This window comes from Cupressus sempervirens, chromosome 10 (genome assembly GCF_028749045.1).
Source record: "Cupressus sempervirens isolate cs-2001-9-10 chromosome 10, ASM2874904v1, whole genome shotgun sequence".
In the NCBI taxonomy this organism is placed as follows: Eukaryota; Viridiplantae; Streptophyta; class Pinopsida; order Cupressales; family Cupressaceae; genus Cupressus; species Cupressus sempervirens.
In genome coordinates, this window is record NC_143127.1 from 281,795,532 (window position 1) to 281,939,710 (window position 144,179).

Genomic DNA, 144,179 nt, shown 5'->3' on the forward strand with positions numbered 1-144,179 from the left:
ATTTTTCTTTTAATATGGCATGTTCATTACAAATACATTATTAGAGTAGGGATGAGTTTACTTGTTTTACTTATTTTTGTTTTAGAGATAATTGGATTCTCATCATATTATGAAGTAATAGCATCCCTAGAAAGAGCCACTGATGGTACTCCACAAATTTTTCTTTCAGGATGGCCATTTCTTATTTTTGGATTCCTGAATTAAGTAGAGTTGCAAAATAATTATTTTTTTGCTATTTTAGAATTACAATATTCATAGGGCATCAGCTATCTAAAATATTAGAATACTAAACAAGTGATATAAAGTGAGCCCCAATTTCATGATTTCAAAGATATTAGAATCTTTTCCTTCAGATTTTACAATTTTGCTAAGCATTGAATAATGACCATCCAATTTCATGATTTTGCACAAGGTAAAATCATACTTATCCAATTTCTCAATTTTGCAGCTGATGAGTTCCTAATTTTTTTTTCATGATTTCTCAAGCCATGAAATAGTGTTAGCTCCATCTTTCTATTTCATAGAGTGGAGATTTCTTCAATGTCATAATTGTGAAAATTAATGTTAAAGGCAAATATGTATTTTGTTTCTTCAACCTCATAGTAGGAAAAGTGTGCAAAATAGCTAAGTATATTTGTTGGTCTTTAAATTTTACTAAATTAGATGTGAAAATAGCTTTATGATGGAATGTGTGGAAACATGGTCAAAGTTAGTGCACTTTTGCCAATTATTAAAAGGATACCACAAGGTTTTCTATCTAAAACATTCTTGCAGTACAAAATTTGTGTTTTGGTTTGCAAGTTTCAAGGAAACACAACCATGAGACTATTAACACAAGATTACAATGTAGGGGATGATCCAAGACCTCAACCTAATTTGACTTTGGCCTAGGAAGACCAGTTGGAGAGAAATAATGGGCACTACATTATACACATAAATAGAGTAAAAATTAGACAAGGCATTGGTAAGACACCTTATGAAATTTGGTTTGGATACATAACTATTTTGAAATACTTAAGAATCTTTGGAAGTAAATGCTATATTAAAAGAGATGGTACTATTGGGAGGTTTGATTCTAGAAGTAATGAAGGAGTGTTTCTTGGATATTCATTGAATAGTAAAGGATGTATATATTTTTATCAAATATTTTTTAATATTGTTAACAATGCTAATGTGAGAGTTAATGAGAAATTTAGAATTCAAGAAAGGATACTTGATTATGATTCTAATGGAGGGACTAACCAAAGGAATAACAATCAGAATGTATTTTAAAAATTATTTAATGAAGTTGACACTGATTTGCACATTGAATTACAAATGGAAGAGAAAAGAGAGAAGAACCAAGAACTGAACCAAGTTCAAACTTAGAGTAGAAATCAGAATTGAGCAAGGAACACCTAGCATAAATGTTGCAAAGAACCACTGTATGAACCAAATCACCATGAGTGTAAATAAAGGAGTTATGACAAGAAATAAGGTAAGTGAAGAATTATGTTTAATATCTCAAGTTGAACCTAATATTACTAATGAAACTTGTAAAGATGATTTTTTGATAAAATCTAAAAAAGAGGAACTATATCAAATTGAAAAGAACATAACTAGGGAATTGGTTCATAGACCTAAATACAAGAATGTTGTGATGTTGCTATCAGGATTTAACTATGTGATTTTGAGTGAAACTCATTGACCCATGTTTCATGAGAAATGATTCAACATGAATCCATCTTTCATGAGAATAAATGGAATAGTTAGCACTCATTGGATCTAGGTGATGCTCACAGAGGTGAAACACTGGGACTTCCTGGGAGGTCACCCATCCTAGTACTACTCTAGCCTAAGCATGCTTAAGTATGGAGTTTCATCCATGGTTAAACCCAAAGATTGCAACCCCATTTGCAAAACCTTCACCAAGTGTTGTGCCTTATGAACCATTCATAGAAAGCCCCTTAAGCTCATCAATTGATAAGTAGGAGATAATTTCCACAACAAGTCAAATTGTGATATTGCTATTAGGATTTAACTATGTGATTTTGAGTCAAACTCATTGACCCATGTTTCATAAGTAGTGATTCAACATGAATCCATCTCTCATGAGAATAAATGGAACACTTAGCACTCATTGGATCTAGGTGATGCTCACAGGGGTGAAGCATTAAGACTTCCCAGGAGGTCACCCATCCTAGTACTACTCCAACTTGAGCACGCTTAATTACAAAGTTTCCTCCATGGTTGAACCCAAAGCTTGCAACCCCCTTTGAAAAACCTTCACCAAGTGTTGTGCCTTATGAACCATTCACAGAAAGCCCTTTAAGGTCATCAATTGATAAGTAGGAGATAATTTCCACAGCAAGTCAAATTGTGATATTTCTATGAGGATTTAATTGTGTGATTTTAAATCAAACTCACTGAACCATGTTTCATGTATAGTGATTCAACATGAATCCATCTCTCATGAGAATAAATGGAACACTTAACACTCATTAGATCTAGGTGATGCTCACAAGGGTGAAGCACCAAGACTTCTTGGGAGGTCACCCATCCTAGTACTACTCCATCCTAAGTGTGCTTAACTATAGAGTTTCCTCCATGGTTAAACCCAAAGCTTGCAACCCCATTTGCAAAACCTTCACCAAGTGTTGTGCCTTATGAGTCATTCATAGAAATCCCCTTAAACTCATCAATTGATAAGTAGGAGATAATTTCCACAACAAGTCAAATTGTGATATTGATATCAAGATTTAACTATGTGATTTTGAGTCAATGACACTCATTGGATCTAGGTGATGCTCATAGGGATGAAGCACTAGGACTTCCTAGGAGGTCACCCATCCTAGTACTACTCTAGCTTGAGCGTGCTTAACCATGGAGTTCCCTCCATGGTTAAACCCAAAGCTTGCAACCCCATTTGCAAAACCTTCACCAAGTGTTGTGCCTTATGAACCATTTATAGAAAGCCCCTTAAGCTCAACAATTGATAAGTAGGAGATAATTTCTACAACAAGTCAAATTGTGATATTGCTATTAGGATTAAACTATGTGATTTTGAGTCAAATTCATTGACCCATGTTTCATGAGTAGTGATTTAACATGAATCCATATGTCACGAGAATAAATGGAACACTTAGTACTCATTGGATCTAGGTGATGCTCATAGGCATGAAGCATTAGGACTTCTTGGGAGGTCACCCATCCCAATACTACTCTAGCCTAAGTGAGCTAGATAGATATTTGATCAATTTGGGATTTGAGAAAATTAAAGGAGACATTAATTTCAACTTAAGGAAGAATGAGGATGGTTTGCCGATTGTTTTAGTATTTGTGGATGACATCAGTTTTTGAGGTGATGATGAAGCTAGCAAGACATTTTGAGAAGAAATGAAGAAAGAATTTGAGATGAGTATGATTGGTGGGATGAAATACTTCTTGGGAATGTATTTTATTTATAATAAAGATGTCTTTTTTATATTACAAGCTACATATCTTAAGGATATTTTGAAAATATTTTTATTGGAGGATTGTAAACCTAGTGGAATGTTGTAGTGGAAGACTAGATAGATTTTGCAACATGAACTAACATGGTTAAAGATGCTATAGAAAGTTATGAAGAAAGTTAATGTCATGTTTTATGTATGTTTAAATTTTTACTATTTGTAATAAAGTCCTATGATGTGGTGACATAAATGGAGTAATGGTTGAATAAACTCTCCAACTATAGCCACTTAGGGAAAATTGTGTTTGCTTTTCAGTTGAGTCAATTTTTTTTAAGTATGTTTTGTGTGTGTTTGAATAATTAACCCAACTAGGAAATCGATGGCTATAGAGAATTTCTAATAGTTGGAAAAGTTGGCGGAAGATTCTAATGTGTGATTCCTCATGATTCAAAAATGGTTTTCTATTCTTTCTTTTGGGATGACGGTTAAGCTTTGTAATAGAAAGGAAGGGAAACTATTAAAAAGATAGATTAGATGTAACCAAGTAGATCAGATATAGAAAGAAGAATAGAAAGAGTTGATTTTTTTTAAAGATTTTGTGAGTCTTGTGATTTGCATGTTTGATTGCACTTGTTTCCTTTGCTAAATCAGTATTTAGAATTGCAAGATCTTATCAATGCTTTTGTTTTAGAACATCAACATATCAATCAGTTTTGAGTCTAGATAAATTTTGTTGTTTTTAATTTTTTATAGGAAAAACATTTTCTAAACAATTGAATGTAAATATATATTGTTTTGAAAGTCAAACCAGTCGATGGGAGTAGATTAAATTCTCTTCAATTTATTTCTATGATCATGGAGGAGTGATGTATCATATTGGTTTACTTTTATTTATTTTTTCTATTTCATTTAACTCTGTTTGCAATTGCATAGAATCCAATCTGTGAATTGGGTGAATATGTTCATGTATTCACCAATTTGTTGAAATCACATAATTGATATGTGATAGGGAGAAAAGTTGGTTTGTATTAGTTTTTGATAAAAGTTGTGAGTGATTGAGAATGTCATGTTTGACAGTCATCTCAGTCACAAGTTCTAAATCACACATGTAGAATGGTGGAGTGGAGTTGAATATAGTTTGTTGTTGATTGGTAGCCATTTTGTATTTCCTTTGACATTTAATTTTATATTTGAAGGTGATAATATTTTTCAATGTATTTAAATTGAAATGAGGAAGGGTTAGATTAGTATATGTTGAGTTGGTGTAGAAAACAAATGTTGCTATAGGAGGTCAAAGAAGTTCCTATTGTAGGTCAGTTTATGTATTGATATTAAGTGAAGTTAATCAGTTAACAATTTGAGGGATTTAATAATCAATCTTGTACGTAAATGTGCCCCTTGATGTAACTTAGTTGTATGATTCATTTCCTACTAATTTTTCTAAGATGAGGCTCTACATCATGGAACACCTATGGTGAGTAAATATAAGTTATCAAGAAAAGATGAATCACCTAGTGTAGTACAGAAAATGGTACATATCTATGATTGGAGGACTATATTATTTGAGATATACTAGACTTGATATAGCTAATATAGTTGGAATTATGGAAATATTTCAAGACAATTCTAAAGAGACACATCTTGTAGTAGTAAAAATATTGTTTAGATATTTGAGAGGAACTTGATATTATGGGTTATGGTATGACAGATCACATGACTTCACATTATGTGTATACACTAAGGCTATTTGGGAAGGAAATGTAGATGATAGAAAAAGAACCAGTGGTGGAGCATTTTATTGGGAGGAAGATTGGTTTCTTGGCTAAGAAAGAAACAAGATTGCATTTCACAAAGTACAACAAAGTGTGAATATGTAGTACGAGAAAACAATTTTATTTAGATGATTTGGATGAAATAATTATTGAAGGATGTTGGAATTGAGTTTACCGAGCCTACTATCATACACTGTAATAATACAAGTATAATTACCATGTCAAATAATCTAGTTTTATATTCAAAGAAAAAACATATTTCAATTAAGTATCACTTTTGAGGGAAAATGTAGTAGAGAAAGAGATTAGATTGGAGTATATTATCTCAAAGGAGAACATAACATATATATTCACAAAACTTTTAGCTATGGACACATTTGAGTATTTGAGAGGAATGCTTGGGGTCATGCCTCAACCTTCTTTAGAGTAGCTGATGCATAGATTGCATCTATCTAGTATGAATAAGAGCATTATTCTTTTGTCGAGACTAGATGCTTGATGCTTCTCCTATGGGAGAGTATCTATATTTGAGCTAAGTCATTAAGGACTTTTGCTAATGGTATTCAAAAAATTCTTTGGACACTTGTGAGCTTTAGGCCACTTATTTTGGAAATGATTGAATTGGCATAATGACACTCTTTTTTTATTGATGTGAATGGGAAAGAGTAACTCATGCAAAGAATTCTTTATGCATGAGGGAGAATAGCTCTTGAGTAATACATTGATTATTATTCAATCGGAGAGAGATGTAATTTATGGCTATGTTTAGAATGTGGAAATATCTTTACAACTTTTGTATAAGAGATTGACATATTTACATTCACAAGCATCATGAATGGGAGAGTAAAGGTAGATGGGGAAGAAATGTATTTTGGTATTCACGGTAGTTAGATTTTTTTCATTTATGTTTTCATAAATTAAAAAGGGGGAGATTATTAGCATGAATTCTTGATGTGTCTATAAGGGTCAGTTTGTTAGATTGTCAAAGAGATGATTGAGTGCTTACATGTTGCATTCATGACTGTGTTTGTCACTGATATCAACATAATAGTGTTTTGGATAGATCTATTAGAGTAGAAGAGGAAGATTCATTTGATGAGGCTTGTGATTAGATAATTATGTTATGCACAATTGAATATTAATGAAGGAATGTTTTATGGTGCTATGTCTATGTTCATGGAAAAATATTTTTAGTTTGGCATGAGTTATAGAATTTTTTGCAGAGACTTTTCTAAGAGCAAGTTTGATGGAGGAGCATCCTAGGTGTAAGAGCAATCTTACATCACCTAGAAATATTTTCTTTTCAATATTTTATATTTTAATAAGAATTAGTAGATAGGGTGGTTATGTTGGAAATAGAAGAGGAGTAACTAAGAGAGGAGGGGTGAATCAGTTGCTACTAAAATAAATCCCAAATCTCTTAGATGTTAGTACAAAATACAATCTAAAAAACTAAATACTGCTAATGATCAATAAACATACATAAAATGTTGTAATTAGATAATTACTAATTATTCTTGGTAAATTATTAACGATGTAGGAGCATCTTGGGTTGCACTATTATCCTACATGTTTTTAGTTCTTATCTTGTTGCTGAAACTATATTCTGTTGAAGCTGTATTTTCTAGTTTCTGGGTGCCTTTTGTAGACCATGTAACTAATTTTCCATAATGAATGAAGGGTTGCACAATTAAAGGATTGAAGAAGGCCTAGATTAATATCTATGACCCAAGGAAAAAGTTCTAAATCCTTATGGAAATTCTCCTAGAACATCGATTTCTGGTAGTTCTGCACGAAAATTTTCTATGGTCAACTTTTAGAATGGATGCACACTTTTCCTCAATGAATCAGACTTTGTGCACTTAAGGGGCTATAGAGGACCTAGATATCTACCCATATCTCAAAGCATTAATTCTAACTCAATCAAAGCTCAGAGATATCATGATTTTTCTTAGACATCAATTTTAGGACAATTAATTGCTGATGTAGGCCAACTTGTGTATTTAATGTTAGGTTTATTTTTATTTAATATTTGTTGAGAGCTATCTTGTGGCTTCTCCATCTTCTAGAATTATTTATAAGACATTTTGGCTAGTATAAATAGAGTTTTTAGGCTAGGAGCTAAGGCAGTTAAGAGGGACAAGTTTTGAAAGAGGATTGCAAAGTAGAATTAAAAAGTGTGAATTTTCTACTGATCTTTGTGTATGAATGTAATTTGTATCTGGTTGTAACCTATAAGGCCTTATAGATAGGCATGTATGAATATATTTTGATGAATAAATAAATTATTTTACTTTTCTTCCTCCTTTGGTTTCTATTCTTTGTGTTTGCTTCCATTGTGTTTACTCTTGCAGGGTGGTTTAGAGAGCTGGATTTTCCATTGGCCCTAGTTTTCCCTATCCTTCCTTTTTCTAGTTGGTATTAGAGCTTGAGGTTCATCCTTGTGGAGATTGGATGATGTAGAACCCTATTTCAAATTTGGTTGTAGGGTGGCAAATCTACATATTTGACCTATAACTTGTAGAGGGTTACGATCTTGTAGGAACCTAATTTGTAAAGATGGTTTGTGGTAGAGGAAATGTTGATAATACTATATTAGATCAATTGAAACAAATTGCAACTAGATTAGTTGCTATGGAGATAGCCTAGAGGAGATAAACACATCTTGATGATGTAAGTTATGATGAAGTAGCATCACCAAACCATAATCCAGAACTTGAAGAAGATCAAGATGAGGAAAGATTGTTGAGAGTATTATCTAGAGAAAATTTAAAGCCTGTTGTAGAAGTTGTTCCTTATGATGGAAAATTGGATACCAATGCTATGCTAGATTGGATCTCAGATATGAAGAAGTTCTTTGAGTATGAAAACACTCCTAATAATAGGAAGGTGAAGATTACAGTTAGTAGGTTGAAAGGTCATGCTTCACTATGGTGGTACCATTTGCAAACTAATAGACAAAGGAGAGGAAAGGAGAAGATCAGAACTTGGCTAAAGATGGTGAACAAGGCAAAGAAAAAATTCCTTCCTATTAATTACCAAGTTATCTTGTTGGGAAAGATGCAAAATTGGAAACAAAAGGACATGAATATGAAAGAGTATACCAAAGAATTCTATATATTGGACCTCAGATCTAGACATGTGGATGATAATGTTGAGAAAATTGTAAGGTATATAAATGGATTGAGATCTAGAATTCAAGATGAAATAATTTTTATGAAGTTGGAAAGTATGGAAGAAGAATATCAATATGCCTTGAAAGATGAGGAGATCTTGACAAAGAAGCATGAACAAAGAAAAAGGGGTAGAGGTGGTAGATTCCACAGAGGTAGTGGTAGATCTTATGGTGAAGGTGGTAGATCTAATAATTTTGTGTAGGATAAAGGAAAATCTAAATGGAAGAATGATGACAATGAAAAGATCGAGTGGAAAGGTGGTAGTACATATTGAGGAGGTAGTTGATCTTATCAAGGAAGAGGTAATTCTTATCCTAGAGGTGGTTTTCATGGTAATTATTTTAGATGTGGTAAAGAAGGGCATAGATCTTTTGAATGTAGATCTTCTAAAAGAGGATGACACCTATAGAGAATGAAGAACTTAAAAAATAAGTGCATGAGTTGTTGCAGAAGGGTTTGATTAGCAAATATTTGAGTCCATGTGTTGTACCTACTATATTAACACCTAAAAAGAATGGAGAATGGAGAATGTGTACTGATTCTAAAGCTATCGACAAGATCATAGTGAAATATAGGTTTCCTATGCCAAGGATAGATGACATAATGGATTTTTTGAGTGGAGTAAAGTATTTTACCAAGATTGATTTCAAGAGTGGCTATCATTAGATTAGAATCAGAGAAGGTGATGCATGGAAAACTACTTTGAAGACAAAAGATGGTTTATATGAATGGTCGGTTATGCCTTTTAGTTTGACCAATGCACCTAGTACTTTCATGAGGTTGATCAATGAAGTTATAAAAAGATTCTTGGGTAATTTTGTGATTGTTTATTTGGATGATATTTTGATATTCAATAAGACTAAGGAAGAATATCTTGAGCATATTAGACAAGTATTGCAAAAGTTGAAAGAGGAAAAGTTGCTGATTAATCTGAAAAAGTGTTTTTTTATGCATGAGGACATTGTGTATTTTGGTTTTGTGATTTCAGCTGATGGATTGAAGATGGATCTTGAGAATGTTAAAGCAATTTTTGAATTACCTACACCTGAGAATGTGGGTGAGGTAAGATCATTTCATGGTTTGGCTAGTTTTAATAGAAAGTTTATAAAAAATTTCAATGTTATTTGTAATTCTATGACTAAGATGATGACGAGAGATAAAAAGGAATTCAAGTGGACACATGGAGCTGAGAAGAGTTTTGAGACTTTGAAACAAAAGGTTGTTGAATTACCTATATTGGCTTTGCCTGATTTCAACAAAGTATTTCAAGTTGAATGTGATGTAAGTAGTAATGCAATCATAGCAATATTAAGTCAAGAAGGTAAGCCTATTGCTTTCTTTTGTGAGATGTTAAATGATGCTAAAAGGAAGTATTCTTTGTATGATCAAGAATTTTATACTATTGTTCAAGCTTTGAAGAAGTGGAGACATTATTTGATTCCTAAGGAGTTTGTGTTGTATACTAATCATAAAGCTTTACAGTACTTGGAAAGTCAATATAAATTGAATTAGAGACATATGAAATGGGTGGAGTACTTGCAAAATTTTACACTATCATTAAGCACAAGAGTGGAGTTACTAACAAAGTTGCTGATGCATTGAGTAGAAGACATTCTTTGTTGACTAAAATGAAGGTTGAAGTTTTTGGATTTGATTAAATGAAATATTTGTATGATGCTGATCTTGATTTTTTTGAGGTGTAGAGAGAGTGTAGAGCACCAAATCTGACCAATCAAATAAGTAAGCATGATGAGTATTTCATTCAAGAAGGTATGTTGTTCAAAGGTATTTAGTTGTGTATTTCTAGAAGTTCTATGAAGCTGAATCTGATTAAGGAAAAGAATAGTGGTGGATTGGCTAGACATTTTGGAATTGATAAGACATTGAGTTTGCTAAAAGAGAAGTATTATTGGCTACAAATGTATAAGGATGTTTAGAAATTTATAAAGTGTTGTGGAGTTTGTCAAATTGCAAAAGGAGTGAGTCAAAATAATGGTTTGTATACACCTATTACTATTCCTGAGAAACCTTGGGGTGACATTAGTATGGATTTTATTCTTGGATTACCTAAGATAGTGAAGGGGTATGATTCCATATTTGTTGTAGTGGATAGATTTTCTAAGATGGCTCATTTCATACCATGTAAGAAGAGATCAGATGTTAAACATGTTGCTAGACTTTTCTTTAAAGAGATTGTGAGATTGTGTGGATTACCAAGAAGTATTATTTCTCACAAAGACAGTAAGTTTGTTGGTTATTTTTGTAAGACTTTGTGGAAGAAGATAGGTATTGAGTTGAAGTTTAGTTCTACATTTCATTTGCAAATAGATGGACAGATAGAGGTTGTGAATAGAAGCCTAGGTAATTTGCTAAAATGTTTAGTTGGGAATAAGCTAATTAATTATGAGAAGGTATTGGCACAAGCTAGATTTGCATATAATAATTCTGTGAATAGGAGTATAGGGAAGACACCTTTTGAGATTGTTACTAGAATGAAGCCTAGAGGAGTATCAAACTTGAGAGATATTGCTAGTGAAGAACAAAGAAGTGCTACAAGAGGAGAATTTGCTGATTTTATGGAGTCTTTGAATAAGGAAGTGAAGTTGAGGATAAACCAAAGTAATCAAAAGTATAAGGATAATGTTTATCAGTCTAGGAGACATCATGATTTTCAAGTTGGTGATGAGGTGATGGTTCATTTAAAAAAATGAATATTTCCTATTGGAACATACTGCAGAAGTTGTGAAAACCAACTTCATAGATTGCCAAGATCACCTACATGCAAATAACCTGCTGAAGAGAAATAAAAAGAAGAAGGAAAAAGCAGCACTTGAAAAAACTCAACAAGATGAGAGAAAAATTGTATTCCAAGATTGATTGAATGAATGCTTGAAAAAAGAATTACAAGAGTTCAACCTTAAAGGTGAACAAAAGCCCTAAAGCCTAAAAAAGCTAGGTTGCACAATATAATTAATAAAATATTAATTATATGCACCTAAGAGATAGCTTAAGAAAACTAGAGTAATAGGCAACCTATTTAATTAAATCAAAGTGATTAAATTAATAAGTATAAACAATTAATTACTCTAACACCCCCCCTTAAGTGAAGCTCAGGAGGTAAGCTAACCTAGCACAATTATGAAAGTAGAAAATTGGGTCCCGACAACAAGGCCTAATCAGGTACCCAATACAAGGAAATCTTTGTAAATTGGAGATAAAGGAGAAAACCCAGTGGGAAAAACCCCTCTCCAAAAAGAGATAGCAAAGAATTTTCCAAAGGATAGGAACAAAGAGAAGATCATGAAGAAAACCACTAAAGCAGAAGAAGCTACAAACTCTATCAGAAAGAAACTGCTGATCTGAAGATTCTCCATAGAAATAGAAGGCACAAGCCAAGAGTGTCTATATGGTAGGTGATCCATCTCACCGAAATGCATAGGTAGCTAGCCACTGCAATTTCCTAGTATATAGGATCAAATATTGAATACATAGCTCACTCCAATGAACCATCGAGCCAAGGAAGAATAATAAACAACAGAATAACCCCCCTTTAATGTAGATGGGGTGAGGTGACAGACAACTGAAAAGATGGGCCAAATCCTCTGCAGAAAGAACCAAGAATAATGAGAGAGTGTAAGAGGTACAAACACCTATAAAAGCACATGTCACAGACACTGCATGGGGCTAATGTTATGGAAGAGATACTCACTTGACAAAGGGAGAATACCTAAAACAGTAAACAACTATCCCCCCCAATGGCACTTTATAAAATAGTGCGAGTACAATTGTCTCAAAACAACATTCATGAACCCGAAAAGCAAGAGTGGCATTTTATCTCAGTGTGTTTGCATAAAGATTCTTACAAATGATATCAACAATGATTAAAATAGGAAAAAAACTGATAAAAAAGATAGTACAACCCAAAAGAAGAGATCCCATGCCAAGAAAATGATCCCCAGACTTGAAATACCCAAAATATCCATCATAGAGAAAAAATACCAAAACCATGATAGAAAGAGCATGGGGAAAAATCTAGAAGAAAGAGCATTATTTTTGAAAAGTAGACAAACTAGCTTTCCAAAAATATCACGTTTTCAAAAAACAGAGATGGGACGCATAAGAAACGCTCGTCAGAGTCAAAAATAGAACTTTGGACTTCAATTACAAAAATTGAAAACTAAACTACATCAAAACCAAAAAAACTCCTACACCACTATCTCTATCTTGAAACTAGCTTTTTGACACTTCTTTCAGATCGAAAAAAGACCTCCTTATGCTCAAGATACGGCCTAAAGATTGTGAGTAGGTCAAAAAAGGACCTAGAGTGCTGGCAAGGGTGTTGATGTAGGATGACATCATGTTGACATCATAAAAATCCTAGCTTAAATTTGTCACAGAAAAAAATAAGGCCACATGTCATGGCACATGGATGACACATGGCAAAGGGCTGACTCGACTTGGTGATGTGGCAGGGGCCATGTGGCACCTAGAAATCATGCCAACTATCGTAGATGTCTATGCATGTGTTGATGGAGCAGACAACTATGCAGGAGTGGAGCTATAGCAGAGGAGTGGTGCAAAGGTTGCTAAATGCTGACTAAGTGTAGGAAACTGATAGAGGAACAAGAGATGTTGTCGAGGTGGGAGGTTTGCCAGTAGTAGTTGGGCCTTGGCGAAGCGCCGATAGAGAAGCAGGCTGCAGTGATGCAATGGTGGCCGCTGGGTGGCACGCTAGTGGAGCACCTAAAATTTTGATTTTTTAAAATATTTTTTTGCAATAAATGCAAAATCTCATCCATACAGCCTCCCGAGGGGGTTAAAAAATTTTCCCAAACACTCGAAAGCCAAAAAAGACAAATTTTATTTGGATGCTGACTATAAACTGCCTTTTGGATCCAATGGCAACGTCCATTTGGGCCCAAAGTGCTCCAAAAAACCACTCTTCCTCCTGATTGAAGAAAAAAGCACAAACAAACTAGGGTTTGTGTCTTCAAATTGCCGCTTAAAAAATCATTCAACAGAGAAGTAGCAGGGAGGCTTTGATACCATGTAGAAGTTGTGAAAACCAACTTCACAGATTGCTAAGATCACTTGCATGTAAATAACCTACTAAAGAGAAATCAAAAAAAGAAGGAAAAAGCAGAGGTTGGAAAAACTCAACAAGATGAGAGAAAAATTGTATTCCAAGATTGACTGAATGAATGCTTGAAAAAAGAATTACAAGAGTTCAACCTTAAAGGTGAACAAAAGCCCTAAAGCCTGAAAAAGCTAAGTTGCACAATATAATTAATAAAATATTAATTATAGGCACTTAAGAGATAGCTTAAGAAAACTAGAGTAATAGGAAACTTATTTAATTAAATCAAAGTGATTTAATTAATAAGTATAAAAAATTAATTACTCTAACACATACAATAAGCTGAAGATGAAGAAGTTTGGACCTTGTAAGATCTTGAAGAAGTTTGACAATGGAAACGCTTATGAAGTTGAGTTACTTGATGACATGGATATATCTCCTATATTCAATATGATGATTTATATAAGTATCATGAGTTAGATGATGATGTTATTGTATGAGAGGAATATCATAAGAAGAATATTGAAGAAGTTGATTAGATATTGGATTAGATAATTGGTAAGAGCACAAGGGGAAAATATTATTATGAATATTTAGTGAAGTGGAAGAGCAGACTTATGGAGGATGCTTCATTGATTTCTTAATCTGAGTTGGATGTAGCTTAGGTTGTGACATATCAATGATTCAAGAGAATCATTTCTTCCAACTTTTTTTGTCTAATGTAAGAGCATCCTAGGTTGCACTGCTATCCTGCATGTTTTCAGTTCTTACCTTGTTGCCGAAACTAGTTCTGCTGAAGCTATATTTTCTAGTTTCTAGGTTCCTATTGGAGACCATGTAACTAATTTTAAATATCGAATGAAGGGTTGTGAACTTCAAAAATTTAAGAGGTCCTATATTAATATCTATGATCCAAGTCACAAGTTCGAACTCCTTATAGGTTGGGAGTTATGGTGAATCTCTTGTAACATTGATTTTTGGCAGTTTTGCACCACAATTTTGTATGCTCAACTTTTAGAAAGGATGTGATTTTTTCCTTGATTAATTATACTTTTCATACTTAAGGGGTTGTATAAGACCTAGATATCTAACTACACTTCAAATCGTGAGTTCTAACTAAATTGGATCTAGGAGATATTGTGATTTTACTCAGACATTGATTTCAGGATAGTTAATTGCTGATGCAGACTAACTTGTGTATTTAATGTTAGGTTTATCTTTATTTAATATTTGTGAAGAGAAAACTTGTGGCTCCTCCATGTTCTAGAATGATATATAAGCCATTTTGGATAGTATAAATAGAGTGTTTAGGCTAGGAGCTAGGGTAGTTAAGAGAGAAGATTTTTGAAAGAGGATTGCAGAGAAGAATTGAAAAGTGTGAGTTTGTTGTTGATCTTTATGTATGAATGTAATTTGTATCTAGCCATAACCCAGAAGGCCTTACAACTAGGCATGTATGAAAATATTTTTATGAATCAATAAATTATTTTACTCTTCTTCCTCCTTTGGTCAATATTCTTTGTGTTTGTTTCTACTATGTTTACTCTTAGAAGGTAGTTTAGAGAGTTGGGTGTACCATTGGCCCTAGTTTTCTCTATCCTTCCTTGCATCAATTAAAATATAAAATTTAGATGTTATCTATGACACCATTACTTTACTCAGTTGCAAACACATAAAAGACAATAGCATGAACACATTTGACACTAGGATTTAATGTGGAAACCCAATTTTAGAAAAACCACCAATTGCAACTAGTTACTATTTTCACTCTTCTAAAGTGAGCCCTGTTAGGAGCCAACTTTGTTAAAGGTTACAAAACACACTATTAGGTGTGACCTTGTTAAAATATTTAATCACCTTGTTAGGAGTGGCCTTGTTAAAGGTATTTAGATAATTCAATAGAATTGTCACCTCATTAGAAAATTTACAAATAGTTGTCAAGCCAACTCTGTTAAGATATTTAGATCATTGCTACAATGGTTAGAGAGTAAAAATGAGATAACCTAATTTTAATGCAACTAAATTTTTGATTATAGATCTTTGTTATGGCTTGTACTTGATCCTTCCTGATAAAATATAGTTTTTCTTCTCCACAAGGATATTTTGCTTATCCTTCAAATTCACTTCTTCTTCTCATCATTAAATCTTTAATAACATCTTTATAACTTGCACACTTTGAAACTACAACTTGACCTTATACTTATATCTTTCATACTATCAAGTCATCTCAAATACAACTTAGAATAATTAATATTCATCACCTTAGTTGGCTAGAATCAATAGATAAATCAACTGAGCTTAAAATGCCAAAATAAGAAAATATTTCATTAGCCGACCCAACTCGATAGAAACTAACTCAAAAAAAATTTCCTTTGTTAACCAAAAAAAGCTTGATTAACACTGCAAACTTGCAAAAATACTTTGGTAACCAAGTGAACTCAGTTAGTACTAGTGCCATCTAACTTTCCTTCATTAACCAAGTGAGCTCAGTTAGAACTAGTGCCATCTAACTTTCCTTCATTAACCAATTGAGCTCGATTAACACTCATCTTTTGCAGTCTTTCCTTCATCATCTGAGTGAACTCAGTAGACACTGCCTTTTGAACTAGGCAATCACAAGAATACTTGGTAGAAATAGAAAACTATGTTTACTGCCTGAGTGAGCTTGGCATACACTGATTGATAATGATATGACATTTGTGTAACATCAAAGACAATACACAATTAATTAATTTTATCCAACAATATCCCTCTTTGGCATTGATGAAAATACAACATGTTATAGCATAATAAAACTTTGGATTTGTTCTTAAGATCTCCCTCTATTAGTATGAGCTCTTCCTTTCACCAGATTCTACCTCTGTCCGCAACAACTTCTAACAAGTTCATTCACAGAACTTACTTCCTCTTTGACAACACATGCCAAAGATTTCTTAGAGATATGATAGTAAACTTATCCCTCTTTGACAACACATGCTAAAGACAACAACTCTATTAATATCAATGTACCTTAAGTACTCATTCATTTGTAATATGCCCTTATCAATTCTACACCAACTGATTGATCTTCAACTTAGCTCTTGCTGATGTATCACTAAACTTTATTTAGTGAACTTTAATTAGGGGAATGACCCCTATCTTACTTCTTAGATACAAAAATACATCCTTAGGTAATGGCTTGATGAATATGTCTACAATCTATTCTTTTGTATCAAAATATGTTGGAAATATTCTTAAAGACTAAGTTATTGAGATGAGAGGGTGAATAAGTAACTTCTAAAACATTCAACCCAATTAGCAATTAATCATTTTTATTAATTCTGATCTAACTTCATGAATGAGAAACTTAGAAAACATGAAAGCATACATAAAACTTTGACACATAGATTTGGTGACCCAAAAACCTTCCAAATAGAAAGTAAAACTGGAGTGGGGATGATACCCACAAGTACTACAGTATAAAGTTCGTCTATTATGGCTTACATTGATCACTTATAATGATCTTCCCTATTAGTAGAAATAAGTACTGCTAAGTCCACCTTGTGAAAGGATTTACAAACATACAATGAAGTATGCACTCAATAAAGAGATTTGCATAAGACTATTAGGTCTACCTTGTTTAAAAGATTTGACTAATCCACCTGTTAGGATGAAGTAGTAGCTAATCTCTAATTTGCAATTTAGTTTGCTGAATGAGATTCCTTAATGTACAAATCACCTTGCTATGATAGATGAGTCTTTGCTACTCCTTATACTGTTGTAGCTTTTGTAATTTACACTTCTACTCTTCTATGATGATCACATTGCTTCCTTATTGATTCCATAGATATACATTGGATGTGATACAATACATTACATGTATACCAATCCAATTATTAAATTACAAATTCAGCCACAATACAAGTTTACACAAATATTACAAAGTTAGCTCAAATGTAGACATTCAAGTTCTGAAGACTAACTTGGTGAGATTTTGATACTCGACATCCACTGTCACTGCTTGGCATTGTCATGCACTCGAACACAGAAGCTCAGTCCATAGTGATCACTTCTAAGTAGTCTTGAATTTGGTCTATACTAGTGAGTCAATGAATACTGTGAAACTCATCATGTAAACTAAATCACTTGGTTACCATTGCATAGCTCAGTAAACACTATCACCTAAAGCTTGGTAAATATTGAGTCACTTGGTTAATACTAAGTAGCTTGGTCAACACTGGACTAGCATCACATCAACTATGAACTTATTAACCACCATACAACTTGGTTTGCATTGGTAAACTTGGCATAAACTAAGATGCTTAGTTTACACTGTTGATCTTCACAATAGTTGTAACTACTTGGTATACATTGGAATTTTTCCAAAGGACTTGATAGTAACTATAGAACTCAGTGACAATTGAAATGCTTGTTTAACATTGTTAACTATACAATAAGCTCAGTAGATACTTACAATCTAAATAAGTGTATTCCACTAATTAAAAATTTGACTAATATATTAGAAATCTCTCCCTTTGGCATTAGTGAGAAAAATACTTATTATCCAAAACTAAATTCAAAAAGTTCCAAAATATCTTTATCCATCACCTTGTGATTCTAGCTCAATACAGTATATTATTTTTGAGATTTTTCAAAAATTGGTTTTGTAAGATATATTTCTCTACATAGTAAGGCTCCTATATAGTATGTTGTACATTTGAAAACATCTTGTTTCAATATACAATATACACTTTCTATATATTCTTCTTTGAATCATTATTTACATTTATCTCACATCTATCTCCCCTGTTATCTTTTCAGCTTATGTACCAATTCTTACATCTTTCTCCCACATAACTCATCTTTCCCATATCTTCTCCCCCTTTTGGACAATAATTCCAAAGATTTATTCTATATATTTACATATTAATGCCAAAATGAGACAAAAAAATTTAATGTACCTTGAGTATGATAGCCAAAGTTTTGTCCTAATTGTCTTGCAAGACCTTACATGCATATAGTGTAATCTGCACTTATGCTAACAACTCAATCATGTGGTTTGCTATGGAAAAATTTTTGTCATGGATGAGAGTTTTGGAATGTACAATATGCTTTTGTAGTGCATCCATGTTAGGGAGAATCATATTTTAGATATCTACCAATGTAGATCTGATTCTTGCTTCTTCTCTAAGCAATTCTACCTACATATCTATTAGAAATCTAATCTTATTGAAATGTGCAGAGCTTGAACTTGGGTCAAGCTACAATTGTTGAGCACTCACCTTGAGATCTTCATCAATCATGGATAGTTTGTCCATTATTTCCTGTGTAAAATTTAAAATATCACATAACTTACCAAAAAGTGATGATATATTAGTACCAGAGGTTTCCATAGAGCCCAAAATGGTAGAGAGTTCTACTTGGTAGATGGCAATCTATTGAGCAATGTGCTCTAACACTTTATTCTCAAATTTATTCTCTACTTTTTCTAGTAACTTGTCCTATCCATCTACATCTTCATTATACTTCTAGACTGCTTTTGCTAATTGATACAAAATTGGTTGAGATGAGTCAACCTTTATATCTATAGCCTCTGCCAAAATATTCTTGGCATCTTCAATGATTTTAAATTCTTTGTCTCTTTCCTCTCTTAGCCTCTATTTCTTGGCTTTCTTTTGGAGAAGTTTGCAAATGCCTGCATTTGATCTGGATTGAGTTTGGATATGTCCCAATTTGGAATCACTGTATCCTCATCAAAGTCTATTTCCTCCTCCTTTTCTTTTCCTTGGCCCAAAAATTTTGTGCTTAGTTGAGGCTTGGTGTCGATTGTCCTTACACTTATTTCTTGCTTACTAGGAATGGAAACAATAGTAGACATAATAGGACTAGCCGCAAAAAATGATACTTCACTTATTGTAGAAATACTAGTATAAATACTTATAGTATCCAATATTGATATATCCAAAATTGATGTGTACTGTTGTATCAAACATGGTAGAAGAGGGAAGAGTTTACAGCTTGATAGATGAAGTGGAGGTCACTTTAGTTAATGATGTGCTGAGCTGAATTGGTGCAAAGATTGATTAGATGTTAGTGTTGTCATTGGTAGTCACAATCAATCCTGTTGAGGTTGTCTCTATGCTTGATGTTTTCACTATTTTTCTTGGAGAGTGAGGAAGTGAGGCTATAACTACTACAAAAATCTTAATTAGGTTAGTTTCCTCATCATCCTACATTTCTTACCCATTGGCCTCTTGCTCTCATTCCTCTTCATTATCAATGTTATCAAAATTTATTGTCTCTTCATTATTTTCCTCTTCATCTTTTTCTTCTTTATCATCATCATCAACATCTTTCACAGCAACAACAAAATAACTCGATTTATGAAGATGATATACATTCTTCCATGTATTTGTTGCATTCCTTACAACATACTCAATATCTTTCATTAGAAACAGACAAGTGTTGAACTTCGGAGTTAATTTCTCCTCATTTTTATTTAGAGATTCTTTAACCTCCTTTTTTGTTAAGCTCAAAATAAGATGCCTCAAGGTTTTCCCATAGATGTCTTTTACAGTTTACATGGAAAATTCCCATCTTGGCTTAATCTTATTGTTGTAGTGCCTGCCCCTAGCTTGCATTTCTGCTATCATTGCCAAACTCTTTTAGGCTAGTTTTATGCTTCTAATTAGTGGCTTTTTTTAAAGATTATCAGATATTGTTTTACATTCAGTTTATTATATGATGAGATTACTTGGTACTCTATATTTCATGTATTCATGATGATTATCACAGTGTTTGTAATTATTGATGATGATTAGTTAGATGGTTTATTTAGTCTATATGTCTTCTTATGGATACTTACCCCATACTGCATGTGTATGGTGTGTATGTTTGTTTTCTTTATGTATGGCATTTTCGATGTGGTTAAGGAAGGGAGTCATAGTCACCTGCTAATCGGGATGTACATGATACACCACTTCCTACCATTGCTTGTTTAGATTAGAATACAGTGTTTGTACATGCATGGATTTTATGTAGGTTGCAGGTACCAAGTATTGACTTACCTAAATTGCTAGGATGAGCGTACTCTATCACATTATCTCAATGGTAAGACAGGGGAGATAAATTCTTAAGTCCAAATCATAAACCTTTAAGCCATTTTTTCTAATTGATAATTAGGACAAGTATCTAAGTCGAGTACCCTTTGAATGCATCGGATGACATTAATTTGTGATTATAACCCTTTAATTTGATTTTGAATGTATTTTTCTTTGATTGGTTTTCGTATGTTGTTTTATGAGTCCTTGGTGAATTTTTCTATTAATTAAGTCTAAATTAAAAGATTAAATTAATGATTTAATTTAATGGAGAATTATTATGATATTTTAATATTTAATTATATAAAATTAAATTTGAAGTTATAAGTTATAAGGATAATTTTAGAACGTAATAATATTTATTTAATTTAATAATAATATATTTAGAGTTCATTTTTAAATAAATGCTAAATATTATTATTACTTAAGTTAATAAATATTTTATCAATTAAGTTTCGAAAATAAATTAAAAGGTGCAAATATATTAAATTAATTAAAATGTTTCAAGTTCACATGATGCATGCATGAGATTAAAATATAAGAAATTAATTAAAGGATAAAACAAATGAATTTAATAAAGATATTCTAATTGCATGAAGTGCGCATGAGATTAAATTTAATAAATTAATTAAAAAGAAGTCAAGTAAAAATTTAATAAAGTTAATTAATAATGCAACTAACATGCATGAAAAGGGTAAAAGAAAAGATAAAGAAAGATCAAAAAAGTTAATATTGAGTTAAGGGTTGTGAGTGAGGAGTTCTCCTAGGGTGAATGCACAATCAGTGCCCCGATTTAAGGACAAAACTCTTTATCACAATTAGAGGGTTCATTTTTGAGAGGAAAGAATTTTGACCCGAATTTTGGGAGAAGTGAATTTGGAAGGGAATTTTTGGGGGAAAGTTTTTAGAAAGAAGATTTTGGATAGAAGAAAATTCTCTCACAATTTTTGGGTGGTTGCGCATTAGCATCAGGCTCAAGTAGGGTTTTGTATTTTGACCACTAGATGAATTATGTAATTCAACATATTCTATCTACTTCGTGCTTGTTGAAAATTGTTTTCCCAAATTTTGTTGTGTGAATCTTGTCACCCTTCGTTATGAATCTCTTGCTATTTGATTTCATCTGTAAGATTGAAAAATTATTTAGAAAACCTTGTTCTACAATTGAAAGAAATTAGTATTAAATCAGGACTTGGGTTTGAATTAAAAATGGCATTGAGAAATTTAATCTAGGTAGGGTTTGAAATTGGGAAAGAGAGAGAGAGAGAGAGAATTCTAAGTTGGAAAATTCAAATGTTTAATAATATTTTCTCTATCAGATTATATTTGTAAATGTTTATTAAAAAATTAATTAATTAAGAATTATTTATTTATAATATATATATATATATATATATATATATACACACACACTTTAAAATGGAGGGTTGTTTTTTAATAAACAAAATTATTTTGTAAGGGATGTGAATCTAATTTAATTTAAAAATTTATATATATATGGTGGGCGGGGGCCACCATCCCCCCCACCCCCTTTCTCCCTTGCATTTTTAAATGCTGACAACCTTAATGGTCTGCGTGACTAGCAGTATTGCCATGGTAGACTTGCTGCCATGGACAATAGAGTTGCCAGGGTAGCAGAGTTGTTGTCGGCAACTACGATTTAAATCACATGCCATTCATGTTAATATTTATTATATTTAATATAATTTAAATTTAGTTTATTAAAAAAATTAATTTAATTAAAATTTAGTTTAGTTTAAATATGATTTAATTAAGAGTTTAATATAAATATAAATTATTATTATTTAATAATTTTAAAAGTATGATATTAATATTATTAAATTAATTAATATAGTTAAATAAAAAGTTTTATTAATCAATTTTATTATTAATTATTAATTTAATATTAATGTTTTTTTATATAGTTAATTTTTAATTAATTAAATTATTGATAATTTTATTAATTATTATTAATTGATAATTGTTGAGATATCAATATAAATAATTAGTTTGATAATAATTAATTAATTAAACTAAAAATTAGTTTAATTAAGTTTAATTAATGATGAATATATTTAAATGAAAATTGTAGATTTATTTTAATATTATTTTTAATGATATTGTTTAGATTGGAATAATTAAAAAAAAATTCCTTTAGATCATTTTAGAAAATTGATCTAAATTAAATAGGGGTAACTTTGTGTATTATTTAAAAGTAAGAATGGGTTAATTGTAAGGGTTAACTATGAAAACTTATCACTTGAAATGTATTTGAAACTAAAACCTTATTGTTTAACTCAAAACTATATGCTTTCAACCAAACTAAACTATGTGACTATTCTATTTTCTATGTCTTGTTTATGTTTTGGGTTGGGGGTTGATTTAGCATTGACCAGTCCTAGGTTGTTACCAGAGGTTTGGGGTTGTGTGATTATGATGTTATGATGTTTTGGTCTTGATCTATTTAAAACCCAACCATGGTAATGTGATTGGTATGTTCTATGATATGCTTGTATTTACTATTTGTTATTGCTTTCCAGTCTTCTTGTATGAAGTTGAGGTGTAAGTTTATGAGATACTTGACTTAACCATTTTTGAGTCCTCGATTAGTTATACTTGGGTTACTTTCCAATCACCTTGATGGGACTGAACTATTGCTTGGTTTTGGATGATGTCATGTTGTGACATGTTTTAACGTCACCATTTTGGAGTCTTCGATCAGTATTATCTTGGAATACTTTTCAGTTGCTTGTTGAGAATTGATGGGTATTATGATCTATTTAGGGATACTTTTTGGTTGCTCATTGAGAACCAATGGATATTGTGATTTATCATTTGATTCTTTCTAGTTGCTCATTGAGAATTGATGTGATTATTGTGGATTATCTTGATGCTTGCCAATCACTTGTACATGACTAAGGTGATATATTATGATTTGTGCTCTTATGAGCCTACTAGTAGTGTGTAACTCATTGTAAGTTGTTTTAATAGGTGAAAACATTACACTAAATGGGGATTAAAATGAACCTAATAAGATAATTATATGTTCTTGCCCATGTCTCAAGTCTGTAACCTTGCATTTCATAGTATGCCTTGTCAGTACGAGAGGATACTAGGGGCCACATGGGGATCACTAGGGACCATAGAGTCCTAAGCTAACTGCCAAGGTAAATTCTATGTGATTCATGTGATGACACTTGCCCACTTACATAGTAGGTTTTCTATGTGTCTTTGTGTGCCTCTGGAAATTAGATGTCAATCTGTGTTAGAACCTTCGAGTTAGATTACTTTTAGGATTTACTGGACTTAGAGAGTACTTGTGTTATGTGATTTTATATCCTATTTGGGACTTGATACTATCTCCTCAATGCGGTGGGAGTGGACCATTTAGGTTCTACGCCATTGAGTGGTAGTGCTTTTCACTCTTACCATTGAGATTCGTCCATAGTCATCATGGCTAGAGTTTCTTGGGATGCTAGTTTATCATGTTTAGGTGACGTTATTTACTGAACATTTCTTTATATTGATGATTAGCATGTGATAGGTGATGTTATCTACTTTGTAGGATCATCTTATGCTTTATTCTAGTATGTTAAATTTTCTTAAGCTTATGTTGTAGTATGTTTAGGAGTGACATCCCTAATTACTATAGTACCGATGATCTATTTGGTGGCATGGAACGTTAGGTGTAGGGGATGGCTAGGGCCCATGATGGTCTTATGATGCTATTGATGGTTGGGAGGAACTACACACTTAGTTAGATGTGTTTTATGATGGTTAGTTGTGTTTTATGTTGGATGTTTATATCTTTTATGATAGATGGATGTATCATGTATGGTAGATGGATTCATTTATATTATTGTACCTTGTATCATGGTTTCAAGGAGGATGATGTATTTCTATTTTTACATATTTATATTCTTTTAGTCTTTCATACCCTATGACATGTACAATGGATGATTGGGCATTCCGAATTAATTTGCCAAAAGGCATTTAGAATAAATGTATATTATGGACATTGGACTTTTCACTATTATTTCATATGGATGTGGTAGTTGTTAGACTTGGTATTAGTTTAACTTTATATGTAATTCAATGTCATGGGATCCTTAAGAAATGTAACATGTTATGTATGTTTTAGTTGGTTGTATGTTATTGCTTCCATTACTATGTGTTTGATGTGTATGTTATTCTTTCTTAATTTAATTTAATTTTTTTTTGGAAAACTTAGTAAAACTTTAGGTCATTTCTTTTGGGTCCCTTGGTGGGGCATTACACTTATCCATCAAAATATTAGGAACTGAAGAATTAAGCTGGTCAGATGAGTATTTCCACTTACCCATTTTGTCCATCACTAGATCTTCAAATTGTTTTTGTTCTTCATTAGTACTAATTTCATACTTTAATGCTTTAAAATTTGTTACACCAACCCCTTCCTATAGTTCTTTTAGTGTATCTTGGAAGGTGGTTGGAGGTATTCTAAATATTATATCTCCTCCTTCCTTATCAGCTTTCTTCTTTGAGGATCTTCTAGTAAAAACAATAGTGGATGTCTTGGTAGGCTTGGTAATGATAATCTTTCCCTTCTTCTTTGGTGTTTCCTCTTCCTTTGATCCTTCCTCATCCTCTACTTCTTCATCCTCACCTTTTCCCTCCATCAACAAAAGAGTAGAACTAGTTTTCAACTTGGCAATTCTTTTCTTTCCTTTATTTACCACCTAAGGGAGCTTGATCTCCAATTCTATCCTAGCTTTAGCTTCACCATATGTACCAAAATATGCAGCCTTGGAATTAACTACTTCATTTACAATTACCTCAATTATATCCTTAGTTTCATCTATATTAACCTCATATCCAAGAGGTTTCACTCATGCAATTCAAGGCCTGATTACCTAAATGTATACCTTATCACTATCTACCATGAAACACACATCATCCTTGTAATCTTCAACTAATTTCCTTGGAATCCTAAATATATTATTCATTTTCTCTTTAAATGCATCAAAATAGTTATCCATGATACTATTATAATTCTCTCCCATCTCAGCAATGTACTCATTAATTTGGTAGAGTACTGACACATCTTTTATCCATACAAATGAACCTTTTGAAGGGAAGAATTTATAAACATAAAAGAATAAACATGTCAATAGAGAGCCAAAATTACATGGGTTGTTCTTTGATGTTTTTATGCTCTCCATGTTCTTGTTGAATTGAATCAATAGTAGCTTGGCAAGGTCAAGAGAAAGACTATTCTTCACAACCTTGTATCCAAGGTCAACTGCTTCACATGACACACTATTCAACCTTCTTGAAATGCAAATCTTGTGTGCAATGATATGAATACCAAACTTTAGTTCCATGTTAGTGACACTACTTATCTTCATACCTCTACCATCCCATTTTGCTAGATTTTTCTTTTGTAGTTCAACCCAACCTAGGGTTTTGGTCATTTTAGCTTTAGCCAACATTAGGAGACTAGTGATTCTATGAATCACTTTTTCATGATTAAAATTGGTTGTTCCAACCATAAATATCCATTGTGCACCCAACTAAGAATAAACCTAATCCATTTAACTTGAAATTCATTGGGCATGTGAGGAATATGGGTTAACCCTTTAGTCTTGAGGTGTTGATGCTCAGGTTTCAAGACACCATTTACACACAACTTTTTTAGGGCTTCATCCATTTCCAAAGTACCAATATCTTCAACCATGCATTTAAAATGAGAATGAATATCATTAATCAATAGTACTTTTTGAGGGATTTGTAACTATGCTCCACTTAGATCTAGAGTTTCAGTGATTGTAGGAGTGAGCTTGAAGTCTAGAGCTTTCCATTCTACTCCATGAACCAACATGTATGATCCTTATTTTTCCTTGTTGCTACTAGATTCCATCTTCACTTGGTAGGGTTTGAGAGAATTTGAAATATTTTGTTAACAATTTGTTGAATATACTTGGATGCTTTGAAGATCACTCTACACAATAGCTCTTGAAATTTTATGGTGAAAATGACTTTGATTTCATTCCTTTTATCAAATTCACCATGAATGTTTGGTATGAGTGGTAGATCAAATTGACAGACTATCATCCACTTCCTTCTATTGATTACTCAGTAGAGTCTTCCATCATTTGATAACCATATGAAATTTAGTTACTCCCAACCTTGCTCAGTAGAGTCTGTGACCCGACCTCACTTGATAAGGAAAGGAACTCAGTAGTAATTGGTACCCTTTTAATCAGTGATCCCTTTGTATCTTGAATATAGATTTGGATCTTTTTTCCTTTCAACTAGAACTTATTTGGATGTATTCTTTGGTAGCCTAGTTCTAGTTCTCCTTTGAGAAATCGAGTAGAAATTGTGGAGCCACCCAATTCTTGAGTGACTTGTTCATCATTGTATGGACTTGCATTCTCAGTAGACTTTGGAACCCATTGCAATCTCATCTATTTTTGGACTTTATTAGCCTTTTCCTTCTTTTCATGTTTAATCCTTCCAGTATTCATGCAGTTTTTGGCAAGATGACCAAGTTCAGTGCAAATGAAACATATTTTAGTAATATCTCTTTTCTTCAAATGATGCTTTACACAATTCATTCCAATGTGTCCAAATTCTCCACAATAATGGCATCTACACTGGGTGTTATGGTCTGAACCAAATATGGCTTTTACAATTTGTTCTACTGGATTTAATACCTTAGTTTTGCACTTTGATGATTTCTGCCTATGCTTCTTACATTTGTGACATTTCGCTGCAAATCTTGGTTTCTCTTTGCATTAATTTTCTCTATGACCATGTTGATTACAATTGTAACATTTTCCAATAAATTTTTCTTTTCCATTGCTCCAAAATTTGTTTGAAGTATGACCTATCTTACCACAATGATTGCAAGTAGATCTTTGATTCTTTTGAGCTCCTTGCTTGGATGATTCTCCTTCTTCTATAAATCCAATTCTTGCTTTTCCTTTTTGTCTATAGAAATTTTTCTCATTTAATTAATTCATGTCTGCTTGGGATTTCATCATTCTTTCATTGGTTTTCTTTTCAGAGTTTAGATCATTCTACAATCTTTCATTCTCTGATCTCAGGTTCATGATTTCTTTATTTTCATTGGTGAGATGATCAATGAAATCTACTTGCTAAATGGATAGGTGTTGGATTTCATTTTTCTTTCCTTCTATCTCTTATCTTATCTTGTTTCTCTTTCATAACTTCACATAATCTTACTAACTGAATTTCTTGCTATCTTCTTAGTTTTCTTACTTCTTCTTGCAATGAACCATTCTTTTCTAGGAGTTCTTTGATTTCTTCATTTTCTTCATCTCAGTTCCTTGCTTAATGAAGGTCTTCAATTCTTTCTTCAATGTAGAGATGATCATTCATTTGAATTGCAAGATATTTTCTTCTTTTTAGGGATTGAGAGAGTTTCTCCTTTGCTTTCTTGAGTTGGGAAATAGCCATTTCCAAATCAAACTTCTCATTACAAATAGCCTTGTCAAGTTTCAATATTTCCATGGCCTTTGATCTTTTCTCAAGCTATTAAAATTTTCTCTAAGAACCACAAAGCTCTGATACCAATTTTTTTAAATATTCTTAAAGACTAAGTTACTGAGAGGGGAGGGGTGAATCTATAACTTCTAAAACTTTTAACCCAACTAGCAATTAATCCTTTATATGAATTTTGATCTAACTTCATGCATGAGAAACTTAGGAAACATGAAAGTATATGTAACACTTTGACACATAGATTTGGCAACCTAGAAACCTTTCAAATAGAAAGTAAAACTAGGGTGGGGATGATACCTACAAGATTTAGTACTATAGTATAAAGTTAGCTTGTTAAGGGTTACATTGATCACTTCTGATGATATACCCTATTAGGAGAAACAAGGACTACTAGGTCCACCTTGTGAAAGGATTTACAAACATACAATGAAATATGCACTTGATAAAGAGATTTGCATAAGACTGTTAGGTCTACCTTGTTTAAAGGATTTGACTAATCCACCTTTTAGGATGAAGTAGTAGTTGAACTCTGATCTGTAACTTGGTTTGTTGAATGAGATTCCTCTGAGTATACAAATCACCTTGCTGTGATAGACGAGTCTTTGTTGCTCCTTATACTATTGTAGCCTTTCTAATTCACACTTACAATCTTATATGATGATAACATTACTTCCTTATTGATTCCATACATATACATTGGATGTGATACAATACATTACATATATACCAATCCAATTATACAATTACAAAGTCAGCCACAATACAAGTTTACACAAATATTACAAAGTCAGCTCAAATGTAGATATTTGAATTCTAAAGATAGACTTGATGAGGTTCTGATACTCAACATCCACTGTCACTACTCATCATCATCATGCACTCAATAGACATAGAAGCTTAGTCCATATTAATCACTTCCAATTAGTCTTGAACTTGGTCTACACTAGTGACTTGGTGAATACTATGAAACTTGTCATATAAACTAAATCACTTGGTTACCATTGCATAGCCTGGTAAACACAATCACCTTGAGCTTAGTATAAATTGAATCACTTGGTTAACACTGAATAGCTTGGTCAACATTGGACTAGCATCACATCAACTACAAACTCGGTAACCATTGAACAATTTGGTTTGCATTGGTAAACTCAACATAAATTGGGATGCTTGGTTTACACTACTAATCTTCACAATAGTTGTAACTGCTCAGTATACATTGGAATTTTTCCAAAGAACTTAGTAGCAACTTTAGAACTCAGTGACAACTAAAATTCTTGGTTAACACTATTAACTATACAATAAGCTCAATAGATACTTACAAGTTGAATAAGTGTATGTTTCTAATAACAAACTTGACTAATATGTCAACAACATATTCCAATCTAACTTCTTTATCCTATACTAACTCTCTTAAGAAGTGATATTTTATAGAAATGTGCTTTGTTTTGGTATGCATCAGTGGATTCTTCAATATGTTGATTGCACTAGTGTTATCATAGTATATAACTATTGGATCTTTGATCTCTATATTCATTCTTTCCAATAATTTTTTGAACCAAACAATGTTAGAACAATTAACTACTGCTACCACATATTCTCCCTCTGTTGTGGATTAAGATGTACAATTTTATTTTTTGCTTGTCCAAGACACTAGTCTTTTACCAAGAAAGAATGCTCCACCACTAGTGCTTTTTTCTATCATCAATACTTCTTGCCCAAATAGCATTAGTAAATACCTTCAAGTCCAAATTGCCTCCAAGTTTATACCATAAGCCATAGTCTTTAGTACCTTTTAGACATCTCATGATTCTCTTGATTTCCATCATGTGATTTTCTTTAGTATTTTCTAAGAATCTTGCCACTATTCCAACTGCTAGAGCAATATCAAGTCTTGTATCTACTACATACTACAATTTTCCAATCATTGATCTGTATGTGGTCTAATCTACTTCTTTGGAATCATCATTTTTGGAAAGCTTATGTCCAATAGAAATAGGGGTTCCAACTAGTCTTGAATCTTCCATTCCAAACTTCTTTAGTATCTCCTTGATATACTTAGATTGAGTGATGTAGATATCATTTTTTTTCTACTGTATCTACAATCCAACAAATAATTTTATCTCACCAAACATAGACATCTCAAATTCTTTACTCATTTCTTCTAAAAATTCTTTGCACAAGTCATCATTTCTTGTAAATAAAGTATCATCAAAAAATATTTTTGCCAACACAATCTTCTTGTCTGGTCCTTCCTTGATATACAAACTATTTTTATCATTCGTTCTTTGCAAGTCAATCTATACCAAGTAATTATGAAGTCTTTCATACCAAGCTCTAGGAGCTTGCTTGAGACCATATAATGCTTTGTGTAACTTGCAAACCATGTCTCTTTTTCTAGGATCTACAAAACCTTCTAGTTGTTCAATGTAGACTTCCTCATCAATAATTCTATTCAAGAATGTATTTAACATCCATTTGATACACTTTAAATCCTCTATGTGTTGTATATGCTAGTAAAGTTCTAACACCTTCTAGTCTTGCTACAAGAGAAAATATCTCACCGTAATCAATACCTTCTTCTTGAGAATATCCTTTGCACACCAGTCTTACTTTGTTTCTTGAAGCTTTTCCATCTTCATTCAGCTTATTTCTAAATACCCACTTGTGCCAATTACATTTTTATCCTTGGGTCTAGGAACAAGAGTCTGAGTTTTGTCCTTTTCTATTTGTTCTATCTCTTCATTCATTGCTTCAATTCAACTTTCATTTTCCAAAGCATCTTTAACACTTGTAGATTCAAATTCAGCGAGTAAATATGTACCTTTTAATTTGCTTCTTGTCATTATTCCTTCAGATTTGTCTCCAATGATCTGATCAGGTGCATGATGCCTTCTAACATATCTTGCTAACATAGGCTCTTTGGGATTTGAATGAGTTCCACTATCTTCATTATGAACTTCAGTTTCAAGCTTAGGTCCTTCTTTCTATGACTTAGGTCCATCAGACTCAGTTCAAATTAGTTCAGTAGCTTCTGACTATGACTTGGGTCCGTCAGACTATGACTTAGGTTGCACTGTCTACAACTTAGTAACTATTGGAGATTTTAGGGACTGAGGAGATGAAGCTTCCCTTATTTAAGATTGATTTGGCATGGTATCAAGTTCATAGTAAACAAATCTTCTATAATCCTTTTGCCCCTTGCTACTTTCTTTTTCACTCTTTTCTGCAAAATCAATAATTCTAACATGTACATTTTCTATTATTTTGTGAGTAGACAAATTCAAACATTTGTATGCCTTACATCTACAAGATTATCCTAGAAATATACCTTCATCACCTTTTACATAAAAATTTTCTTTTCTAGACTCTTTCAAGATATAACATTCATTGTCAAATACTTTCAAGTAACTTACATTAGGTTTTTAGCCATACCATAGTTGATAAGGAGTTTTGTTTGAATCTTTCTTGAACTGTACTTATTTCAAGGTATGAACTGTAGTGCTGATAACTTCCTTCTAATATTTGAGAGCAACATTCTTTTCTATCATTAGGGTTCTTGCACAATCCATGATAGATCTATTTCTTCTTTTAGCTATACCATTCTACTATGGTGTACAAAGAGCTGATACTTATCTTTTAATTCCTCTGTCAATGCAAAAATTATTGATTCATTGGAGATGAATTCATCACCTCTATCTGATCTTAAGAATTTCAACTTTTTTCCAGTTTCTTTTTCCACTCTTGCTAGATACCACTTGAACTTTTGAAAGTCTTCTAATTTTTCTTTTAGATACATTACAATCATCATTCTAGAATAGTCATCAACAAAAAGATTGAAAATTTTTCTCTATTATATCTCTCTATTCCAATAGGTCAACATAAGTCTATATGAACAATTTTTAATACTTCTTCTAACTGATTGTTTTTTCTTTCAAAACTAGTCTTTCCCATCTTACCAATTTGGCAATTTTTGCATAGACGCATATTAGGTTTCTTGAAAGTAGGAATACCACTTACTCTTTTATGTTTTCTTATCTTAACTAGATTATCGAAATTTACATGACATAGCCTTTTGTATCATAACCAAATTTCTTCTATTCAAGCAATAAAATATGAACAATCACTGAGATCAAGATAAAATAGATTACCTTTTCAGATCAAACCATATTTCCTTTTCCATCTAGTAGTTTGGCCTATCCATTCATGAATTTTACCTTGAATCCAATGTTATTCAACTGCACCACACTCAGTAGATTATACTTTAGTCCTTCAACCCAATAAGAATTGTCACAAATGAGTTCTTTAGTCAATGAAATACATCCTTTTCCTTTTATGTTACAAGGCTCATTGTTTTCAAGTCTCACACTACCTCCACCATAATATTCCATGTGCTCAAATTTTTTTTGTCTCTATTCATATGATGTGAACAACCACTCTAAATAATCCATATATTATTTTTGTTAACATGAGAGATAAGTGCCATCTTATCTCCTTCATCATCAGATTCATCTTTCATAGCAATATATACCATTTCATCTTCACTGTTATTAGAATCTTTAGCAATAAAACAAGATTTCTTACCTTTGTCCTTGTAGTTCTTATAGTTCTTGGAATCCTTCTTGCATTTGTGCTTATTTCTTTTCTTGTCATCTTTGATTTTCTTATTTGGACACCTTGTAGCAATGTGACCAACTTCTTCATAGGAAAAGAATATTTAAGGAACTTTACCTTTAAACTTTCCTCTACCTTTGAAATACTTTCTTGCAAGTAGGGCTTCAACAACTTCAAGATCATTGTCTAAACTTTCATTTGATTTTTCTTCTTCACCTTCTGATTGACTAGAATTTGATTTCTTACCCTTTTCTTTGAGTAGAGTTTAGCATTAAAAGAAGATTTGATAACCTTTGAACTAGGAGCATAGTTATCAAAGTTATCTAACTCAAAAGCTATCAATCTTCCTACTAGAGCATCCAAAGATATTTAATTATTTGGATCACATCTCATTTCTTGAATAGTAGACACTCTAATTGCATAAGTAGGCAGAGGAGTTCTAAGTACCTTGCTTATAATTATTTTCTCTTCAATGTCTCCTCCAGATGCTTTCATTCTTGCTTTGATCCTTTCCACATATTTTGCAATGTTCTCATCTTCTCTCATTTGCATTTGATCAAAATGACCTCTAAGAATTTTAGCCTTATCTCTTCTTATGTTTTCATCTCCTCCATATTATCTTTTAGTTTGATCCACATCTCATGAGCTATTTTTTAATCTTTGACTTCATCAAATTTAGCATTACTAAGAGCAGATGCAATATCAATCATCATGATGTTATGATTCTTCTTTTCAGCAATATCTTCAACAGATAATGTTCCAGTGGGAGTCTTGTATTTAGTATCAATATATTTTCATCTTGAGTCACTGGTGGTAGAAAGTGTAACCTCATAAGTCCATGTCATGCTGCAAAATTGTCTTTTTTTAGCTTGGGGATCTCTCTTTTGTAAGACATCCTAATATTTAGCTTAGGTCCTTGAAACTTTCTCTACAAGCACCAAAAGCTCTAATACCAATCAGTAGAAATATAAAAGGAGTAAATAAGAGGGGAGGGATGAATCAATTACTACTAAAGTAAATCTTAGATCCCTTAGATGTTAGTACAAAATACAATTTGAAAATTGAGTGCTGGTGATGCTCAGTAAACATACATAAAATGTTGTAACTCTGTAATTACTGAATATGCATGGTAAATGCTTAACATATAAACTGTAGATATTATCTATGATTGCTATTACTTTACTTGGTTACAAACACATAAAAGAAAATAGCATGAACACATTTGATACCAGAATTTACCATAGAAACCCAATTTGGAAAAAACCACCAATTGCAACTAGTTACTATTTTCACTCTTCTAAAGTGAGCCTTGTTAGGAGCCAAACCTGTTAAAAGTTTCAAAACACACTATTAGGTGTGACCTTGTTAAAATATTTAATCACCTTTTTAGAGGTCTTTAGAAAATTTAATAGAACTGCCACCTTGTTAGAGGATTTTCAAATAGCTATTAAGAAAACTTTGTTAAGAGATTTAGATCACTGCTATAATGGTTAGAGAGTAATAATGAGATGACTTGATTTGAATGTAACTGAATTTCTGATTACAAATCTCTATTCTAGCTTGTACTTGACCCTTCTTGATCAAATATAGCTTTTTTTCTCCACAAGGATATTCTTCTTATCCTTCAAATTTGCTTCCTCTTCTCATCATTAAATCTTCAATAACATCTTTATAAGTTGCACACTTTGACCTTATATCTTTCATATTGTCAAGTCAGCTCAAATAAAACTTAGAATAATTAATATTCATCACCTTAGTTGGCTGAAATCAATAGATAAATCAATCAAGCTTAATATGCCAAAAGAAGAAAATCCTTTGTTACCCAACCCAGCTTGGTAGAATCTAACTCAGAAATGATTTCCTTTGTTAATGAAAAAATGCTCGGTTAACATAGTAAAATTGAAAAAATTCTTTAGCAATCGAGTGAGCTCGATTGGCACTAGTTCTATCCAACTTTCCTTTATTAATTGACTAAGCTTGGTTAACACTCATCTTCTATAGTCTTTCCTTCACACCCAAGTGAACTTGGTAGATATTGCCTTCTGAACTAGGCAATCACAAGAATGCTTGGTTGACATACAAAATTATCTTCACTACCTGAGTTATCTCAACATACACTGATTGATAATGATATGACATTTGTGTAACATCAAAGACAATAGACAATTAACCAATTGTATCCAATAGGTTACTACTTCTAGGAGCTTTCTATTTTTAGTAAGTTTTTCAATCGAGCTTGGAGTGCTCTTAGTTTCTACGTGAAGGTTCATTTTAGATTTATAAGCCTATCATAAAAAATCCCATTGCTATAGCTTAAGTATCAAAGACATTATTGTGGATTTTTGGTGGAAAATTTAGGAGAAAAATTTTCAGGCTCACTGTTGGATGCCTTAGAGTTCCTGGATGAGGTCTAAAAACTTGATTGAAGGGTGCTTTTGCCATTTTGAGCCTATAGATCAAGTGTTGGGGTTTCTAGAAAGTGGTTATAATAGCCATTTAGAGTAACAGTTCAAGAGTTATGACCTTCAAAAGTTGGGCTACCCAAAATTTTGAAAATGCTTATCAAAGATGTATTTGGCCAACTATATATCTATTGTTAGGGTTTTTTAGCCCTAGGTATTAAGTTTTAATGTCTAGAACCTTCTTGGGTCACATAAAATTACCTATTTAAGAAAGGCTCAAACATTGTTTAGAACAACCCTAGGCGGTAGTTCACAACTTAGTCTTACAAATTACTGTAATGAAGGTGCCCATGTGGGTCAGCATATTGTACTTGTGAATTCTATAATTTTACCTTTATAGGGGTAATAAGAAGTCCATTTTTTTCTAGCATTTTCTATTGTTTAAATTTGTTTTTGTTATGTGTTTATGGTATTAAGGGGTGTACCCTTCATCAAAGTTTTTGGTAAATAGTTTCTAGTAATTATGTTAAATCCTTTCACTATGGTTATAGATCATTCAATGAGCTTATTTCTTTGCTAAAGACATATTAAGGATGATTTTTTTAGCATGGTAGAGTGACATGATCATTCTATGATGAGTTGTGAAGTTTTCAGTGTATTGTTCGCAGGATGTTGATCATTGCTAATATCTTTATGAGAGGTGTTATTTGTAATATAACATGTAATGTATTAACTTTGTAACATCCTATATTATTCATTGTGATTTGATAAATTCTTAAGGATGACTTGATACCTTTTTAGAACTTGGTATAAAGGAAACCTTATTTTCTTGGTTGTAATCACTAGCGAGATCATTATGTTGTTTATGTGAACTATGAGAAGAGATTAATGTTGACAAAGCACTATGAGCTTCAATGGAATTTTATTAGAAAATAGAGTTGTCATTTAGTCATTTCAATAAATTTGATATGTTGTCCTGAATATTTTTTAGTGAAGATAGTCTCAAAGCTATTTGAATAGTGTGTTCAGATGTCCTCTTTACAACTTATAACAAGGTTGGCACAACTCCTAACAAGGTTGAAATCTCATGACAGAGATTCAAAATCTCCTAACAAGGACTCATATGTACTAATTATATTTCAATGGCTCCTAGTAGAGTCCATCCTTTTACAAGGAATCTTTTATTATAGTTCATTATCTTATGGGCATCATTCCCACCAAGATTTTCCCTTTGATCAAGCATTTACATAGTTAACATATATGGTGTTATAGTGCATGGTTATCTTTGTATGGTTATTGCATCATGAGGGATAATGCCATCAGAAAGACATAAAATCAAAATACATAAAAGACCAAAAGACTTCTAATAAAAATTTAGCTAATAACCCCTCATTACAAAACTACTAAGGAGTTTTTACCATCAATAGTTTTTTTAATATCTTTAACATATACAACCTTCACATGTATAAAAGAGTTTATCAGAAAAGGTATATGCATAGGTGATGAGTACATATATTTTTACAAGGATTGATGAGAGATGACCATGCCACAAATGTACTAGTGTGATATCTAATTCCTAAGAAATTATCAATAGTACATTTGGGATAGGGTCAAGCTCCCAACAATGCTTGGGTGAATCTGCATGCTCATCACTAGTGTATATACCTCCTTTGAGCAACTCTTATATGTACATGTCAAGAATTTATATTTTGATGATATTCAAAAAATGATTGGTGGTCAAAATTCCTTGGTGGTCTTCTAATAGGGTGATTTCTTAGTTTTTTTACTAACAGTCTTCTATTCTTTTAACGTTGTTTTGATTTCCTAGCTTATTGAGGGCATTACCTCACCTATAATAGTTAGAACTCTAATATTTGTGATGGTCTATAACCTAAAAATCCTATAGAGCTCCCAAAAAAATGCAAATGTGTGTTGGAAATTATAATTTCCAGCTCTTTGTGTTGTCCATGTATATAGATTAAGGTTTCATTATCCTCAACTTGCTTCCTCAAAAGTATCATGCCTATCATATTTGGAATTCCAATAGCTACCATCAATGTGCAAAAAAGTTTCTATAAATATGATGGGAGGTCTATTGGAAGAGCATCAAAATTTTGAAAAACTCTAAAAAAATGACTAACAAGGATGTTATGTGCATGTGATGACATCCTCATTGATTTCCCAAACATGTTAGAGTTAGGATTTTGATGGTTATGAGAAACCAAAAGTGGAGTTGTACACGCCATGAAATCATCATGAGTTTCCTAGACAAAACAATGTTAGAATTTTGATGACTCCATGAATTTTTAGTGATAAAAAATAGATGAAATTTTGATGGCATGAGATTAGAATTTTGGAAGGTTAGATTCTAGATCACTAATTTCATTCTAATGATTGCTTGAGTTAGAACTTCGATGAAAATGAATGTCATCACACCTTCGATGATAGAAGATATCATTAGATTGACTGATGAAAAATTTGTAATAGTTACATTGGTTGCTGGTCAAACTTTAGTGGCTGTAATGTCCCCACTAATAGGGTTAGTAAGGGACAAGTAATACCTTCATTTAATAAATGTTAGAATCACAATAATTATAAAACTAACTATATTATTCTACCCTCTAAGTTATCCACAATCTTAAGGATGTCTCCCAATCAGGCTTCTTAGCTCATAACTACCTCACCATCATCCTGGGAGCGCACCCCTTAAGATTCTTCTTGGATGAGCATCCTCTATCCAATGCCAATGACATATGCATATGTTTGACAACATCAGAATATTCTAGCACATCGATTATTGGCCATGGCAGACAATGGAGATCTTAATATCTCCATGCTCCATGCTTTGAATTCATATTGATTCTTGACCATGGTGGACAATAGAGATCTTAGCATCTCACATGCTCCATGCTTTGAGTCTCCTTAATATCCATGGTGTTAATCCCATGAGCTAGCACAATATTATCCACAAGTATGGTTCATAAATAAATTCATAAACAAAATTAAACAAATATAATTCATAAACATACCTTTCTTACCTTCTTTTCCAAGAGTTGCACCCTTTCACAATACAAATCCTTTTGAAAAGTCACAACCCTTCATAACTAAAATCCTTTGGAAAAGTCTCAATACTTTATAATTAAAATATTTTTGAAGAGTCACAACTATTCATAATTATGACCTTTCAAAGGTTTGCATCTTATCAATATCATTGATACCTTTTCAAAAAGTCACTTCCTTATTTTCTCCATATTACTTTCCTCTTCCACTTTTCCCCTTGAACTCCTATTCTCTTCTCTTCCTTTTCTCTCCTCTCTAAAATAAACTCTCCTCCCTTTTACATCTTAATTTTAAGGATTCATGTCTATTTGTTAAATATCTCTTGAATTTTCATTAGATTTAGTTAATTTATATTGTTCTATGTTATATTAGTTATTTACTTATTTATATGTATTTATTTTATTTATTATTAAATTCTATTTAGAAAGTTAACATACTTTCTACAATATTGTTTCTTGTATTTAATTTTATTTATTTCTTTACTCATTGAAATTTAATTATTTTTTAGTTATTTAAAATATCATACTAAATATTATTTTATTAATAATATAGATTAAATCATTATTATTTCCTTGGTCTATAGTTTAGTATTATTTTTAATATATATTTATTATTTATTTAATAACATTGCATTATCTAATTATTATCAAAATTCTATCTTAAAATGGAGATATGATAGTCCACCCGTCCTCAAATTGCTTGTCCTCAAGCAATTAGATAATTTATTTTGTTGAGTTGAAATATATATTTCTTTTAGTTCAAACTATTAAGTTTCTATTATGGATATGTTTGAATCCTTTCTAATAGTCATTAACTTTCTACATTAGTCTTTTATATAAATTATTTTTCTAGATCCTCTTTAACCCTATAGGATGACAAGATCATGCTCTGATACCATTGTAATGTCCCCACTAATAGGGTTAGTTACGGACAAGTAATACCTACAAAATAAATGTTAGAATCACAATAATAATAAAACTAACTATATTATTCTATCCTCTAAGTTAACCCCAATCTTAAGGATGTCTCCAAATTGTGCTTCTTATCTCATAGCTACCTTGTCATCATGTTGGGAGCACACCCCTTAAGATTCTTCTTGGATGAGCATCCTCTATCCAAGGCCAACGACATATGCATATTTTTAACAACATCAAAATATTTTGGCACATCGATTATTGGCCATGGTGGACAATGGAGATATTAATATCTCCATGCTCCATGCTTCTAGTTCACACTGATTCTTGGCCATGATGAACAATGGAGATCTTAATATCTCACATGCTCCATGCTTCAAGTCTTATTAATATCCATGGTATTAACCCCATGAACTAACACAATATTATCCACATATATGGTTCATAAATAAATTCATAAATATAATTAAACAAATATAATTCATGAACATACCTTTCTTACCTTCTTCTTTTCCAAGAGTCACACCCTTTCACAATACAAATCCTTTGAAAAGTCACAACACTTCATAGTTATAATCCTTTCGAAAATTCACAACCCTCCATAACTAAAATCCTTTGGAAAAGTCTCAATACTTTATAATTAAAATATTAAATTGAAGAGTCACAATTATTCATAATTATGGCCCTTTCAAAGGTTCACATCCTTTCAATATCATTGATAACTTTCTAGAAAGTCACTTCCTAATTTTCTTCATATTACTTTCCTCTTCCACTTTTCCTTTTGAACTCCTCTCTTCTCTTCCTTTTCTCTCCTCTCTAAAATAAACTCTCCTCCCTTTTATATCTTAATTTTATGTCTATTTTTTTTTGAAATTAAAAGTGACCAAAAGAAAGGGGGTCGGCTCTTAATAGTGAAAAGGCAGGTAACCAACACATTACCAACCAGTAATAAAAATAGACAAAAAGAACGGGAGAACCAACAATCAGAGACAAGAACCTAAAACCAAAGAGCTAGAACTAGAAAGGAACCCTAGCAACTAACCAAAGTCCAAGAGGCACCCAACCCAAATAAAAACTTAATTACAACTGATGACCAACAAAACTATAATATTCATAAGATTATATAAATTCTTTGGATCCATGGACCCCATAACTGAAAAAAAATAAAAAGAGACTTAGATTTCTTTTTTCCCTTTTCCTCTTGCATGAAGAAGAATTTGGGCCCAGTTGTTAGCAAGGAACTTAAAGAGTAATTTATTTTCCTCCATGTCCAAGCCAGCTTCCTCCTTCTCCTGTGCTAGCAATTGGAGGGTAGTTGCAACAGCATGAGTAACTTTAAGTCCAAACTTGGAGAAGGTGAAAAACCCCTCCTTCAAAGCTTTGAATCTTTCCTCTAGGTTTCTATAATGCTCCTCCACCGTCACCATCTCCTCTTTATGCTCCTCAACCTTCTTAGCAGCAACCTCCTTCATTTTCTGTCCCTTTGGTTTATCTTGCAACACCCGTGGGTTAGAAGAAATCTTTGAATTTTCCTTAATAGGGGAAGAAATGGTAATTGGGGAATTATCCTTTTTTCTTGTCTCATCACAAAAAGTAAAGGGTTTAAGTGAGAAACTAGCTAAAACATGGGTTGTCTCAGTATTCTTTTCTTTGTCGTCCGACACTTGAGTTTGAGTGTCATCCATCAAAATGTTCCCAGAATTGAAACTTTTTTCCCCCTCCTCATTACCACCATCCTTTTTAGAGTTGAAAATTCTTTCCTCCTCCCTTCTATCACTATTATTGTCTGAGCTATCTTCTTCAACTTCCTCAACAGGGTATCTAATTGACTTCTGCTTACCCCTAGCCTGGGACTGAGCTAGCCTACCAAATCTTCTTCTTGCTTTTCCCCCAATATCTTCACCAAAATCCTCTCCAACAACCTCTACCACCTTATCAACTTTTAATTTCTTGTTTCCCTTTTTTTCTATGGCTATGTCAAGTTTTTTCTTTTTCTTAGTATCCTTACTAGGAGATGGCCTAAGAGTATGGATTTTCATCCCCGTATTGGAGCTCGGGGGGGGGAAATCCTACTATGGCAGGGGTTTTCCACAACAACCTCTCTAGGGGGGCATAAAGCTAAGTAGAGATAATACAGACAAAAAATTAACCCTTGATGAATAATGGTGAAGTTTAGGCCTTTGCTTTTTTTCCCCTTAATATCCTTAATCATATCGTCAAGCGAATGTAGAAGAAAAAGCGGAATGAAAATGAAATCCCTATTTCTAAAATGATTCAACAAGGGAAAATGATAGTAATAACACACTCCAAACCTGCCTTCCAGGGTGAGATACTTCATCAGGACCAAACACACATCATCCCAGGGCTCAGGTAGCTTATTCATTTTAAACCCTCCTCTGTAGCGAATCGGCTCCTCATTCTCCACAAAGAAGTTTTTCATGCTATTCTCATCCGAGACTTTGGTGACTTTCTTCCACTTTTTCCCCTTCATTGTGAGTCCTATTTCCATGGAAATAACCTCCTCTGTGACTTGAAAAGTAATTCCATTGATTGTGACCTTCCTATCATCCCAATTATTCACAAATTGTAATGCACAATTTTCATCGTGCCCAGCCATGGGCAACATATATGGAAAAAAACCCCCTTCCTTCAGGAGATACCAGGTTGCCATCATGTCCTTGAAGTTCTCAAGTCTTGTTGGTTCTAACTGATTTAGATCACCTCCTATATCAATTTCACCACTATCCTGCCTCTCTTCCTCAGAAATACGCATTAGAACTTTATCGCTTTCCAATTCTCTGTGGCTACTCTCTTGCTTTAATCCTTTGGGGGAATAGGGATCAAGATTACAGACCCGCATATGATGAGCACTTGAATCCCATAACATCTTATTATGAGATTTTTGGGTATTAGAAAACCTAATTTTCTCTCCTCGTCTATTTTTGACATCCCAATCCATAATATCTATAGTACTTCCATTTGGGAAGCGATTCGAAGCTTTCCCCGCATTACCATAATTGCAAAAAGATAATTTCCTTAATTCATAATTACCCCACTTGTCATTTGTATAGCTACATCTGTCTCTTATTTCCAAAATGCTAAAGTTAAATTTAGCAACAAAGTTCTCCATCTTGCAAAAATTGGCCTTACTTTTAAATTATGTGATCATCATTTTGAATTCTGCCGCCTTTTTCCTTGAATATCAACATCCTTAGATTTTTGTTGATGTCAACTAAATTTTCCCAACAGGTGATTTCCCTAACGTTAAACCCCATGGCAGCCGCAGCATCTGCGACTTGATTACCCTCCCAGTAGATATGCTACAGGTGGACCATTCTCATTTTTTCCAATATATTTTTTTAATATCCAGGATGATATTTCTAATCTTCCATCCCAATTTTGCCTCCCCCTTTACCCAATCAATCACTAGTTTGGAGTCCCCTTCTATAGTTAACTCTAAAATGTTTCTTTCACTAGAGAGTTATAGACCCCATAATAATGCCATAGCTTCTGCCACATTATTGCTACCACTCCCCACCTAGCCTGCATAAACCAATAGAACATCACCATTCCTATCTCTCAGCACACCACCAGCCACTCCCTGTCCTCCTTTTGCAGCTCCATCAAATTTAGTTTATACTATGTGATGGTGGGTGGTCTCCATATTATTTGTTGTCTCCTCCTCCTAGCAGAGTTATCAAAAAGGAAGAAGTCCTCTTGACAACCCCAATTCTCAGCCACAATGCCTTCAATTCTTTTGGGTTCCTCCTTTGGCATCTTGTATTTAGCTACTCTTATATTTTCCTTCAACAGTTTGTTCATCACTCCAAAAACCACTTCAACTATCCTATTTTCCCCCTTGAATATCCTATTATTCCTTTCTTTCCATATGTGCCAGCATACATATGGTTGGATAAACTTCCATAAGAGGATTAGTCTTGGATGATGGAATGGGCAATCCCAATTATCCACAAACTGTCCCAAGTTATCTTTCATGACCCATACCACCCCCAATCTTTCCCAAACCTTAGTCCGGATGTCAACCGCAAATTGACATTCAATGAAAAGGTGGTAAATACTTTCTTCCTTTTGTTCACAAAGGCAGCAATGATTTGTTATGTAGAAATCCCTTTTTTTCAAATTATCAATTGTTAGGATTTTTCCATGTTGAATCGTCCACCCAAAGAAATTAATCTTAGGTATAAGGTTACTGATCCATACCCTACTCCATGTAGTTGGGCATAGTTCCTTACTGAACATTAGGGTATAAGCAAATTTGACAGTGAAGTTCCCAGTCGTAGTTAAATCCCAAGCTAATACGTCTTCTTGTGGCAGCATTGGGATCCTCTATTCCTTTATTAGTTCTTCCAATTCCTCTATGAGAATACCCATCTCCCTCAGATACTCCTCCTTCAACAACTTCTTCCATCTCCTCCCCTAATCAATGTAGTCTCCCACTCTAACCCCTATGTCCTCCTTAAGGAGTTTCTTTAAACCACTATATTTACTTAAAGCTAGCGGTTTCCCCTCCATCCACCTATCTTCCCAAAACCTTATATTGAATCCATTGCCCATAATCCACCTCAATCCTTCTCTTAGTAGTCCTCTATTTCTAATAATGTTCTACCAGATCTTTGAACCACTCAAGAGGTCATTATTATATAGGTTCCACTCAAAGGAGGTATTAGACAAATATTTAGCTTTCACAATATTTCCCCACCCCGTGTTTCTTTCTACCAGTCTCCATCTAATTTTTGTAAGGAGAGCTTTATTAAGGTCTTTCATTCTTCTAATCCCAAGCCCCCCCTTAGCTTTTGGTTTACACACCTCCTCCCAGTTGACCAGATTCAATTTATTTTTCTCTTCAATCCCTAACCACAGGAAATTCCTTTGAATTCTCTCAATTTTCTCGGCCATATTAAGATTAATCTTAAATATGGATAAGAAATAAATAGGGATTCCCTAAAGGGCAGTAGTAATCAGTTGAAGTTTTTCGGCATTGCTTAATATCTTCCCTTTCCACCCTGCAAGCTTCTTTTGAATTCTCTCCACTAAGAATTCCAAAATTCATTAGACACCTCCTTGGTAGTGAGGGGGAGGCCTAAATAAGTGTCTGGGAGGCAAGTGGATTGGCAATCCAAGATTTTCCTAATCCTTCTTTGAAGTCATGTCTATTTGTTAAACATCTCTTGAATTTTCATTAGATTTAGTTAATTATATTGTTCTATGTTATATTATTTATTTACTTACTTATATGTGTTTATTTGATTTATTATTAAATTCTATTTAGAAAGTTGACATGCTTTCTATAATATTGTATCTTGGATTTAATTTTATTTCTTTCTTTACTCATTGAAATTTTATTATTTTTCAATTATTTAAAATATCATACTAAATATTATTTTATTAATAATATCAATTAAATAATTATTATTTCCTTGGTCTATAGTTTAGTATTATTTTTAATATAACTTTATTATTTATTTAATAATATTGTATTATCTAACTATTATTATTATTTTTGAAAAAAGTGGGCGAGCCACTATATATATATATATATATAATTGGTTCAAGAGCTCAACTGGGAAAGAACTAGAAAGAAAACTCAGCATCATCGCAATATATACAATTGACTAACATCAATATTTACAATCTTGTTGTATCAGTGAAAACACTAAAACCATCAAAATTTGAAGTTTGTCAAATTTTACAATGTCATCACACTTTAGGCATGAAGGGCAGGACTCAAAATTAGACAAAACAAATTTTTCAACAATTTGTAAAATGTGCCTGAAGTGTGGAAAATTAATCCAAGAAGGAAAGAAGACACCACTAAGCTATCTTTCTTCGATATCCTCACTTGAAGCACCGAATGTAGGGGTGAATGATGTGTTGGGATTTATAGAGAATCCCCATCCAAAATTTGGGAATGGTAGGGGGGAAACATCCCAACCTGAGCTCAAACCCTTAGCAACAACATATGAAGTACTAGTAGAAATGCCAACAAAAGATGACACACCCCAAACACTTGGTTTAGTAACATCTGAGTGGGGAAGACAAGTAGCTAGATCTGAGACATGATGGACAAATTTAGGAACATTAAAAGCTGAGAACAACCAAGCACCTAGTTCACAAGTTGAATGTGTTGGAGTAGCTAGAGGTGTCTTCACCTAGGTAGCTTTTGCTTGTGCATCAGAGATTTGCATACCTAGAATGTCAATCACAACAAATGCAACTTTCTTCACCTCCTCTGTCAGCTGATAACCCAGAGCACGTGCCGTGAATTGTAGGCTCTTGGTAAAAAACTAAGGATTATTCTTTTCAAATGTCTTCTGCATCACTTCAAAGGTCATCATAACCTCATGGTTCTTCATTAGTATGGTTCTAGAAAATATTCTCCCAACCAAGGCATTACTAGACCACAGGTCATAATTTTGCATCGCATGTTTCAACTTATTTTCGGCCTAGAATTTCAATTGGACACCTTGAGAGTGATAATTTCCAACCTTGACATAGATTAGAGGAGATCCATGGCATTAGAAAGGAAAATAGAAACCAAAGTTGAAGGATATAGCACATTTCTAGTAGAAATTCTATCTTAAAAAGGGGATATGATAGTGGCTAATATTCACCAATTGGGTAATCTCATTCATCAAGAACCCCAAATTTGTCTAATTTTATGCACTTTTAGGGTGACCATGTCACCCACACTTTACAAAAATTGGGTTCCATGCCTAGACCAATCACCAATAATAATATAAGTGTATTTGTATTTTAATGATGACTTCACCAGTGCAATCTATTTTTTCCATGTGGTAAATTATATATATTCATCTACAATTTCCAATTATTATCTTAATCAGTGTCATATTAGCCAATATTTGGTAAAAAATTAAGTTAGGTTATAAGTTAAGTATGTAGATTCGACATGTGTCTCTATTCCAAAGACTTTCCATGAAACTTCTTATCCTTTCTCACTTTGACACAAACTATATTTGATTTGGAACATGTATTTTTACTTTTGGGACTTTCTTTAAAACTTAGTATCCTTTTAAAATTTTGACCCAAAATAGGATTTAGGCCATTGATTTAGGATCCTCCAATGATTATAAACAACATCTCGATGTTGTTAGAAATAATAGTTCACCAATATAATTGAGAGGGGGGTGGAGGGTGAATTAGTTATATAACAATCTAAAATATCTATCCTCTTAAACAATCTCAACCATTCAATCAAAGAAAACTAACAACCATAAAGAGATGCACACACATAATTACATGAGATATGTTAAATAGAGAAACCCTTGATCAAAGGGAAAACCTTAGTTGGAATGATGCCCATAAAATGATGTACTAATATGAATATTCTTTGTTAGAGGATGGACCCTGTCAGGAGTCTATTACAACACTTAGTACAAAGAGTCCCTATTAGGAGACCTTGAATCCCTGTTAGGAGATTCCAACCTTATTAGGAGTTGTAGAAGGTAGCTAAACCCATTGTCCAAATAGCTTCAAGATCAGATCAATGAACCCACTATCCAATTGATCTTGGTACTATTCCTTTCATAATAATAGATGTGTGACAATATTTTGCTTCTTCCTCTGTCCAGTACATCAGACTTCTTCATCTTCAGATCATGCAATCAGATTTGAAACTTTGTATCCATCAATAGTAACCCTTAAGGTCACTTACACATTAGCAAATCACTCTACTCTACTACTTCACAATTCACAACTCTTCTCTGCTCATCGATCTCAATCATGATATCTAAAACTTGGAAAATATCTTTTCTTTATACCACACTTAATATTAAATCCTTGAGTCGGCTTCATATTTTACCATAGGTTAATTAAATGAAATACACATTTAATTAATTTTGTTGTCTCATAGTTATATCCAAACTTTCACATGTGCAATTTTTGTACTTGTGCACTCATTGACATCATTAGTGGTTAGTGTACTACCTCCAATTAACTATGCAATCCATCATTTCAAATACAATGTGATGTATCAATCATACAATAATGACTATTTTCCTAATACTCTATTTCCATCCAATTCTCTATATATCATTAAGTTTAGTGCACTTTCCCATGTTTCCAATACATAATGTAGTATGTGCTGGTAATTGTGCATAAGTAGATACATAAAATGTATTTTCTTTAATACAAAGCTCATAGGTTGATGCTCTATTAGTCTTTACAAAGTCATTACTACGTTGCCATCAATGACAAACATAGTCATAACAATGTTTTGCAATGCTCCCCCATAGCATCAGTATTCATGCTAACAATCTCCCCCTCTGGCATTGATAGCAACATAGATGAAAAACATCTAGTTCCAATAATACCAATAAGTCTCTTCATCAATCAGATCTTGCTTCTTGGAAATCCTTTATTGTAACACTTCTCCCCCATAATAAATACTCTATCCAATGCTTTTTCATGTCACTCTCTCCCCCATTGACATCAATGTCAAAGATAGTACATAAATTTTTCAATTGTTTGAGCATACAATAGTCTATCAACATGACTACAATTTGGTCTATTGCTTTACAACTTCTACATATATCTCTATAAACAATGCAAGTGTCTAAAGACACTATTGTATACCAATTACCTATTACCAAGAGTCCTTGATTGACTCTGTTCATCATAAGTGCTCCCCCATTGAGGAAGCATCAACATTCAATCTAGTCTAAAAATGGTGCTATATACCCTAGACTAATGCACTTTTGCACCATTTATTCTAAACTAGGTAGGGGCATAACCCAAAGCATACCTCTTAGGTACTCAAATGTATCCTTTGGCAAGGCCTTTTTGAATTTTTCTACAATCTATTCCTTAGTGTTAATGTATTCCAATCTAATTTCCTTCTTTGCAACTTTCTCTCTCAACACATGATACTTTATAGCTATATACTTAGTCTTAGAATGCAAAATAGGATTCTTAGACATGTTAACTATACTTGTGTTATTGTAGTAAATGATAATAGGTTCTCTAAATGTAATTCCAATATCCTTCATTATCTGCTTTATCCATATGACTTGATTACATTTTTTTGCTATTGCAACATATTGTGCCACTACAATACTTTGTGAGGTAGAATCTTGCTTCTTGCTGAGCCAAGAAACTAATCTTCCTCCAAGGAAGAATGCTCCTTCACTAGTGCTTTTCTATCATACCTATCTCTAACCCAATCAAAATTCTTATAAGTGCAAAGAGTGAAATCATTGCTTCTATCATACCAAATTCCATAATTTGATGTCCCTTTTAGATATTGAATATCCTCTTTACTGCTGCATAGTGATGCTCTCTGGAATCAGCCTGAAATCTTGCTATAATTCCAACTGCATTAGCTATATCTGGTGTACTATTAGTTAGATACTACAATCCTCTAATCATAGATCTGTACTTCTTTTGTTCAATAGTAGGTGTCTCATCTTTACTTGATAACTTGTGACTAGTTACCATAGGAGTTCCAATAGGTTTACAACTTTCTAAACCAAATCTTTTCAGCAAATCTTTCAAATACTTGGTGTAAGAAATAAATATACCTTCTTTTTTATAAAAAAAATTTAATCCTAAGAAAAATTTCATTTCTCCTATCATGCTCTTTTCAAACTCATTCTTCATGTCTTCTAAGAATTTGTTATTGGTTTCATCATTTCCTCCAAAAATGATGCCATCAATAAATACAATGATTATCAACAAACCATCTTCTATTTCTTTCAAGTTCAAGTTACTATCTATTGTTGCTTTAGCAAATCTAAGCTTTACTAAGTATTTGTCCAACCTTGCATACCTAGTTCTAGGTGCTTGCTTTAATCCATACAAGACTTTCTTTGATTTGCAAACCGTGTCCTTCCCTTCTGTCAAAAGAAAACCTTCTGGTTTCTCAATATAAACTTCTTCTTCAAGTTTTCCATTCAAGAATGCTAACTTAACATCCATCTGGTATACCTTAAAATTCTTATTTTCTACATATGCCAGGAACATTCTGATTGCTTCCATTCTTGCTATAGGTGCATATGTTTCCTCATAATCAATTCCTTTTTGCTGAGAGTAGCCTTTGCATACAAGTCTTTCTTTATTCCTTATTAAACTTCTCCTTGTTCATTCATTTTATTTCTAAATACCCATTTTGTGCCAATCACATTTTTGTCCTTTGGTCTAGGAACTAATTCTCATGTGTCATTTTTAATTATTTTCTAAAGTTCTTCCTCCATTTCTTTTATCTAATGATCATCTTTGATTGCTTCATCTATGCTCTTTGGTTCTACTTGAGATATTAGGCATAGTTCTTCACTAATTTTGCTTCTTATCATTACTCCCTTTTCTTTACTTCCTATTATTTGATCAGAAGGATGCTTTCTTATCAAATTCATATTTGGAGTAGGAGTTTTTGCTTCAATTCTTATTTTTGGTATTGTGCTCTATTCTTCTCTTACTACTTCAGTTTGCACATTATTCTTCATCTCTCCTTGGATCAAACTTATTGATATCATCATCTCTTTTGAAGTAGCATTTGCTTCCAAATATCTTGAAGTATTTGACTGATGGTGAGTGACCAAACCATAGCTCATAGGGTTTTTTTTCCATACCTTTTCTAATTTGCACTTTGTTTAGTGTGTATACTACTATATTGACTACTTCTCTCCAAAAAAATTTTGGTACATCATTCTTAAATAACATAGCTCTTGCTACTTCAGCAATTGATTTGTTTCTTCTTTTAGCAATCCCATTCTTCTTTAGGTGTATGGGGTGAGGATGGTTGTCTCGTGATACCATGCTCTTCACAATAGATATTGAATTTTCTAGAAGTGAATTCTCCTCCTCTATTAGATCTTAAGCTCTTGATTTTAACTCTAGATTCATTCTCAACTTTGTTCTTGAATATCTTGAATTTCTCAAATGCCTTTGATTTTTCCTTAAGAAAATCGACCCACATCATTCTAGTAAAATCATCAAAAAAAATTATAAAGTACCTTTCTCCATAGAATCCTCTTGTTCTTGCAGGACCACTCAAATCTGTATGAACTAAGTCTAGCTTTTGTGTAGTACAAAACTACTTGCTAGGAAATGAGACTCTCTTCTACTTAGCCAAGATACATTCCTTACAAATGATGTCAATGGGCTTAGTGATCTTAGGTAAATCTCTCACACTAAGTGTATTATTGGCTTCACAATGTTATCAAAGTTAATGTGACAAAATCTTTTGTACTATAACTAACTATTGCCCATGTTAGCTACCAAACATGTTATATCAATGGAGTTTAACTGAAATACATTAACTCTAGTTCTTGTGCCAATACCAAGTAGTTTTCCTTCCTTGTTCTTGATAATGCATGTGTCATTACCAAACTACAATTGGTAACTTTCTCCATAAGCTGTCCAACACTCAAAAATTTATGTTTTAGTCCATCAATAGAATAAACATCATCAGTGTACATTTTACCATCAAGTGTGATAGATCCAATTCCTATAATGTGACAAGCTACATTGTTCCCTACTCTGACAATTCCCCCATCATGGCTTCTAAATTTGACAAATTTCCTCATATCATCAATCATGTAATATGAATAGCCACTATCAATGAACCAATCTTTCTTTTTAACTTGTGAGATTAGTGCAATTTCTTCTCTAATTTCTCTGTCAAGATCATCCTCCTTTATAGCTACAAATCCTAATTCATGTTCACTTATGTATTGATTAGATTCTTCTTTCTCTTCTTCTTCATTAGCATATAAACAATTTCTAGGTCTTCTAGATTTGAATCTTCCCTTATACTTTCTTTCTCTTTTAGGACACTTAGATGAATAATGACCATATTCATTACATGTCCAACATTTAAAGATATTCTTACCATCTTTTTCTCTTTCCACAAGAAGAGCCACTCCTTCTTGGATCTTTTCTTCAATAGACTTGCCGCTGCTGGCAATGTCTGCCTACATTTTTCTATTCCTTGCTGGACTAGGTTTAATATTCAATGCACTAAATGTTGTCTCAACTTTTTCTAATTCTCTAGATTGTTTCAAATCAAATTTTGTAGCTTCCAATCTACCAAGCAATGTTTCCTTGGTGAAACTAGTAATATAGGGTATCATTAACTGAATCATTTGTGCTGCTATCTTGAAAGGTGGTGATAGACTTTTCAAGATCTTCCATATCACTTCATCATCAAATTTCTTTCCATCAAGAGATGTTATTCTTGCAATAATCTCGGATATTTTTCCAATATAGCTCCTTACAGATTCATCTTCCATCATTCTAGCATCTTGCAATGCACAATGCAAATTTTGTAATGTAACCCTTTTTGCATGTGTATCACCCTCATAATTAGCCTCTAATGTTTTCCAAATTTCATGAGATATTTTTAATTATTTTACCTGACTGTACTCACTTTCAGGTAGAGCTGACAATATTTCTTCTCTTGCCCTTATGTTGCACATAAATACTTTTCTCTTCTCCTTGGTATAGGTTTTGAGATTGTCTTCTTCCATAATGTTTTTAGATGCCTTGGTTACAAGCCAATATCCTAGACCCATGCACAAGAGATGAGTCTTCATTCTATTCTTCTAGCTATCATAGTTTCTGCCATCAAATCTAGGACTTTCCTTTCTAAACAAATTCACCATGGATCTCCCAAAGTTGTTAAAATTTTCCTTCAAGGACCTAATGCTCTAATACCAATTGTTAGAAATAATAGTTCACCAATATAATTGAGAGGGGGAGGTGAATTAGTTATTTAACAATTTGAAATATTTATCATCTTAAAAAATCTCAACCATTCAATCAAAATAAACAAACACAATTACACCAGATATGTTGACTAGGGAAACCCTTGACGAGAGGGAAAACCCTAGTGGGAATGATGGCCACAAAATAATGTACTAATATAAATATTCCTTATTAGAGGATGAACCCTTTTAAGAGTCTATTACAACACTTAGTACAAAGAATCCCTGTTAGGAGACTTTGAATCCCTGTTAGGAGATTCTAACCCTATTAGGAGTTGTAGAGGATAGTTGGACCCACTATCCAAATAGCTCTAGAAATTTGTATCCTCTGTCCAGTATGTTGGACTTCTTCACCTTTAGATCATACAATCAGATCTAGAACTCTGTATCCATCAACAATAATCCTTAAGGTCACTTATGCATTAGAAAATCACTCTCCTCTATTGCTTGAGAATTCACAACTCTTCTCTACTCATCAATCTTAATCATAATATCTAAAACTCAAAAAAAATCTTTCCTTTATACCACACTCAATATTAAATTCTTTAGTCAGCTTCACATTTTACCATATGTTAATTAAATGAAATACACATTTAATGTTTTCAACTCACAGTTATATCCAAACTTTCACACATGTGACTTCCATACCTATGCACTCACTAATATCATTAGTGGTCAGTGTACTACCTCCAATTAACTATGCAACCCTTCATTTCAAATACAATGCACTATACCGATCATACAATAAGGACTATTTTCCTAATGATCTATTTCCATGCGGTTCTCTATATATCATTAATATCTTCCATACGCTATCAATTTAGGTTTTGTACACTTGCCCATGTGTCCAATACATACTGTAGTATGTGCTGGTAATTGCACATAAATAGATATGTAATGTATTTTCCTTAATATAAAGATCATTGTCTACTACTCTATCAGTCTTTACAAAATCATTACTATGTTGTCATCAATGACAAACAAAGTCATAACAATGTTCCTCAATGCTCCCCCATAGCATCAACATTCGTGCTAACAAATGTTGCCTCCATACCACCATTCAATAATTTGGAGGGAAACTATAATGATTTAAGTGGGATAAATTTAACCTTCAAGTTTGATGATCAATTAGGATCCATAAAATAATAATAATAAAATCATAGTTTCTAGGTATGTATACATTTTTCCATGCTTTTTATCAATAATGAAAGACTCACTAGGATTTTATAGAATTTTCATATAGTTGAAAAAAATTGCCAATAAAATTAAAAAATTTCCTACTCAAAAGAAAAAAAAAAACATCAATAGAAATTAATTGATCTACCCTTCATTAATGTTTGATTCACCAAAATTTGTATACATTTTTCCAAAGGGGGGTTTCTTAAAGTTATCCCTATTGGTGGTTTGATGATTAAGCATCAAAATTCTTATAGATGGCCGCTAGAATTTGACACCAAATGTATTGATGCCTCTATTATTACATATAATAGGATAAGGGCTAGAATATATTTTTCTTTTTGAGTAAAGGAAATAAATTCCTCAAATGACCTTCCTCATACAAATACAACATTAAATTAACCAAGAATCACATATACAAGCTGGTCTTCAAGATTAAAATGAATTTACTTCAATAGATTAAAATCAAGATTCAACGGTATAAGGATTGTGGAATCCATTTGTGAAAGAAGGTGGTCTATTTTATCAACTTTTATAATATTGACCATGGTTTCAAGGGTTTAGGGGACTAGATTCTAGAGGATGGGAGGTAAATTACCAACAACGAGCCAATGGGAGCATGAAAGAGCAGGTATTTCATCTTGAATGTCATCTTGGGACTAGGAGATTTCCTTAACATTATAGGGGCCAATCCTCTAATATTGTCTTTTTAATATTTCTTGTTGGCTATTAGGGTTAGAAATATATATAAGCTTTTTTGCAATATTAAATAATATGTAAATTGAAACCCTAACCATCTAGTCCATACATTATGCAACTAGTCATTCAAAATATTTTGAGAAGGTACCTTACTTATATCTTGGGCCATTTAAAATACAAAATTATATACCTTAGTCTACATTTCTCTCCATCTCTTGGTAGGACCATTTGTAAATTAGGTTTGATAATGAATGCATCCATCGAGATCCTTACCATCACATGAACCCTTTGTGGAAAAGTTGGACCTTGTTGGTTACTTCATGTGGTATGGCCTGCAACTACTCAAGTGTGTCCCTCATACTAATTTCTAATTTTTTGTATGAATGTAATGTTATTATTCTAACTTAGTTATAATATTAATTTTCTTAATATAGAAAATGAACACTAAATTTTTTTAATGTAAAAGACAGAAGTAGTAATTGTTCATATCAATTTAAATCTGAAATATAAATTAAGCTTTATTCTAAAGACTTTAAGTTAATGTGAGTAGATTATGTAAAATAAAATAAAATAATAATTTATTTACAAATCATAGAATTTTAATCCATTTTAGTCATGTTAGCTAAAATGATCAAATTTCCTCAAACTATAGATTTTAGTAAGAAAAATTTATATATTACTAAACAAATTTATACTACCAATATTGAAAATGGATATATGTACATGTATGTATAATTTAAATAAGTTTATATTTATTGCTAAAATATTATTATTATTATTTATATATGTATAAATGATGCATGATGCTCCTGCATCCAATAAACATTGTGTATTAAACTAAGAAAGTTCTTTATTATAAGTAAAATATGGTTTTGAGTTCCCATGACATTGGTTAGACATAGATTGTCTAAGAAGATGAATAAAGATGAATACAAATAAATTTTAATACATTATAATAAATATTTAAATTATGAATTCAAATTTACATGTCTTTTTAAATTTTTTTGAAAAATAATAATAAGTATTTAATTTTGAAAAATCATTAGATATTTATTATTATTTAATTTTCTTCTGATCCTCATATATCGGGTAGTGCTTCCTTAAAATCTTCTCTTATAAGACTCAAATTATATAGACCAATCAAGTGAAAGAAAATTAATTTTAGAAATTTTAGAAATTACAATCCTCACATATAAACATTACAAATTTTAAAACTTTAAATGTAAAATAAAAATACTTTTATGTAATTCGTAGAAATTATCATTGAGTGATTAAAATAGTATTTTAGCCTACAACAAATACAATAATAAAAAATATAATGATACTATGATAAAATGTGTATTACATAAAAGATATTGTACATTAATTAAAAAATTATGTAATATTTTTACACAATAATTTATATTAAAAAATATATCAAACCAATTAATTCTATTAAACTAATAACTTCACAGAGCTTCAATAATTTAATATGCCTACAAAATTAATAATCTTAAGAGTAGAGATGCCATCTGTTCAAGCTCTAGGTCTTATTTGTTAATTGATTTATTGTAGTGTCCAATTGATAGGGATAAGACAAGAGGAGAGATTAATAGATAATGTGCATATCAGATTTAAAGGCATGGCTAGGTACAAACCATAAACCAAATGGTTGAGTGCATTATATATCTTTCACCTCTATGTATTACTAATTTTATTACAAAATAGAAAGGTCTCCGCCATATTTGCAAGGTTCAACAACTAGAACAAGTTATATGAAACACTTGATAGCATTCTTTGAGGCCATGGAGGCGTTAAAAACAATTCAAAGGAACATATTACCTATAACATAAAGAGAAAACAGGTGCTAGAGATTATGTCTATAAAAGAGTAGAAGAAAAATAAATAAATTAATTAAAATAGTAGAACTCCATGAGGTGTGTTTATCATTGTTAATGGTCAGCTTTAGAAAATGGGTACAAATATTTTTTTAAATTGGACGTGTATTTATGGGGCTAAATAGTTAATAGGACTTACAAATAGCTAACAAAAAAAAACAACTTTTGTAGCCCATCAAGTAGATCTTGTAGAGCACCTTAAATGAGGCCAAATTAAATCCCATTTCTTACTATTCATTCTAAATTAATAAAGAGCATTAATATTTGCATTTCAAATATACAACCTTAATACCCTAAACAGATGGGAAATATGGCTTTATTAATGTCTACGATCTCTTATCAAAAAATCATGTCCTAATTTCTAAATTTCAAATATACAACCTTAAATACCCTAAACAAATAGGAAATATGGCTTTATTAATGTCTACGATCTCTTATTGAAAAATCATGAACTAATCTGTAATGATTTTATGGTTAATGAAGAAGAGGAGACAAAAGCTTGAAGATTCCCCATCCACCATTATTGATATTAGGTGTGAAAATTTTGAATTAGGTAACTATACCAAATTAATAGGAAATATGATTTTATTAATGTCTATGATCTCTTATCAAAAAATCATGATGTAATATCTATTGATTTTTTGGTTAATGAAGAAGAGGAAACAAAAGCCTGCAGATTCCCCATCCACCATTATTGATATTAGGTGTGAAAACATTGAATTAGGTAAGTATACCAAATTAATACCTACATTTCAAATCATAAGGTATCTATGGAGAATGAATGTCTTGGTGCATTCTAAGAATTAAACAAGAGAATGCAAGTAACTTAGAATATTCGACAACTAAATATATACTAATGAAAGAAGTTGGAAGTGGCATGAAATGGTAACAATATACTATAATGTGTTTATTGTATTTTTATCTTTTTTTTTTAAATTTATTTTTGTTATTTTTAATAATGATGATAAAAAAATATTATTATCTCTTTGGAATTAATTTTAAGAATACACTATTTTATAGAATAAAAAAAAGGATTTATGTAATCTAGTGTTAGAATAAATAAAAAGTAAGATCTAGATTATATAAATGATAAAAATGAGGATGAATTTTTTTGTAATTATTGTATTTCTGGACTAATCTTGCGTGTAATATTTGTCATCAATATTTGGGATCATACTACATGATTTATCATTAGAATGATGTGAAATGTGGATGATGAGAATCATAAGATAACAATCTAATGGTATTAGACTAGAAATAACATCAATACATTGTTTAATGTCACAATCTATAATTTATAAAGATGTTATTCTCTTATATGATCCAAATAGTTATCTTGTTGATAGATACTTAATTAAATTTGGTTGATTGAGATTTGATATTTAAATGTATTATCAAATAATCATATTGTTATACATATGATAGACTTCAATTTGATCAATTCACATTCAAGTTAATATGATGTTTTGGTAATGTGTAAGGTAGTAAAAGGTCAAGAGTTCAAAGGTTATGGTATAAAAGGAAGATATTTTTGTTTAGTGAGGAATCTTTTTTGTATAGTAATGATATACTAGTCGATGAACATTGTGTTTGATATTTTTATGATAATGACTTTCTATCAAGAGTGGATGTTATAGTTGTTATGAACTCTTTAATTTATGCAATCCTAGAATGGTATCTCTAAAATGTCAATATGCAATTACACTGAGATATCAAAGAAAATTACTCTAAATAGATCATATATGTAAATAGTAAACAAATAATATGTTTGATGATGTTCAAATGGAAAATGGATAGACATCTTATACATTATACTAAAGATGATATGATATGTTGGGAAAGATAGACATCATGTCTCATTGCTAATTGAATCACTCCCTTCATTATTTAATCGATTAGTTGTATATTTTTATTGTGTTCCTTTGTACCCAGACTTCTAATTGCATCCTTTCAATATTTCATTATTCCTAGTTGTCATTGATGGTGGTCGTTAGTAATATTCAATTTGTCCATGTTGTTCTAATTCATTTTTCAAGATTCATCTTGTAACTCTTAATTACGGTAGTGATCCATAGTTGAGCCTTCCTCAATTTCAAATGCTTGTATTTATTTATATCTTCATCTCCTCTACTAAATCACTATTTTATAGTCCTTGACTACCTTTTTTGTTGTTCATGTAATCATTGTTGGAATATTAAATTATCTTGGTCATTCCTGAAGCCCTACGTCCACCTACAAAGTCTGATAGTTTGCAGCTACAATAGTCAGAAAGATTGATACGGGTAGGTGAGTTCAAAATTTGAAATGAGAGGGAGCTTTTTGAATTGACAACAAGAGACAAAAAGGGGGGAATGTTCCTTTCATTCTATAAGTTAGATTCAAACATTCTAAGAGTCAATTGAGTTTAGTAGAATAGGAGAGGCATAAAGTTCTTTCAGATCCAACAAAAGCACATATGGATAAATTTTTGGGTATTTTGTGAAAGTAATGTTTTGTCTTGTATGAGTAGTGATTGCTCTAGGTTTATTATATGTATCCATATGTTTCTGTAAGTTTGATTTATGTTTTTAGATATTTTTTACTTGTAGGGTTTATAGTTTATTCTCTAGATTTGTATCTATTTGATTTAGTTAATAGAAAGCAAGCAAGAATATTTTCCATCTCCAATCTATTGGGTTTTAGATCTTGTCTACTTTGATACATTCCACTATGCATGATAGTAAGTATTAGGAAAATGGAGAAGAAATCATTAGCCCCTTTTTATGCATTTTCTAGAATGTTGTTCTTTCTCCCTACAACACTCGGCTTCCATTGAATGAGTGTATTGATCTCCACTACTGAGCTCCCTATTTGTCAATCTCCCCCTTGGAAACTGAGCAACTCAGTCCCTATAAATACTGAACAACTTGGAATTGCATATGATTCAGCACTCTACCTTGCTGAGAAACTCGACATTACCTATCACTCGGTTGCTTCAGCACTTTGTCAATTTTTTTTGAAGTTTCTTTTTACATGGTATCAAAGCTATAAGGCCCCACATCCTCATGATTTTGGGCATAGTTTCCAAGTGTTTGACATTGTTATGTATGAGAAATGGTTGGAGATGTAGGAAAGACATGGTAGTAGCCACTATCCTTTAATGGACAAAATTATGACACCTGGGCAAAGAATATGAGAATCAATATGGTTGCAAATGACTTGTGGGAGTTCATGGTATATGGGTTCAATGATGTAACTAACCCATCAAAATATTTTTCCATCACCAACCATCAAAATACTTAGGTGAATGAGTCAAGAAAAACGGATGCAAAATCTAAGCTTAATTGAGGCAGCCATGATAGAAACAATTCTTCCAAAGATAAAATTAGTTAATTATTGAAAGGAAGCATGGGATATCCTTGAGATGAATTTCAAAGGGACTAATGAAGCCTATGCAGCGAAGCTATATATGATTTGAAGGGATTTTGAGAACCTTCAAATGAAGGATAATGAGTCTATTGCAGATTTTAGCTCAAGGACCTTCGGTTTGATAAACCAGTTGAAATAAATTGGAGAAGATTATGAGGAGTAGAGAATAGTGGAGTTTACCTCAAAGTATGATAATCTTCTGATGACCTCTAAAGAGGCAAAGGACCTCACTACTTTGACAATGGATGAGTTTGTGGGTACTCTTCAAACCCATGAGCACTAGTAAGAAATCAACATCTTCTCAAGAGAAAGCTTTCAAAGCTTAGTCAAATTCAAGAGGCAAGGGGAGAGGAAGAAATCACTCTAGTAAAAAATCTATAGGTAGATATCATGGAAATTCTAGACAAAGGAATGTTGGAGGAGAAAGCTTAGGATGAGTAGGAAATTAAGAGGGATCAAGTAGATCTCAAAGTAACTCTAGAGGAGGTAAGAAGAACTACAACTCTAACAAGAGTAATGTAGAATGTTATTATTGCAATTAATTTGGGCATTATGCTAGTGAATGTTGGAAAAGAAAGGTGGCCAGTCAAGGTAGAATGCAAATGTGGCTGATGTGAATGGGGGTGAAGTAAACAATCCCACAGCCTTCATCATGTACAATATTGGTGAAGAAGGCAACCCTGAGGTATGGTATTTGAATGGTGGTTGCAGCAACCACATGAGTGGTAATGAAATTCTATTTTCATTTATTGATAAGACTTTCAAATCTAAAATTAGAATGGGAATTAACGGAACCATTCATATTGTGGGAAAAAGATCTATAATGGTCTGCACTAAGAAAGGTGAGAAGAGATAAATTCAAAATGTATATTTCTCCTTGGGTATGAAACACAACTTAATGAGTGTTGGAAAGCTCATTCAAAATGGTTACAAGGTGTTGATGGAAAATGACAAGTGTGTTATTCATTAGAAAGATGGTAGTAAGAATATTCTAGTAGTAGTCCAAATGACAAGGAATCAAATTTTCCTCTTGAGTATAGAGATTTTTTTCTCTTCTCAAGTTGTTGGACCCTGCAAGCATGCATGTACAATAGTAAATTAGTGATTAGCCTTAAAGAGGATGATTAAAGACCCCTCCAAGTTATGGCATCTCGGTATGGACATCTTGGTTTTGATGGTTTAAATTTATTATTCGAGAAAAGAATGGTAGATGGATTGTCAAATATTGTAGATTCATGTGACAAGTGTGAGACTTTATTTTGGGTGAGCAACATAGGCTTCCCTTTAATTTTGGTAATTTTAGAAGGGCAAGGGCACCGTCAAAGCCAACACATTCTCATTTAGCTAACCCTATGCAAACCATTTCTATTTGGGAGAGTACTTATTTTATGAAATTCATAGATGATTTCAACCATAAGACATGGGTGTATTTTTATGAAAAGAAAATCTGAAGCATTAGATAAATTTGTTGAATTTAAAGCCTAGACTGAAAAGGAATGTGGAAATTATGTAAAATTCCTAAGGTCATATAAAGGTGGGGGGAGTATACCTCTGATTCTTTTTTAAATTTTTGTAGGAAAAATGACATCAAGAAGGAGCTCACAACTAGTTATACTTTGTAGCAAAATGGAGTGGCAGAGAGGAAGAATATGAACATTGTTGAGATGGCAAGGAGCATGGTGAAAGAAAAGAGACTCCAAACTAAACATTGGGGAGAGGTTGTAGGAACAATAGTATATTTTATAAATATGTGTCCAACAAAGATAGTCTATGATAAGATTCCCCTTGAGACATGGGCAAGACATAGGTGGACAATACTTGAGAACTTGAAAGTGTTTGTGTGTGTAGCATATGCATACATGTCAAAGGAGAAAAGGTAATAGTTGGATGAAAAGGGTGTGAAGTGCATCTTCACAAGTTATAATTTAGAATCAAAGGCTTATAGGTTGTATAATCCAATCACCAAGAATACCATCATTTCAAGAGATGTGTAGTTTCTCAAAAATTGGTCATGAGATGGCTCAGTGGATGAATCTTCAACCACTTTAAGTGTTGACTATTGATGAAGAAGATGAAGTAAGTGATCAACAAGATGGTGTAGCAAATATAGATAGCTCTAGATAGAGGCAAAAAGGCAAGTAGCCTCAACCATGCAAAGAATCAATTCTTAACAATTCTAGACAACCCCAAATTGGTATGCAAAATAGCAGTAGCAATAGTATTGAAATTTTGGTTCCCATTCTCACCTCCTTATTGCCAAGAAAGGCTAAGAGTCCAAGGGAGATATACCAAGATGAAAGGTATGATGAAGACTATGATGAGTGGTAATTTTTCTTTATTTTCTCATAGTGATCCAATCTATTTTTAAGAATCCATGATGTAATGCCAAGGATGAGGAAATAGATGTTATAGAGGGAAATGAAACATGAGAGTTAACTAATTTTCCTCCCAAGAAAGAAGCAAAGTTAAGTGAGTCTATAAGATCAAGTGCAATGCTATCAGAAAAGTAGATAGGCATAATGCATGATTAGTGGTCAATATGTACAAACAACAGTATGACAAAGATTATGATGAGATTTATACCCTAGTTGCAAGAATGGAAACTGTGTGTGGTGTCATAGAAATTGCAGCCCAACACAAATGGAAGGTATATCAAATGAATGTGAAGTCTACCTTCTTGAATGGAGTGTTGAAGGAAGAGGTATACATGGAGCAACCACTTGGTTATGAAGTTGCAAGTGACAAACACAAGGTGTATAGGTTGAATAAGGATCTTTATGGGCTCAAGTAAGCTCCATGGTCATGGTATAGTAGGATTGACTCGTACTTGATGAGCAATAGCTTTAGTAAGAGTGATGGTGAGCCCACTCTTTACATCAAGGCAGAAAATGTAAGGTTTTGATTGTCGTCTTCTATGTAGATGACTTAATTTTCACTTGAAATTATAATTTCCTAATTGGTGAGTTTAAAGAGGCCATGAAGAATAAATTTGAGATGATTGACTTAGGCCTCTTGAAGTACTTTCTAGGAATGAAAGTAAAACAAATGCATGATGACATCTTTATCTCTCAAGAAAAATATGCAAATTAGATCTTGGAGAGATTCAAAATGAAAAACAATAAGAAAGCTCCAACATCAAAAACAATAGGTGTGAAGTTGAGCAAGGAAGATTACAACATAAATGTGAATCCAAAATTGTATAAAAGTATGGTTGGAAGCTTGATGTATTTGACAACAACTTGGCCTGACATGATGCATGCAGTAAGTTTAATTTCCAGATTCATGGAAGCTCCAAAGGATTCCCATTGGCAAGTAGGAAAGAGCATGGTATGTGAATGATACGAAGGGATTTGGCATTTTGTATACTATTGATAATGAATTTAGGCTAACTGGTTACACTAATAGTGATTGGGTTAGAAGTCTAGATAATAGGAAGAGCACTTCTAGTTATATATTTCATATGGGTTTGGGTGCAATTTCATGGGCATCCAAGAAGCAACCAATTATTTCTCAATCTATAGTAGAGGTTGAATACATAGCCACAAATTTAGTAGAATGTCAAGATATTTGACTAAAAAGAATCTTGGTAGATTTAAATCAAAAGAAAGAGGGTGGAACCACAATCTTCTATGACAACATTTCCTCAATTGCATTAACAGAGAATCCAGTTTTGCATGGGAGAAGAAAGAACATTGAGATTAGATATCATTTCATAAGAGAGCTAGAAGAAAATGGAGGAATCAAAATGGAACATTACAAGTCCAGTCAGCAGCTAGCATACATTTTAGCTAAGCCATTGGGAATAAAAAGTTTTGTGCACCTAAGAGGAAGTCTTGGTATAGTTGATTTGGATCAACAATGATCCTCGTATTTTTGTCTCAAGAAAAAGGGGGATTTTTGGAATATTACATTGTTTTGGTTGTCCTTGGAGCCCTATGTCCATGTACCAAGTCTGATGGTCTGCAGTTGCAATAGTAAAAAACATTAATATAGGTAGGTGAGTTTGAAGTTTTCTATGCTAGGGAGATTTTTGAATTGACAACAAGAGACAAAAATGGGTGGAATGTTCCTTTCATTCTATAAGTTAGATTCAAACATTCTATGAGTTAGTTGAGTCCAACAGAACAAGAGAGGCAAAAAGTTCTATCAAATCTAGCAACTGCATGTGTGGATGACTTTCTGGGTATTTTATGAAAGTAATGTTTTGTCTTGTATGAGAAGTGATTGCTCCAAGTTTATTATATGCAACCATAAGTTGCTGTAAGTTTAATTTATGTTTCTATATATTTTGTTCTTCTAGGATTTATAGTTTATTCTCTAGATTTGTATATGTTTGATTCAGTTAATAGAAAGCAAGCAAGCATATTTTCCATCTCCAATCTATTGTGTTTTAGATCATGTCTCCTTTGATGAATTCCACTGTGCATGATAGTAAGTATTGGGAAAATGGAGGAGAAATCATTAACCCCCTTTTTATGCATTTTCTAAAATGACGTTCTTTCTCCCTGCAACACTCAACTTTTGTTTGAGCCAAGTAAGTCAGCTTCCTTTGACCAAGTGACTCAATCTTTTCTATCAAGCTCCTTGTCTACTAAGCTCACCCTTGGTGACCAAGAAACTTGGTCTTTTCTCAACACTACTTGTGACTCAACACTCTACCTTGCTAAGAAACTTGGTACTACCTATCACTCAACTGCTTCAGAAATTTGTAGATTTTTTTTTGAAGTTATTTTTTACATGACTATCCTTTTTGTGTGTGTGCTTCCCTAAGGATTGATCATTTGTATTACCATGGTCCTTTGGCTTAGTTTACTATATCAATTAGCCAATAATATTCAAACTATCATTCATCATTCATCACATGCATAATTCTTTCTTATTTTTTAATATTTCTTTTTATGTGAATAATTTTATGACTAGTGCCTCTTATGAATTGCTTTTTACTAATAGTATATGCTTGTGAATAAATGATTAAGGTTGATGTGAATATGTTTCAATGTTTGTATGTGAAAATGTTTCATTTATATGTCACTAAGTATTTTTTTAATGTTTGAATTATAGTACATAGAGAAAGACATTTTGTGTGCCTATTTCTAATATCCAAAAGAAATTCTACAAATTGACAATATTTGTAGTTTAAGAATGGTGTGGCCTCATAACATAATATACATAATATTGTATTATGGACATTATTGACCTAATAGTTATCACGGATACACATATATAAGTTTTGATTATACATTTATCTTGTAGACAATTTAATGATTTAAATAATATTCAAAGTGAGCTTAATCATAAATTTTTTAAATTTTTAAATTTTTTTTACATACCTTGACAATAAAAACAAATATAGTTTTATGCATTCTATATCAATATTGATGATAATAATCAATTTATTTCTAATAGGGTTGTGCACATAAAGACAGAGTACTAAACATACTTTTATAATCTTTATATATAATTGTCTAAACATCAAAATAACATATTCAAATTATAGAACTTTTTTATTTATTGATAAACAATAATCTTTAAATATAATTTTCTAAACATTGAAATAATAGTGATTAGCTTCTGGATTAGATGGTGTTAAGATTTTTACCACCAAAATTTCAAATCACACTATGTGATTCATCATCCAGATGAAAGAGAGAAAGAGATACAAAATAAAGTTGATGCTAAATTTTTTAACACAATCTAATACATAAGCTAATCACTTTAATTGTAATGGATGATAGAAATTTGATATCTCTAATTAAAATAATATTCAATAATATTATAGAATCAATATGTATTGTGTACATTTGACTTCACCTTTGATCTCACCTAGCATAGTTGGTGTATTGCATGAAAGTGATAAATAACTTGCATAAGCACAATCTAGTATATTATGAATATTGAAGCTGAACTCACTAAAATATTTTATTAGCACCTGTGGGAAGTCTTATTGGGAAACAAGATACTAAGAGGGGGGTGAATCAAGATCTATACAAAATTTCACTATGTGAACAAAATAACAGATGAACTACATTCACTCCTAATCTATCTCATATCTTAGATCTCATACCATATAATCATACATTGTAATGCTAAAATGAAATCTATCTAAGCATAACATCTGTAAAAATATAAACACATGACATAAAGATTTTGGTAACCTAGAAACCTATTAGAATAAAAGGTTTATTATTTTTTACTTACTCTTAAGATTTCACTATTAGAGTATTGACTTTTGTCTCTTCATGAATGTGACATTTAATATTTGTTTTCTTTTATAAAATCTCACATTATCTCTTTAGGGTTTCTTTATAGTTTCCTTTTTGAGAATGTCTGATCTCTTTTTATAAGGATTGATCCCCTTGTATTTTGTAACACTTTTGATTCATTATTTTCTCTCTTGACACAATTTTGATCTTGAGAGACAATCTTCTCTTCTTTTCTTCATTCTTCTATGTAATAGGTTATTTTCTTACAGGTGATCATTATGGCTTCTATGAAGTTAGGTTTTGCATCTATTTTGAACACCAACTTCTACATGGTATAAGAGCCTTCCTACAACTTCTTGTTTGTGTTTAAAGTTTTCTTTGAAGCTTTTGGATTGAAGGGTTTCAACTACCATTTTTTTAGGTTTTGAAGGGGTCATTTTTTTGGTGCATTCTAAGTCCAAATTATGGACCTCACCATTGGATTTAGAAGGCCCAAAAACCCTTATTTTCATATAAAGTTTGTCTATTTTGGACAAAGTTTCTATTGAAGGCAATTTTTTTGCAGCATTTTGCATTTTTTTAAGATTTGGGGAGTCAATTCTTCAAAGCACTTTAAGCCCAAACAAACCTCATCATTGGATTTAGAGCACCCAAAAACTATAATTTCTATATAAAATTCATCTTATTGGGACACTATTGGTATTTGGACATCCAAGCATGCCTTACTAGGCAAAGAGAAATTTAAAAAAAAAAAAAAAAAGCTACTTGTAGGGTGCCATGTGGTAGCCTACAGTTGACCCCATTAGAGCCACCATTATTAGGGGCCCCACTGGCAGTGCTACTTGTTAGTTTGTGGTGATTGATCAAGAAAGTAGTGTACATACTTCATAAATTCTTTGGGGCTTGGGGCATCGCCTCAAAAATAAATAAATTTGGGCCCTATTTTATTCTGATTTTGGGCCAACATGTAATTATTAATCATGACCCTAAAGCGGTAAAAATACTTGTATAAAAGGGCTTAGGGTTAGGGATTGTTTCGGTATTGTGATCCAAAAATTGGTTCTTGTGGTAGTATTGAGCTATAAGGGATTACAAATTGTAATTAGGTTGTAATCATTGGATCATAATAATATTAGGCTTGCTGTTTGGTAGACATAGCCTAGGGATTGGCTGAACCACATTAAATCTTGGTGTCTTGTGTTCTTTTTTGTATGATCTATTATTTTTTGATATTATTTATGTTTTCATGTAATTGTTATTTTTATTCTTGGTTTAATCCTAACACCGCCAGTCATCCACCAAGCCCATCTTCCATCGATAGCTACCCTGCTATGATGCCACCCACTACCCACTGTAGCACCATCCATGGCACTAATAAATTGTCCTAGTCAAATGGTTCTTATCCAATTAGATAACACATGACAATGCCATGTATTATTTTTGGCCCTCCTACCATGTCAACCATGCCACATGGTTGCCTAGTCAACATCTGCATCAATGCCATGTCATTAGCTTAGTCAGATGACATGTTAGTACCACATCCATAGGCTCTTTCTACTGTGATAGCTAGAAAACCATCAAATTTAATGCATTGATCGACTGACATCAACACTAGATTAGCACTTTGGATGCTCTTTTATGCCATAAGGAGTAGTGTTAAGTGTTTTTCTCATTACTTGAGCATTCAAACTTCATTTTTGAAAAGAAAAATATCACCAAAAATTTAGTTTTGAGCCCATCATGATGGTGTAGGTTTCATCAAATTTTGTTGTTGTTTAGGCATGTGGTTTCACTATCAAAGGCCTAAATTTGTTTTTTCACTCTAGGGGGCATATCTTTTACATCCAAGCTCTATTTTTGGCCAATAAAAAGGCTCTCATGTAGTGCTCTATCCAAATCTATTGTTTTCTTCACCAGTATCTTCCAAAGGTACATAAGTCACTCATCTAAAGCTTGTCTTCTATCCTCATTGCATATGAATTATTTTTAGCTACTGGGTTTCAATTTCTTCTATTGTGGAGGGTATTTTGAATACATTTTTTCTATCATTTACTTTAGTACAACATATATCTTTCAAACACAAAAAACCTTCTCTAAAAAAATGGATGGGACCTCTTATTATCTAGATCCTCTAAACCCACATAACTATCACACACGGGTAGTTGCCATGACATGATTACTTTGTTCCAAGGGTTTTTGATCTTGTTTGGATAAGGATCAACCTCTATTTTAGAGTCCATTTTAGACATATCAGCATAGAAATAAGATGGATGAGGCCATGGGTCTTATGTCTCTCAGTATTGTAGACAACTTATAGTTTCATCTTGATAAGTGTACTACTCCTTGGGAAATGTGGCTCAAGTTTAGGACCTTGTTTGGTACATTTAGTGAGTTTAGGGTACTTTATCTTGAGGCAAAGCTCACATAACTTGTACTTGATACTTTCCTCAACATTGAGGACTTTCTAATGAAATTCAAGTAATAGAGATCATTGCTACAAGGTTGTGGCAAGATGAAGACAGATAAAGAATGCATCTTCTTGATACTGTCAAAGCTTCAAGGAAACTTTCAAATTTTCTCCTCTACTTTTCACTCCACTATGGATGCATTGAGAACTCATTTCATCATGCTAACATTTGAGGAATTTTATGACCATTTGACTAGAGAACAAGCCAAGCTTCCCCAGTTGGATTCTCTATAAAGATCAAAGACCATGACATTGGTTGCACAATCATCTACTATGAAGAAGAAGAAAACATTGAAACCCAAGAGAGATTCAGTTGGTCATGAGTATCCCTCCAAGCCATCTACATAGTCTCCTTCCAAACCACAAATATCCAACCCTAGGAAGGGTAATTCTTCCAAGTTTGGTGAGTCTTCCTCCAAGACTAAGAAATCCACAATTGATGTTTGTAGTTTTTGTCAAAAGGAAGGAAATCCTATTCTACGTGTTGGAAATGGTTAGACACTTTAGAGAATGTCATGCAACATCATCACATCTCCTCTCCTCGTCCACCTTCCTCATCTATAGGGAAGGGTCATGCACTTCATGAACGAGTTGTGTCTTTACGATCATCTTGGATCATTGACTATGGTGCTTTGCACCATATGACCCACTCATAGGATTTGGTCACCACACTTGTTCATAGTGCCATGTCACATATTATAGTTGGTGACTCTACAAAATTCCCAGTTCTTGGTTTAGGTTCAATTTCACTGGATGGTGGCTGTCTTCAAGATGTTCTTCTAGTTCCTCACATTTCTATGAACCTTCTTTTAGTTTATCAGAATTGTCTTTTTGGCTTTGGTAAGACAATGAGTTCTCACCACATGATGTGGTTATTTGATATCTCCTTGATCTTCATTTAGTTATTGCTATGGGCAATGTGGATCCCCAGTCTCACTTATATTGATTTGATGGCTTTGAGTGTTTAGAAAGTGTGGGTTCTTCTCTTGTTGCACATGTAGACTCTATAAGCAAGCTTTGGCATGAGCATTTTGAACATGTCAAGTCCCACTATTTACAATAGATGAGTACACAAGCACTTGTTTCTAGGCTACCACATATCTCTTGCATTGATGGTGTTTGTTGTGGATAGGTTCTTGACAAACATCATCAAGATCCCTTTCCTTTAAGAATAGTCACTCATACTAAGCCACACTTGGAGTTGGTTCACAATGATCTTAGGTCCTTTCCTACTCCTTTTTTAAGCACCTAATATGTGCTTACATTCATTGATGACTTCTCTAGGAATACAAGGGTGTACTTTATTAAGTACAAATATGATGTCTTTGATTCCTTCCAAAACTTCAAGACTTTTGTTAGGAAGCAATCTAGTTTCTCTCTAAGATGAATTCACATAGATCATGGGAGGGAGTGTGTGAATTAGGCATTTAGAGATTTTGCACTGAGCATGGTTTACTACACTAGCATTCAGTTCCACACACCCCTTAGCAAAATGGTGTTGCTGAAAGAAAGAACAAAACCTGAGAAGAAATGGAAAATTACATGATTCAGTCACATGATATGCAGTCTTCATTTTGGGCTGAATCAGTCAATTGTGCCAACGACATTCAAAATCAGATGCCCCACAAGGCATTAAGACAAATTACTCCTGAGGAGGCTTGGTCTCATGCCAAGCCTGATGTTTCCCTATTTTGAGTTTTTGGCAATAAGGCATGGGCTTTTATTTCTAATGCTCAAAGGAAATGTATCGAGAAAAATAGTCGACTACTCATCTTTGTTAACTACTGTGAGGATTTTAAGGTGTATAGGTTGTTTGATCTTGAGTCCAAAGAGGTCTTGTTTTGATAAGATGTCCAACTTTTTGAGTGCTTTCCTCTTCCAGATTCTCTCTCCTTGGATTCTTTCTCATTATCTACTCCATCTTCATCTCTTAAGGATGTTCCATCTTCTAATGATGATGTAGATGATGATCCACCACATCCACCTCCTTCACTACCATCACTTCCTCCACCTTTGTCCAAGTGGGCCCATGTTACAATTGAGTCAATTGGCCCTTTTGGTAGGAGATCCTACAGATGCCCATCATACTCATACTCAGACATTTGGTTTTAATCTTATGAGTCATGATATTTTTGCAAATCCACAAAGATTTTCAGAGGTGACCAAACACCCTAATTGGGATTTGGCTATGGATGAGGAGTATTCTTCTTTGATGAAGAATCACACTTGGGATCTTTGTACTCTTCCAAAAATAAAAAAGTTGGTTCGGTGTAAGTAGTTCTACCATACCATGTATGTTGCAGATGGCTCTATTGATAAGTACAAGGCATGTCTTGTTATTAAGGGATTCTCATAGGTTGAGGGTATTGATTACCTTGAGACTTTTTCTTGTGTCACCAAGATGAATTCTATTCACTTTGTCCTTTCAATGGAAGCTTCATAGGGATGGACAGTCTTTCAGATGGATGTGAAAAGTGAATTCTTGCATGGTGATCTTCATGAGGATATCTATATGGAGTAGCCTCAGGGCTTTGCACATGAATCTTCATTAGTTTGTAGGATTCAACATTCATTGTATGGTCTCAAAAAAGAACCTTAGGCTTGGTATGAGAAGATGGACTTGTTCCTACTTTCTACAAACTTCACATGTCATTTTGATCATACAATGTACGTTCAATGTTAGGGGGATGATATTGTGATACTTGTTCTCTATGTTGATGATCTCATCATTACCAGTAGCTCATCCTCCATGATTCAAAGTATTCAAAGAGCATTGATGGAGTAGTTTGAGATCACAGATCTCAGTCTTCTGCACTATTTTTTGGGCCTATAGGTTACATAGACTCTTGATTATATTTCCATCTATCAACAAAAGTATGCTCTTGATATACTATGATGCTTCAACATGCTTGATTACAAGTCTACCCCTACACCATTTTAGTTAGGCATTTTCTTGTTTACCACTTGTCATACGACTTTAGTAGATCCCACTTTATATCGATAGTTGGTTGGTAGTCTGTTGCACCTAACACATACTCATCCTGATCTCTCCTTTTTGGTTGGTCTTGTTTGCCAATTTTCCCATGACCCTCATGAGAGCCATTGGTAATATTCCAAACATATCTTAAAGTACATTTAGGGTACTAGACATTTTGGCATTCACTATACTATAGGATCCCTACACGTTTTTGGTTTTACTAACTCAGATTGGGTCAGTGATACCAATGATAGGAAGTCTACTTTTGGATTTTTTTTTCCTTGGCTCTAGTCCTATCACATGGTCTTGTAAGAAGTAGTTTACTATTGCATTATCATCTACAGAGGCCAAGTATTGAGTAGCAATATTTTCTAGTCAAGAGATTTTGTCACTTCAATAGTTGATGACTGAGTTTTTGTTTCATCTTGATAGTCTCACTATGCTTTGGTATGATAATAAAAGTACCATACATATTTCTCGCAATCTAGTGGAACATCAACATACTAAACATATCAAGAGCATCATGCACTTCTTCTGATAGTTGATTCATGATGGTGTTATCCTCTTGGAGTACATTCCTATGGAAGTGTAGGTTGCCGACATCTTCACTAAATCTTTTTCATCACCACATTATTTTTAGTTGCACACCATGCTTGGGGTGAGGAGAGTTGTACTTGGGGGGTCTTAGTGAGGCCTTCCTTCCTTTCATATTTTTTAGCATGTTTTTCTCATCTCTTTTTGGAGTAGAGTTTTTCCCCATGCAGTTTTCTATATTTCTCCACTTTATAGAGATATGGTTGTGATTGTGTACCTAACTAGGCCTTGTTGTTGGGACCCAAGCTTTCTTCTGCAATGTAGTTTCCTTTCTTTTTCTTGCATTCTTTGTAGTTGCATTGTCACTCATCTTAGGTGGGTTGTTAGAGTAAAAGGTTTATTATCTTTTACTTACTCTTAAGATTATGCTATTAGAATATTGACTTTTTTCTCTTCATGAATGTGACATTTAATATTTGTTTTCTTTTATTAAATGTCACATTATATCTTTGGGGTTTCTTTAGGGTTTCCTTTTTGAGAATGGTTGATCTCCTTTTATAAGGACCGATCCCCTTGTATTTTGTAATACTTTTGATTCATTATTTTCTCTCTTGAATACAATTTTGATCTTGAGGGCCACTCTTCTCTTCTTTGCTTCATTCTTCCATGTAACAGGTTATTTCCTTACAAGTGATTTTTTTAGCTTTTGTGAAGTTGGGTTTTGCATCTATTTTTCACACCAACTTCTACAAAACCCTCCAAGGTGAAGGTAAAATTGGGGTGGGGATGATACCCACAAATATTTACTGCTACAACAACATAGTTCACTCATTAGGGCTACAATTTGATCACTTCTAATGATCTACCCTATTAGGGGACTACTCGGTAAAAAGTAATATAAGATTGTTAAGTCTACCTTGATTAAAAGATTTACACTTAATTTGAAGTAAGCACTCTATTAAAATATTTGAACAAGGTCTCTTAAAACCACTATGTTAAGAAATTTTCCCTAATACACTTGTTAGAATGTCAGAGTACTTGATCCTTTTGTTTTCTCTGAAAAATTTGTTTATAGATCTTCTCTCTTCAGTGTATAAATTTGATTTCCTTATCTAATCTTCTATGTGCTACCCTTCACTACTAGGTTTATTTGTTTGATCTCCTTATCAAACTTAGCCTTCCTTGCTTTATCCTTAGCTTGTTCACTAATCCATTCTTACATCTCATTCCCATAATAATTTAGGGTTGGACCCCTCTTTAAATAGATAATCATAAAAGTTATAGAGCATAATCTATGATCCAAAATTCATCCTTTTTCCATTTAGCCCTTCAAATTTTTTGATGGTTAATCTACCTTTCTTTGGATTAATTCCTTCTATAAAAATGTATAATTTTCTCCTTGACAGTCTCTACAATCCTTGAATGTCATATAGAAGTTGGCTAAAATGGTCTAAATAGGTGTTTGTTCCATTATAAACACATATGCCAAAATTTATTTACTTAACAATTTAATGTTCTAACACTCAATCATAAATAACATTCATGATGTCTCCTAGCTTCTATAGGCTTGACATATACCGACTCACTTGGAACAAGTTAACTTTACATTGCTTGGTCTCCATTATTTTACATGACTTGTATGCTAGCTCTATTTCTACTAGGGTGCTTAGCAACCTTTGATATTCTTGGCATGTAGTGATATATAAATTAGTCCATGCAACTCAACCTTATTTGGATGGGTTGGTCATTGTGATGAGTGAATAATTCTCCCTAGAAAATGACTAAATGTTGGACTCTAATGGGAAACTAGGACTAGGATCAACAATCTCCCCCTTTGACATTAGTGGCAAAACCACCTTATCATGACTTTGTTGTAAATATTAGGTAGGCAAGGTTACTGAGAGGGGAGGGGTGAATCAAGAACCAATAAAACTTTTAATTATTTCATCAATTATTCCTTCATTAATATTCTGATCTAATTGCATGCATGAAGGAAGGAAAGAAAATAAACATTCATGGCAATTTGACACAAGATATGGTGACCCATAAACATTCCAAATAGAAAGTAAAACTGAGGTGGGGATGATACCCATAAGCTTTAGTACTATAGTATAAAGTTGGTTAGTTAAGGCTTACAATTGATCACTTTTGATGATCTACCCTATTAGGAGCAATAACGACTGCTAGGTCCACCTTGTAAAAGGATTTACAAAACATACAATGAAGTATGCACTAGGTAAATATATTTTTCAAAGGTTGTTAAGTCTACCCTTAAAGGATTTAGTTGATGCACCTATTAGGATGAGCTAGTGGCTGATATTTGATCTACAACTCTAATTTTCTAGTTGAGATTTATTTGAAATATAAAGATCACCTTGTTGTGATAGATAAATCTTTGTTGTCACTTATATTGCTTGTAGCCTTCTCAATTCAAACTTTTACTCTTTATATTTTCTTCATGCTTACATATTTGGAAATGATACAAATCATTACTAATATATCAATCCAAATCATAATTCATCAAAGTTGGCTACCACATAGATTTCCATCAAGATCACAAAGTTGGCCTAACTACTAGCACTTGGGTTCTGAAGACAAACTCAGTGATGTTCTAATACTTGGAAACCATTTTCAACACTTGACATCATCATGCACTTGGTATACATAGAAGCTCAGTTCATACTAATCACTTCTAAGTAGCTTGAACTCGATCAACACTTGTATGAGTCAGTGAACACTATGAAGCTTGACATATAAACTAAATCACTTTGTTAGCATAGCATGGATCAGTCAATAATAATATGGTAAGCTTGATATAAACTAAATCACTTGGTTAATACTCCTTGGCTTGGTAAACACTAGATTCACATCACTAACACTATGAGCTTAGTAGATACTAGAGAATGTAGTTGACAATATGCAACTCAGTTAATACTATGAAGCTTGGTTAGTATTGTCATTGATCAACTCGGTAGATATTCCTCAGTGTGAACTGAATGTAGGTTATAAAATTTGGTAGCAACTGTAGCACTTAGTAACAAATATATTACTCAGTAGTAACTTTGTATAGACTGGTTGGCTTGGTAGTAGCTTAACCAATTAACTAAGTGGGAGTCACTAACAAACAAAACTTGACCTTAATGTCAAAAATCTTCCCCTTTGGCATTAGTGATAAAAAAAATTATCAATCCAAAATTGAATACTCAAAATTTTGAGGTCAAGACATTCTTTTTTATCTCCATCCTGTGTCTTCAACTTGGTAACATACACTATTTTTGAGATTTTTGAAAATTGCTTTTGTAAAAGATGTTTTTTGATTATCTATGCATGTATTTGTATAATATTATGTTGCTCATCCATACATATACCATATATATATACCTCATATTATACTTTTCCCAATATTCTTCATATATACTTTTCCCATATATATGTGTGTGTGTGTATGTGTGTGTGTGTGTGTGTGTGTGCACGCGCGTATCATATTATACTTCTCCTCCTTTTTGACATAAATGCCAAAGGTGTATACTACATGTTGATGCAAAAATGTGACAAGAAGTTAGAATGTACCTTCAAAATTAATGCCATTGTCTTGTCCCAATTTTCATGTAACATCTTGCTTGCATTCAATGCAATCTATGCTTCTATTGATAACTACATCATGTGATCAGCTATGGAGAAGTTATTATCATGGATGAGTGTCTTTTCATGTGCAATGTATTTCTACAATGTATCTATGTTTGGGAGAGTCATGCCTTAGATGTTTGCAAGTGTGGCCCTTATCCTAGCTTCTTCCCTTAATAATTTTTCTTGCAAATTTGTTAGATGTTTAATCTTTGAATAGTGAGCAGAACTATAGCTTGGGTCAAATGAAATCTCATGTGCACTTGGCTTCAAATCTTCATATATCTTAGATAATTTTTCTTTGATTTCTTAGGTGAAGATAGATATATCACACAAATTACTAAATAATGAAGTTTTTTATTTGTAGATGTTTCCAATGAACTAAGAATACTAGACAATTCTACTTGGTTTATTGCAATTTTATGAGCTACTTATTCCAATAATTTTTTCTTAAATTTCCTTTATGCTCTTAGTATCAACTTATCTTGTCCATGTAGATCTTCATTAAATTTCTAGACAACTTCTGCTAATTGAATCAAAATAGGTTGTGAACTATCAACCTTAATATTTAGTGCATCTACAAATATGTTCTTTATATCTTCAAGCACTTGGTTTTCCTTGGTCTTCTCTTCTCTAAGCTTCTTTTTCTTAGCTCTCTTTTGCAATACTTCAACCATCATTTTCATTTGATTAGGATTTAGAGTAGAGATACCCCAATTTAGGATAACTATATCCTCATCTAGATCAATATCTTCTTCTTTTCCCTTAACCTTATTTGAAACTTTAGTACTCGGTTGAGACTTGATCTCAATAGTCTTTATACTTGCTATATGTATACTTGGAATTGTAACAATAGTAGAAATAGAGGGGCTAGCAAAAAAGAGTAGATATGTCACAAATGGTAGAAATACCTTGTTGCATTGTAAAATCTAATGATGGAGGCACTTGCTACTTGGTAGATGAAGTGTTGATCACTTTAGTCAATATGGTACTTAGCTGAATAGGTGCAAAGATTGGTTGGGTTCTTGGCATTGCAGTGGTTGCCACAACCGGCTCGGAAAAATCTTTCTCAAAGCTTGATTGCATTAAAGCTTTTTGTGGAGAATGAGGAAACAAGGCCATCACTACTACTACAATATTTTCCAAGTTAGTTTCCTCAATAATTTGAATTTTAGGGAGATTCTCCTCTATAGCTTCTAGTTCTTCCTCCCCATCTTCCAAATTTACATCATCTTTTTATTCCACAACTTTTTCATCATCATTTTCATCATCTTCCTTGTCATATTCATCATCTTTATGTTACAAATAATAGTCCACCAATATAATTGCGGGGGGGGGGGGGGGGGGAGTGGGGGTGAATCAATTATCCAATAATTCAAACATTTATCCTCTTTAAAAAACTTAACCATTCAACAAATGTAAAAAACAACCATAATAAGATGCACATAGACAATTACACTAGATATGTTAACTAGTGAAACCCTTGATCAGAGGGTCGGTGGGAACGATGCCCACAAGATGATTTACTAATATAAATATTCCTTGTTAGAGGATGGACCCTATTAGGAGTCTATTACAACATTCAGTATATATGATTCCCTATTAGGAGACTTTGAATCCGTATTAGGAGATTCCAACCCTATTAGGAGTTGTGCCAACCCTGTTAAGAGTTGTAGTACAATGTATGTAAGATGAGCTCATTGCCAAAACATGAAATTTCAACTACATGAAATATTTTCTTCTTTCCTTTGTTTTGTCAATTGAACCAATCACTATCAGACCTTGTAGAATGGGTTACAAACATCAGTTACAAATATCAAACCTCAGATCACTCAGCAAAACCTCAACAATGAAATTTTCTTCACTTTTGCATTACTCTACTCAACTTTGCATTCTACTCTTACTGTTTCTTACAATAAATTCAAATCCATACATATCATAAAGAAAAATGTCCTTCCTTTATACCAAGTCCATAGAATAATTCTCTGAGTCAACTATTATACCTTCTCAATTAATCATTATAGGACCACATTAAGAGCACATTATACTTAGCAGTAACATTAATCTTCTGCCTTGCAACTAGAATATCTTTTCGGACATGTAATATTATGATGAGTGAACTTAGCCACATCATCACCAACATGTCTTCTTCATATCCTCAACCACAATTCTTAGAATAACAAATTTGTTACGAGATATAACAAATTTACCAGAACATGCCTCCGTAAACTCTATCTCAGAACAGACATCACCAAAACTTTACATAAATTCTTCCAGAATTATCATTTCTCCTTTTGATGCTAATTGTATATACTAGATACTTAGAGGTATCTCCCATAACCTTAGATAGTTAGAATACTCAACTAGCCATCTGTATCAACTTGATTTTTCCATTGTTCTTCTGTTAGATATGATAGAAAATTTCTATGTTGACGTCAATGAAAAAATCAGTCATGAATGTAACATATCATCATAGTAACATATCTACAATAATCCCCCATAGAAATATCATTAGCATTCATGATTCCAACAATCTGCCCCTTTGGCATTGATGGCAACATAGATGAAAAACATCTAGTTCAAAGAATACCAACAAAGGACTATTCATCTTTCTTTTCAAATCCTCTTCATCAATCATTCTCCCCAATTGATATACCTCAATGTAGTTTTTGTCAAACTCCCATTCAATGTCGTACTTCTTTCAAACATATTTTACTCATGCCAAACTTCTCATGATCTTTTTGCTTGTCCCCCATGATTGTTCTTGCTTCTCCCCCATAATGTTTTTCATGCAATACTTCTCCCCCATTGACATCAATGTCAAAGGTTTTAGAAATCATCAAAATCTACAACAACTGATTCTTACTTAGCTCAAGTGTCCAAAGAGACTATTCAAAATAACATCCAACAAGAGTCCTAGATGATTACATCCATCCCCCATATAGGAAAGCATCATCATTCAGTCCAAACAATAATGGTGCTTAGTTACACTGAACTAATGCACTCTTGGATCATCTACTTTGATGTAGGAAGGGACATAACCCCTAGCATACCTTGCAAATGCTCAAAAGTCTCTTTGGCAAGAGGCTTAGTGAATATATCTACAATCTTCTCTTTAGTTCTCACATACTCCAATCTAATTTCATTTTTTGTAACTTTTTCTCTCAACATGTAATACTTAATAGAAATCTACTTAGTTCTTGAATGCAACACTAGATTCTTAGACATATTTATTGTGCTTGTGTTGTCACAATGTATAACAAAAGGTTCACTGATTTCTATCCTTATATCCTTTAGCATCTGCTTCATCTAATAAGTTGATTGCAATTGTTTGCTGCTGCAACATATTCTACTTTTGTTATATGTTGTGATGTACAATCCTACCTCTTGTTTAGCCAAGAAACCAATCTTCCTTCAATAAAGAAGGCTCCACCACTGGTACTCTTTCTATCATCCATACTACCTACCCAACCAATATCAGTATAAATACTTAGAGTAAAATCATTAGATTGGTCATACCATAATCCAAACTTTGATGTTCCTTTTAGATATCTAATATCCTTCTGACTACAACATAATGTTCTTCTATGGGATTATCTTGGAATCTTGTAACAATTCCAATAGCATTTTCTATATCCAACCTTGTGTGAGTCAAATATTGCAATCCTCCAATCATAGATCTATACTTCTTCTGCTCAACAGTAGGTATCTCATTCTTTGTAGATGACTTGTGTCCAATTACTGTAGGTGTTCTAATGGGTTTCCATGTTTCCAAATCAAAACTTTTTAGTAAATCCTTCAATTACTTAGTTTGAGAAATAAATATTCCTTATTTATTTTGTACAATTTGTAATCCTAAAAAATATTGCATCTCTCCTATCATACTCATCTCAAACTCTTTCTTCTTCTCTTCAACAAAATTTTCACTTTCATCATCATTTCCTCCAAATATGATATCATCAACAAATATTTCCAAAATCATCAAACCATCATTAGTTTCTTTCCACTACAAATTACTATCTGACATACCTTTGCTATATCCAAGCTTTGTCAAATGATTGTCCAACATTGCATACCAGGTTTTGGGTGCTTGCTTCAAGCCATACAATGCTTTCCTCAATCTATATACTATATCCTTGTCATTTGTCAAAGGAAAACCTTTAGGCTGTTCAATGTACACTTCTTCTTCAAGTTCTCCATTCAAAAATGCTGACCTGACATCCATCTAATACACTTTCAATTTCTTCTATGTTGCATAGGCTAAGAATAATCTTACTACTTCTATTCTAGCCACTAGAGCATAGGTCTCATCATATTCTATTCCTTCTTGCTGTGAGTAACCTTTACATACCAATCCTTCCTTGTTTCTTACAATTTTTCCTTGCTCATTCATCTTTTTTCTAAATAGCCATTTAGTTCCTACCACATTCTTGTTTTCTGGTCTAGGGACCAATTCTCGTGTCTCATTCTTTACTATTTGATCCAATTCCTCTTTCATAACTTGTTTCCAATAATCATCTTTACATGCTTCATCTGCATTATTGGGCTCAACTTGAGATATCAAACATAGTTCTTCATTGACTCTACTATTTTTCATCACACCATCATCTTTGCTTTTGATGATCTGTTTGGATGTGTGATTCTTTATCATATTCTTTCCTAAAGTAGGGAGTTATTGTCTCAACTCTTGGTTCTATTGAAGGTTCTAAGATTTGTTCCTACCTTAGCTCTCCTTCATTTTGCAAATCATTGTAAGTCTCAAGTAATACCTTGTCATTCCTTGGCTTATTAATAACATCATCATCTAAATTGTATTCAACTATTCTCTCTTATATCCTAAAATTTTCATCAATTATCACATTTGTACTTTCCAAAATAGTCTTAAAAATATTTTTCCTCTATTACTTGCTCTTCATTAACCAACCTAGACTCATTAACACAATATTTCAAGGATCTTTCCATACTTGCTCTAAACTCTTCAACTTTATCAGATAGTAGATTCTTTCTACCTTTTCTCAATCTCTTAGGACATTTACTTGAAAAATGACCAAATTCTTTCCATGTCAAAAAAAAAAAATTCATACCTTTTGGTTGTCTCTTTGTAAGTAGATCAATACCTTCCATTATCTTTATGTCTTCTTCTAATCTAGATCTATCTTTTCTTGTACTTGTGTTTCCTTGTATAAAATAGAAGGATTTTATATCTAAAAACTCAATACTCTGCTTTTTACACAAATCTAATAACTCACCAAGAATTTCCATCATTTGAGTGTCAAAATTTCTTTTGTTAGATGTAGGAATATATTTCCTAAACATGCTCCCCATAGATATCCCAAAGTTTTTAAACTTTATCTTCAAGGACCTGATGCTCTGATACCAATTATTAGAAACAATAGTCCATCAAGATAATGTGGGGGGCGGGGGGGGGGGCGTTGGGCATGAATTAGTTATCTACCAATTAAGACATTTATCTTCTTTAAGAAAACTTAACCATTCAACCAAAGTAAACAAAAACCATAATAAGATGCACATAGACAATTACACTAGATATGTTAACTAGGGAAACCCTTGATCATAGGGAAAACCCTAGTAGGAATGATGCCCACAAGATGATGTACTAATATAAATATTCCTTATTAGAGGATGGACCTTGTTATGAGTCTATTACAAAATCTATTACATATGAGTCCCTATTACGAGACTTTGAATCCTTGTTGGGAGATACCATCCCTATTAGGAGTTGTAGTACAATGTATACAAGATGAGCCCACTAACCAAACCTGCAATTTTAACTACAAGAAGAGCTCACTACTAAAACATGCAATTTACTATTATGTTATTCTTTCCTTTCTTTTGTCAATTGAATCAATCACCTTTAGACCTTGGAGACTAGGTCACAAACCTCATATCCAAATATCAAACCTTAAATCACTTATCAAAACCTTGGAAATGAAGTTTCCTTCACTTTTGCACTACTTTGCTCAACTTCACATTCCACTCTTACTACTACTTACCATCAATTCATATCCATACATATGATAAAGGAAAATTTACTTCCTTTATTTCAAGTGAATAAAATAATTCCCTAAGTCAACTATTATACCTTCTTAATTAATCATTATAGGACCACATTAATAACACATTACACTTAGCAATAACATTAATCTTCTGCTTTACAACTTGAATATCTTTCTATACACATAATATTATGATGACTAAACTTAGCTACACCATCACCAACATATCTTCTTCATATCCTCAACCTCAATTCTTAGAATAACAAATCTGCTAAGAGATATAACAAGTTTACTAGAACATGCCTCTATAAACTTTATCTCAGAACAAACATCGCCAAAACTTACATAACTTCTTCTAGACTTATCATTTCTTCTTCCAACATTAACTACACATACTAGATAATGCTAATTATCTCCCAAAACCTTGGATAGATATAATACTCAACTATCCATCCTTAACAACTTGATTTTTCTATTGTTCTTCTATTAGATACCATAGAAAACTACTATTTTGACATCAATGACAAACTCAGTTATGAATGTAACATATCATCATAGTAACATATCTAAAATACTCCCCCATAGGAATATCATTAGCATTCACACTTCCAAAAATATCTCAACACTTTATCACTAACATGAACAAAAAAGTCACTTGGTTGATGTAGGTTGTAAATGTTGTTCCATGCAGTAGTGGAAAATTTTACCATAGATTCTATGTCTTTCATCAATACAAGATGTGTTGAATTTAAGAGTGAGCTTTTCCTCATTTTTCTTCAAGGATTCTTTCACCTATTTTTCACTAAGACTTAGCATGAGTTTCCTTAGGGTTTGTTTAAATATATATTTTGTAGTATTCTTTGCTTGTTCCCATCTAGGCTTGATTTCTTGCATAAGCTCATTTGGAATTTTTTGTACAAGTTGATTAGGAGAGTACTTCCATTTACCCAATTTTGTCATCATCATGTCTTCAACCTACTTTTTCTCATCTGTATTCTTGGTTTCATATCTAAGAGATTTGAAATTTTCCATTCTAACTCCACCTTCTATTTCCTTTAATTTTTTTTTGAAAAGTAGGAAAAGGCTTTTTGAAAATAATTTCATTGGCATCCTCCTCACGTAACTTCAATTTCATTCCAGATTTTGGTGCTCTCTTGTGAATACATCACTAGATGACTTAATAGGTCTAGTTATGATAACCTTACTTTCTTCCTTATAGGCTCTTCTTCCTTAGACTTCATTTCTTTTGCTTCTTCTTCTACTTTATCTTCTTCTACATCATCTCCTTTTTCTTCAGTCAACAAGAGAGTAGAACTTGCTTGCCTTAGTTTTTCTATTCTCTTCTTTCGTTTGTTAATTGCTTGACGAAGTTTAATTTCAAATTCTATCCTCACCTTGGCTTCTTCAAAATTACCAAATATGTGGCCTTGGGATTCATAGGTTCATTTAGTAGTGCCTCAATGATGTCTTTGATTTCATCAATGACAACCTCATAGTTTAGAGGCTTAACCCACACTGCTCTAGGTCTGATGCTTCAATGTACACATTTTCATAGTCTATCATGAAACAAATATCATCCTTGTAGTCTCCTACAAGTTTCTTTGGTATTCTATATCTATTATTCATCTTTTCCTTGAATGAATAAAAATAGTTGTCCATGATACTAACAAATTTTTAACCTATCTCTTTTATATATTCATTAATCTTACATAAAACTGGTACATCATTTCTTCATATGACTGAGCCTTTAGAATATAAGAATTTTTGCACATAGAAGAATAAACAAGTTAAGAGTGAACAAAAATTACACAAATTATTTTTCGAAGTTCTAATTCTCTCCATGTTCTTATTAAATTGATTTAGCATTAACTTGAAAAGTTTGAATGACATGTTGTTCTTCACTACCTTGAGAGCCAGATCAACTGCCTCACATGACACACTATTGAGATGACTAGAGCTATAGATCTTATGAGTGATCATGTGAATTATAGATTTTAGTTCCATGTTATTTATATTGATGATCTTAATTCCTCTTCCATCCCACTTAGCAAGAGTCTTGTTCTCCAGTTCTACCTGACTTAGGGTTTTGGTAGTCTTGGCTTTGTTCAACATTGAGAGCACTATGATTCTATGAATCATTTTCTCTATGATTTGAATAGTCTGCTCCAACCATAGCTTACCATTGTGTACATGGCTAAGGATAAACCTTATCCATTTCATTTGAAAGTGTTGAGGCATATATAGAATGTGTGTTAAACTCTTGGTCTCCAAATGTTGATGCTTAGGTTTCAACACAACATTCACACATAACTTCTTCAAAGTCTTATCCATCTCTAGGGTTCCAAGTTCTTGTATCAAATAGTGAAAATATGAACAAATATCATGAATGATTAATACCATGGGTGAAATATATGATTAAGCTCCAATTGGGTCAATTGCTTTTGTAATTTCTAGGCTCAACTTGAAGTCTAGTGCCTTCCAATCGATTCCTTGAACCAACATCTCAGATCCTTTCCTAGTTTTGCTACTGGAAGATGCCATGCTTGGTAGGGTTTGTGAAAATGCAAAAATCTTCAAAAAAAAAAACACACAGATCACTTGGAAGCACATAAATGGTTCTTTGCAAATAGCTCTAAAATATTCACGGTGAAAAATGAATTTGATTTCCCTCCTAACAAATTTTCACCTTTCAAGTGTAATAAATGCTTGGTTTGTACACTTATTCAATAAAAAACTATCTTCCACTTGATTAAACCTTAATGCTCAGTGGTCACATCATTACTTAGTGCCCCCATAATGTTTTAGTGTATCTTGACCTTGTTTGAAAATGTCTTGCGACTCAACCTAGCATGGTAACGTCTTGAAGTTTTGCAATCACTTGCTGATCCCTTTGCATCTTGAATGTTTATAAGGATCTCTTCTTCTTTCTAGCTAGAACTGATGTGAGATGTATGATTTAGAGTCTTAGTTCTAGTTATTCTCATAGGGAATTCAAAGTTGAGATGCTTGAGTCACCCAACTCTTGAGTGACATCTGCTTCATGTCTCAGGCTTGCATTCTTGGGAGATTTCAACACCCATTGTTGCTTCATCTACTTTCTAATATTGTTAGCTATGGCTTTCAATTCATCTTCAATTCTTCCAATATTCATAGAGTTCTTGGCAAGGTGTCCAATTATTGTACAAATGAAACATCTTCTAGTGGTGTCTCTTTTCCTCATGTGATGTTTCACACAATTTACTAGAATGTGCCCAAATTCTCCACAATAGTGGTATCTACACCATGTGTTGTAGTCCCATCCAAATATAGCTTTTTCAAATTTTTTTGCTAGATTCAATATCTTGGTTTTGTATCTAGAAGATTTGTGTCCTTATTTCTTGCATTTGTGACATTGACCTTCAAACTTAGGTTTCTCCTTTGATTCACTTGCTCTATGACCATGCTTATTTCAATTGTAGCATTTTCCATTGAATTTTACTTTACCATTACTCTGACATTTTTTTGATGTATGACCTAACTTACCGCAATGATTTCAAGTAGGCCTTCGATTATTTTGTGTATCCTATTCCAAATTTTCCCTCTTGTTTGTACTAACTTTGCTCATTAAATTGCTTCATGCTTTCTTGAGATTTCAACATTCTTTCATTGGTTTTCTTTTTAGTGTTTAGATCATTCTACAGTGTTTCATTTTCTAATCTAAGATTCATGATTTTTTCATTTACATTAGTGATTTGATCAATGAATTCTACTTGTTGAAGGGATAGATGTTGAATTTCATTGTACTTTTCTTCTATCTCTTATTTGGCTTTGTCTTTTTCTTCCATGACTTCACATAGTCTTGCTAACTAGATTTCTTGTTCTCTTTTCAACTTTTTGATTTCTTCTTAAATATTGGAATTCTTTTCTAATAGGTCTTTGATTGCTTCATCAACTTCATCTAAATTTATTTCTAGATAGATATCTTCAATTCTTTCTTCAGTGTAGAGATTGTCATTCATTTGTACTGCAAGATCTTTTCTTCTTTTCAATGATTGAGAGAGTTTCTCATTTGCTTTCTTTAGTTGATCAATGGCTAATTCAAAATCCAAATCTTTATTGTTAATAGCCTTATCTAGCATGTATACCTTCATTACCTCTAATCTTTGCTCAAGTTGCTAAACTTCTTTTTTGAGAATTACAATGCTCTGATACCAATTGTTGGAAATATTAGGAAGGAAAGGTTACTAAGAGTAGAGTGGTGAATCAAGAACCAATAAAACTCTTACTTATTTCACCAATTAGTATTTCATTGATATTTTGATCTAATGACATGCATGAAATAATGAAAGAAAATAAAAATTCATAGCAACTTGACACAAGATACGGTGACCCAGAAACCTTCCAAATAGAAAGTAAAACTAGGTTGGGGATGATACCACAAGCTTTAGTACTATAGTATAAATTTTTTTGATTAAAGCTTATAATTGATCACTTTTAATGATCTTTCCTTTTAGGAGAAATAAAGACTACTAGGTCCACCTTGTGCAAGGATTTACAAAATATACAATGAAGCATGCACTCGGTAAAGAGATTTGTCAAAGACTATTAAGTCTACCATATTAAAGGATTTAGCTGATACATATGTTAGGATGAAGTAGTGGCTAATGTCTAATTTGCAACTCTAATTTTCTGGTTGAGATTCCTTTGAAATGTAATGATCACCTTGTTGTGATAGATAAACCTTTGTTGTCTGTTATACTACTTGTAGCCTACTCAATTCACACTTTTTCTTTTTATATTCACGTCATATTTACATATTTGGTGTCATGCCCAAACTATGAGGGCAAAAACACAATTTTTTTTTTTTTTAAAATATAATTATTAAATAAAGTGCTTAAAGATGAAATGATTCAGATAACATTTTACGTACAGGTTCTCTACATTATGTCTTAAGATTTTAACATGAAGACGATTATATCTTATGTGATAAGATTGATATCGATCATTAATTTAAACAGATTGTTAATTAGTCTACTAAAATATGATACAAGGGACTAACCTTCTTAATTAAACCCATTAATGTTTACATCTGATGCTAACTATCTTTTACAAAGTTAATTTAATAAATCAATTTATTAAAAACCAAATTAACAAGATTCTATTTAATACTAACATCTCTAAAATCTAAGATTTAACTTAAATCTAAACAAAATTTAACTTAAATTAAATACCATATTCAATTTTACATATATCTAAATCAAAACTAAAAATATTACAAAACTAAATAAATTAACATTAATATATAAACAACTAAATTAATCTAAAAAAAATAAAGCTAACTATATCTAATATAATTGACTAGTCATGGTTCTAAACTTAATTACATTTAACTAACTTTAATGACTTTTCTAAAACATGCTAAAAAAAGATACTACTACAAAATATATATATATATATATATATATATATATATATATATATATATATATATATATATATATATATATATATATATATATATATATATATTAACAAGCATAAATAACCAACAAAAAAATAAAATCTAACATTAACTAAGCTGAACTTAAATTAATTCTAACGAACATATAAATTAACAAACTAACTTTATAAAACAACCTTAAAATAAACTAACCTATACTACTCTAACCCCTCCTCCCTACACCTACCCCCACCCTACACCTACCCCCTACCCACCTCTATGGGCTTCCCAAGCGCTGTCCTTGGGATAGCGCTTTGCCCAAAATAGACTTAGCGCAGACCCAAGTCAGGTGAGAAAAAGGGCACGCAAGGAAAGAACAGGTTTAAAACAAAGCTAATTCCCCCCCCCACCTGAATAAATTTCAAGCACATTAAGGGTGAAGCCATAAACATGGAGGGGATAGGGTGACTTCACCCTCCAACACAATTTGATTTACAAAATTAACACAAATCTATCAAATCTCAAGCAAAGAGGGCTGCGCTCCAAAAAGGAAAAGAGGTAGCAATAAAGACATAAAGTTATATGGGTAGACTAGGATATTTAGGAGAGTAAGATAGATAGTTATTAGTTCATGCAAGTGTGTATTATCATAAATATATTTATTATTATTTATTCTTAATATTCAATTTCAAATTTGGGAATATTCTCTGTTCATAAAATTTTTAATCTCAAGCCCATACAAAAGGCAGAGAGTTTTTACTCTCTTTGAGCACATTTTTGCTTGTCATAAAATTTTCTAAGTATAGATTTAGCGTCATATATATATATGTGTGTGTGTGTGTGTGTGTGTGTGTGTGTGTATTTTAAAGTGTATATATATATTTTTTCCAAGCTTTAAACATTGATACAATGGTTTATGTTTTTCAAAAAAACATGATTAAATTTGATCTCCTAACATCCTAAATATAACTATTAACTATAATCCTCTTTTCTTCTCTTAAAATAAATTTTCATTTTAATCATATAATGAACATATAAATAACTTGAAAATTTGCTCAAATCAACTGAATCTACATCCATGGTTTAAGTTTTGTTTTCAACATAAAGGAAAACCTTGAAAATTTTACCCAATTGAACATTATCAATTCCATCCAAATTTTGAGATTCAACCATCTAAATTTAAAAAAAATTACAATTAAATCACATAACAAGCAATTATTCTCAACACCAATTTTATTGGCAAACCTGATTCAAAGGCTCAGCCGAGAAAGAATTAGGAAGAAAACCCGACTTCGTTGCCATTACAAAAAGTTTAAAATACAATTTACAATAGGATCTCAATCCCAGATTTCAACAATTTAATAGAATTTTCTCCATGATCCTCATCAATGGATTTATAATGTTTTCTGCAATACATTTCTAGAACCATGGAGGAAGCAAAATCTGATCAGGTGACCCAAAAGCATGACTAAGAACACTTCAAACACATACATGCTCATACAAGGTTTTCACAAAAAGATCCACAATGAATCAATACTAGGGAAAGGTAGATTCTTCCAACTAGGAGAAGTCAAGCACAACACCAAATCAGATGCCCAATCGGGGCTATTAACCAAGAACTCCTGTTCTGTCATTTAAATATGCCATATTCATACTAGGTTTGTGCTGACGGGTAAGGTCCCATAAAACCCTACCCTTTCTCCCTCGTCTCATCCTAAGAAGAGACTCTACACTGGTTGGAGTCCAACTAAACAGACCTTTCCCAAAATTGGTCACTTCTGCCCTCTCCAAGGGTGAGTAATACCAAAACACCCATGCAAGGAAAAACTCAAAAATTGCAAACATAAAAATGAAAGAAAAACAACCAAAATAACATAGTTTTCAAATCTTCCCAACATACCCACAACCATACAAATAGTGAAACAACAACAAGGTAACATGAACATGAAACAAAACATAAAAACTGAATAAGGGAGATGAGAATTTCCTACCTTCACAAAGAGGTAATGGCAATGAACAAGTTTGAGTAGAGTATCCCTTTCCTTCCTTCAACCTTCAAGAATTCCTCTCTAAATGTAGAGATTGGGTAACAACCTCCACAAGTCCAAGAAGGGCCTCTAAATAAGCCTCTAACTCAACCACCCAAAAGGAGCAATAACTATTTCCACCCACTAGCAATTCTAGAAACTCCTAACTCAACCTACACTATGGTTAAACCCTAAGTGGAGATGAGGTGAGGTAACACAAGATACCCATGGTCAATTTTCGCACAAAGGCACAAAGAGAATTTTTGAGTGACCTTAAAAGTCAATAAAAGGGGCTTAGGGGTTGGAAAAGACCCCTAACCCATACCCATACCCTTTGGGTAGAATAATTTCATGTTTTAAGCCTTAGGAAAGAGGTTTAGAGCCAAATAAAATCTAGGAATAAAATAGCACCTTGTAACTACTCTAACATGCAAATAAGCACTAATCTGGATTAGGGATGACTAACCTCAATTAAGAACCTAATAGTAATCTGACACTAACTTAAACCAGCTTGGTCCAAAGGTTAAACAATTAACCCTAACCAACAAATCGAAGCACATAAACATTTTACTAGTGTCAAGCGACATTGAAAGAAAATAATTACAAACATTAACATTCACTGAACAAAGAAGATACATACATATATCTCACAATACAATATGTGAATTACGAACAACAAGGCTTCCAAAATTAGCACAAAGAGATCAGTTTTGTTCCTCCGTAGGGTTTCTTGGCTAAATATCTGCACACTCATTGCACACATCAGTAGTCCCATAAAATCACATGTACATAAATGTATACGTATTCAGAAATTCACATAAATTAAAACATACATCAATAAGGGTTTCTTCATCCTACTTAATTCTTAATCATTTAAAATATCTTAAATCAAAGTCTCAATCCTACATTTACTGATTTCATCAACATACATATACATGAAACATTAAATGACAATCATCAAATATATCTGAAAGTAACATCACACAACATGAAATAATAAAGTATGTTCTAAGCATTAGATAATGTCTCGACATCTCGAGTCGTGAATATCAAAATAATAATAATGTATCACTATGCTATGATGGGTCAGGGTGAGGCCTCACATCTGGATATGATACAAGTTATTACTTATATATCAATCCAAATAATAATTCATCAAAGTTGGCTACAACGTAGATTTCCATCAAGATCACAAAGTTGGCCCAACTACTAGTAGTTGGATTCTGAAGACAAACTTGGTGAGGTTCTAATACCCGTCAACCATTGTCAGCACTCATCATTGTCATGCACTTGGTAGATGTAGATGCTCAGTTTGTACTAATCACTTCCAAGTAGCTTAAACTTGGTCAACACTTTTGTGACTTACTATGAAGCTTGACATATAAACTAAATCACTTGGTTGGCATTCTGTGGTTTGGTCAACACTAATACTCTAAGCTCGGTATAAATTGAATCACTTGGTTGACACTCCTTCGCTTGGTCAACACTAGATTCACATCACTGACACTGCAAGCTTAGTAGACACTATAGAACATGGTTGACACTATGCAACTCAGGTAATATTGTGAAGATTGATTACCATTGTCATTGATCAACTCGGTAAATACTACTTAGCATGAACTAAATGTAGATTCTAAAACTCGGTAGCAAATGTAGCACTCAGTAAGAACTATATTACTTAGTAGTAACTGTATATACACTGCTTGGCTCGATAGTAGCTTAATCCATTAACTAAGTGTGAGTCACTAATAAACAAAACTTGACCTTAATGTCATCAAACTTAGCAATTCATTCAAAATTAAAATATAGCACTCTCCCTAAAATTGTGATTTAGTCTTCGAAAACTTAACTTTTCTAAAAAATATACATGTCTATGACTATTGATGCTAAATCATTTGATAATTCTTCTTCAGATCTAAACGTTTGACCCCCCTTTTTGTTATCATCATAATATTTTTCCACTTTTTTTTTAGGAGGATATTTCCCCTTTTTTAATGAAGCTTATGGCTTAGGGTTTGCATGGGTCAATTGTTATTTATCCAAAAATGTTTTTTGATTAGTCAAAGTCTCTTCAAGTCCTTGATGCCATCTAGATCTCACTGATTCTATGACTTGAATTCGAATTTCTAACTTAGCAAATAGATCAATTAGGCTCTCTTTGATTGAGATATGTGGATCTCACTTTATTTGATTTAGAGCCATAAATAGTTCCTTAAAGAATTATCTCTAAATGGGGTGGTAACATGAATTGAATAGAAATTAATTTATTCTTGATGTTATTGTCTCTAGCCATCAACATGGCTAATCTTCCCTAATAATATGCAAATTTATTATAAGAATGTGAGCTTGAACTTATGCCCATGCCCAAAGAAATGGTACAAGCCTTCATGTATGCATGCATATGATCAATTGAGTGTTTATTCCCTAATGTGAAGAAATCAACATCACAAAATTTCATATATAAAGAATGAATAACTAATAAAATTCCTTGTAAACCCATTACTAGGTTAGAAAGCTCAACCTACCTAGTTGGAAGTTCAGTTGAGACTTTCTCCAAAACTTTGTGCTCAAATCTCTTCTTAGACCATCTCATCATTTTATCGTTGGTCTCTAGATCCTTTGTATGTACCTTACCAACTAGTGTACTAGTTGATCCAAAATGTGATGTTCCTCATTAACATCATGAATCTCAAAAGCATCAACAAAAATTTCCATAATATCATGCAATACCTATTTTTTCTTGATTTCTCTCCTCAATTTCTCTTGCTTTGTCTTGTGACTCAACAAAGTTTGTAAATTCTACATCTACTCTAGAGTCATATTGTCTAAGTCATACTTAGGTAGTGTGATGACCTCATCCAAACTTACTGTCTCCTCTAGTGTATCAACTTTGTGTCCCACTATCTTTGATCAATGGGTACTATTACTAGGTAGTGATAGCTGTAATTGTTTTCTCTTTGTACTTGGTCCAAGAGTTTTTCTAAGCTCCTATGGAGTTGATATAACCTACTGAACTAGTGTAATAGTTAATGTATGACCTAACACATCACTTGATAGTTGCATAAGAGCTTGAATGGCCTCTTTCTATTTTGGTTTCTCTAGCTATGTCAACTCTAATTGATTTCCTTCCTCTTGCTTATCTATGTTCCCACTTGTGACATGGGTGAATTGTGAAAACATAATAATTACCTTACCTTGCTGCTCAACACTCATGTTAGAAACCACTCTAACTAATGAAACTTGCAAACCATTAGTTTGTGTACTTTCAATGCGTGGATAGTCTTGTATTTGTAGAAAAACTAGATTGTTCCATAGTAGAGAGGTGTCTGAGGTATCTAATTTAGCATTTTTCAAATCTTCCTTAGTTAATACACTCTGATTTAGTGGTGATGAATCAATAATATCCTCAATAGTGACAAAATCCCATTGTTCACTCCCCTCTATCAATTTTCTCACAATGTCTTCTAATTTTGCAAGTTCTTCTTAATCAACCTAACCTTCTAACTGAACATCATATCTTCCCTCTTCCTTTTTCTCTTATTTAGTCGATGGAACTAGCAATCCAAATGCTTTCTTCCATATAATAATGCTCTCTTTTTTAAATTCATGAGCTTTATTCTTCAAAAAAATTTATGCCCTCTCTTTAGGTACAAATTTCTTTACAAAATCCTTTAGGGATATACACATATGTGTCTTCCCTAAGTTTGGCATTGTTTGTGCTAAATTAATCTCCCTTGTTTGTCTCTCAATGGATAACGCCCACTTCTATTTAGCATCAAATTTATTATACAAATATTTAGGAATGCCTTCACCTAATTCTATAGGTGTATATCTAAATTTTATAATGATATCCATCATGGCCTTTTCAATATTTTCTTGATCCTCTTAATTTAAAGAATCATAATTAATCTTCTTAAAAGCTTCCAAACTAGTTGATTCTCTAATCTTCTTATATACCTAATCAATGGTCATCGAAGGTAGTCTATATACAATTTGAAGTTTTCTCAAATCATTAGACTCAGTTTCTTCTTCACCTTCCTAATCCTCATCAAGTGTCAAAACCAATTTTCTTCTTGGCTTCTTAAGTAGGATCTCCTCTTCTTCTTTGACATGCTTCCTCTTTGTTGAACTCCCTTTCTCCTTTGCAGTTAGGGTTGAGCTACCTTGGATATAGTAATATTCCTCCTCTTTGTCTTAGGTTCAGGAGGTGTGACTAGTTTCTTCACATCCTCCTTCAACTTAGGATCACTAATCACGTGACTTTCTTTTGTTTAGTTGCCTTGGGCTAAAAAACAACTAGCTCTTTTCCCTTTCATTCCTTGTCTTCTTCTCCATCATTATATTCTTTGTCTTCACCTTTTCCCTAAATTATCTAAATTTTTCCTTAAATTTACCTTAAGATTTTCAATCATCTCCTTTCATTCTCTATCTATCTTGGGAATTTTAGTTTGTATTAACATCTTAATCTTGGAAAACTCATAATTGTTGAAGGGCTTGACATTTTTATCTATCTCCCTAGACAACAATGTAGTAACTATTTTAGTAACTTCATCTACATTAACTTTATATTGTATTAGCCTTATCCATGCAACCCTTAGTAGTACTACCTAAGCATAGGTGAAATCAGTGTCTAGTATGAAGCATATATCATCAAAATAGTGATATACCATTGATTTGGGTATTCTCATCTTGCTCTTCATCTTCCTTTTGAATTCATCACAATAATTATCCATGATGGCCTCATAGTTTTCTCCCAATTATTCAATAAGATCATTTATCTTCTTGTTAGATGGTCTACTCCTATCCCATGCAATTGTACCAAGAGTAGGGATTGAATTCTATACATAGAAAAATATACAAACAAGTAAGGATCAAAACTTACAAGAAGTGTTCTTCACCTTGATCCTTATTTCTCCAAGATTTTATAATAGTTGTTGTAATTGTAGCATGGCCAAATCATAACCATGATCTTTATTCACTATCTTATAACCTAGGTCAACTTCAATTCAAGGAATATTGTTTAATCAACTTGACTCATAAACTTTGTGTGAAATTACATGCATTGCAAACTTAGTAACTAGATCTTCAATCCCATCAATTGACATTCCATGGCCATTCCACTTAGCCTTTATCTCTTCGTCAACAACATCTTTTGTGGCACACCTAATTGTCTTTGGTCTATCTAAGGTAGGATAACTAGTAACTCATCAAATGATTGCTTGTTTATCTTCATTGGTCCACCTTCTAACCATATTTTCATGTCATGAACTCGACTTAGTACAATATTGATCCATTCCACCTTGAATAATTTTGTGAAAACTAGGGCATGGGTAAGCCATTTCTTGGAAAAAATCTTATTTTCATCTCTCACAACTCCATTGTCACACAATTTATCATAGGCTTCTCATACTTCGTAGTCTACCATTTTTGAAATATTGCACATGTAACATGATCACACATTGTGAATCATTGACACGCTTGGTGGGATCAATGAAAAGGTACTAGATGTGTCTCCAATCATCACAATATTAGGGTACTCCTTGAATTTAGGTGGAGGATGTTATGATTAACCCTAGATAGAAATAATAATTACATGAAAATATAACAATACCAAAAAATTAGTAGATCACATAAAAGAGAACACAAGACACCAAGATTTAATGTGGTTCACCTAATCCATAGGCTATGTGCACCAACAAAATGTCCAATATTATTATTATCCAATTATTACAATCCATAATCCCTTACAACTCAATATCACTAAAATAAGCTATAATATCACCATTACATTATGAAGATCCCTAACCCTAAGCCTTTTTTACACAAGCTTTTGCTACTTACAAAACTAAGGCTAGAATAAGTCATCTAATAGGAAAATAGCAACCGATTCCTTTTACAATATATGGTATTTTTGGCTTTAGGGGCGATGGCCCCCAAAACCCCCATAGGGGCATTGCCTTTCGACCCCACCCTATACTCTGATAGGGAGCACACTTGGGGTGTTGCCCCTTGACCCCATCTCGGGGGTGGTGACCCCAAACCCTCATAGAAATAATATGAGGAGAACATCATGTCGAATAAACCTTTGACTCTAATTAGGCTCCACATCGCAACAATCTCCCACTTAGAGACTAATTAGATACCATAACAATAACCTCCCACTTAGAGACTGATCATAACATTGATAAACCTATAGTTCCAACTGGAATATATCAAATCACCTTGGGCTTTGTTGTTCTTTTATTCTATTTAGTTGAGAAGATCAACCAAAGCTAAAGAGGATTTCAACTTCTCCCTTGTCACTACCTTTGTCAATATATCTACTAGATTGTCATCTATATGTATCTTCTCCAGCTTTAACTATCCATCATCCAAAATTGACTAAATGAAATGGTACTGCAATTGTATGTGTTTTTTCTTTGAATGAAGAGAAAAATTCTTTGTAATATGAATGGCACTCTGGCTATCTATGAATAAATAATTATCCCTCTGTGGGTGTCCCAATTCTTCCATGAAGAACTAAAGCCATATCATCTCCTTGGCTACCTCTATAGTAGCAACATACTATGCCTCTATAGTGGATAAAGTATTAACCTTCTATAATTGAGAAACCCAGCTCACTGCTACCCCACCAATAATAAATACATAACCTATATATAGTTATCCACCTAGTATCAATATCCCCTGCCAAATTTGAGTCAACATAGCCGTATAAATTAGTTGTAGATCTCCCAAAATGTAAACACTTACTGGATGTTCCTCTCAAATATTTGAGAATCCATTTAACTACATTCCAATGCTTAATTCCTGGAGGACTCATATACCTACTAACAACTCCCATTGCGTGTGCAATATTTGGCCTAGTACATAACATAGCATATATCAATCTTCCTACAACTGAAGCATAGAGTACCTTAGACATCTTTGTTGGAAATATATATGATAGGCTAAGTTACTAGGGGGGGGGGGGGGGGGGGGGGGGTGGGGGTGAATCAATAACCAATAAAACTTAATCCTTATTTTCCAATTAGTCCTTCATGTGTATTCTAATCTAATTGTATGCATGAAAAATTGAAAACATTAAAACATTCATAATACTTTGACACACAATATGGTGACCCAGAAACCTTCCAAATAGAAAGTAAAACTGGGGTGGGGATGATACCCACAAGCTTTAGTATTGTAGTATAAATTTGGCCTATTAAGGCTTATAATGATCACTTCAAATTATCTGCCTTGTTAGGAGCAATAAGGACTGCTAGGTCCACCTTGCAAAAGGGTTTACAAATATACAATGAAGTATGCACTTGGTAAAGAGATTTACAAAAGACCATTAACTCTACCTTGTGAAAGGATTTATTTGATCCATCTGTTAGGATGAAACAATAGCTGATCTTTGATCTACAACTTGGTTTGTTGAGTGAGATTCCTTTGAGTGTAATGATCACCTTGCTATGATAGATAAATATGTGTTGCTCCTTACACTATTATAGCCCTTTTAATTCACTTGTCTTCTCTTCTCTACTAGTTATTCATCATTTTTTATTCTTATTGGATGTCATACAATACATTACATATATTGATCCAATTTTCAAATTAACAAAGTCAACTACAACACAATTTTACATAAAATACACAAGGTTAGCTCAAATGCAAGAGCTCAAGTTCTAAAGACTAGCTTGCTCAAGTTATGATTATTAGCATCCACTATCAATGCTTAGTATCATCATGCACTTAGTAGATGTAGAATCTTGGTCCATACTAATCACTTTCAAGTAGTCTAAACTTAGTCTTCACTGGTGACTTGGTGAATATTATGAAACTTGGCATATAAACTAAATCACTTGATTCACATTGCATAGCTTGGTCAATGTTATCACAATGAGCTCGGTATAAACTAAATCACTTGGTTAACACTGAGTGGCTCAATTAACATTGGATCCATATCACTATAACTATGAACTCAATAAGTACTACACAACTCAGTTTTCACTAAGGAACTCAATAAACCTTATGAAGCTCAGTTTACACTACTAATCACCATTGTGTTAGAAGTTGCTTGGCACAAACTGAATAATATTCCTTGAATTTTCTAGCAACTACAAAACTCGATAGAGTCTGAAATGCTTGGTTAACACTATTAATTGTACAATACACTTGGTAGATACTTACAATCTAAATAAGTGTGAGTCACTAATAAAAAACATGACTATAATGTCAACAATCTCCCCCTTTGTCATTAGTGACAAAAACACTTATCAAATGAAACTTGATTTCAAAAGGTTCAAGAACACCTTTTATCCATCACCTTGTGTCTCCAACTCTTAGAGTATTCTATTTTCATGATTTTTCAAAATTGCTTTTGTAAAAGATGTTTCTCTACATATATGATATGATAATGCTCCCCCACACATATGTATATAATACACTTCACATCTTTTCACATCTAATATATACATTTTCTCCCCCTTTATGTATAGTATATCTTATATTATATCTTCTCCTCTTTACAATACACATCTTCTCCCCCTTTTTGACATTAATACCAAAGATGTATGCTATATACTAAATAGTAATGCCAAAATTTGACAAGAAGTTTGAATGTAAATTTAGAATCAGGGCCATTATCTTGTCCCAATTTTCTTGCAACAACTTGCATGTGTGCAATGCAACTTGAACTTTTGTTCAAAGTTGTATCAAATGATCTGCAATTGAGAAGTTGATATCATGGATGAGGGTTTTAGTATGTGCAATATGTTTCTATAATGCTTCCATGTTTGGGAGAATCATTCCCTATATGTTTACTAGTGTAGCTCTTATTTTGGCTTCTTCTCTTAGCAATTTTGCTTACACATTAATTAAGAATCTGATCTTTGTGTAGTGGTAGAGTTGTAACTCGGGTCAAGTTGCAACTATTTTTTATTTGCCTACAGATCTTCATCAATCTTTGAAATCTAATCTCTGATTTCCTTGGTCAAAATTGAAGTATCACAGAGTTTACTAAATAATGAAGTCACATTATTCCAAGAAGTCTCTAGTGAGCTTAGAATAGTAGATAGATCTACTTGATGAATTGTAATATTTTGTGCAATTAGCTCCGAAACTTTATTCTCAAATTTCTTTTTAGCTCTCTACAACAATTTCTCTTGTCCATTCAAATGTTTGTTGAATTTTTGGACTACCTCTACTAAGTAAATCAAAATTGGTTGAGAAACATCAACCTCTATGCTAAGTGCCTTTGCTAGAATATTCTTTGTATCTTTCTTCTGAAGAACTTATCCAAATATATGCATCTCATTAGGATTAGGATTGGATATGTCCCAACTTGGAATACAAATTTCCTCATCAAGATCAATTTCCTCTTCTTTCTCTTTTCCTTTAGTCAAAAATTTTGTACTCAATTGAGGATTGGTCTCAACTATCCTTTCACTTATTATTTTTATGGTAGGAATGGAGATAATGATGGAAATAGTAGGACTAGCTGAAAAAGTAGATACTACACTTGTTGTCAAAATACCTAGTGTAACTAAAATTGATGGAGGAGGAAGTGTTGTCTGCTTGGTAGATGAACTGCTTGTCACTTCTGTCAATGAAGTACTAAGCTAAATAGATGTCAAAATTTATTAAGTGCTTGTACTTACAATTTTTGACACGATCAATTCTGTAGTGGCTTTCTCTAAGTTTGATGTTTTCAAATATATTTATTAGAGAATGAGAAAGTGAGGTTATGACTACTACTGCAATCTTCTCTGGTTCAGTATCATCAATGTTCTAAACTTTAGGTAAATCTTCCTTGGTTGCTTCTTGACCTTGTTCTTGTTCCTCATCACCAATATTGTCATATGTTTCCTCTTCATCATTATTTCTTTCTTCTTCCTTGTCATCATCATCACCATCATCATCCTTGTCACTAACATTAACAATAAAATCACTTTGTTTGTGAAGAACATAAATGTTCTTCCATGTGTTGGCGGCATTCCTTACCACATGTTCAATGATATTCATCAATATAAGACAAGTGTTGAATCTCAAGGTAAGTTTTTCTTCATTCTTCTTGATGGAATCTTTCACCTCTTTGTTGTTCAAGATCAACATGAGTTGCCTTAGGGTCTACTCATATATGAATTTAGTAGTTTTCCTTGCATGCTCCCATTTTGGTCTAATATTTTCCTTCAATTCTTTTGGAATCTACTGAGTAAATTGATTTGGAGATATTTCCTTTTTCCTAGTTTAGACATGATCATGTTTCCAACTTGCTTCTTCTCCTCTATAGTCATTGTCTCATACCTTAGTGCTTTGAAGTTTGTTATGCTAGATCCCAAATCTATTTATTTCAACCTTTCCTAAAAGGTGGGTGTAGGCCTTTTAAAGATCACATCTCCTCCTTCTTTATCAAGTTTCTTCCTAGATATCCTCCTTATGAACATAGCAGTAGATGGTTTGGTAGGATTTGTTATAATAACCTTACCTTTCTTCTTTACTAACTCTTCCTCCTCTAAATTCTCTTCATCTTCCTCAATGTCATCTCCTTTGCCTTCAATCAATAGAAGAGTGGAGTTGGTTTTCAATTTTACAATTCTCTTCCTTTTGTTGACTGACAGAGGGATTTTTATTTCAAGTTCCATTCTTTCCTTTGCTTCATCATAGGTGCCAAATTATGTAGCTTTTGGGTCAACTAGCTCATTTAACAATTCTTTAATAATTTTCTTAGTTTCATCGATGTTAACCTCATAACCAAGATGTTTGACCCATACAATTCTTGGTCTAACTACTTGTACATACACATTATCACTATCAAACATGAAACAAATATCATCTTTATAATCATCAAAAATTTTCTTTGGGATCTTGAATCTATTATTCATCTTATCCTTTAATGCATCAAAGTAGTTATCCATAATACTCACATAGTTTTCTCCTATATTAGCTATGTATTCATTAATCTGATAAAGAACATGTATATCCTTCCTCCATATGACTATACCTTTAGATGGGAAAAAAAAATTCATATAGAAAAATAAAAAAGTTAAAAGTGAACCAAACTTACAAGGATTGTTCTTTGAAGTTCTTATACTCTCCATGTTTTTGTTGAACTAGTTAAGCATCAACTCGGCAAGGTCAAGTGACATGTTATTGTTGCCCACTTTGTATGCAAGATCCACTACTTTGCATGATACACTATTGAGTTTACTCAAGCTATATATCTTGTGCGTGATGACATGTATCCAAAACTTTAGTTGCATATCTATAACATAGCTAATCTTCATTCCCCTTCCATCTCACTCAACAAGGCTTTTCTTTTCAAGCTCAACCTAACTTAGGGTTTTGGTCATTTTAGCTTTTTCTAGCATTAGAAGACTAGTGATCCAATGGATCATCTTATTTTTTTATCACAATAGATTTCTCTAACCATAAATGATCATTATGCACATGACTAAGGATAAATCTTATCCATTTGATCCAAAAATCTTGTGGCATGTGTGGAATGTGAGTCAAACCCTTTTCTTCAAGATGTTGATGCTCCATTTTTAATACACCATTCACACACAATTATTTAAAGGATTCATTCATTTTTGGAGTTCTAATATCTTGAATAGCACACCAGAAATGTGAACAAATATCATTAATCAATAGTACCTTTGATGGAATTTGTGATTGAGCTCTAGTTGGATCTAGGCTTTTTACAACAGCTAGAATCAGCTTAAGGTCTGGTGCCTTCCATTCCACACCTCAAAGTAACATATTAGATCCTTTCTTTGATTTGCTGCTAGTAGATGCCATTTTTCTCAATAGGGTTTGAGAGAACACAAAAATCTTTAATAGTAATTTGCACAGATCACTCGAATGCAATAAGAACATTTTGCACAAATAGCTCTTGAAAATTCATAGCGAGAAATTCATATGTGGGGTTTTGTTGATTCAAATTCAAATATCAATCATCCATTTTCCCTTTTTATTTAGGATCTAAAAGGATACCTTGACTCAGCTTATGGATTTAATAAGTTTCGTAACTTGTTATTGCATAACTATAGGAGAAATAAGGGTTTAATATGCTTTGTATAGATTCAAATGTATGCTTTCAACTGGTACCATACGAATGAATCTAAAGGTCTACTTGTCTAGATTTTTTAGAGCCCTAAAGTAGAAGGAGTTCATCCTTATAGTTGGCCTAGGTTCTTGAAAAATTTTGTCCATCATAGGAGATTAGCTTTCCTTAGAAACAATTTTGTCTTGGCTAGCTGGTAATTGAAATCTTGGTTAAATTAGGTACCAACGAAATGATGACTCCATTGGGGATAGGGTTACAATAAGCCTTATTAAAAGGATATGAATCTTTGGTATAAATTTCAATATTAATTCATGTTATCAGTTGTATTTTTCCCATCTAAAATAGTGAACAAAATGGTGACTCTGTTGGGGAAAGACACAAGGAAATTACTACAATAGTGAGAAATTCTGATTTACTTCTCATATTGCTAGTAAATTTTGAGTCTCCTTGTTATTCCTTATTCTTGGTAGTAGTATCTTGTAAGATTTATGATGAGTATTTTTATTAAGACCACTATTGATTCCTTTGTGTTTTGATTGAAGTGATCATAAAGTGGTTTTGTAGACCAAAGAGTCAAGGAATTTGATTTCTTTAGCCTTGTCAAGTATATGAAATTCCATAGTTGCTATGTCAAGCCTTTGATATATACTTGATGTAAATTTTGGACCAACTTGTTACATTGTGCAAGTTGATCAAATATTTTCTCACTGAGTGAGTTGCAACTTGAAGTTATATTTGTTGGCATATTAGTCAAGTTCATTGTTAGTGACATACACTTATTTAGATTGTAACTATCTACTGAGATTATTGTATAGTTAATAGTGTTAAACAAGTATTTCATTTGTTATCAAGTTCTATAGTTGCTACTGAGTTCTTTAGACAAATTTTAGTGTTTACTAAGTAGTTACAATTATTATGAAGATTAGCAGTGTAAACTAAGCATCTCAGTTTATGCTAAGTTTACTAGTGCAAACCAAGTTGTGTAGTTCTTAATGAGTTTGTAGTTGATGTGATGTGAGTCTAGCGTTAATTGAGCTACTCAGTGTTAACCAAGTGATTTAATTTATACTAAGCTTGTAGTGGAGGCATTGACTAAGTTACATAGTGTGAATCAAGTGATTCAGTTTATATGTCGAGTTTCATAGTATTCACCAAGTCACCAGTGTAGATCGAGTTCAAGACTATTTGGAAGTGATCAATATGGACTAAGCTTCTATGTCTACCAAGTGCATGATGATTCCAACATTGACAGTGGATGTCGAGTATCAAAACCTCGCCAAGTCAATCTTTAGAACCTGAGTGCCTACATTTGAGTCAACTTTGTAATATTTGTGTAAACTTGTATTGTGGCCAACTTTGTAATTGTATAATTGGATATATATATAATGTATTGTATCATATCCAAAATATATATGAGATGTACAATGTAATAAAATCTAACCAGAGAAGAGCAGAAAGAGTGAATTAAAAGGCTATAACAGTATAAGGAGTAGCAAATATTCATCTATCACATCAAGGTGATTTGTACACTAAGAGGAATCTCATTCAGCAAACCAAGTTGCATATCAGAGATGAACTACCACTCCATCCTAATAGGTGGGTCAGTCAAATTTTTTAACAAGGTATACCTAATAGTCTTATGCAAATCTCTTTACTGAGTGCATACTTCATTATATGTATGTAAATCCTTTAACAAGGTGGACCTAGTAGTTCTTATTGCTCCTAATAGGGAAGATCATTAGAAGTGATCAATGTAAGCCTTAACAGGCCAACTTTATACTACAATACTAAATTTTGTGGGTATCATCTCCACCCTAATTTTACTTTCTATTTGGAAGGTTTTTGGGTCACCGAATCTTTGTGTCAAAGTGTTATGTATGCTTTCATGTTTTCTAAGTTTCTCATACATGAAGTTAGATTAAAGTTCATATAAGGGATTAATTTCTAATACGATTAAAATTTTTAGAAGTTACTGATTCACCCCTCCCCTCTCAGTAACTTAACTTGTTATAATATTTCCAACAATTGGTGTCAGAGCTTTGTGGTTCTCAGAGAAAAGTCTAACAACTTGAGAAAAGATCAAAGGCCATGGAGATATTCAAACTTGACAAGGATATTGATAATGAGAAGCTAGATTTAGAAATGGCTATTGCCCAACTCAAGAAAGAAAAGGAGCAACTCTCTCAATCTTTGAAAAGAAGAAAAGATCTTGTCATTCAAATGAATGATCATCTCTACATTGAAGAAATAATTGAAGACCTTCATTCAAGCAATCCAGATGAAGCCAATGAAGTAATCAAAGAACTCCTAGAAAAGAATGGTTCACTATAAGAAGAAGTAAGAAAACTAAGATGAGAGAAAGAAATTTATTCAGTAAGATTATGTGAATTTATGGAAGAGAAAAATAAGATAAGAAAAGAGATATAAGGAAAGAACAATGAAATCCAGCACCTATCCCTTCAGCAAACAAACTTCATTAGTCAGCTCACCAATGCAAATGAAGAAATCATGATCTTGAGATTAGAGAATGAAAGATTGCAGAATGATCTAAAGTCTAAAAGAGAAACCAATGAATGAATGATGAAATCCCAAGCATAAATGAATCAATTGAATGATAAAAATATCTATAGACAAAAAGGAAAAGTAGGTATTGGATATACAAAAGAAGGAGAATCATCCAAGCAAGGAGATCAAAGAATCAAAGACCTACTTGCAATTACTGTGGTAAGATAAGTCATACTTCAAAAAAATGTTGGAGCAATGGAAAATAAAAATTCAATTGAAAATGGAAAATGTTACAATTGTAATCAACATGGTCATAGAGAAAATGAATGCAAAGAGAAACCAAGATTCGAAGGAAAATGCCACAAATGTAAGAAACATGGACACAAATCATTAGAATGCAAAACCAAGATATTAAATTTAAGAGAAAAAATTGTGAAAGCTATATTTAGTTGGGACTATAACACCTGGTGTAGATGTCATTACTGTGGAGAATTTGGACACATTGGAATGAATTGTGTAAAGCATCATTTGTGGAAAACAGATACTACTAAAATAAGTTTCATTGGTACTAAACTTGGTCATCTTGCCAACAACTGTATGAATATTGGAAGGATTGAAGATGAAAACAAGACAAAGGCTAATAACATTAAAAAATAGATGAGGCAACAATGGGTTCCAAAGTCTATTGAGAATGCAAACAATGATGAACAAGTCACTCAAGAATTGGGTGGTTCCATAATTTCTACTTGATTTCTCAAAGGAGAACTAGGACTAGGCTACCAAAGAAGACATCTAAATTAAATCTAGTTAAAAGGACAAGAGATCCATATCTATATTCAAGATACAAAGGGATCATCAAGTAAAAGGGTACTAGTCACTACCGATTTACTTTCCTTACTGAGCAAGGTTAGGTCATAGAATCTACCGAGCAAGGTCAGGAGTAACTAAATTTCATATGGTTACCAAATGATGGAAGATTCTATCAATAACTCAATAAAAGGAAGTGGATGAAAGTTTTTCAATTTGATCTACCACTTGTACTAGGCATTTATGGAAAAAATTGATAAAAGGAATGAAATCAAAGTCATTTTTACCATGAATTTTTGAGACCAAATTGTGAAGAGCATCTTCAAAACCACCCAAGTGATTTGAGTGAATTGTTACTAAAAGATTTTGAATTATCTTAAACCATACTAAATGAAGATGGCATCTAGCAATAGTAAAGCAAAAAAAGGATCAAACATATTGGTTCATGGTGTAGAATGGAAAGCTCTAGACTTCAAGCTCACTCGTGCAATCGCTAAAACCCTAGATCTGAGTGGAGTGCAGTCACAAATCCCTCAAAAGGTATTGTTAATCAATGACATTTTTTCTCATTTTAAATGCACAATTCAAGATATTGGTACTTGGCAAATGGACAAAGCCCTAGAAAAGTTGTGTATAAATGGTGTCTTGAAACCCAAATATCAACACCTCGAGACAAAAGGATTAACCCATATTCCTCACATGTCTCGTCAATTCCAAGTGAAATGGATTAGGTTTATTCTTAGGTGCACAATGGACATTTATGGTCAAAACAACCAATTTTTACCATGAAAAGGATGATTCATAGAATCACTGGTCTCCCAATGTTGGCTAAAGCTAAAATGACCAAAACCCTAGGTTAGGATGAACTAGAAAAGAAAACCCTTGCAGAATGGGATGGTAGAGGCATGAAGATAAGTATTGTCACTAACATAGAATCAAATTTTGGTATACATATCATTGTACACAAGATCTATAGTTCAAGCAAGTTAAATAGTGTGTCATGTGAAGAAGTCGACCTAACATACAAGGAAGTCAAGAATAATCTTTCTCTTGACCTTGTCAAGCTACTATTCATTCAATTCAACAAGAAAATGGAGAGCATTAGAACATCAAAGAACAACCCATGTAAGTTTGGATCTCTATTAATTCTTCCCTTCAAAAGGTTTAGTTGTATTGAGAAAAGATGTGTTAGTACTCTACCAAATTAATGAGTAAATTGTTGAGATGGGCGAGAATTATAATAGTATCATGGATAACTATTTTGATGCACTTAAAGAGAAAATAAATAATAGATTTAGGATTCCACAAAAATTAGTTGAATATTAAAAGTATTATGTCTGTTTTATGGTAGATAGTGATAAGCTATACATTCAAGTAGTCAGGCTTAGAATTGCATAGGTGAAACCTCTTGGATATGAGGTTAATATAGATGAAACCAAGGATATAACTAAGGCACTTGTAAATAAACTAGTTGATCCCAAGGCTGAATATTTTGATACATATGATGAATCCAAAACCAAGGTAGAACTAGAGATCAAGCTCCCTTAAGCGGTAAATAGAGACAAGAAAAGAATTGCCAAGTCGAAAACTAGTTCTACTTTTTTGCTGACCAAGGGAAAAGGTGAGGATAAAGAAGCAGAGGATGAGGAAAAATTAGAGGAAGAGGAACCACTAAAGAAGAAGGGCAAGGTAATCATTACCAAGCCTGTTAAGACATCCACTACTGTGTTTACTAGAAGATCCTCAAAGAAGAAAGTTGACAAGGAAGGAGGAGATATAATATTCAAAAAATCTCCACCCACCTTCCAAGATACACCAAAAGAAGTATAAGAAGGGTCTGATATAAAAAATTTTAAAGCATTAAAGTATGAAATTAGTAATGATGAAGAAAAAAAGAAAATTGACGATCTACTGATGGACAAAATGGGTAAGTGGAAATATCACCTGACCAACTTACTTCTTAGATTCCTATATTTTGATGGATAAGATTAAGCCAAGATGGGAATTTTCCATGCAAATTGTAAAAGAAATCTATGGGCAGACCCTGATGTAGCTTATTCCAAGCTTAATAGATAAGGAGGTTAAGGAATCTCTGAAGAAGAATGAAGGAAAACTAACTCTAAAATTTAATACTTGCCTCATATTAATGAAAGACATAGAACATATTGTGAGAAATGCTACAATACATGGAGGAATATCTATCTTCTTCACAAATTGAGTGATTTTGTTGTTAATGTGAAAGATTATGATGATGATAAAGAAGAAAAAGATGAAGAGAAAAATGATGAAGAGAGAACACATTTTGATACTATTGATTATGAATAGCAACAAGAGCAAGAGGCTACCAAGGAAGAAATGTAGGATAATGAGGAAACTGACCTAGTTAAGATTGCTACAATAGTTATTGCCTCACTCCCTCACTCTCCAAGAAAAATAGTGACAATATAAAGCATGGAGACAACCTCAATAGGATTGATTGTGACTACCAATGACAATACTAACATCCAATCAATTTTTGTACCAGTTCAGCTCAGCAAATCATTGACTAAAGTGACCTCCACTTCATCTATTAAGCTAAAAACTCTTCCCTTTTCTACCATGTTGGATACAATAGTTTTGGACACATAAATTTTGGATACATCAATATTGGCTACTATGGGTATTTCTACAATAAGTGTAGTATCAATTTTTGTGGCTAGTCCTATTATGTCTACTATTATTTCCATTCCTAGTAAGCAAGAAATAAGTATAAGGATAGTTGAGACCAAACCTCAACCAAGTACAAAAAATTTTGGGCCAAGGAAAAGAAAAGGAGGAAATAGACCTTGATGAGGATATAGTGATCTCAAATTGGGACATATCCAAACTTAATCTAGATCAAATGTAGACATTTGGTGAACATATCTAAAAGAAAGCCAAGCAGTAGAGGCTAAGAGACGAAAGAGATAAAGAATTTAAAATCTTTGAGGATGCAAAGAATATTTTGGTAGAGGCTATAGGTATAGAGGTTGATTCATCTCAACTATTTTTGTATCAATTGGAAAAAGTAGTCTAGAAGTATAATGAAGATGTAGATGGACAAGACAAGTTATTGTAGAAAGCAGAGAAGAAATTATTTGAGAATAAACTATTAGAGTACATTTCTCAATAGATTGCAATCTACCAAGTAGAACTCTTTACTATTTTGGATTCTTTAGAAACCTCTTGTACTAATGTATCATCACTTTTTGGTAATTTATGTGATGTTTCAAATTTCACTAAGGAAATAAAGGACAAATTGTCCAAGATTTATGAAGATCTCAAGGTGAGTGCTCAACAATTGCAGCTTGACCCAAGTTCAAGCTCTGCACATTTCAATAAGATTATATGTTTGATAGATATACAGGTAGAATTGATTAAATAAGAGGCTAGAATTAGATCTAAATTGGTAGATATTCAGAATATGATTCTCCCTAACATGGATGCACTACAAAAGTATATTGCACATGCAAAAACCCTCATCCATGACAATAAATTCTCCATAGAAAACCACATGATTGAGTTGTCATCAGAAGTGCAGATTACACTACACACATGTAAGGTCTTGCAAGAAAATTAGGACAAAACTTTGGCTATCATACTTAAGGTATAGTCAGACTTTTTGTCTCATTTTGGCATTAATATGTAAATATATGGAATAAATCTTTGGCATTATTGTCAAAAAGGGGGAGAAGATATGGGAATGGTGAGTTATGGGGGAGAAAGATGTAAGAATTGATACATAAGATAAAAAGGAAATGGGGGAGATAGATGCGAGATAAATGTAAATAATGATTCAAAGAAGAATGTATATCAAGGAGATGTACACAATTGTGGAAGGTAACTGTGGCAGGATAGAAAAAAGTTAATTTGGTATATATGTTTTTTTCCACACATGCAAGAATGAATTTGCATTACTCATGTAGTACAATTTTGATGGACAACTACCTTTTTTACTTAAAATGTTTAGGGCAATTATGAAAGGCAATTGTGATAGGGCTATATAGGAGCCTTACCATGTGCAAAAATATATCTTACAAAACTAATTTTGAAAAATTTCAAATACAATATACTCTATTGAGCTAGAATCACAAGGTGATGGATAAAGATATTCAGGAACTTTTCGAATTCATTTTTGACTAATAAGTGTTTTTGTCACTAATGCCAAAGGGGGAGATTATTGACATATTAGTCAAGTTTGTTATTAGTGACATACACTTATTTAGATTGTAAGTATCTATTGAGCTTAATTTACAATTAATAGTGTTAACCAAGCATTTCAATTGTTATCAAGTTCTATAGTTGCTACCAAGTCCTTTGGACAAATTTCAATGTATACTGAGTAGTTATAGTTATTGTGAAGATCAACAGTGTAAACTGAGCATCTCAATTTATTCTGAGTTTACCAGTACAAATCAAGTTGTGTAGTGCTTACTGAGTTCATAGTTGATGTGATGCAAGTCCAATGTTAACTGAGCTACTCAATGTTAACCAAGTGATTCAGTTTATAACGAGCTCATAGTGGAGGCATTGACCGAGTGACATAGTGTGAATTAATTGTTTTAGTTTGTATGCCAAGTTTTATAGTATTCACTGAGTCAATGGTGTAGACTGAGTTCAAGACTACTTGAAAGTGATTAGTATGGACCGAGTTTCTATGTCTACTGAGTGCATGATGTTGTTGAGAATTGAAAGTCGATGTCGAGTATCAGAACCTTGTCGAGTCAGTCTTCAAAATTTAAGTGTCTATATTTGAGCTAACTTTGTAATATTTGTGTAAACTTGTATTATGGCCAACTTTGTTATTGTATAATTGGATTGATAAATGTAATATATTGTATCATATCCAAAATATATAATGTAATGGAATCTAATTAGAGAAGAGAGAAAGAGTGAATTAAAAAGGCTACAATAGTATAACGAGTAGCAAAGATGCATCTATCACAGCAAGGTGATTTGTACACTCAGAGGAATCTCATTAAGCAAACCAAGTTGTAGATTAGAGATCAGCTACTACTTCATCCTAACAGGTGGATTAGTCAAATCCTTTAACAATGTAGACCTAACAATCTTATGGAAATCTTTTCATCGAGTGCATACTTCATTGTATGTTTTTAATTCTTTTAACAAGGTGGACCTAGCAGTCCTTATTGCTCCTAATAGGGAAGATCATTAGAAGTGATCAATGTAAGCCTTAATAGACCAAATTTATACTACAGTACTAAAGCTTGTGGGTATCATCCCCACCCCAATTTTACTTTTTATTTGGAAGGTTTCTAGGTCACCAAATCCTTGTGTCAAAGTGTTATGTATGCTTTCATGTTTTCTAAGTTTATCATGCATAAATTTAGATTAGAGTTCATATAAAGGATTAATTGATAATACAATTGAAAGTTTTAGAAGTTACTAATTCACCCCTCCCCTCTCAGTAACTTAGCTTGTTATAATATTTCCAACAATATCTCTATACTAGTGCATTGTGAAGTTGAAGGTATGATGAACGGTACAACAATTGGAAAGAAGATTAGAATAAATTATCTAAGGTTCTTGGCAATGGTTGAAAATAATATGTGAAGTTCTATGCAAGAGTTACTAAATTTGGATAGGATTTAAATCTGTTGTTGTTTGTAGCATTGAAGTGGTTTTCAAGTATCACATATTAAAGTATTTTTCACTTTCATGAGATTTATTTTTCAATGAAATTAATTTATATAAAAGGTTCTCCATCAAGTGATGTTTTTAGCACTAAGTAGGAGAGTGGTTTGATGCATCTCCACATATTTCATGAAAATTAGATTCAGAAAATATGTTTACATGTTGGAGTATGTTTGGAGATTGAATTGGTATAAGAATTTTTAAATTTGCTACAAGTTATGAATTGTGAAAGTTATCTCGGTGAATTAATTTTAAATTTGCAAAGAATGTCAAATTTCATTCCACCTACTGTGTAGTTCATTGATGAAAATTGTAGATCTATTTCTACCAAGAGATACTTGCCATTATACTTTGATGACATTCATGGTTTCTCAAATATCATGCCATATGATCTCAAAAAACATTTTCTTAAGTATAATGGGAGTCATTTTGATTCAACTAGTCATCATATTCAGGTGTTTAGTGATTTGACGGGTGACTTTGAGATTTCTCATGAAGATGTGCATATGAAACCATTTGTCCAAACTTTGGAAGGTGATGCTAGAGATTGGTTTTCCTTTTTGCCAACATCTTCTATTTCATCTTGGAGTGAACCATATTTAGCCTTCATGAAGTAATTTGGGGAAAGAATAAGCATATATGATTCTTTTGAGAAGTTACTAAAGATTCACATTAGGAATGGTGAGCTTATTCTTGAGTTTAATATCAGATTTCCAAGAGCCTTGAATAGGATTCCTAAAAAATGTAGACCCAATGATCAAGTGTGTTCAATGGTTTACTTTGATGCATTCAATGGGAAAATGAGCTACTTATTGAGGGATAAATAACCCAAGACTTTGCATTAGGAATTCATGATAGCTATAGAGATTAAAAATAATATAAAGTATGGACTAACCAAGAATCACTTATCTAGAAAGTTTTTCCAGAAAGATGCATTCAATATTAGAAATCAATGTCATGTTGAACCTTCAAATTTAGATCAGCATGTAGGTATCCCTGTTGTTTTAATTAACCATGTTGAAAATCTAGATTTCAATGCATGTATTGATAGTGCTACAACAATAGATGATAAATTTAATTCACTGAGTGAGTTCCAAAATCATGAAATAGTTTCAATAGTAGCTTCTCTTAGTGGTAATTCTTATGGTGAGAAAGTCATTACTCATAAAGTTGTAGAGTACTCATCTCAGTTTTATAAGGATGAAAAGGTTGAAAGTTATGACTCAAGGGATGAGAAAAAGGTTGTTGATCCATTCTTCCATGAAGAAGCATTACATGAAGATGAGAGTATGTCATATGTATCTCAATCCTATGATGAAGAAGAGGCTAAAACCCTTTATCCAACTAAAGTGAAGACAATAATAGTATATATTTATCTTCATATAAATCTGATGCAACATTGGAAGAAGGGAGCAATGATGAAAGTGAATATTCTTATACAAGTAAAGGTGTGAGCTCTCCTTCTAAAACTGAAAATTAAATTCCATCTATATCTTGTATGAATTAGCTTGTAGTTGAAAAACTTGAAGAAGGGTTGTTTGCACAATATGAGGATAAGTAGATCATTGGTGAATGCATTATTTACAAGGATGAATTACCTAGTTGTGTACAAGAATAACATGAGGCTACATGTAGTTGTAACCATCAATATGCAAGAAATCCTAAGGTTAATATACCAACACATATTGATAAGTTAAGAGATGATGGACGGTCAAGCCATTTGAGTCATTTTAAAGAAGACAATGCAAGTAATATTGATCTTCATTCTACATGCTTAATTGGAGAAGTGGACATTGTGTCTTCATGTAATGATGATTCTAGTTTTTCCTCTTCACATGCTGAAAGTGTTCATGATAGTGGTGTTGAAAATGGCTTCAAGGTTTTCACTAATCCATGATATGATGAAGATTTTGATGTTGATCAACCCATCACTTGTTATAATGCCTATAAGGGAGCATTGCATGGAATTATCAACCTTCTTTTTGAAGAGCACATGGAATTTTCAGATTTGGCTAATATTGATCTTGATGATGATACATTATCATACTGGTGTAGGAGGTGAGATTGTTTTTCTTCTAGGAATCATAGTGATTGTGATTAAGATTTTTCATCATGTGAACTTGATAATGAGGTGTTAGATGAAGCTATTTTTGAAGATCAAACTACACCTTGCAATGAGTTTTATGGTGAATGCTCTAATGTGATTGTAAACCCATTTTTTGATTGTGAAGAACCATTGGAGAGCCCTATATTGGTTTTAGACATTAACATAGATGACATTTGTGAGTATAAATCTGATTGCTCATTTGAGTACCAACTAGTTACACACAAAGAGACACAAATTTAAGATAAGTGTGATCTCCTTCACCAATTTGAATATGAATCTTTCATATTCAAGTTTGATAGCATGCACAATTCATTTAATGAAGAGAAGTTTTAGTTGAATTGTAATATCTTTGAGCATGCTGGTCTATATGTTTATAGTGAGCATTATTTTGAAGTGGTTCCTAGTTCATATATCCACTATGAACATGAAGATGTAGAGCTAGCTTTACCAAATGAGCTAATTGGAAATGCTAATCTGATTGGTGAAACTAATGGAAGTGACATTTTCAGCTCACCTCAAGAAGATCTAAATGAAAATAAGGTCTATGATAGAGGTGAGAATTTTTTTTGAAGTTGCAATGGCCTAGGACCATTGTTTGTACAATTAGATTTAGTTTTCTTTCTTTCAATAAAGTTGTTCAAAGAGATTTGTTGGATTGGTCTACTTCTTCCAGAAATCTGAATCCTTGTCAAGCCCACAAGGGACATGCATCCCTAGACAGAGCCCCTATTGGGACTCAAAATTAAAGCACTGATTTTGAGAACCCTATTTGAAAAAATGAGTCTAATCAAGCTCCTATAAGAGCTTTTCAAATATATGTAACCGTTGGCCAATTTTTCCCTCCATTTAGTCCATCACTAATTTCTAATCAAAGAAACCTTCTATGGGCTAGGGTTCTTTGCAGAGGCTTAGCATTTTGTAAGTTGGCTGCTAACATTTTATGTTAGCTTGGTCCCTTCATTTTCCAAGATTAGCTTGATTCATTCTTAATTAGTTGGTTATGTACAAGAAATATCTCCAAGAATTAAGAAATATCTCCAAGATAATCTAATTAAGAAATTGTGTACAATGATGAGATTTGATCTGGTTTTTAATTGTAGAGAGAAGAGAGAGGCTTGGCTTCAATAGATGGAAGATTTTCAAGTGGAAAAATGACATCATAAGATTAGTTCCAAGATTACTTCCTTCTTCTATATATTTCTTTCTTCTCTCATTATGGAGGGGTTCTAGACTTTTGGACAAGTTTCCATAGATGTGATACCACCAAGTTGGATGTTGTTGGTTCCAAATTATTGACTAGAGCTCTAGCTATGATTCTGCCATCTTTCTATAGTATTTCTCTTGTATGAACAACAACAATGACATTCTAGTGATAGTTCTAGTTTATTGAATGCTTTATGAGTCTTTGAACATGCATCTTGAATGTACTTGTTTCAAAGGAATGAATACAAAGAACAACAAATTACTTAGTTTCATTCTAATTCTTGTCTCATGTCTCTGTTGTTTGTAATCTTTTGTGATATGTGGACAAAGAACATAGATCCACGTGCATCTCATTTTGAGATATATATTTTGATGTGTTTTTCTTTTGGTTCAAAGAATCAAGTAAATGCTTGATATATTTTGATAGGGTTTCAAATTTCATGAGAAGGATGTTTGATAAATATAAGGTTTCGATTGAGCATAGATGTCTGATTCACAAAGTGATAAGATATATCTGATATCTTGATGTATATGATAGATCATTTATATCTTGGATATATGTTGTGATTTATAGAATACCCAATGGATAGGGCACTGATCAGGTACATGATCAATTTAGTTTTTTGTTTCATATGTGGAATTTTTCCAATTCAAATTCAAATATCAATCATCCATTTTTCCTTTCTATTTAGGAGTTGAAAGGATACCCTCACTCAACTTGTGGATTTTATAGGTTTTGTAACTTTCTATTGCATACATTTTTTATTGCATAAGTATAGGAGAAATAAGGGTTTAATCTTCTTTGTATAGATTCAGATGCATGCTTTGAACTGGTACCATATGAATGAATCTAAAGGTCTATCCACCTAGGTTTTACAGAGCCTGAAGTAGAAGAAGGAGTTCAACCTTATAGTTGGCTCTAGTTCTTGACAAATTGCATCCATCATAGGAGATAGATACCCTAAGATACAATCCTTTCCTGGCTACTTGGTAGTTGAAATCACTATTAAATTAGGATCCAACACTCTCTACAATCTTTAAATGTTGTATAAAAGTAGGCTAAAATGGTTTACAAAAGTGTTTGTGCCATTACAAACACATATGCTGAAATTGGTTTACTCGGCAATTCTGACACTCAGTCATAACTAGCATTCATGTTGTCTTTCAATTTCTATAGGCTTGGCATATACTGACTCACTCAGCATAAGTTAACTTTGCATTGCTTGGTCTCCATTATTTTACTTGGCATGTATGCTAGCTTGATCTCTACTAGGGTGCTTTGCAACATTTGACTTGCTCGACATGTAGTGATATATAAACAATTCCATGTAGCTTTTCCTTCTCTGGATGGCTTGATCATAGTGATGATCGACTAATACTACCTAGAAAATGATTAAGTGTTGGACACTAATGAGAAACTAGACTTAGAGATCAACAAGCACTAACATTTTAAAAATAGTACATTTTAAAATAGTTAAGGGAGATGGTTAGATGGTAAAGACCAATTTGTGAGGAGATGACTAGAGACATCAATTTATAATAATGCAATTTTCCTAGAACAAACAAATTTTTTTTATTTTAGAACCATGATTAAAAATCTATTTAAAATTATTATTGGAAACACTTGTATGAGATATATAAAATGATAGATACCAACTCCTTTGCATATCAATTTGTAGAAAAGTAGTCAATTTAAACATGTATGAAGTTATCTTATAACATGAATGAAATGGGTTGAAATTGACAAATTTAACAATTGGAAGTCAATTCATGCATAATTTATCTTTTACATCATAAGATTAACATAAAGAAAAATAAAATTGGATTAGTAATTAAAAAATATAATTTATATACATATACATATAATGATGGAAATATAAATATAAAGCTAACTACATTAAAATGAACATCCATGAAAAAATAATAGTATAAGTCTTTTTTCTATGAAATGCAATTTTTTTTAATATATCAAAATCATTCTACCTCAATCTAAATACGAATTGATATTAATATATAAATTTCAAATGCATATGCACCCATACCATAACAAGTTGATAACATGAGTTTGAACTAGACACGTTCTTTATAATCTCTGGTTGAGCATATACATATATCTACATATATACACATATACATATATATCTACACACACATAGACACGGAGAGAGAGAGAGAGAGAGAGAGAGAGAGAGAGAGAGAGAGAGAGAGAGAGAGAGAGAGAGAGAGAGAGAGAGAGAGAAAGAGAGAGAGAGCCATATATATAGACACACACACACACACACACACACACACACACACACACACACACACACACACATGTACACAAACACACATCTACACATAAATATTAAATAATTCCATTAAAAATACTTAATCTAAAAAATAGTTAATATAAATTTACATTCATCTACATAAATTATAATGACAAAAATGGAATCTAACCTAACCTTAATAAATGATGTTTAATGTTCAAGCCATCTAACCTTTGATCCTTAATTGAGTTCATCATCTTTTACCAATAAATGATGACTGCATAATCTCCCAGGTTTGAGATAGATAAAGAAGACACCAAGAAAATGAATGCATATCGAGGAGACAAAATCATTAGGTATGTTAACTTCTAGTTAGGTCTTATTAATAAGGGGAACAAGTTCTCTTATTATGTTTCTCTGGAAAAATTATTAGGACAGGTTATGAAGTGAGATGACTATCTAGTTTCAATGAAACATCATGGTATCTATGTCCTTTGTACATCATAATGGATGTCTTAATGCATCTTAGTAGTTGGATAATATATGTGGTTATCTAGCCATGAATATGGTATTTTATACACTATTTTTTGCAAGTTCAAAGAAACAATAACTAAGTGTTTCCCTTGTATAAATGACAAAATTCATGATTCTATAACCATTATGGTTGGATAATAGTATGTTTGGAGAATTAGAATGTTCACAAGTCAAATGGATGTAGTATAAAATGGTAACAATATATTATATTATGTGTATTGTATTTTTATTTTAAATTTTCTTTAAAAAAATTAGTAAAGATGAAAAAAGAATATCATTGTCTTTTCTAAATTAATTTTAACAATATATGATTTTATCATAGTTAGATTTTTTTTAAAATATTTAGAGGTGATTTTGTGTGAGAATAAATTAAAAGTAAATGGTAGATTAGTGTATATAAATGAAAAAATAAATTGGGTGAAAAAGTAAACTAGAATCTTCATGAGTATCAAAATTCGAATTGTAATATTAATCTATAAATTTTTTTGGAAAGATGAAATGCTATGTAGACATTAAAAGAATGCTCATGTGTTTTAATGGTTATTAAATTTATAGATAACATTGTATCCCAAATTGTACATTGTGAAAGGATTTAGCCACATGAGAAACATGAAAATATTGTGACATGACACAATCTCTATTTTAATATATATTATTTTCTTATATGATCCAAACTATAGTGCCTCTCCCATTTGATTTCTGCGAGTCATGCTAATGAATGAAACCTTGATGATCTTTCTTGTGAGTAATCATGATTGGGACCATGAGTGGTCCACACCATTGGGGTGATTTGATTATATTGTTGCATTATCTAGTTGATTATGTTGTTGCCTAATTTATGAGATTATGATGTGTTAAGATGGTTTCACTAAGGATTATCAATGTATATTGTTGGGTTTATTGTGATGTGATTGTGCTATGAATATTTACATCGTTCTTGCAGTAATCTTTTACTATTGTGCAAATGAACAATTTAAATAGATTATTTTAATGAAATTAAATAGATGCTTTAATTGAATAATTTCATATAATTATCAGTACATATATTATTATTGTGCATCTACCCTTGATTGTGTAGGACTTATATTCCCAGCAGTGGCACATGGAGTTAGTGACCAAACCTTTGATGTTGAGCCAATATCGTCCCTGTATGGATGATGTATCTTTATTGATATTTTAATCCTATGGTAATTGGTAAATCTAGATTCATAATACATTATGTGAGTAGACCTGTGAGTGTGTCTGTATATTTAGGAATCCATAGTGGTTGTGGAAGTTATCTAATTATTGTGATTTAATGTCTTAAGGGAATTTTATATTGATTTAATTTATTTTAATTACCAACAGCTTTGTCATGGTTGAATTCTATTTAATTAGAATTGCCCAATTTTGGTTTGGTTTAAGAAGGGATTTAATTAAGTGAGCCATTTACTTTCCTATTTTAATATTTCATTTTAAAAGTGAATATATATCCCAAAAAGGGAATTCTTTCTCTTTTCTCACCTTTTGAATTAGAAATTTTGAGAGAAAAATAAAAATCCTCTTTAGGAGGAATTATTTTTTTATTCATTGCAGGAGCTATGGGCATGGGATCATCACAAGGTTGGTCTCATTTGATCCATCTCGGGGAGACCTTAGTTTGCTAGGATCTTGGGCATCCTCTGCAAAGTGATTAGATTATCATGTGCATTCCTGTTTAGCCCCTTTTGGCTACCAAGTAGGGATCTCCCATTTTTACATTGCAACTCTACTTTAGAATTTGTTTTGGATAGTAATTTTCTAGAAGGAAGAGAACTAGTGTTTCCCTCCATTCTTATATGTTGGCTCTACCTAGTTGGATGGGTATGAGCCTTTGATTGCCTCTTGACTTAGGGTTTTGGGTTTTCAAATTGTTATGCTAGTCATTTTTGCATACAAACTCCAAGCCGAAATTGTATTTGATATTTGGGGTTTTTATACCCACTTGTAAAAAGCGTTTTAATTTCGTTAATTTTTGTCAATTTTAGATTTTGGGCATTTTTTACTTTGACTCGATTTGTGTGCCACCTAGTTTTGTTGGGTGTTTCTTGGCATTGATGTTGGTCATTGATTTAGATTATACATGAAGATTCCAATCCAGCCATATTTGTATTCTTCTTGCATTGAGATTCATGTCAAATCTGTAATCCTGACTTTGTTTGATTGAGTGATTTTGTACCTAGTGGTATTGTTTCTTGTCGAACCCTTGTTATTTCATAGACACTAGGATTCGTATAGAATTCTTACTCCTAGATTTAGGCTGGTTGAGTAAGTTCATGATGTCAAGTGTTTTGTTGCATTGTTGGGATTCATGTAGAATCCATAGTCCCAAATTTAGGCTAGTTATGTGAGTTCATGATGCTTGGTGATTTATTGTTCAATGGGATTCATGTAGAATCCTTACTCCTGAATATAGGTTAGTTGAGTGGTCTTGTTATACTTGGTATTTTGATTGTTTCTCATCTACCCCTTGTTGTTTATGATCATCGCATAGTTAATGTGCCCACACATGAGCATGTGAGTGTGCACTTGTGCAGTTCCTGCAAGACCTAAAATCATCATTGATATCGATAGAGTTATGTTCATTATGGTTGGGTTGGGAAACTACATTTCCTATGAGAAATCATCGTGTAATGAGCATGGGTATCCATGGTAGACTAGTAGAGGGGCTTCTCTCATAACCCTAGGTTGTGTTCCTAAAAAGGTTGATGTGAAAGAGTTTCTAATGAGTGATAACTAAATAAATTAATGTATAATAAAACTAAGGTAATTAAAATGTGAGTACCTGTACGATTTGATCCGAGGGTACTCATCTGTGTGGTTTGATTAGAGGACATAGTGTGATGGCCTCTTGAGGGCGTCTCGAGGGAGAGCTTTCACACAATGTTTAGCTTATGAATCCCAAGCAATCTACTCTCCACTGTAGTCCCTACATATTATAACCATAGAGTGTCTGACTAGGACCTATTGTATTGCATTGCCTCATGATCTTGGTTTATGTCCTCTATAATATTTAGTGTGAGTGTTAGTCATGGATGTTTGTGTTGTGTTTTTGTGATCAGATCATTATCTCCATCATCATGATGGCAGTGGGCCTATGGGTGACCACATGGTTGGGATGAGTAGCTACCTATACCACTGCTAGCAACTAGTGTACAAAGATGGTCTATTTCTAGTTTGAGATCGGTGCTAGATATTAACTTGGTACTTTGGTGTATCCAGAGTATGTTCTCTAGTAATTTATGTTTTACTTTTGATGCATTTTCTATCATGTTTAAATTATATGGAGTATATGTTAGAGTTATTTTATCTCTTTTATGCTCTCGAGTGATCATTCCTCAATTTGTGTGGATCTGGTACTCCCCAATGTGGAGGTTTCATGTTTTTATGCATTTTCTTCTTACCTTGATGTTGCACTATTGGCATTCCTCACATGGGAAGGGTGGTTTCTTGCATGAGAATGTATTTTCTCATGTGGACATACATTCTCCCTTGCACTAGCATGTAGTGCAAAGAAATGAAGTCTCACATGGAGTTTGTACTTCCTCATGTGTCATTATGCGAAGGCTCGTGTGACATGATGCAAAGCCTCACACAAAGTAATGCAAATCCTCACTCATAGTTAGGAAAGGTCTTGCATTGAGAATAAAAGTCTCGTGTGAGAGTGTAGATCAATTTTTCCTCACACAAAAAAAGGGGGCATTTAGGCTTGGCCAAAAAAAGTTTGGAAGCTAGTTTTGGACATCCTACTAGGTTCCACACCTTCCTAGTTCAAAAAATATTTTCTATGGGGCATAAAATATATTCGTTAAGTCTTATGCTTAAGATATATTTTAATATATATGTGACAATTCATTTGATATAGGTTCCAAACCTCTCCAAGTTAAGATAAAGATTCTAGGAAATTTTAAGGCTTCAAAAATTTAGAGACAGCCAAATTTTAGGGCTTTAGGATTCCAAAATTTTCTAAATTTTAGGATTCAACAATTATCTTTCAGCATGGTGTCTATTAGATGAGTGGTTGTAACTTAGAGCTCTCATCTTGTGTGTGATTATTGTTGGTATCTGCTTGTAACCCTTGATTATGTTATGATTAGTGGAAATGGGCCTGTATGTTTAACCATGCTAGGAACTTGTTCTTTAGGGCTTAAAAAGAACATCTCTCCTTATGTATTCTCATGATACATGTGATCATTGGTTCATAAATTATGGTTTTGTTCTTGGTGATCTTTGGAAGTATTTGCAAGACTTCCTTTGGTGTAGGTGAACATGTGAGTTTACCCATGTTCCCTATTCTTATCACCTTGTTTAGATGTTTCATTCTTATACTTGGCTACCTTATGTTGTTGTAAGGAACTTATCTTATAAAAAAAATTATTTAGTTCATGTTTTAGCCTTATGTTCCAAGGATTTCTAGGTAGGGCATTGCACAGATAATTATTTTGTTGATAGATAAATGGTTCAATTTGATTGATTGAGATTGGATATAAGTTTTCTCAAATACTCATATTGTTTACATGTTTTTGACAAGTCATAGTTCAATTTGGTCAATCAACATTGGATGTAATAATTTTTATTGTGTGTATATCTTATTTTACATATTGTTAATCTAAATAAGATTTGATTCGGTTGGTTGAAATTGTATCTATGTTTTGAGAACTAAATTATATGTCTAGGATATTGAATATATATAAAAGTGCAAAATTTTGAGAGGACGAGATCATTTGAACAATGTAAAATCCTACTTGGTCACAAAGTCTTCATTGTTACCTTCTTTAGTGGTGATGTCTACACTTGTTACCCTATTCCAATATGTAAAAATAACCTAAATATCAATGTGGAGATTTCCTAGATATTTTAAACAAGTTTAGCCTCCTATAACATTGTAAAATTATTTGCCATTTTTGTAGTATTTATGTGTAATTATCAGTTTTTTTTACAAAAACCTAAAAGAAAAGTGTCTAGTAGGGTCTTTGGTTCACATAGGCTAGAGTCCCATGAATGAGGGATTCTTAAGAAAAATTGATGAAGGGTGAGTTCCCTGTAATCACACAAACACATAATAGAAATAGAGAAACAACAACAATTTCCAAAAATAGAAAGTTGGCTTATTATATCTCCATAAGTTTGAAATTAAAATTTTTAGAAATAGAATATGTGAAGCCATATGGGCATTTTCCTTACAATATTATCTAGAGCCATCAATGACCACCCAGAATTAACCTAGACAACCCTATGAGCCTTCTTTATATAGGGAATTTTCCATTGCCCAAGAAGGATCTAGAGTTTTAGTTCAAGACCTTGAAGCTAACCAACCCTAAATTATTATTATTTAAATATCTTATTACATTAGAGTCGACCCAAACAATTTCATTTTTAGACTTTTAGGTAATACAACTTCTGGAGACCATAAATTTTTAACCATGTAGCTTTGACTAGCTATAATAACCACTTTTTGGAAATGTCACCTCCTAAGCCACAATCTCTGGATTAAATAAGCACTATCTATAGAAGTTTGAGCTCATTTCAAAGCCTGTAAGGCCTTCAAAATTCAATTCAAAAACTTTGTACCAAAAATTCTCAATAACTTCATTGTCCAAATGTGAAATGAGAACATTCTACTCTTGAATGGCCCACTTACTAAAAATAGCATGTTTCCACAAATAGAAACTCTACACTGAAAAATTCTTTATTGAAAAAGAAAAATAAAATTGGGGAGTGCAAGATTGACCTTAAACCCAAGATGCTCTTGCATCAAAAATTCTTTGGGTGTAGTTAAGATATTCTTTCAAAGAAGGGAATCTCACAATTTTTATAATATAATTTGAGATAAAAGTTTAAGGTCCATAATTTATAGAAGCTAGTGCTCTCATGAATTTTGTTATTTAGCATAATCAATTTAAAATGAGAATAATTTTTTTAAATGATTGATACGTGAGTAAAATAATTCTACGATTTTTTCTCTTTCCCTGCCTTTTCCAACCACTGAAGTCTATTTTTTTTATTAAGGAATAAGTTTCTATTTTTAAAGAAGACAACTCAATAAATTAATTTTTTTAAAAAAATTGTTTTGTGGTACCTCTAACTTGTAATCTAAATGGATCTCAAAGCTTCTCTATGAGAACCTAATCTTAGTCTCTTTAAAGTAACTAAATTATTATAGAAAATAATCTAAAATAGAAATATTTTCCAATAATATAGGTTAATTAAAATATTAAATTGATAAAACCATATATACTCATAGGTGAAACATAAGTAAAAATGTATATACACTTATGTCATATATAAATATACATAGATGAAAAAATATATGAATTCATACAAACATGTCAAATATCAATGCCTATGGATATGTAAGCAATTTTGAACTGCCAAAAAATATTCATGTGTGTAAACATAAATATAAATTTTCAAAAAAATATTATTCACATGTCATGAAATATAAATGAGCATATGCATGTCCATCAAATCAATGTTCATACAAATTTCATCTTTTAGAAAGTTTTGTATCCTTGCAATACTATACCATATCTAACTATTTATTACTCAAGAACAAGGAAAAGTGTATTAGTTCTTAATAAAAAAAATTGAATTTTATAATAGACTAGTATATCTACTTCTTGATGCAAACAATGATTAGTAAAATGTGCTCGACATCTACTTTTCCAAATATGTAACAAAATGCATTGTCACATAGAATCTAAATCTATGTTCTTATGAAGACCAAACTCAAAAATCATCTCCTTCAAACTCAAGTTATGATAAAAAGTAGTAGGGAAATGGTGAAATATGACATTCTATTTCCTTTTAACTCTAGGACAACTCCAAAAGATGTGTTTCAAATTTTTAGATAAATTGGCTTGCAGAGATAAGAATCTTAATTGACAATAGTTTTTTTCTGTATTAGAGGTTGTCTACCTTTGCAATTCATTTGGTGGGCTTGGAAGTTGGTTTGAAACTCTTTACAACATGGTTTAACTTTCTTGTATTTAGTGGAATAGGCTTATATTCTACTAGGGACAAGCCTTAGTTGTAGGGTTTCCTTAACAATCTCTCTATTTTTAGCAAAAGCATTAACATTTTGGTGACGTATGGGACTTAAATACTCTTGATTGGTTTGTTTGGGTAGATATCAAGGACTTCTTTAGTCTGCATAATAGGATTGAAGGATTTTGATTTTTTTAGGTCACTAATGCCACACAAACTCCTAATGAGCTTGTGTACTCCCTTGTAGTGTAGCGTATTTAAGAATGGTGGTTTTTTTCCTTGCTTCAATTGAACCCACATCTCAATAATAAATGGAACTACAAGTTTTCATAAAAAAAAGATCAAATTGAGTTCTCAATAATACGTATTACAATAAGTATTTGATAGATTTCACTATCATTATGCTAAGTTATATTTACAACTATGTACTTAACCAATGTCTTTATCATTTTCTTTAACAACATGTCTTCTTAATAGAAATTACTAGAACCTAGTATATTGGGTTTGCAATCTTGATATCTAAAAGCTATAGGTCAAATGATCTCTCCCTAATTTGTGAAGCACCCTATTTCATTCTTTTGATTTGGACAAAAGTCATTTTATTCTTGTCTTAGTTTATTTTAATTTATTAATCTGATATTATACTAAATTATATATTGTTGTTATTTCATTTATAATTTTCTATTATATTATATCAATTATAGATTATATTAATAATATATTTAATTTTAATAATAAATTATGTTTATGATTGTTTATTCATCAATTGGTTTATTTTTATTATTATAAAAGTCTAGTCAAGAAGGGTGTTACAAAATTTGTAATGGATTTGTATATTAGAAAAAGTATTTTCATGAAACATTATCTTGAACTACTCAATTTAAAGCTAATTAATGATAAATGGTGATAAAAGCTCTCAAATTAATCTCTCAAAAATGTCTCGTACTTTTGTAACTAAGAAGACTAACAATTTTCTTAGATTTATAGGCCATCCTAAGTGACCATTTCTAGAATGAAATGCAAAAGATGAGCTAAATCACAATATAATGATAAAAAAACTTGATTTGATTATAATAAACAATACAAATTACAACTAAATGATCTCAAAAGCTTGAGTACACATGTCTATAATGTTTATGCAAATGAAAATGGATAATGATGGATGATTTTCTTTTAGAATTCTTACTATTTATAGTTAAATCTCAAGGGTAGGGGGTAGAGTTAGGTTAACCATGGTTGGATTAGAGTTTGGTAATTGGTTTAAAATGACGAAAAAAAGAAACAATGCATGCTTCAAATATTTTTGCAAGATGACAAAATAGGCAATTGAGATTGTAAAGGGAAATTGGATGGTAGATAGAAAAGCTTTTAGCGATCTATGTGAATTGTATTCCTATTTTATGTTGATTGTAATTGAATGCGTCACATATGATGGGTGAAGGAAAATATAATTACTAATTAAATTGATTGATTTAATGTATCCGCCTCTTGAATGGGTTGAATTTTAGATTAATCATTAATTAAACTATATAACTAATTGAATCAATTACATAATTCTTTGATATTTTGATTTAATATTGAATCCAATTGGTTTAGATTTTTAATTAATTAAGGTTTAATATTTGATTTCTTTTTTTGCCATGATTGATTTAGGTTGACCAAATTAAGATGTCTACAAGCTTCATATTTTCCTTCATGTCTTTGAATTCTTTTGAACATTCATTGTAAAAACGAGATATATGAGCTATCAAATCTTCCTCAATCACCACTTCCTACACTTACCCTTTAAGAAATATTTTAGTGACTTCCACATCATAACCATATAATTTTCCATGGGTAATGAAACTTCCACCAATCTTTGAAACTGTTTGTTTCTACATACCCATATTAGATGACAATTCCACTTAACTACTATGATGGCCCATCATACTCACCAGCGGCTATTTGTTTCTACATACCCATACTAGATGACAATTCCACTTAACTCTTATCCTGGTCCATCATACTTGCCAGTGGATACAGGGCAACTTATATGTACCTGTAGCCAGTGCTAAACAATAGGAATCTTTAATATTTACATTGAATAAAGATGCATAAATGTTACCCCATAGACAGTGCCATCATGCTCACCTTTCTAGTGAAATAATTATTCGAATGTAAGAAATAAATCATACAAATCCTCGGAAAAATACCGGCGGTATGACTTGTTCAGTCCTCTAGAAAATACCCCACATTTCCACACTCACCGGTAAGCAGCAGTTCATCTCTTGTCACTCAACGATGAGTACTGATATCTCTTATCATTAAATCAGGACCAAGGAAAAGGATGCATTATATGGACCTGAGACAAAAGTCTGAATTTTGGACAGTACCCACCATCATCATCATTAGGTGCGTTAACTTCTGGTTAGGTCTTATCGCCCTCTAAACCAAGTTCAGACCCGTTATCTCCTATTTATAACTACACATCATTCATAGAAACACATGATTTCGACCTCACCGCTCGTTTCAATGGCTTCCAACAAGATCTTTTCTGTGTTGCTTTTATTTATCCTGGCCAGCATTGCAAACGGAAGTGAAATGAGAAACATGGTTGTCTACCTGCATGGAGAGAAATCCACAGAAGTAACAGTGACAGGGGTGAACGGATCTTCTTCACAAGTAAACAAATTTGGCACCGTTGCGGTGGTCGACACTTTGGTGACTGAGGAAGCCCGAATTGAGCCAAAAATGGTTGGTAGAGCAAAGGGATTATATTTGTTTGCTGATGCTAGCGGAGTTAGAGTTTCTAGCCAATATCTGATTAGCATTGTGTTTGAGAATGATAAGAACAAGAGTGAGAGTTATGATAGTTTGCAGTTGCAGGGAGTTGATGAACTTTATGGCTCAAATAGGGAAGTTTCAGTGGTTGGAGGAACTGGCAAGTTTAGATTTGCTAGTGGGTATGCCACCATTTCAAGGGAAGCTGATCCTGGTTTTTATACCGTGCTTAAATTTGACTTCACATTTAAGGTGCTTGGGGAGTTAGTTGAAAACAAGTTTAGGGCTTAAGATTTTAAGTTTGAGTTTGAGTTTAGATTTTAATTTTTGGTTATTAAATGGAGGGAACTCCATGAAATTGTATGTCAATTTAAGACTATTAATAATGGGAACAAGTTAAAAATTATTTATTAGGGTAAGTTATGAAGTGAGATGGTTATCTACTTTCAAGGAAATGACAAGGTATCTATGTCTTTGTACATCATAATGCATGTTTTAATGCATCTTCGTAGTTAGATAGTGGTAGTGGTTATCCAGCCACTAATAAGATATGTATAGCCGTTATCGTTGGATAATACTATGTAAGTGAATTAGAATGTTCACAAGTCAAGTGGATGAACTATAAAATGGTAACAATATATTATATTATGAGTATTGTATTTTCATTTTATTTTTTGATTTTGAATTTATTATTTTTAGTAAAGATGAAAAAAGAATATCGTTGTCTTTTCTAAATTAATTTTAACAATACATATTTATAAGATTTGGATTTTTTTTAAAGATTTAAAGGTGATTTTGTGTTAGAATAAATTAAAAGTAAATGATGGATAAGTGTATATAAATGACAAAAAAATGTGGGTCAAAAAGTAAACTAGAATTTTCACAAGTATGAAAATTAGAATTGTAATGTTAGCCTTTTGACACATGGAAATATTGTGACATGACATAATCTCTAATTTAATAGATATTATTTTCTTATATGATCTAAGCAATTATTTTGTTTATAGATACATGGTTCAATTTGGTTGATTGAGATTGGATATAATTTTTCTCAAATAATTATATTGTTTACATATTTTTGATAAGTGAGAGTTCAATATGTTCAATTGACATCAGATGTAATATTTTTTATTGTGTGGATATCTTATTTTACATATTGTTAATCTAAAAAAAGATTATATTCAGTTGGTTGAAATTGAATCTATGTTTTGAAAAGTAAGTTAGATGTCTATTCCATACATATAGAAGTGTAAAATTTTGAAATGACAAAATCATTTGAACAATGTAAAATCTTACTTGGTCACAAAGTCTTCATTGCTACCTTCTTTAGTGGTGATGTCTACACTTGGTGCCCTAGTCCAATATGTTATATTAACCTAAATATTAATGTGTAGATTTCTTATATTTTTTAAAGAACTTTAGCCTCTCATAGCATTGTCAAATTCTCTGCCATCTTTGTAGTATTTATTTGTAATTATCAAATATGTGTGAATGAACAAAAAAGGAAAAGTGATTAGTAGGGTCTTTGACTTACATAGGATAGAGTCCCATGAACAAGAGATTCTTAAGAAAAAAATGATAGAGGGTGAGCTCATGTTGATCACACAAACACATAAAAAAAATAGAGAAACAACAACAATTTGCAATAACAGAAAGTTTCCTTGTTATTATTTCCAAAATTATGGAATTATAAATTTCCGAAATACAACATGTGAGAACTTACTAAAAATGTTAGAATGATCAAATAGAAGAATAACAAATCTTGTCCCATATTTGCCCCAAACAAATCCCTTCTTTCCTATTCCATTCAACATCTGTTTACAGTCTTCCAAGCAATAAAATAGCTTAGCATTCGGAAAAACAAGAAATTGTTTTAAAATATAATCAATTCTTATGCACGACAAGCACTCAAGCTCTTGCAATCTAGTGGTGTTGGAAAATATCCAAGGTTCCTTGGCTAGATTTCATTGTAATATCCTTGTGCATCTGAAGAGGAATGTCAAAATTGTTGATAATTACATATTTTTTATCTTCTTTAATAGAACAATAAATATTAAGTTATATTTTTTAAATTGGAAGTAATATTTCTTTTATTAACTATATTAAAATATTCTTTTTGAAGGATTACATTGTTAATATCTATAGATTTCAACACTTGTACATTTGGGGCAGATTTCCAATGGTCGATTATTCAAAATACTCCATGGCCACTTAACTTGTATAATTGCTATATTCAGACAATCACTGGCTGTCAGGCTAATTAACTCTTTGATTTGAAGAGGAAAAATCTTTTACAAAGATAAGATGAGTTCGGGCATTCCCATAGGATCATGGGAGATTTTGGATTAATCAATAAAGGGATGAATAAGAGTTCTTACAAGAGCAGTATGTTGGTAAATTGATTGTGAAGGTGACAAAAATATGAAGAAAACCTTGAGGCAACAGGCTGAAAAATAGAAACCAGAGAAGTTCTTTAGTGCTGACACGCATCTGACCTAATCTCTTACACCATTCTACACTAGCGAGAGCCAGAAGCCCTAAAAACCTCTGTGCCACCACTGACCTTAGGTCATCACAACCAACCACTCCTTGTTTCACATGTTGCTCTAAACACCTAATAAATTTATCTATAAAGTACTAAATTATGTATTGTTGATTTATCATAGCATTTAATTTATTGTAAATTTTCATCAAATATTTACAATATTCTACTATTTCTTTGTCAATTGTGTATATTTTGTTTTGTCTGACTTAGTAATTAGAATTTCCATCTAATGTAAATTTTCATTGTATGCTTTTAGCATTTCTTCTATTTTCCATCGATCTAGTTAAATTTTGCCACAACTGACTCACTATAAAATTACAAATTTGGATGCTATTATTAGGTTTAAGATTTAGATATATTTCTTAAGACTCAGCTAGAGTGTATCTTTAAAATAATGTACATGTCTGATCTATACAATCATTATTGCAAAAATAGATCCCAAGTCCAAAAATACCAATGAGATCAAATTTAGTTTTAAATTTATCCTCTGGTTGCTATGGGTTTTATGGAGTGATTTGTTTATTTTTCCACTTAAAATTCTTTTGATTTAGTTTAGATTATAATGAAATGATGGCTCTATTTTTCTTGAGTATATAATGAAATGAACTTTTTCTTAGTACAAATGTATTTCCATTTTATATAAAATTGTTCCTTTTAGGAGATTACTCTATGATTTTATTTTCCAATGCCATCTTGTTTGTTCTTAGTTTTTTGTTTTTGTAGGAATTTACAAAGATGATTTGAGGACAATAGAAGTAATGTGGCTCTCAAGTTGGGGGGGGGGGGGAGGAGAGGGTGGGGGGGGGGGGAGTGATACCAATTTTACCATTTCTCTTTCAAATTCTAATAGTAGATTAATTTCAAAATATAATTTGATGAATGAATATTTTCATGTCAGGGGTGACTTTAAGTGGTTCTAGGTGTAAAGCAAAAAAAAAGTATATATGTGATTGGGGAAGTAGACCTAGATTTTCATTCATATAGTTGGTTAGCGTGTGGTCTTAGATTAGAGAGGAAAAATAAAGTTACTTAGAATAGCAAGGAAAAATAAAGTTAATTCAATATTTTAAACTATTACTTGTCAACTAAATCTTCAATTCTATTATCCATTATTTGTGATTTGAATCTTCAATTCTATTATCTATTAGCAATGATTTAAGTCATATTTGAGAAAAGTTTTCATTTTTTTTATTAAATCTACTTTTTATTCTGGTATACAGCGTACAGTTTAATAAAAAATTCATATTTAATGACAAGATTCAATGTATATACTATAGAGTAAACCACATCGATTCAATTGTTCAAGAATATTCTGGTTACACTCAATACACATTTGAGCAATACCACACGTCCTATAAGCTTTTCTTGGACCATAGAGATTTTGGGAAAAAATTTAGGTATGTTGTAGATATATTCACATTCAATTCATGTAAAGGGATTAGATCATCAAATGGTATTACAGATAGTTAGCTGATTTTCTAGAAATATGTGTGCAAGTTGTAATCTATAGAGAAATTCCATGTTCTATTTTCAATGTACTATTCTCGTGCTATAACAAATTATATTAAATAGATTTCATTTTTAGAAGTAGTTGCAACTTGTAAGAATTACTATCTGATTTTGGTTAAGGAAGGTTTCATATCTTAAAGTCATAGGAATGTTGTCGTACAATTCATGTTCTACTCATACCATCTTTTATTCACACTATCTTCATAGTTTTTGTCTAAATTTTTTATTACCCAAATTAGATTTGTGTGATCTGAATTTTGTACTAATGTTTGATATACCATGGAAACTATTTGAAAATTGGAATTTAAAAAGGTCAATTTCGAAGGAGATTTGATGCTCATGACCAATGCTTTTGAAAATAGGATTTTTATATCATGGCAACTAAGATGTATCTTACAAAAATTTTGGACATCGATAGATGAATGCATCTCTTTTGGTATTACACATACTTAGCAAGAGGGAAATATAATTGGAGACTATTTGGAAAATTTGAGTACCAAGCAGAAAGAAATTGACTATATACAATATTGGATATTGATTGCGAGTTGTATCGAAAACTTATACATTTCTTTAAAAAAAAAGAAATAAATTAAATTTGAATGAAAACGTCTAACTACTAGAATACTGGAGTAATGGGCATAGTGGCATTGTCTAAATTTTTTGCATAGATGTCTAGGCATGGTAGGAGATGTTGGGACTCAAAATTGAAGTACTAATTTTGAGTACCATTCTAAATTTTGAGTCAAATTGAGACTCTATAAGAGCTTTTCATGCATATGTACCTAACTATCACTTCGAGGCCTATGTTGTGTTTCATGTGTTTGACACCTTTCATTCGGTATATGCATAAGTCCTTTGTTGATAAGTTTCCATTCTGAGTTATTTTGTAAAGTGTCATTTTGAGTGTTGTTCAAATCTACATTTATGCAAGTGTCAAACAATGATAGGAAACCTAGTTTGCAACTAAATATTGTACATCCAATTAAGTTTCATGACTCACTACTTTGGTAGTGTTTAGTATGCATATCAGAGAACCTATGTTTCAAATTTCAAGTTATTTCAATATGTTTTTACTTGGTTTTGAATCTGTCAAAGTTGGTTGTTTATTGCTGTCATGTTGATGCATATTGTTTAGAATTTTGGGAAGTCATGTTTGATCAGTTATAATTTTGACCTAGTTGACCCTATTGAAGAAATTCTTTTTGCATTGTGTTTTAAGGGTTAGACACATGTTATGTTCTAGATTTGAGCCTATGATGAATCCTTTTGACTAGTTTTCAAATGTGATTCCAAATGCAATTTTTGAAGTTTTACTAGTGTCTAAAAAAGCAGATTGATTGGTAGCCCTATTTAGGATGTCATAACTATGAAACTGTGAGTTTTTTAGCCAAATAGATTTTACCATTTTGTTCTACTCTAGAAATACTTTAGGTGTGCCAGTTTTCAAGTCTTGACCAATATGTTGGCACACTTTCCTAGGTTCATTCTAATTGTAAAAATCACTATTCTACTAGTGTTCCCAGTTTTGCAATTCTAAATACCCAAATTTGAACACTTGCCAAATTCGTCCAGTTATTCATCATGAGCTCAAATCAAAAACTTATACTTTCCATGTGATAATAAAATAATGCTCCATTTTTTGTTCCCTCAAGTGTCTATTTGACCTATTTTCAAAGCCAAATGCAAATGTAATTTATTGTTTTTTGACATGTTTGATTGCAGGAAGTTTGAAAAGCACAAATTTGGTGGTCAATATCTTTTGACCCCAAAGTCATGATGAGATGAAATCTGATAGGGTAGAATAGTGTGGATCAAAGAATATACATGTCAGATCTCATGACCTAGTTGTTTGTTTTAGCTAGTTTTTAAAGCTAGTTTCAAAGGCTTCCTAGTAGAAAATTAGAGTTTGTAGAAAAGGTTGGATTGAGTTTTTATTGATCAAAAATTGATCAAAATTGGTCTTAGTTGGAAAGTGGATATTGTCAGAACACATTTTGAAGAATTGAGTGTTTGAAATCAAAAAAACAATTAGCTGGACCCACTCTGGGGCCTAAGTAGCTTCAAAAAATTAACAAGGCATTGGGATTGTTTTTTTTTTTAAAGAAATGTTATAATGATTCTAATAATTATAATTGTTGGAAATATAAGAGGAGTAACTGAGAGGGGAGGGTTGAATCAATTACCACTAAAACAATTCCAAATCCCTTTGATGTGAATATAAAGTTCCTTTTAACTCATAGCTTGATTAGAACTAGAACTAGAAATCTTTTGTAACATGGTTAGGAAAAGAATATTGAAATATTGATGTGCACTAACCTTTAGTAACTTAGTTGCAAAAGGATAAAGTAATAAGAAAATGACATGAACAAAAAAGACACCAAGATTTAACGTGGAAGCCTAATTGGGAAAACCACCAATGCAATAAGTTACTACTTCTCACTCTTCTAAAATGAGCCCTGTTAGGAGCCAACCTTGTTAAAGGTTATAAAACACACTGTTAGATGTGACGTTATTAAAGGATTTGAATCACCTTGTTAGGAATGGCCTTAAAAGAGGTCTTAAGAAACTTTAATCTAGAAATGCCACCTTGTTAGAGGATTTATAAAATGACTGTTAAGTCAACTCTTTTAAGAGATTTCTTCACTACTACAATTGTTAGAAAGTAACAATGATTGACCTATTTGACAAGGCAACTAGATTGCATATTTAGATCATTATTTTGGTTTATCTTCTTGATCCTCCTTGATCAAAATATTCTTTGTAGCTCCTTGGATATTCTATCCTTAATCAGGTATCCTTCTTAATTCACATCTTATCTTCTTTCCACAACTTCTCATATTAAATCCACAACTTGACCTTTCATTTATATGAAGTACAATGTGAAGTCAGCTTGAATGCCCTTGAAAATAAATAATTAACATCCATTAAGTTAGCTTGGATACACAAAATAACTAAAGAAAGTTATTATGATGTAGGTCGACTTGAATTGAAACTGAGTCACTTATTTACCACAGAGTTCCTTGGTAACTGACCTAACTCAGTTTACACTGAACTTTGAACTCGGTTACAAATGAACTTCTTTGGTGACTGACCAAGCTTGACTTCAACTAGATCACTGAACTTGTCTTCTGCTCAGCTAATATAGGAGTCTTCTAAGCTTGGTTCCAACTAGAAGTGCTTAGTTAGAGTATAACATTTTTGTAACATCAATGACAATATATAATTGCATAATTTTTATCAACAATCTCCCTCTTTGGCATTGATGGAAACACAACATTTCATAAGAAAAGAAAACTTTGGAGCAAATGCTATTAGTATGATTCTGATTCTTCAATCATAAAAACTCCCTCTGAGATTCTCCCTCTTCCATCTTATCTTCAGACTCTATCAAATCATCTTCTCCCTCTTTTTGATATGCAAATCATTTCCTCTAATTCTTATATGAATACATCAATCTCTCCCTCAAATGAGTGCATCACATGATTCAATCTCTCCCTCTTTGACATCACAATAACAAAGACTTGATACAATGTTTTTATAATGTACTTAATGTACTAATTCATATGCAATGAGCTCTAACTACTTTGCATCAACTTGATAGAAATGCTTTAGAATAACTGAGAGGGGGGTGAATCAGTTATTCAAGGTCCAAATGTCCTAATAAAACTTTTTCACTGAGTATAGTGAGCCCATTTAAACTAACCATGCATCTAAGCTAAACATTCTTCTTAGCAAGTTATTGATAAATCAACATGTAGGAATATGACATGAAAGATCAACACATAACATAGTGATTTACATGGAAATCCAATTTGGAAAAGACCACCAGTAACATGCTACCTTGTTTCTCACTCTTCTAAAGTGATGCCTTGTGAATGGCCTATCCTATTAAAGGCTACAAAACACACTATTAGATGTGACCCAATTAAGGGATTTCAACCACCTTGTTAGAAGTGGGTCCAGTGAAAAGACTTTAGAACATTCACTTGGAATGTCACCTTGTTAAAGGATTTCTTAATGGTGATTAGACCAACCTAAGTCCATAAGATTTTTTTCTAACTGATATAATTGCTAGAGAGTAACAATAAGGCCTTTTGATCTGATATAACACACAACATAACTTTTAGATTTTAGATCTCAATTTAGTTCACCAATTTTCTTGGCTTTCAATCTCTGTAGCTCTGACAGCTTGTCCTCCTTTCAAGCTTTGTCTCCTTGAGTCTCCATGCTCATTTTACCAATGCAATCACCTATTTAAGTAGAGTTTCTGTATTGTATTCTTCCCTCTTGATGCCTTCTCCTTGACACCACACACTCTCACCAGTCTCTCTTCACTTCTTGACCTATAACTCCTTAAGTAGGAGTTTGGAGTAATTTTCCCACTCTTATTTTTGGTTTGAATGGATTAGGTGAGATAGGATGTATCTTCCCCTTATCTTGTTTCTTCTAGAAACACAATGTGGAATCAACCTATATTTTCCCAAAAATAATTAACCTAGAATTTTGCACCACCATCTCAACATCCTTATCTTCCATTTGGTTCACAAAATTCAAGGTAACAAACTTATTAGCTCAGATTTGGAAAATCTTTGACTTTTAAAATAATGTAGTAGCTCAGCACTATTGAATTTCTGATGCTCAGCACATACTGTGTCACTTAACACCTACTGTAGATTCACTCAGCATCAACTAAGTTTTATTGATGCTCGACAGCTATTACATTTTCTCTAGTTTGGCACCTAGACTTGCTCGACACCTTCTATTTCACTCAACACACATTGGATTTTGCATTTTCTCAATACTTATTGATAATTTTCTTAGCATGAATTAACTTTCTCGACACCCACTAATGAATTTAGTCAAGCTTTGCAGATAGTTTTGTTATAACTTATTCTTCTAGAGTTTCTAAGTGTGGCCAACCTCTGTATCTTCAAGTGTATTAACAATACATAATTTTACCATTGTCTTAACTAATCCTTGTACTTCATTACAAAATCATAACTCAGCCTTTCCTTTAGGTGCTTTTGTTACATCTTATTGATTAAATTCTCTTCATCAATCAACTAAGTGATAGTACTTAGATCTTATAAGAAATTGTCATTCCAAAAAATAGTAGGTTTGACATCAGTGACAAAATAATGATTGAAAAAATTCTTTATCAACAATCTCCCTTAATGATCTTTTAAATCAGATTTCAACATCAAGTACCTTTTAAATATCTCATGATCCTTTTAATTGCCATCATATGATTTTCTCTAGGATTTGTAGAAAAGCTTGCAAATATACCAACTGGTAATACAATATTAGGTCTTATGTGAACAACAAACTAAAGTTTCCTAGTCATAGATATGTAGGTTTTTTGATTTACCTCCTTTGAGTCATCATCTTTGGATAGTTTATATCCAGTAGACATAGGTGTTCCAACTGGTTTGGAATCTTCCATTCCAAAGGTCTTCAATATCTCCTTGATATATTTTGACTAAGTAATGTAAATGCCATCTTTCATTTGATGAACTTGCAAGCCAACAAAGAATTTTATTTATCCAAACATTAACATTTCAAATTCTTTTCACATTTCTTCAAAGAATGACTTGCATAAATCATCATGACCTATGAATAAGATATTATCCACAAATATTTATCCTAAAAAAATCTTGTTCTGTGGTCCTTCTTTGATTTACAAACTACTGTTATCATTTGTTCTTTGAAAATCAATCTTTACTAGATATCCATGTAGTCTCTCATACCATGCTCTAGGATCTTTCTTTAGACCATATAAATCTTTGTGTAATTTGTGGACCATGTCTCTTTTCTTTGGATCAATGAAACCTTTAGGCTAATCAATGTAAACTTCCTCTTCAAGAATTCCATTCAAGAAAGTTGATTTTACATCCATTTGATATACTTTGAATCATTTAAATGCATCATATGCAAGTAGTGTCCTTACACCTTCAAGTTTAGCAACAGGAGAAAATGTTTCTCCATAGTCTATACGTTCTTCTTGAACATATCCCTTGCACACTAGCCTTGCTTTATTCCTTGACACTTCTTCATTTTCATTAAACTTGTTTCTAAATACCCACTTTTTGGCAATTACATTTTTATCCTTGGGTCTAGGAACAAGAGTCCAAGTTTTGTTCCTTTCAATTTTTTCAATCTCTTCATTCATTGCCTCAATCCAACTTTTATTGTTTAATGCATCTTTAACAATTCTAGGTTCAAACTTAGAAAGAAAACATGTACCTTTTAATTTTTTCTTTGTCATTGTGCTTTTTTTTTAGATCTCCAATATTTTTCTTAGGTTCATGATTCCTTTTGATGTATTTGACAAGTAAATGTGCCTTATTTTTTAATTCTAGACTTGATTTACTTGGTTCACTATCCTCAAAGGTTCTGTAATTTTTTGACTTCTACTCAAGTTCCACTATTTGAGACTCAGGTCCCTCTGTCTGGAACTCAGGTTCCTCAGTTTATGACTTGGGTCCCTCAATCCATGACTTGGGTTCCTTAGACTATGACTTGGGTTTCATAGGTTGCAACTCAGGTTGAACTGGTGATTTTGGGGACTTGGGTGGTGAATTTTTCTAATTTCCAATTGCATTTTCTTGAGCTATAGGTAAAGTATTAGGCTCAAAGTAAACAAATGTTTTGTAGTCTTCAAGTTCCTTGCTACTTAGTTCTTCACTCTTTTCTATAAACTCATCAATTTTTACATGTGCACTTTCTATAGCTTTTTTGAGTGGAAAGATTCAAACATTTATATGTTTTGTTGTTGTTGGAGTACCCTAGGAATATGTCTTCATCACTTTCACATCAAACTTTCATTTCCTTGTCTCTTTTAAGATATAACATTTTCTTCCAAATACTTTGAAATAAAAAACATTAGGTTTACAACCATACCATAATGTTAGCATGAATGCTAATAATACTACATTAGGGGAGTACCCTGAGCATTAGAGAGCATTGATATGTTGCATTCATTTCTGTGTTTATCATTGATGTCAACATAGCATTGTTTTTGTAAAGACAGGTAGAGTAGCAGACATAGATCTTGATGGTATGGCTAATTGTTTGATTGTTTGGTCATGCACAATTATGGACATAAACAACATAGTGTCCTAATGACATGGTTAAGTGAGCAGAGTCTAAGTCAAAGATGTACAGAAGTTGAACCTAATTTATAGAGAGAAGTTCAGAGATAGAGTATTGGGAAAGAAGTTCTTGATGTTTGTTTTCTATCTTACATCCCACATGTAATGAAGTGATGTGTAGTCAAGTAGTGACAAAGGACAATTATTTGATGACATCAGCAATTGTCCAAGCCTTAGTATTGCATGCATGAAGTTTGTATAGACTTTGAGCCGACAATGCTATTGTAATTATAATTTAATTAATTATCTTATTTTAATTAATTGGGAAAGCCTCAAGGCTGACTCAAGGAATTGTTATGAAGATATGGTATAAAGAAAAGATGTTTTCCTTGATTGGAAGTGTGTGTGAAAAAGCATTGGAGTATTGTGATCATTGTTGAAGTGTGAATAGTGAAAAGGAGTAGAAGTTCTTATTGAATGCATATAAGTGATCCAAGGGATTATTGGATGTGTAGTTCGGGATCTAGTTACAAGATCTAAAAGAGAAAAAGTTTGGTTGATAGGACAAAGATAGAGAAAGGAAGTACAATTCAATTATATTATTCAGCAAGGAATAATATAGAGATCATTTGGACAATGGGTTCATTGGTCTTGTCCTTGAAGCTATTTGGGCAGTGGATTCAACTATCTTCCACAACTTCTAACAGGGTTGGCACAAATCTTAATGAGGTTATAATCTCCTAATAGGGACTCATATTTACTAAATATTGTAATAGAATCCTAATAGGGTCTATCCTCTAGCAAGAAATATTTATATTAGTACATCATCTTGTGGGTACCATTCCCACTGGGGTTTTCCCTCTAATCAAGGGTATCCTTAGTTAACATATATGGTATTATTGTGTATGAGTATCTTGTTGTAGTTTTAGTTTACATTACTCATATGGTTAAAAAAAATTAATATTGTTAATTGTGATATCAGTTGGATAAATAATTCACACCCCCTCCCCCCCATCCCACCATAGTTATATCAGTGGACTATATATTCTAACAATTGGTATCAAAGCCTTATGTCCTTGAAGGAAAAGCTTAACAACTTTGGGAGATCAATGGTGAATATATTCAGGAAGGATAGTCATAGATTTGATGGGGCCAACTTTGATAGTTGGAAGGAGAAGATGAAGGCTCATCTATTGTGCATGGGTCCATGATATTGGATCTTGCTAAATTTTTTGAAGATAATCATTGAAGAAGAAAATATTGAAGGATGTAGTGAAGAAGAGAAAGATCTATTCATGTGTTAGATGAGAGAAAGAGAAGCCCTACTAACTGCACTTCTAGGAAAATGATTATAGTCAAGTAAAGTCACTTGTAACATCTCATAAAATTTGAAAAGATTTATAATCTACTTTTGAAGGTGATGATCATGCAAAAAGAATGAGATTACAAAATTGGATATGTGCATTTCTAAATCCTATAATGATAGAAGATGAATCTTTAATAAGTTATAGTGGAAGAATTTAGAAATGGTTGTAGGTATTTAGTCTCATGGCGGAACCAAGGAAGATGATGAAGTCAAATGGAAGATCTTGAAAAGTTTGACACCACCATTCAAGCCAATTGCAAAGATGATTCAACTAGTGATTCCTTGCACTAAGGATTTCACTAAGGAAACATTACTTGGGAGATTAGAAACATTACTTGGGAGATTAGATTTAGTAGAAGTAGATTTAAGATAGTCTAGAGAACTTGTAAGTGTCAAAACAACATTAAGTTCCCTAAACATTTGACTTAATTTGACAAGAAGTGCAAGCACCCATGGAGATTTTGCTAGTAGTAACAAAGTTGATGAAGACAATGAGATTGAGGAAGGAATAGCCCTTCTTGTGAGAAGAGAAAAAGATGTTAAGAAAATCTTTAAATGTTGGACTTGCAATGAATTTGGTCATTATGCATCTAAATATCCTAAAAGAGAGAAAAAGTATAAAGGGAAGTTTAACCTTAGAAGAGATAGAGATAGAAATTTTTGTATGAAAATGAAGATGAAGAATCTGATGAAAAAGGCCAAAGTGAGAGTGATGATGAATTAAGATTTTTGGCTATCAATGAAGATGATCATGATAGATAAATTAGAGAAGGAAGAGCTCTAGTTACCCAAGTGGAAAAGAAGTTTGATTGGATAATTGATAGTGGTTATTCACATCACATGACTGGTGATATGAATAAGTTTGATAAGTTCAAGAATCATGATGGAGGTATTGTTAGAGTTGGTAACAATGTAGCCTGTCATATAACAAGAATTGGATCCATTACCCTTGATGATAAAAGTAACACTCATGGTATCTATTTTGTTGATGGATTGAAGCATAACTTGTTGAGTGTTGGACAATTGGTGGACAAAGGTTATCTCTTGTAGCTCACTAAGAAGACCTATAGTATTAAAGAAAAAGATGGTAAGATAATTGGAACTAGTACTAGATCTAGAGGTAATGTATTTTAGTCAGATCCTACTGAGATGACATGCTTGGTAGCTAAAGTAGATAACAACTAGTTGTGGCATAGAAGATTATGTCACATAAACTTTGTTAATATTGTGAAGGTTAGTAGTACTTTTTATTGAGATAATGGGTGTTGCACACATTGCATAATATTGTTATTTTATTATTTTATTTTTTATTATGTAATGTTGTACCTAGATGGATGTGCAACATGTAAAGATTCCCATGGAATATTCTTGATGACTTGTATTGTAACATTGTAAAAATATTTTACGTAATTATTTAATATTGGAGAAAAGAATTAAATGCCCAATATTAAATGTGGGGTCAGTGGGTAGGTAGCACATGGTTTTAGCACATGGTTTATGTAATACCACTTGGTGGTTTTGTGGGACTTGCTACTATATAAGTAGCCACAAGGGTAGTTTTTGTAGTGAGAGAGAGTAAGAGTTAAAAAGGCAAGAGTCGAGCGGGACAAGGCTTGACAGGTTAGCCAAGGGAGCATTTGTGAAGGTTGAAAGCATGGCATGGGATGTGTGGATTCATGCTTGTACACATAGTTTTCTCAGTTGTGGCTATGGCCATGAAGGCTTCCATGGTTGTATTGTAATGGTATTTTTGCTGAATAGTACATGGTGATGGATGCTTTTGGAGGCTGAGTTTTTTCCCTCAATGAGGGTTTTCCAGGGTATATCTTGTGTCACAATTTTGTGGGTATGTTGTCTATTCTCTTGCATGTGGATTTTAATTCCATGTTTATTTCAGATCTATTATGGGTTATGTGGAAATGGCTATATTTTTTGTTGCCAAGTTTCCTTACAAGTGGTATCAAAGCTATGGTTCTATTGTTTGTAACCCTAGATTGAATCCATGGGAATGCATGAGAGGATAAAAGAAAGGGGCAAGATATATGAATGATTTATTGCAGATCTGAGGGTTTTGGGTTTGTTGTTATGATGGGATGTTAAAATATTTGGGCATGTGAAATTGTTGGAGAAAAAGAGTTTTTCGGATGTTTCATTTAAATGAGGGTTTTGGGGGGTAGCTTGCATAAATGACCTCCTGGGTAAAAACAAACCTCACCATTGGATCCGGGTCGACATTTCCATAAATTTTGATATATATTATGCCCTAGTTTGGCCATGTTCAGAGGAAATGAAAGAGTTTTTTGGTTTCAACCCATGATGGCCGTCAAATTTAATCCCGTCAGAATTCTCATCACTAAAAAAAAAAAAAAAAATGAAAAATCGTACTGAAAATGGTAAAAAGAATGTCTTAGTAAAACGGCCATAACTTTCTCTCAGAATATCAGATTTCAGAGTTCTTATAGGCGTTGGAAAGCTAATTCAGAGCACTACAACATGGTGTAGGTTTGATTCTATGATTTTGAGATTTTTTCAAGTTTTAAAAGCCTTAAAGTTATATGTTATTTATTTTGAGCATGGATTAGGGCATAACTTGGGCATACGGAGTTGGATTTTGGACTTTGAGTAGTCAACAGAAAGCTCTTGGAGAGCTCTACACATTGGTTAAGATTTGGTGCAGGTTTGGCATGATTTTTTTGTTGATATATTGATCTGAATAGTTTATAGATATATTTTGACTATGGTAACATTGTGAGTTTATGACATTGGAGATTTAAGTTTTGATGTCATTGTATACTCAGTTCATATTTTAGATTGGTCTCATGATGATATGGTTATCAGTGTTTGAATTGGATATGCATGATGACTTGTAGGATCTACAAGTTGTGCAGTGTTATAAGCGGTCTATACTTACAAGTTGCATTTATAGCTTGGTTATGGGTTGTCTTTTCCCATTGATCTTTCATTATTGATGCATATTCAGATTGGTGGCTTGGATTTGGGTTGTCTATGCCCTAAGTCACATGATTTACTATTTTCTTCATATAGAAGGGATGAGATGTTGTTACCAGGGACAATCATGGTGGAGGATTGTGGTTGACTATTTTATGCTGACAGGTTGGACACTTTGAGAGATAGATGCTCGGTTCATGGATGTGATCATGGTGTCATGGATTTTGGCATGACATGATTGGATATATAGGTACATCCTTGATGTTCATTAGCTTGGATTTTTTTATTCAGTTATGGTGGTATATCTTCTAGGTTGAGGATCATGGTTATTTGGTTTCTTTTGAGGAGCTCATGATGTGCACTTTGAGTTCTTTAATGGTTTGATGCCTTGGTTGATTCTCATAGTTAGAGGATGGTTTTTTCATCATTATGTCATGGACAGCTTGGATACACAATTTAGTGGGAGCTTGTGACAGTGATGGGGTGATAGTGCAGGATTAGTTCTTGGTTTGGTTTATATCTTCTTGGTTTTTAGGAGATGGATTTTATGATGCCATAGGTGACTTGGTACCATAGTTGAGTGGGAGTTGTTGGCATTGATATATTTATTGAGTGTTTGCAAATGTTGGAGGTTTGTCTTAGATTCTGTTGCTGCAGAAGCGTCTTTAACATTTGCATGGTGCACTTGTTATCTTCATGGTGGACTCATGGAGTTCTTGGTTATCTTCCTGGTGTGTGGAGATGGTTCTTCCTGGTATGTGGAGATGGTTTTCTTCATGGTGTGTGGAGATGGTTGCATCTTGAGAACTTACAGGGTTCTTGGCAAAGGTATAGTTTATGCTTTTATTTGGCCTGTTATCCTTGGTATGAGGATGGTTTCATTATTATGTCATGGTATACTCTTGATACACGTTTAGAGTTGTGACATGTTATGATATGTTCATATGGAGCATGTTATCTCTTTAGTTGAGATGGTAAGATCATGTTGTCATGTTTATGGTCCTGAGGCCATGATTGGAACTTTGACATTGATCTTGGTTTAGTTTCTTGGTATTGAGTACATTGATCATAAGCTGGATACTTCATGATATTGCTATGTTGCATTTGGAGTTGGCATGGATTGATTGGTTACAGGTGCTCATGGATACCTAGAGACGGTGGTGACGCTGATTTTCTCTTGGATTAGAGAAGTATTTGTTGGGATGGTTGATGGTTTCAGCAGGAAGTCCAAGGGGCAGTCACCTAATATGGACTTGAGAGGAGATTGTTCTTAGATGAGTCTTGGTTGGAGACTTGGGTATCTTGATGAGCATTCTCATTCCCCACTCTTGGTCTACTTGGTGATTTGCTACTTGAGAGGTATAGCCCATTATTTCTCTCAGTTGCATTATATTTATGCTTGTCTTTCATGGATATGGATCTTGAACTATGGTACATGAGTTAGTTCTGGAGGGTTCATTTTAGAGATGGTTTAGCATTGGTTATCTCCATGTGCATATGTTATTATGCTGGTTGAGTTTGGGAGATGGTTTTATATTGGGCATTTTCCTTGGATTAGGAATGGTTATTCCTTGGTTTAGGAATGGATTTATTGAGTTTGATCTTCTTGTGAGAGGCTTACATCCATGATTAGCTATATGGTATGGTTTGGGTGTTGTTGAGGCTTCTTATTGGGGTTTAATGAAGGAGATCATACTTGCACAGTTTACATCTAGAGGTGTGTGTAGGACATGATACAGGTTATGATTTGCATGGTTTCTCTTGGTCTTGGTTATCTTCTTGGATGTTCAATTTTTTCTTACATTGGATTTGAGATTGGTTGGAGATTGTGATCACTGGTTTGTGCTCATGTTTGTCATGTGAGAGATGACATGGTTATTACTTTATCTCTTTTCTCTGTTGGTTGTGGAGAATTTGGGAGACTATTGGAGACTTGTTATGAGAGTTTTTTTTCTTGCAGGATATCAGTTTATGTATTGTGGATGTCCTTGATACTACATGGATTCACTTCTTTGAGATGTTGTAAGTGGATTGGTTATAGATTTGACATTATCTTTTACAGTGGGAGCTTCTTGGTATAAATGTGACAGGTATTGCTCTTGAGGCTTGTGATTGCAGCTTATAGATTGGATATGTCAGTGATATGAGATTCACTTGTTATACTTTTGAGGTATGGATAGTTGGATGGGTTCGACACTTTGTTGTGGTTGCTATTTCAGCTATGGATATTTTGACAACTATGAATACATGTGATTACCTTTGGATCAAGTTTTTATGCTTGGAATTTCAGTTGGTATAGGATTTTATGATCTTCTAATGCGACAAGTTGGGTGGTTTTCTCTTTGGATGGCTTCTATGTATATCCAGTGGGAGTGGCATAATAGGAGGTGAGATCATTCATGTTTGAGATGCTGGATACTTTGATTTTGTTGCGGGTACCAGGATGAAGCACTTGGTGTATTTTGATCCATGATGGTGGATGTGCTGGGAGGGATTGTTCCCTTGTTCATTTATGTGGCTACGGATTGACCTTATGCAATGTATACAACAAGTGGGAGATTGTTGAGATAATGGGTGTTGCACACATTGCATAATATTGTTATTTTATTATTTTATTTTTTATTATGTAATGTTGTACCTAGATGGACGTGCAACATGTAAAGATTTCCATGGAATATTCTTGATGACTTGTATTGTAACATTGTAAAAATATTTTATGTAATTATTTAATATTGGGGAAAAGAATTAAATGCCCAATATTAAATGTGGGGTCAGTGGGTTAGGTAGCACATGGTTTTAGCACATGGTTTATGTAATACCACTTGGTGGTTTTGTGGGACTTGATACTATATAAGCAGCCACAAGGGTAGTTGTTGTAGTGAGAGAGAGTAAGAGTTAAAAAGGCAAGAGTCGAGTGGGACAAGGCATGACAGGTTAGCCAAGGGAGCATTTGTGAAGGTTGAAAGCATGGCATGGGATGTGTGGATTCATGCTTGTTCACATAGTTTGCTCGGTTGTGGCTATGGCCATGAAGGCTTCCATGGTTGTATTGCAATGGTATTTTTGCTAAATAATACATGGTGATGGATGCTTTTGGAGGCTGGATTTTTTTCCCTTAATGAGGGTTTCCCAAGGTATATCTTGTGTCACAATTTTGTGGGTATGTTGTCTATTCTCTTGCATGTAGATTTTAATTCCGTGTTTATTTCAAATCTATTATGGGTTATGTGAAAATGGCTATATTCTTTGTTGCCAAGTTTCCTTACACTTTTTCAATCAAAGACTTGCCTAAGATTGTTAAGCCTACTAATATTGTTTGTAAGAAATCTATTTTGGCTAAATAGAAGAAAATATCATTCCCTAGCAAAAATTTCACATAGATTTGAGTGGTCCCTCTAGAACAAGATGATTTTATAGTGAAAGATATTTTATAATCTTTATTGATGATTTCATTCAAATGATGTGGGTAGCATTTCTTAAAGAGAAACATGAAGCTTTTGAGAAGTTTAAGATATTTAAGAATAGAGTTGAGAATGAATCTGGTGTTAAGATTAAGTACTTGAGATCTAATAGAGGAGGAGAATTCACCTCTTGAGAATTTAACATATTTTGTAAAGAAAATAGA

General features: G+C 32.6%; 1 protein-coding gene across 1 annotated transcript; it reads left to right on the plus strand.

Annotated features, from left to right (window-relative positions):
• The first annotated feature begins 124,845 nt into the window (after positions 1 to 124,845).
• LOC149533750 (dirigent protein 11-like) lies at positions 124,846 to 125,561 on the plus strand. Its single transcript, XM_089806999.1, has one exon. It carries the CDS (start codon positions 124,846 to 124,848, stop codon positions 125,383 to 125,385), a length of 540 nt encoding a protein of 179 aa, XP_089663125.1. The 3' UTR covers positions 125,386 to 125,561.
• The last annotated feature ends 18,618 nt before the right edge of the window (positions 125,562 to 144,179 follow it).

What these genes read in the sequence shown, in the direction of transcription:
- LOC149533750 (XM_089806999.1), top strand. Translation starts at nt 124,846, where the DNA reads ATGGCTTCCAACAAGATCTTTTCTGTGTTGCTTTTATTTATCCTGGCC.